Raw genomic sequence first — 144,179 nt, forward strand, 5'->3', positions numbered from 1 at the left:
AAGAAACAATTAGGAGCATTTTGGTTTGCCTATACTCTCAGGCAGTATTTTCCTATTTCTTATTTTTCTTGAGGAAGGGAATATCCAGGACACAGAAGCTGTATGGAATGGAGTAAATTTTAGAGGCAAATTTGAATGGAGAAGGGAAGTGTATTTACTTTCTGTGTAAAAGAAGACTGGCCTTGTGTAGAAGTTTCACTGTCTTTTGCTTTGGTCCAGGGAATCCCAGGAAAGTGTTTCCTGTGTTTCCAACAAGGGTTTTTTTGTTTCCTTAGTTGGTTTGTTTTTCTCTGGACATCTCACTTATAGTAACAACAGTTAGTGATAGGGGTAAATAATCTATTTTATTTTCTGCAGACTTCTACGCTATAGCACATGCATACAAGCCACATTTTCTTCCACTGTAGATTTAAGATGTGTATGTAGGTATGTGTAGGACACAAAATAAGAAGCATTATCAGGAAGCCAGATATTAAGACATACCTTGATGTTTTAAATCTGCAATGTTTTTATATTTGATGTATTTGCAAGCTGGAGGAGTATTTCAGTTTTCCGCATTAAAGCACTTTGGCTAATACAGATGTCTGAGGTAACTGAATATTTTCATACCTGCTATTGCCTTCTGCTGCTTTCAAGGCTCTTTTGTTCTATTAGGAATCATTGTCTTGGTGCATTTGATTTGTAACTTTGTGAATTCTGAAAGTTGTAAGATTTTATTAGAAAAATACATAAAATCAGATCTATAGCATTGCTTAGACATGATTAAAGTCTACCTTGCAGTCCTGTTGGCCTTAGTGACCATAGTGTGGATGGAAATCTTGACACATGGACATACTGGTGAACATTAAGACAAAAATTAGAACAGGAAAATATTTTTTTAAGAAATGTGCAAATCCTACTGTGAAAGTTACCTTGCAACCAGGACTTCAAAAAGCTTTTCAAATGGCTAGAGCTTCTGTTGTTGCATGTTGGCAATCTAAATGGGTAAAGACGTAAGTGTAGAAGTTGTGATCAGATCACTATTTTTGTATATCTTCACATATTTATTAGTCTTACTGTTTTCAAACTCAACTCAGGAAGAAGAAAAGAGATCCTTGTTCTACTTCAGAATACATGTTCTTATTGCATTACATTTCAAGTACAAAGCATGCAAGCACACCACCATGCCAAAAGGTATTTGTTATTTATGTCAGAAGCAAGAAAAAAAATAACCACTTTGATCAGTTTGCTGCCTTGAAATGCCCTCTAATTTAATCATCAGGAATGAGGAATGTTTGCATCAAGTAATGCTCCGTCACTTGTGCATTATAATAAAAAATGTAGGTACTGACTTTCAGCAGATTAGAGAGCATGTTATCATACAAATATTTGTATTCTTTTTAGTTAGGTCGTATTTGAGAAGTGTGTGTCTGTGTCTGAATGTTGAGATATCTTCATAATCTCTTCAATAAAGCTTTAAATTAGAACTGCTGGAATACAATCAATATTTTAATGAAGAGACTGGTTGTTTGGTAAGATTGGTGGGCCTAGCAAGAGAGTGTGGAGACTGTAATTGACAGTTGTCTCAAATCCATGCTACAGCAACTGTCAAGTCAATTAAAATATGTAGCAATATTTAACAAAATGGCACTTAGGCATCTTTTTCTCAGCTGCTCTCTCATAAATGGATGTGATCTCAGATATTTTAATGAATAAACTAATGCTTTAAATATATATACACATATATATATGCTTTTTAGGTTTAGTTTGCTTTGCTTTAAGCTGTTCTGTTTCTAACAAATACCCAATTATCTCAGCTCTTGATGGACATGGCTCAAAAGTGAATGGGACTTGTGGGTGCTGATGCTTATCCAGTGGCTTAATAACAGTCGGAACAGGAACACAATCACAGTATATTCACCCTTCATCCCCTTCCCTCTGTGTCGTATAGTGTGCTGTCTTTTCAAATTTGCTGAGAGTTATAGTGTTAAGATGGTAACAACGCATGTTGTGTTGACAAATCTGCTTAACCACTGAGGAACAGTAACAGTGCTTTTGCTTTCTGCAGCAGATTTACTGCTCTCCTCCCTCTCATCCTGGTAAATAATGTTTTGTATCATCTAAAAAGAGGCAGAATCGAATGTGTGTCTTAGCTAATTCATCTGAAAATGTACCACCATACCTGGTGGATCCTGATGTTTTGCTTTCTACTGAGATCAGACATATATTATATGTCTGAATGCACATTAAGAAGTATCAGACACCCCAGGCAGGGCTGATCTCATCTAAGCTTAGCCACGGAAAGTCATGCAATTGTCCAGGCGGTTCCAGGCTTCCTGCCTTAGGTGCGAGGATGCTCAGTTATCCCCAAATATAATCTTAAAACTGGAGGAATGACCTGCTCTGCTGAGTCTTCATGTATAACTTCCACCCACCCAAGGAAATGTGAGACATCCCACCATGCAAAGCAATTCCTCCGGTAGGTACTACACACCTGCCTTTGGGTAGCTTGTTCCCATGGGTGAGCTTTCTGAATACACATGGGACAATATTTAGGTGTAGTCTCATGTGCAATCACAAAAAACCCCCAGTTTTCTGATTTGTTTGTTTGTTTGTTTGTTTCCTTTTGTTTAAGGTTCAAAGATTGACTTCATTGGCTATGGGATAACGAGCATTGTGTTTGCTATACATGGATTAGGAGAACTTCCTAGTAATTCTCCTGATGACCTCTTGTGACAATCTCTGGTACTTTTACTGGTCCACCACACAAAATCTGTTGTATGAAGTCTTGCACTGATCATGTTATCCCGTTAGCCTGATGTAATTCACCTTGCAAGGGAGAAAAGATATCATCAAATAGACTAATGGAATTTATTTGCACTTGAATTACAATCTTTTTCTAAAAAAAATGTTGAACAAAAAAGTAATCAACAGTTGCCTTTTTGAAAGAAAGTAATGAATTTGGGACCTGTTAAAAAAAAAAAAAAAATGCTAAGAATGCTAAGTAAAAGAAAGCCATGTAAAGCCAAAATGAGACTCCAAAAATAGAGGGGAGAAAAAGAAAATACTTTTTGGCACAGAGGAGATCACACTTTTCATTTGGCACTATGCTTACTCTCTCTTTTATATAACACTATTCTAGGGGAGATAACTGAGGTACCTTTTTGGATACTAGACAGGACTGAGACTGTGATTGCTAAGGGAAGTGCATTTAATGCTATGTAGCAGTAAACCTACAGTGGAATTTTTATCCTGTTTAGATTTGCTCTGGCTTAATAAATAGAAAATAGTATTTGTTTCAAATGTATGTATGTTCATGTATACCTTACTTCCTCTCCTTAAGTCCATAATTCCTCTGCTTTAGACTGAGAAAGAATTAAATTGAGTAAATCTAAACTTTTCAAAAAGATTTTCTACTGCATGTCAAATCTTGTAACTTGCCCTACCTTTCCCATGTCCAGTACTTTCTACTGAAATTTTCCCTTTGTATAATCATTCATGGTAGAGACATTCGTGTATCATTTAAGAAGGGTCAGTCTCAAGAAAAGTGCATTGCGTTGGTATTGCAAGACAAGGATTTACAAAGAAAAAGCCTCCAAATTTACTATATACTCTCTAAAATACATATTTTTTGGTGTTTGCCACATGGAAACTCTTGTTCAACATAAACCATACATGAGTAGTACCTTTTTATAGATAAAAATCATGGCCTACCAGCTTCCATCAAATAACTTGGAAAAATGCAATCATAATTAACTTATGTACGTAGTCATTGTATCTATTTTATTGCCACTTTAAATAGAGATCTAATATAATCAAACGATGAGAGAAAATGTGGCTGCATTCAAATGGCCTGAATTCTAGCAGTGTTCCTGAACCTGATGTTTCCTAATTGTATCTTGATAGCTCTCATTTTATCTCAGCAGTTTATTTAGAGCTTCTGGATTGCTTTTTAGAGGCTCTCAGAAAGTCTTGACCTTTCTCTATTGACCAGATACGTGAATTTACTGCAGTATTTCCCAGGGTGAAAAAAACAGGAATGTTGCGTTCAGCTGTGTATATGTTTTTACAGGTTATCTTGCATATCACATCCTTTCAACTGATACTTATAAATGATGCAGATATGTCTGACTTAATTAAGAGAATTAACCATTCTAAGGGTGCTAAGATTACTTTATTCTGTGCCTACAGTTTAAAATTCATCGCTATTCAGACCTCTTCAGAGTGCTGTTTGCTACTCAGATATAACTTTCTCTTTCTAGCTATTGTTGGTCTGTAAAGCAGTTGTACCTTGCAATAGTTCTGCAAAGTGCATAGGATGAAGTGATTCTGTCAGGAGGTGTCTAAAGGAAAGTTACTGGTAGAAAACCTTTGTTTCAAGAGTAGGATCAGTGTAGCAGTCACTAAAGTCATGGTGGGCTACAGTTCCATACAGATGTTGTATATGTGTATGCCTAAATATAGTACTTCTAGAATTTTGTCCAGGCTTTGTCTAGAGAAAAGGAATGTTATTCAGAGTAAGACTAACCAGAATTTTGCATGTAGGCTTATGAAACTGTATTTAAAGAAGCAGTTGCTCTCTTCAGAGAAGCATGTTCACTGCAGCTGTATCCATACTTGAAGTGGTGACGGTGGGGATGGCTCAGCTCCATGACGACTGAGATCAGGTTGAGTTAGAATTTGGTAGGTTAGAGAAGCTGATGAAAAATGACATTGCAGCTGGATGGAAATGTCCTAGGCTCAGGGATCGGCAGGTAGTTTCGTTAGAGAATATCAAGAAGATGAAGAATGGAATTAGCAGTGTAACAGGATGTAAAGGTAATAGACATAACTAATTGCCAGTGTATTCGATCTTTCTGAGGACAGTTTATTTTCTGGTTACAATATTTTGTCTGATTTCTGTTTGATGTTATTTGCAATACAGTTTGTGTTTAAAATGATTTTGTCCAAACAAAAGTGCTACTGTGGAAGCAGGTAATTTTGACTAATTCCTGAGGGGCACAAGATTTCTGAAGAAGGCATTTCAGAATTATTCAGAGGTCTCAGATAAACTATATTGTAAGTATTATGGGAATCTATTTTTTTTTTTACCATGATTTAGAAAACTTCTAAACTGTTGGAGTTTTAGCCATTGGTTCCGTATGGCAAATTCTTATTTTTCACTTTATCTTTCTTACATGTTTGAGCTCAACAAGATGAATGGCATGAGAAAAGATGAATATTGAGGCATCAGCTCTCTTGATGCTGAGTATCCATTTCTAATTTAATTCATTGAGCCTTTTAAATTCATCAGTACCTTTTCTGCTAATGCACATACATCAGGAGAGCATCTGGTGTTTATGAACATCTTCATAATTTGGAGTTTTACCTTATGCTTATGTGCATTCTTTGTTTAGATGTTTCATTAAACCACAGTTAGTAAGTAAAATGCTTGTTTTGCTTGCTAGTGCTGTGTTTACCTGTGTATAGGAACGTGAACTATCTGGATTTAATCTGCATACAGGAAGCACGCTACCTATAGTAGCAGTGCTTACTTCTCTGCAATCTACTTAAATTTCCTGAATCCTTCACAAAGAAATGCAAGTGTATTCTGTATTTAAATATTTCATTTTAATAACTAGGGACAATATTAAATAATCAGATTGTATGTATTAATAGCTATGTAATATTACTTTTGTAAATTTTCACTTTTTTTTAAATGGAAATGTCAGATAAGAATAGTCTGATTTAAAACATCTCAAAGCATAAATACCTTTTTGTATCAAATGTAGTTGCTTGGTACAAAACATAAAACACTTTTCTTGTACTAGTCAAGGGAAAGAATATTGAGATTTTGAGCCACATTCATAACAAATCCTATCTGCCACTTTTCATGTTTAAAGTCCTTGAAACAGGCCTGAATATTCCTTGAAGTGTGATAACATTCTGGGTAAGCAAACCTTGTGATTATGATCTACAATACTTTCATCCACAAATCAGAATGCGCATTACAAAAAGCAATCAGTAATACTTCATGCGGATATGGCTTTTTTAATAAAACTTTAGTTAATCATATGAAAGAAAATAGTAATGAATAGGGGGTGATATGGTTTACAGAGAGGACAAGGTATTCTCCTTGAAGTTTTTTAAACCTGCTGGTTGCTTGAAAACCACTGATTTTTTGGGAGTTACTTGAATTATCCGAAATGCTTCAGCTAGTAAAACTGTCCACTAAAACTCTTTTTTTTTTTTTTTCCTTCAAAATTCTCACCTGCAAATATATTTTAATCTTTACAAATGTATTAACCCCCCAGGGAAGTGGTGGAGTCACCATCCCTGAAGGTGTTTAAAAAGCATTTAGACGAGGTTCTTAGGGACATGGTTTAGTGCTAGAGTTAGGTTCTGGTTGGACTCGATGATCCTGAGGGTCTCTTCCAACTGAAATGATTCTACGATTCTATGAAAAATGCAGGATAGTTTTAACTACCCAGCTTGACATACTGGTTATTATTCCTAACACAGTTTGTATATAAAGTGTTTTGTCAAAACAGGAGATATTCGTGTGGACGGGAGTCAGGGGTGCAAAATTATTGAAGAAAGCATTTTAGAATTATTTAGAATAAATAAATATAACTATATAACTATAGTTATATAAACTATATAACTTTCTGTCAAAAGGATGGAGGCCTTGTGCTCAAGAGGGAGTACCTTCTTGGGAAGAGACAAGTGGTAGAATTAATTTCCCCATAAAATAGGAATGGTTTCCTATTCAGTTCAATTGTATGCATTGAAATAAAGGCTGGGAAAATAAAAAGAAAATAAACAATACCCTGTTAAAACCCTTCTGTAAAAGCATCTTTTCCAACTAGCAGGCTTTCTTATGAATGTAAAAGTTAACAAAAAACAAACCACAAAAAAAACACAACAACAAACAAACACACACAAACCAAACCAAAACCACCAAAGAAACAAGACCAAACAAACAAATCCACAAATAATAACAAAAAAAAACCAATAGGCCTTGAGAATGAATACTTTAAAAGAAATGAAGAAATGACACCCCTCTTTTTCCTGTGGACATCTCTTCTATAGAATATTTCCATCAGTAACACAGAATCATTCTGTGAATATTATGTTTTCACACTTGTGAACCTCATAACCATCCAATGAGTGGTACGAGTATATTTGAGCGACAAAAAAAAAGAAAAAGAAACAGAATGAAAAATAGTGAACCCACCATCAAGTAGATGGAAGTAGATCCAAGTCTTCTCCTGTTACTGGGGCTGATGAGGCATGAATAAGAAAGAAGCCATCATGAGATACATTGTGAGATCTCATGCTTAGTTTTCAGGGCTGACAGATGAAAAAATCCTTAACAGATATACTGAATTCTTAACATGCTGACTAGATTACTAGTCACCCTTCACTCTCAAATCATGATGAAAGTTTAATCTAGGTTTTGTATTATTTTATCAAGTATTTTTCCAGTTTAATTTCACCCCAAAAAAATCCTCAAAATTTTGACCAAACTGTGTAAGAATAAAACAAATAAAAATTCCATAGAAGTGGCAAAGAACATTTTTTAAATTATGCTTCTATGAGTAGGAAAAATCAACAGTGAGAGAGGTGATGAAAGAAAAAAGGGGAAAACAAAATAAAATCAAATAGCAAACAACAATATTACTGAAAGTTACAAATTTCAGAAGCACCTACTTTTTACTAGGCAACATAATTCTAATTTCAAAGCCCTTAAGGAGCATAAACCACATGGATTTTCAATATCACTTAGGGCTCAGTTACACAAAGAAGTTGCTTCAGGGCCATATGTTACCAAGCCTCAGCTGCTATGCAGTAATTGTCTTCACTTTGCAATAATTGTGATTTAGTCTATAGCAAATGCATGATGTTCTGAGACAATTTGGCCCAGAGTTAAAACGCCAAAGGGACTTCACACACAGTGCAGGTGACAATTGCCAGTGTCAGTGGTGTCCAGTAACTTCTCTGCATGTCTTGTTTGTCTATACTAAGTGTATTTCTAAAGAATACCAGGTACCAGATAGAACTTTTTAAACCCAGACTCATAAATACTCTTCATAGTATCAATACATAAATAATTGCTTTTTGAAAGAGGGATTTAAAATCAGATTTCTTTATTGTCCTGTGAAATAGTGTCCATAGTTGAATCCACCCCTCGATTGCGAGCCCATTTATATGTTGCATCTCTACCTTGATGCCCTGAAGCATCATGGGCCCACCGAGCTAGGAAAAGTTCACCTTTATGTTGCCAGTCCAAGTCCACCTCAGCTACTTTAATCTTAGCAGCTTGATCCGCTTGTTGGTTGTTTAGATGTTCCTCGGTGGCTCGACTTTTAGGCACATGTCGCGGTTGAGACAGACAAGCGACATGGACCAAATTCTTTCAAGATGAAAGTAATAGATGCCATTTATTGCTACAAGTGCATTTTTATACAATTCTGCCAGTTCATGTGTCTTTTCACTATTGGTTACAAGTTACAGCACTAACATCTCATTGGTTGAACTTGCTATCATCCATGTTATTCTTCTATCCCCTTCTCTCTCATGGGTATATCTCTCCTCTCTCCGGATACTCCTTTACTCCCATCCTCCTCAAGGGTAAATCTTAATATCTCAAGGCTGATCTCTACTCTCATATTTTCTGTCAAGGATTCCACAGACCCGCTGCAATTTCCCACAATTCCCCCTTTTTTTATTTTTGCTAATAATGCTGCCCTCATTGACCGCTGCAGGGCCCTTTGCAGCAGAGAAATCATGCATGGCAACATTAGTAACACAAACACAACAATCATCAAAATGATCAGTCCTGTTTTCACTACTGATAACAACCATCCTAAAAACTCTCAACCACTAAGCAATTTATTTAACAAATCCCATCAAAATCTTCATACCCATGTCCTTGAGCTAATAACAAAAAACTATCGTGGCCCTACTCTGCTATGTGGCGTGTCTTACAGAATCTACATCTAACAAAAGTCCACTTAAAGCCTTTTAAGTTCTGTTAGTTTGCTTAACTAGCCAGCATCCTAATTTTCTAAAATATTTAAAGCTTTTAGCTGTGCCAACACCAGATACAAGAGATCCTAAAACCCTTAGCCTTGATCCCCAAAAATCTACATTATCATCACATTTTGACTCATATACACGCAAAAGCTGTTTTTCTCATCTTGCTCTTCTGTGATCTATTATCATAGATACATTGGGCGTTAAGAGAGTTAATAGTCCCAAAATACACAGTCCTCCAACAGCATTAGAAGGAATTCCTGGTCAGGCTCTATCTCCACAGATCAAGAATACACCACACAGGAGGTTTTGGGGTCGCTGTTCCCACATTATCAATGACAACCCTTGGATTCTTCTGTGAGGCATTACACCATCGAGTTTCATTTCTATAGTCACCAATGGTAGCATTAACATTTTGCAGTCTTATGCATTCATGCTTTAGCATATTGTCCTGGCACTTTTCACAAACCAGCTGGATACAAGCGTCCATGGGCACAGATCCCAGCAATTCCAGTTCCTGTGGTTCAATGTCTATTTCCGGGAAACAGTTAATCCAAAGTGTCATGTTAGTATTATTACAGTTTGTTGCAATGCCTCTGCATCGACCATTATTTGAAACAATTGTGTGATGCTGCTGTAGTCATCAAGGAGGATGCCAACCAAGCATGTGTGGAATGGGTTTTCTGGAGATGCCATAGCTAGGCATATGGAGTCCTGGTCAGTCATGTTGGCTAAAGTACTCCACATGTTAGTCTTTGTCTGTGCGGGCATCCAAAACACAGCAGCTGCAGCAATCATTGTCAGGAAGATAGCACAGGTTTCACGTTTCGCGCCAGCAACCATTGCGGCCCTTGATCTGTAAAGACACAAGCAGAACCTCTCCCCCAGGTTATCAATTGATGTGGCCTTTTCCACTGACTAGTGATTTGACCATAACTAATGTAGGTTCTTTCTGATTTAGCATGATTTTGGGTCATACTTGCAAAGTATTTAATCACATACAATGCTTTTGACAATTGGTTTTGTGATGTTTTCCCTACTTCTCCCCCCTTTTTGTTTTAAAAAAGAACAAAACCAAAACAAAAAAACACAGTTCAGAAGCAGATACGTGCGTTGGACCTTGACTACGTACTCAGAATCACAAATCAAATTTAGAGGTTCCTCCTTAAAAAGCTCTAAGTAATTTAAAGCTGTGCCAAGTTCTGCTAATTGGGTTGAAAAAAAAAATTTTTCAGAATGATGCCAATTGTTATCTTCACACTAAACCACTACAGCTTTATGAGACTTCCCAAAACCATTGACAAAAACTTTGCAAGTATGTAGGATCAGACCAAATACAAGTATGGCCTATGACCTGATGTTAAAGATTTGCAGGTTCTGCAGTAATTTACATTTTACATTTATGCATGCCAAAAGCTGTGATGTTAAGAAAACCAGCTAGTGCAATTTATAGAGACATAGATTACAAATAAAAAAAAATCAAAATTAAATTTCACAAATGGTACATATATGACAAAAGGATCATGGCCTATTGAAACTTAAATTAATTCCCTGCATTTTCTTGAGTAAAGTAATAATTAGTATATAACAATCAGTATATCAGTTTGCTAGCAATCTCATCATACTGTCCCACAATAGCCACAGGTTTTTTCTATGTTGTAGCCATAAATAGACAAATCTGCAAGTCCAATCGAACGCAGTCAGCCTGTAACGTTGTCATAAATTTATTCCTTAAAGTTTCCAACTCCATTTTGGCTGTCATATTTATTGGATATTGTTTTCCCTTACCAGATCGAAGTCCTGTTTCAGATCAATCAGTGTAGTATTTGCTTTATCAAAACATTGGCTGTTAATACTAGTGGAAATACAGCATTTGATATTTCCTTGGAGATTTCTCACTTGCAGCAAGCAGATCTGCAGCATCCCAGCAGGTTCTTGTAGGCCATGCAACTAAACAGAAGTCTCAGAAAACGTTATTTGAGCTTACAATTTACTTAACAAATCTTAACCTAAGAGAGGTATAGGAGTTTCTAACAACTATAAGAATTCATGTATTTAAACTTTGTTCCAAATTTGGCATTCCATTGGTCTCAAAAAACGGCCTTTCTTTTGTTCTCTCTCATGACCTCAAAAACTAGCATGGTGAATTTACTAAGAAGTCACTTACAACTAATTACCACAGAATAAGTCTATTAAAAAATTTTTGGTTTAATTTTCCAGTTTCATTAGAACTATGGATCCACTGGTGATGTCTTTAAATTTCACCCTCAGACTCCTTCATGCAGTATCACAGCTCTCTAGCAGTAACATTGCTTGGGGGAGGGTTGCAGGGGGGAATAAAACTTCCCTCTCACCCCCATCCGAGATGGCAAGACGTACAGCCCAATATGAAAACACATCAGGTTGAACTCCACATCAAACCAATCTGGCTCCACTCCACACTCAAACCAGTACCAGTCTGACCCAGAGAAGCACTGAACACTGTGACCCCCCAAAGCTGACCAGTGTGAAAAGACTGGCTTCAGCAAGGAGGTAAAATTATGAGCTCTTTTCCCAAATGTGCCAAAACCTAGGAAACAAGACAGAAGCAAAAATAAACAACACCAACAACCCCTGATTCAAAGCCGAAAAACAACACAGTGCCACAACAAAAATGGGTGACAATACTTCAGGAAAAAAAAGGACAGAGCAGGGGGAGTAAAGCCCCCCTTTCTCCGCTTAGCAGCGGGAAAACAGGTTTCTCCATTTTTTTTCGTTCTCTTCTTCCTGCAGTTCAGATATAGTCAAGGTCATGCAGCTGGTATACTGGTACAAAGTGGGAGGCTGGGAGGCTCTGGTAAACTCCTCAGTTACAATGAGCTGCACATAGGCCTGGAATAGTTTGCTGTTTTGTTTTCCCATTTCATTCCAACCATAATACACTTTATATGCAATTTCAAGTAGCTCAGCAATAGTTACATTCCTTAGCTCCATTTACCTGTTACAATTTAGAGATGTCAAAAAACAGTATAAACCAGTATAATAAACATAAATCCATTATTCTATTTTCCTAAATCTAAATCAGTTAATATTCTAGCAACTTTTAAATACAACCTCTTCCAAATTCACAGCTATCATAGCATTTTAACAATTTAAATGCTTTTCTAACAATATAAGCAATTACTCTAATGTGTAAGGATGCATCCTAAGGGGGAGCAAGGTGGAATTTTTGCAGTGGAACCGGTTCCCATTTTGTAATTATCTCCCCAAACAAGATTCTTTTGGTACCAAATATGAATATGCAAACTAAAATACTGAGCTCAGATATGAAAACCATATACCCAGTTCAAATATGCAGATGGATCACAGTTACACCAATTTAAGACAATATCTCAATTTTTGCATTGCACCTTTGGGCCGCTCACTGCTCAGTCAGGTGGAGGTACCTCTGGGTCTCCCTGACAAAAAAGGTCAGTTGCGCGCTGAAACCCATCCGCACCCGCCGACCCAGACTGAGCAAGGCCTTCTTTTGTTTTGTTTTGTTTTGTTATTGTTTAGTGTCTCATCTGGTGCGCTACAGCTGTTATTCCAAAACCAGGATTCTTTACATGATGTGCATACGGAAAAACCAAATCCAGCACACCGAGATGAGACACAGCCTGTTAGAGTTGCGCAAGTCTGAATGCTGGAATAAAGCTAGCATGCTAGAGAAAAAAAAAATAACAGCTACTACACACAAAATTTACCATCACATTCACGTAGTAAAGAACTAAATTACTCATGATCTTCTGTATTATCACAGAACGCACATTTTGAGTCAAGGAATTCTCATGATTTAACAGACTGTGAACTTATCGTACCATATAACAAAGACCTACCAAAATGACAACATGCGTAAACCAATACCCACAAAGAAAACAGGTTAATGAGGAAAGCATCTTGCAGACTTTAGCAAGTTTACTGTGACCTGTGTGTTATCAGTTAACTCTCTCTCAGCTTGTTGACGTTCAAATCCTTCCAGCTGTAAAACTGTCTGTAATGATCTAATGATCTCTTGGAGAGATTTATTTTGTCCTGCTCTTCTCACCTTAAAACCAACATTAATTGTAACAAAATTCTATTCTCCAGACACTTTTACCAATCATTTAACGTAAACAGCAGCGAACACTGATTTCAATATTTAACAAGATATTCCTTCCTTATAATTCTGAGTGTTTTCCTAAGTTTTAAAACACCTCCCAATACTGATTTTTAGGAACACAACTGAAAACAATTATTCCTGACCCCATCTTGCAAGTAAAAACCTTGAGAAGGGGGAGGGAGGGAGGGGTGCTGCTTGCAGCATGACTGGAAAAAATAGGGAGAGAGTTTTACGGCGCACTTAAAACAACTAGTAAAACAATTAACTCACATTCCTAACAAGCTGCTTGATTTTTCAGAGAGGCAATACACAGAAATGCATAATATGTACTGTAAAACTCACAGATAGTAAACATGAGCATTCTCTACTGCTAATTTCAACACCAATGCTTCCTTAGCTTGTAAGTTTTCAACCTGCTTATTGATAGCCTCTTGAAGATGGTCAATAAATTGCATGTAATTCTCACTGGGACCCCGATTAACAGTTGCAAATGATTTGGCCGCACTGCTGGTCCCAGGCACCCCCATCACAGCTTGATATGTGAGGTCTGTTGACTGCTTCAGGATTTCAGAAAGTTATCGTGCCTGTATAGTGTCTCTTCCAGAAACGCACAGGGTCCCGTGGTTTAACTGTAATCGAAACTGGGGGTAAATCCCAGCTTTTTGGTAAGTTCGGTTTACGCTCTGAAACTCTACCCTCACCCTCAGGAATTCAGTGTGGGAGGGAGGCGGGGGCAGGTTGGAGGGCCCCAAATCTGTAGGAATTACGTTATTTGGCTCGGTCTGGCTCACCATGGGGGGGGTCCTCCCCACTTAAATCTCCAGGCAAGGGGGGATAGGAAAAAAAAAATGTCCATTTTTTTTTTTTTTTTTTTTTTTCTCGTGACTGATAGCAGCGGGGCAGAGGGTTGAACTGTGATCAATGGCAGTGATGCAGACGGCAGAACCGCGGTTGCTGATGATAGAGGAGAGGTTTGAGCCATAATTGATGACAGCGGAGCGGTCGGCCGAACGCACCACTCCGACTGGTGCTCCGACTGGTTCTCTGAGGGCCCCTCCCAAGACCATAACGCTGTTTTTTCATGTGAGTCTTTCATAACTTTTAACCGATCTCGGGGCCACACATATGTATACAACTCTTTCATAGTTTTTTTCTGATCTCGGGGCCACATATACGTGCGCTCCTCCTTTATTCCTTTTAACTTTCCAAGAAAGTACCGCGGATCCTTGTCCGTGTCAGATAATATGGATTTGGGCGGTTTTGATGAATCTTTAGTAACAGGGGGGGTCGGGGTAGTACTTAATCTTGCTTTTTCCTCCGAATCTGGCCCAGAAGAGCCAAGAAGACCATCCCCCTCAGCCGCCTCTGCCTGTTGCTGTTCTAACTCTTTCAGAGTATCTAATAATAAGCACCACGTCGTTAACAGTTCAGTTGCTTCCTTGGACCCTTGGGTAGCACTATCAAACAATTTATCTCCCAAGTCCATCCATTGTGACACACTAAATGCTGTCACAGGATTAACCTCTAAACCTTGTGCTTTGCCCCATCGTAACATTTTTCTTAAAGTCAGTTCCAGAAGGCTAACACCCTGCTTCTTCAGAAGCAGCTTCCATGTAGATAATATAGTACCCTCTTCTTTAGATAAGTTTCCCCCTATGTTCCCGGTAGCTCACCTCCTCCTTCGCGAGGTGTCTTTTCAATCGATCCGGATCTTCGGCAGCTCTCCAGGGCTGTTCTTATCAGCTGTACCGGGCTCCGTCTCCACAGCTCTTCGGCTGTTCACAGCTTTTCGCTGTCACCTTGTTAGGCGAGATCCTCTTCAGGTAGGATCACGTCGGGGTCACCACATGTCGCGGTTGAGACGGACAAGCGACATGGACCAAATTCTTTCAAGATGAAAGTAATAGATGCCATTTATTGCTACAAGTGCATTTTTATACAATTCTGCCAGTTCATGTGTCTTTTCACTATTGGTTACAAGTTACAGCACTAACATCTCATTGGTTGAACTTGCTATCATCCATGTTATTCTTCTATCCCCTTCTCTCTCATGGGTATATCTCTCCTCTCTCCGGATACTCCTTTACTCCCATCCTCCTCAAGGGTAAATCTTAATATCTCAAGGCTGATCTCTACTCTCATATTTTCTGTCAAGGATTCCACAGACCCGCTGCAGTTTCCCACAGGCACACGAGCGTCTACATGACGAACTTTCACAGGCAGGCTCTCTAGCCGAGCAGTGTGGCAGCCCAAATAGGTTTACCTCTGCGCTGCCAGTTGCTTTTCTTCCATTGCTGTAGCCACCCCCACAAGGCATTTGCTACCCTCCATGAGTCAGTATAAAGTATTGGCCACTTTTCTCGTTCAGCAATGTCCAAAGCCAGCTGGATGGCTTTCACTTCTGCAAATTGACTAGACTCACCCTGTCCTCCAGTGGCCTCTGCAACTTGTCGTGTGGGACTCCATACAGCAGCTTTCCACCTTCGATGTTTTCCTACAAGACGACAGGATCCGTCTGTGAACAGTGCATACTGCTTATCGATCTCTGAAAGCGTATTATATGGTGGTGCTTCTTCAGCATGTTTTACTTCCTCCTCATCTGGAGACATCCCAAAGTCTTTGCTTTCTGGCCAGTCTGTAATCACTTCTAAGATCCCTGGGCGATTGGGACTTCCAATTCGAGCTCGTTGCGTGATCAGTGCAATCCATTTACTGCATGTAACTTCGGTTGCATGATGTGGAGAGGGAACCGTCCCTTGGAACATCCAGCTCAGCACCGGCAGTCGAGGAGGAGCCAGAAGGAGCTGTGCTTCAGTCCCGATCACTTCTGAAGCAGCTCGAACTCCTTCATATGCTGCTAGTATCAAAAATAGTATTATAGACAATAGGGCCAAAGCACATGGTATTGAGTGGGTATATCATATTCCATATCATGCACCAGCCTCTGGGAAAATTGAAAGGTACAGTGGTTTTCTAAAAACTACACTAAAGGCACTTGGTGGTGGAACCTTTAAAAACTGAGATTCACATTTAGCAAAAGCCACTTGGTTGGTCAATACTAGGGGATCAACCAATCGAGCTGGGCCTGGCCAATCAGAAATTCTGTGGAAGGAGATAAAGTCCCTGTAGTACACATGACAAAAATGTTAGGAAAGGCAGTCTGGGTTACTCTTGCCTCAGGCAAAGGCAAGCCCATTCACTGTTGTGACAAAATGAACTTAATGAACTTCTTAAAGGATGGTCCACTAATTAATTACTCCTGTATATATATGTACATATGTATATATATTTATAGTAGTAGTGATTAATTAGATTGTGTTGATAGATTGTATTGATAAGGTTTAAGTATTCAGTGAATGGCATATTATAGGGGGTGGAATGTCCTGGTTTTGTTAAAGACAAGTTTCTCTTTTAGTGATTTTGCCTGTCAGCTAAAGCCTTCATATTACCTGCATTTTCCTGGAGAACCAGACACATGTTTTGGTAAACCTAGCAATGGAATGCAAACTTATTGATAAGCATGGATGCATATCTTGCAAGAGGGGCAACGAGAAACCGGTGACCAAGTAACTGACCAACTGTGTATAACATTCCATTCATGTGAATACTTCATATAAAAGTGGGAGATCACGAAGATCTCGTCCCTTTTCCCTTTCCCTTTTTCCCTTCTGCTTATGGCCGACATTAGGAGAGGACCTTGCTAGTCGTCCCTGCGAACTGAGGCCTAGTGACAGACTGAATCCAGCTCCAGTTGGCTGCAGAGTCTAACCCAGGACTTTGGTTCCCAGCTCTGCAGTTGCTGAGACTTTCATGATTGGTTTTGTAATTTTTGTCCTTAGTGGGAAGGAGGGAGAGGGAGGGGCAAAAGGGGGAAGTGGGGGGAGCGGGGGGGTGGTGTTTATTGTCACCCCGCAATCTAAACCCTCGACATTTATTTATTGCGAAATTTCATCAATGTTTCATTTTAACTCAAATATTTTACTCAGTATGTGGGAAAAGGAAAAAAATACTTATGTGAGAATATAAATACTGTGCAAACAATGTTATATTTGTATTTAATGTGGAAGATACATTTTAATGCAATGCAACATAGGTTGTTTAAAGCCATATTATTAAGGACAGTCTTGGTGTAAGCACTGAAGGACAAATCTACAAACTTTAAAACTTCCCAAAAAGTTATTGAATTTAGATGTCCCATTGTATAAGCTGGAGAAAGAAACAAAAAAACTTAGACTGCCTCAGAGGGGAAAAAAGTTAAGTACATTATAAATTACCAAAAAGAAGAGGCTTTTTTTCCATACGACTTTTATCAGCTTTTTAGGGTGAGCCATCAATATTCAGGTTCTATAATGATTTATTTAAAGATTAATGCTACAATGGATATGTTTGACTGTGGAAAATAATGTTAATACTGAAATTAGAAGGTCAAGAATCATCAAAACCATTGGGGAAACCAGTAGCATTGAAATAGGTTGTCCTGTTCCAATATAGGAAATTTGTATGTATCTTTTATCATGTGATTTTACAAGGTTAATCTTTTCAATATGTAATAGCTATCTGTGGCAGAATGCAACCCCCTCCCTCTCCCCCTCTCTGCCCCCACTCTCCCCCTCCCTCCTTCAGTATGGAGGAGTGGGCACATCTCCCTCTCTCCCGGCTACTTGAGGCTAACAGCTTCTTTTGTCTGGCCCCAGAGCACCCTGACCAGGGTCATTAGCAACGGTAGGGAGTGCCGAAGCCGCTGGGCGCCCACGCCCAGGGCAGGGGATGTTTTTGGGAGGCTTCGGGGGCACCCACAGCCAGTGTGGGGGGTGCAGAGAAACTAAAACAATGCCTACAGTCAGGTCTGATCAGATAACAAAAACGGGATTCTCGTTGAAACTCCGCCCATTGTCGTGGAGTTTCTTGGAGCACGAGCTTAGCCACTGCCGCCAGGAGCCACGGCCCCCCCCAGCTCCCCGGGATGGAGACTCCGCTTGCCTCGCCGCCACGGCTGTGAGTAAAACTTCTCACAGAATTGCGAGTATATTTATACTTTCCGTGCACATATGCACGTATAACTTTCCGTGCTCCATATGAGCGCGTATAAAATTTACCCTCGCAGAATCCCGGGTGTATTTTCCTTCCGTGCACATATGCACGTGTAACTTTCCGTGCACATTTGCACGCATACTTTAAATTATTTCCTCACATAATCGCGAGTGTATTTTCCTCCCGTGCTTCCACCTAAGCACATGTAATATTCCGTGCACATTTGCACGTGTAAGTAAATTAACCTTCGCAGGATTGCGAGTGTATTATAAATTTACCCTCGCGGAATCGCGAGTGTACACTTTCCGTACTCACTACGAGTACGCGTATCTCTTTAAAAATAATCCCGCACCGGGTTTGGGCAAGTGTGTTCTTCTCCGGGACTCAGGGCCGGCTCCGGCATTGTTTTGGGTGAAGCCACGTACATGCACACTGTGGACCGCCTGCTGTCTTGGTTGCTGCCCCTAAATAATTTTCCTCAACTGATATCCGAACCTTTATTTAAGTCACTTTTGAATTGCTAAAACCCTGTTTCTCACCGGTTTAACCTCGGGGTGCATTCCGTGACACTATCTCACATAAGAAATGTTTTTTATTTTATTTTCTGCATTCTAAGCATGACTTTTTTGCATCTTCCAGTTTCCGTGTTCTCTCTGATTTAATGTCTGAGAAATCACATCAGTGAACACAATGGTAAGAGTTGTTGTGTAATATTCTTTCTAATCCTCATTCTGATCCTTGAATAATGGTAAAATGTATTCCAGAAAGGCAAGCAATCAGGGTAAAAAGCCTTAAAGCATCCATCTTCATGCATAAGAAAGTCTTTGGGAATGGGGTTTGCACGTTGTTAACTTGCCAGTATCAGTCAGGGAAGCAATACAAGAGCTTGGGCTTCAGTTTAGACATTATTGCTCAGGTGAGTTTGATATGTGGGATTTTGTGTGGGCTAGGTTTTGAATGTCTCCCCAGCTGCAGCAAAAGAGTTCAGTCAGAATTGAAACTCATCTTCACACAAGTCAGAAAAACAATTTTTAGATCATCTGTTTCTCACATTTAGTTACATAAGGAGTTAGAAAGTCGAAGCGTGTCTTTAAATCCTTATTTAAAATGAAATGGGAACTGCCCTTGCACTGCCCCACCTTGTCAGTTTGAGTACTTGGGAGCTGCAAGTACTGAGTGTAATTGGTGTTGCCAGTGCTGCTCTACTTGCTTGTGTCCTCTTGAGCACCGTTTGGTGTGACACAGGATGTAGGCGGAGGTCCTGTTCTAGGTCAAAATTGGATCCAGCCCACTTTTTACATGTTTCTGGGCACAATGAAACCTTAATTTTGTTTTGGTTCCCATTGCACTTCTGCAGGAATATTATTATATCAGCCCTTCAGTAGTCGCTTTAGTCTGTTAATGTGCCAGTATGCTTCTAATTAACAATGATGTGTTTGACTTCATGATTTCACATTGAATTGCAGAACTGCAATTAGAAAGCAGGAGAAAAATCAAATAACCATAATCCCAAAGCAATTGCTTTTTATGCTCCAGGAAAAAGTAAACAAAGTCTTGGTTCACCTGTAAAGCAATTATTGGCTAGAACTGTGTCTGTGACTGTATTTGTAAAGTCTTGGGTGCTCCCTAGTATTGGATTCTGGCCCAAGTGTTGCTGTGGTGCTGCATATGTGACAGACTGGATAGCTCATTTCCTCTTCTCTTACTACTAAGGTGGGAAATACTGATCTCTTTTGTAGATCACATTGATAGGTGTTGTCAAAAAGTTTTTATTAGGATTAGTAACAATAACGTTCGCAACCTATTTACTTACAACGAATGTCTTACAATCATCCGCTTACAGCATAGCAGGTAAGCTATGAAAAAAATGTAGATGAGCAGTTACAAAATTGTGACAGGATGAGGCAATGGCTACAAATTGAAACAGAGGATGTTCCATCTGAACATCAGGAAACACTTTTTGACTGTGAGGGTGAGTTTTAGACACACACGCTGTCCAATGGGGTTTGAGATACAAACGCTATGGAATGGGGTTTGTGACACACACATTGCCCAATGGATTTGTGAAACACACGCTGTCCAATGGGGTTTGTGACACACACACGTTGTCCAATGGGGTTTATGACACAAACACTGTCCAAAGGCGTTTGAGACAAACACTCTGTCCAATGGCGTTTGTGCCACTCACATGCGTTCCAATGGGGTTTCTTGCACACACAACATCCAATGGAGTTTTAGACATAAACGCTGTCCAATGGGGTTTGTGAAACACACGCTGTCCAATGAGGTTTTAGACACACACGCTGTTTAATGCGTTTTGTGACACACACACTGTCCAATGGGGTTTGTGACACACACACGCTGTTCAATGGGGTTTGAGAAAAACACGCCCTACAATGGGGTTTGTGATACACACACACTGTCCACTGGGGTTTGCGACACACAAACTGTCCAATGGGATTTGTGACACACACACTGTCCAATGGGATTTGTGACACACACGCTGTCCAATGGAGTTTGTGACACACACGCTGTCCAATGGGGCTTGTGACACACACGCTGTCCAATGGGTTTTGTGAAAAACACGCCCTCCAATGGGGTTTGTGATACACACACAGTGTCCAATGGGTTTTGTAAAACACACTCTGTCCATTGGGATTTGAGACACACACTCTGTCCAATGGAATTTGTGACACACACACTTTCCAATGGAATTTGTGACACACACACAGTCCAATGAGGTTTGTGACACACAAGCTGTTCAATGGGGTTTGAGACACACACCCTGTCTATGGGCTTTGAGACAAACACGCTGTCCACTGGTGTTTGAGACACAAACACTGTCCAATGGGGTTTGTGAAACACACACTTTCCAATGGGGTTTTAGACACACACGCTGTCCAATGGGGTTTTAGACACACACGCTGTCCAATGGGATTTGAGACACACACACTGTCCGATGGGGTTTGTGACACATTCCCTGTCCAATGGGGATTCAGACACACACGCTGTCCAGTGGGGTTCGTGACACACATTCCTTGTCCAATGGGGTTTGTGACACAGACACTGCCCAATGGAGTTTTAGACACACACGCTGTCCAATGGGGTTTGAGATACAAACGCTATGCAATGGGGTTTGTGACACACACACGCTGTCCAATGGGGTTTGTAACACAAACACTGTCCAAAGGCGTTTGAGACACACGTGCTGTCCAATCGCGTTTCTGCCACACACACGCGTTCCAATGGGTTTTCTGACACAGACACTGTCCAATGGAGTTTTAGACACACACGCTGTCTAATGCGTTTTGTGAAATACACACTCTGTCCAATGGTGTTTGCGACACACACACTGTCCATGGGGTCTGAGACACACACGCTGTCCACTGGAGTTTTAGACACACACACTGTACAATGGGGTTTGTGACATACATGCTGTCCAATAGAGTTTGTGGCACACACGCTGTCCAGTGGGGTTTGTGACACACATGCTTTTCAATAGGATTTGTAACACACACGCTGTCCAATGGCGTTAGTGATACACACTCTGTCCAATGGAATTTGTGACACACACACTTTCCAATGGGGTTTCAGACACAAACGGTATCCAATGGGGTTTGTGAAACACACACTGCCCAAAGGGGCTTATGAAACACACGCTGTCCAATGGGGTTTGGAACACACACATGGTCCAAAGGAGTTTTAGACACAGACGTTGTCCAATGGGCTTTTACATTCAACGCTATCCAATGGGGTTTGACATTCATACGCTATCCAATGGGGTTTGTGCATACACACACTGTCCATGGGGTTTTTGAAACACACACTGTCCAATGGGATTTGTGAAACAAAAGCTGTCCAATGGGGTTTGTGACACACACTCTGTTCAATGGAATTTGTGATACACACACTTTCCAATGGGGTTTGTGAAACACACACTGTCCAATGAGGTTTGTGACACACACGCTGTCCAATGGGGTTTGAGACACACACACTGTCCAATGGGGATTGTGAAACACACACTGTCCGATGGGGTTTGTGAAACACATAATTTTTAATGGGATTTTAGACACACACGCCGTCCAATGGGGTTTGAGACACTCACACTGTCCAATGGGGTTTGTGACACACACACTGACCAATGGGATTTGAGACACACACGCTGTCCTATGGGGTTTCAGACACACTCACATTGTCCAATGGGATTTTAGACACACACGCTGTCCAATGGGTTTTGTGGCACACACATGCTGTCCAATGGCGTTTGTGCCACAGACATGCGTTCCAATGGGGTTTCTGACACACACACTGTCCAATGGAGTTTTAGAAACACACGCTGTCCAATGCAGTTTGTGAAACACACGCTGTCCATTGGGGTTTTAGACACAAACGCCGTTTAATGGGTTTTGTGACACACACGCTGTCCAATGGTGTTTGAGACACACACACTGTCCAATGGGGTTTTACATTCAACACTATACAATGAGGTTTGACAATCACACGCTATCCCATGGGGTTTCTGACACACACACGCTGTCCAACGGGGTTTTTGAAACAGACACTTTCCAATCGGATTTGTGAAACACACGCTATCCAATGGAGTTTGTGAGAAACACACTGTCCAATGGGGTTTGTGACACACACTCAGTCCAATGGAATTTGTGACACACACACTTTCCAATGGGATTTGAGACACACACGGTATCCAATGGGATTTGTGAAGCACACACTGTCCAATGAGGTTTGTGACACACACTGTGTTTAATGGGGTTTGAGACACACACACTGTCCATGGACTTTGAAACACACACGCTGTCCACTGGGGTTTAAGACACACAAACTATCCAATGTGGTTTTGACACACATGCTGTCCAATAGAGTTGTGACACACACGTTGTCCAATGGGGTTTGTGAAACACACGCTGTCCATTGGGGTTTTAGACATACACGTTGTTTAATGGGTTATGATACACACACGCTGTCCAATGGGGTTTGTGACACACACACGCAGTCCAGTGGTGTTTGAGACACACACACTGTCCAATGAGATTTGTGACGCACACTCTGTCCAATAAAGTTTATGACACACACGCTATCGAATGGGGTTTGTGAAACAAACACTGTCCAATGAGGTTTGTGACACAGATGCCCTCCAATGGGGTTTTAGACACACACACTGTCCAGAGAGGTTTGTGACAGACACTGTCCAATGTTTTTTGTGACACACACACTATCCAATTGGTTTTGTGACAGACACAGTGTCCAGTGGGGTTTGTAACACACACATGCTGTCGAATGGGTTTTGTGACACACACGCTATCCAATTGGGTTTTTAACACAGATGCTGTCCATGGGGTTTGTGAAACACACGCTGTCCAAAGAGTTGCGTGAAACACAAGCCATCCAATGGGGTTTGAAATACATGTGCTATCCAATGGGGTTTGTCACACACACACTGTCCAAAGAGTTTCCTGAAACACAAGCCGTTCAATGGGGTTTGAGATACACACGCTATGCAATGGGGTTTGTCACACACACACTGTCCAATGGGGTTTGTGAAACACACACTGTCCGATGGGGTTTGTGAAACACACATTTTCCAGTGGGGTTTGAGACACACGCGCCGTCCAATGGGATTTGAGACACACGTACTGTCCGATGGGGTTTGTGACACACATACCTTGTCCAATGGGGTTTGTGAAACACACACTGCCCAATAGAGATTTGGACACACATGCTGTCCAATGGGGTTTGAGATGCAAATGCTATGCAATGACGTTTGTGACACACACATTATCCAATGGGTTTGTGACACACACGCTGTCCAATGGGGTTTTACATTCAACGCTATCCAATGGGGTTTGTGCACACACACGCTGTCCAATGGGGTTTTTGAAACACACACTGTCCAACGACTTTTGTGAAACACACGCTGTCTACTGGGGTTTGAGACACAAACTGTCCAAAGGGTTTTGTGACACACATGCTGTCCAATTGGGTTTTTGACACAGACACTGTCCATGGGTTTTGTGACACACACGCTGTCCAATGGGGTTTAAGACACACACACTGTCCAATGGAATTTGTGACACAGACACTTTCCAATGGGGTTTGTGATACACACGGTATCTAATGGGGTTTGTGAAACACACACTGTCCAATGAGGTTTGTGACACACACGCTGTTCAATGGGGTTTGTGATACACACTGTCCAATGGGGTTTGTGAAACACACACTGTCCAATGGGGTTTGTGACACACACACTGTCCAATGGGGTGTGAGACACTCATGCTGTCCCATTGACTTTGAGAAACACACACAGTCCAAAGGGGTTTGAGACATACACGCTGTCCAATGAGTTTTGTGAAACACACGCTGTCCAACGGGGTTTGTGAGAAACACACTGTCCAAAGGGTTTTGTGACACACATGCTGTACAATTGGGTTTTTGAGACAGACACTGTCCATGGGGTTTGTGACACACACGCTGTCCAATGGGGTTTGAGACACACACACTGTCAAATGGGTTTGTGACACACACACTTTCCAATCGGTTTTGTGACACACACGGTATCTAAAGGGGTTTTTAAAACACACACTGTCCAATGAGGTTTGTGACACACACGTTGTTCAATTGGGTTTGTGACAAACACTGTCCAATGGGGTTTGTGAAACCCAGACTGTCCAATGAGGTTTGTGACACACACGCTGTTCAATGGGATTATAGACACACACACTGTCTATGGGCTTTGAGACATACACTCTGTCCACTGGACTTGGAGACACACACACTGTCCAATGGGATTTGTGACACACATGCTGTCCAATAGAGTTTGTGACACACACGCTGTCCAATGGTGCTTGTGAGACACACACTGTTAAATGGGATTTGAGACACACACGGTATCCAATGGGGTTTGTGACACACACACTGTACAATGAGATTTGTGACACACTCACTATCGAATGAGGTTTGTGAAACAAACACTGTCCGATGGGGTTTGTGACATACACACTGTCCAACGGGTTTTGTGAAACACATGCTGTCTACAGGGGTTTGAGACACACATGTGCTCCAATGTGGTTTGTGACACACACACGCTGTTGAATGGGGTTTGTGATAAGCACACTGTCCAATGGCTTTTGTGAAACACACGCTGTCTACTGGGGTTTGAGACACAAACTGTCCAAAGGATTTTGTGACACACATGCTGTCCAATTGGGTTTTTGAGACAGACACTGTCCATGGGGTTTGTGACACACACGCTGTCCAATGGGGTTTGAGACACACACACTGTCAAATGGGTTTGTGACACACACACTTTCCAATCAGCTTTGAGACACACACGGTATCTAATGGGGTTTGTGAAACACACGCTATCCAATGGGGTTTGTGACACACACACTGTCCAATGGGGTGTGAGACACTCATGCTGTCCCATTGAGTTTGAGACACACACACAGTCCAAAGGGATTTGAGACACACACGCTGTCCAATGAGGTTTGTGAAACACACGCTGTCCAACGGGGTTTGTGAGAAACACACTGTCCAATGGGGTTTGTGACACACCCTCTGTCCAATTGAATTTGTGAAACACACACTTTCCAATGGGGTTTGAGGCACACATGGTATCCAATGGGGTTTGTGAAACCCAGACTGTCCAATGAGGTTTGTGACACACACGCTGTTCAATGGGATTATAGACACACACACTGTCTATGGGCTTTGAGACATACACTCTGTCCACTGGACTTGGAGACACACACACTGTCCAATGGGATTTGTGACACACATGCTGTCCAATAGAGTTTGTGACACACACGCTGTCCAATGGTGCTTGTGACACACACACTGTTAAATGGGATTTGTGACACACTCACTATCGAATGGGGTTTGTGGAACAAACACTGTCCGATGGGGTTTGTGACACACACACTGTCCAATGAGGTTATTGACACACACACTGTTCGGTGAGGTCTGAGACACACACACTGTCTATGGGCTTTGAGACACACACTGTCTACTGGGGTTTGAGACACACACACTGTCCAATGGGATTTGTGACACAGATGCTGTCCAATAGAGTTTGTGACACACACGTTGTCCAATGAGATCTGTGACACACACACTATCGAATGGGGTTTGTGAAAGAAACACTGTCCAAAGGGTTTTGTGACAAACACACGCTTTCCAATGGGGTTTGTGATACACACACTGTCCAACGGGTTTTGTGAAACACACGCTGTCCAATGGGGTTTGTGACACACACACTGTCCAATGGGGTGTGAGACACTCATGCTGTCCCATTTAGTTTGAGACACACACACAGTCCAAAGGGATTTGAGACACACACGCTGTTCAATGGGGTTTGTGAAACACACGCTGTCCAACGGGGTTTGTGAGAAACACACTGTCCAATGGGTTTTGTGACACACCCTCTGTCCAATTGAATTTGTGAAACACACACTTTCCAATGGGGTTTGAGGCGCACATGGTATCCAATGGGGTTTGTGAAACCCAGACTGTCCAATGAGGTTTGTGACACACACGCTGTTCAATGGAATTTTAGACACACACACTGTCTATGGGCTTTGAGACATACACTCTGTCCACTGGGCTTGGAGACACACACACTGTCCAATGGGATTTGTGACACACATGCTGTCCAATAGAGTTTGTGACACACACGCTGTCCAATGGTGCTTGTGACACACACACTGTTAAATGGGATTTGTGACACACTCACTATCGAATGGGGTTTGTGAAAAAAACACTGTCCGATGGGGTTTGTGACACACACACTGTCCAATGAGGTTATTGACACACACACTGTTCAGTGAGGTCTGAGACACACACACTGTCTATGGGCTTTGAGACACACGCTGTCTACTGGGGTTTGAGACACACACACTGTCCAATGGGATTTGTGACACAGATGCTGTCCAATAGAGTTTGTGACACACACGCTGCCAAAGAGATCTGTGACACACACACTATCGAATGGGATTTGTGAAAGAAACACTGTCCAATGGGGTTTGTGACACACACACGCTTTCCAATGGGGTTTGTGATACACACACTGTCCAATGGGTTTTGTGAAACACACGCTGTCTACTGTGGTTTGAGACACACACACTGTCCAAAGGGTTTTGTGACACACACACTATCAAATGGGGTTTGTGACACACACACTCTGTCCAATGAAATTTGTGACACACACACTTTCCAATTGGGTTTGAGACACACACGATATCTAATGGGGTTTGTGAAACACACACTGTCCAATGAGGTTTGTGACACACACGTTGTTCAATGGGGTTTGTGACACACACGCTATCCAATTGGGTTTCTGACACACACTGTCCAATGGGGTTTGTGAAACACACGCTGTCCGATGGGGTTTGTGAAACACAGACTTTCTAGTGGGGTTTGAGACACACGTGCCGTCCAATGGGATTTGAGACACACGTACTGTCCGATGGGGTTTGTGACACACATACCTTGTCCAATGGGGTTTGTGAAACACACACTGCCCAATGGAGATTTGGACACACATGCTGTCCAATGGGGTTTGAGATGCAAATGCTATGCAATGGCGTTTGTGACACACACATTATCCAATGGGTTTGTGACACACACGCTGTCCAATGGGGTTTTACATTCAACGCTATCCAATGGAGTTTGTGCACACACACGCTGTCCAATGGGGTTTTTGAAACACACACTGTCCAACGACGTTTTGAGAAACACTCTGTTCAATGTAATTTGTGACATAGACACTTTCCAAAGGGGTTTGTGATACACACACTGTCCAACAGGTTTTGTGAAACACACGCTGTCTACTGTGGTTTGAGACACACACACTGTCCAAAGGGTTTTGTGACACACACACTATCAAATGGGGTTTGTGACACACACACTGTCAAATGAGTTTGTGACACACACATTTTCCAATCGGCTTTGAGACACACACGGTATCTAATGGGGTTTGTGAAACACACACTGTCCAATGAGGTTTGTGACACACACGCTGTTCAATGGGATTTGTGACACACACGCTATCCAATTGGGTTTGTGACACACACTGTCCAATGGGGTTTGTGAAACACACGCTGTCCAATGGGGTTTGTGACACACACACTGTCCAATGGAGTGTGAGACACTCATGCTGTCCCATTGAGTTTGAGACACACACACAGTCCAAAGGGGTTTGAGACACACACGCTGTCCAATGAGGTTTGTGAAACACACGCTGTCCAACGGGGTTTGTGAGAAACACACTGTCCAATGGGGTTTGTGACACACCCTCTGTCCAATAGAATTTGTGAAACACACACTTTCCAATGGGGTTTGAGACACACATGGTATCCAATGGGGTTTGTGAAACACAGACTGTCCAATGAGGTTTGTGACACACACGCTGTTCAATGGGATTTTAGACACACACACTGTCTATGGGCTTTGAGACATACACTCTGTCCACTGGGCTTGGAGACACACACACTGTCCAATGGGATTTGTGACACACATGCTGTCCAATAGAGTTTGTGACACACACGCTGTCCAATGGACCTTGTGACACACACACTGTTAAATGGGATTTGAGACACACACGGTATCCAATGGGGTTTGTGACACACACACTGTACAATGAGATTTGTGACACACTCACTATCGAATGGGGTTTGTGAAACAAACACTGTCCAATGGGATTTGTGACACACACACTGTCCAATGGGGTTTGAGATACACACGGTATCCAATGGGGTTCATGATATACACTTTCCAATGGGGTTTGTGAAAAACTCATTGTCCAGAGGGCTTTGTGACACAAACCCTGTTGAATGGGGTTTGATAAACACACGCTATCCAATGGGGTTTGTGACGCACACACTGTCCAATCGGTTTTGTGAAAAACACGCTGTCCAATGGGGCTTGTGACACACACACTGTCCAATGGGGTTTCAGACACAGACGCTGCCCAATTGGGGTTTGTAACACACACAGTCCAACAGGGATTGTGACACACACGATACCCGATGGCGTTTGTGACTCAAACACTGTGCAATGAGGTTTGTGGCACACATGCTATCCAATGGTGTTTGTGACACACACACTGTCCAATCGGTTTTGTGAAAAACACGCTATCCAATGGGGTTTGTGACACATACACTGTCCAATCGGTTTTGTGAAAAACACACTGTCCAATGGGACTTGTGACACACTCCCTGTCCAATGGGGTTTCAGACACAGACGCTGCCCAATTGGAGTCTTTAACACACGCTGTCCTGATTGTGACACACACGGTACCCGATGAGGTTTGTGACTCAAACACTGTCCAATAGTGTTTGTGAAAAACACACTGTCCAGAGGGCTTTGTGACACACACGCTGTCCAATGGGATTTGTGACACACACACTGTCCAATGGAATTTGAGACACAGACGCTGTCCAGTGGGGTCTGTGACACAAACACACTGTCCAATGGGATTTTTTTAAAAACACAATGTTTGAAGCGATTTGTGAAACACATGCTGTCCAACGGGGATTGTGACACACACACTGTCCATTTGGGTTTGTGACACACACACTTTCCAGAGGGCTTTGTGACAGACACGCTCTTCAATGGGTTTTGTGACATACACACTGTGCAATGGGGTTTGAGATACACACCGTATCCAATGGGATTTATGATACACACACTGTCCAACAGGGTTTGTGAAACACACGCTGTCCAACGGGGTGAGAGACACACACGCTGTCCCACTGAGTTTCAGACATGCACACAGTCCAAAGGTGTTCGAGACACAGACGCTGGCCAATGGGGTTTGTGACACACACACGCTGGCCAATGGTGTTTGTGACACACACACTGTCCAGTGGGGTTTGTGACACACACACGCACCCCCTATCAGGCAACCCCAAATCCTGCACCTTAAAAGCCTGCACACCCAGACCCTGAACCTCTAAACCCTGCCCTCCCCCAAACTTGCAGCCTCAGATCCTTCCCCCAAAAACCTGCACCCAAAATCCCTCTCCCAATCATTGCAACCCCAAGCACTGTACCCCCAGGTTCTGAAACCCCAAACCTTGCACACCCAATTCTGCCTCCCCAAATCCTGCAACCCCAAACCCATTTTCCTTGAAATTCCCCAAAACCTCCACCCCTTAATTTTTCACGAACAGATCCTTCCCTGTACACCCTGCACCCCAAAATCCTGCATGCCCACGTACTGAACATGCGAAACCTGCATCCACAATCCTAAGTACTTCCCCAAAACGCTGCACGTCCTAAACGTGCAACCCCAAATGCTGCACCCCGAAATCCCGCCTCCTAAAACATTGCACCCCCAAACGCTGCCTTCTACAACTCTGCACTCTCAAATCATTAAGCCCATAACCCTGCACCCCTGAACTCTGCTCCCCCAAATCCCGCACTCCAAAACCTTGCACCACCAAATCCATCAATCCTGCTCCCCAAACCCTGCACACAAAATCCTGCCCCACAAACCCTTCACCCCAAAATCCTGCAACCCAAGATCCTGCTACCCTAAACACTGCACCCCAAAATCCTGCACCCCCAGATTCTCTCTCAATACCCCTGCATCTCAAAACTCTGCACCCCCAGGCCCTGAAAACCCCAAACCTACAACCCCAAATGCCTTAACCCCCAAACTCAGCAACCCCAAACCTTGTACCCCCAGATCCTTCCCCCAACACCCTGCACCCCCAAAACCTTACACCCCCAAACCCTGTACCCTCAAGTCCTGCACCCCAAGATACTGCTACCCAAAACCCTGCACACCAGGACCCTGGCCCCCAACCCTGCACACCCAAATCCTGTACTCCAAAACTTCCCCTGACCCTGCACACCAAGCTCCTGCACCCCAAGCCCTGCACCCTCAAATCTTGCACCCCCCCAAACAACCCAGCACCCCAAACCATTCTCCCCCAAATCCTGCCCCCCAAATCCTGCAATCCCAAGACCTGCATCCTAAACTCTGGCCCCCAAACCCTGCACCCTGAAATCATACAGCTTCAAACACTGAAATCCCAAATCCTATCCACTCCAAATCCTGCACCCTAAGATCCCACTACCCTACACCCTGCACCCTCAAATTCTGAACCCCAGGAACCTGCACCCCCAGATCCGGTACCCCCAAATCCAGCACCCCAAAACCCTACTCCCCAAATCTGCACCCCTAAATCCTGCACCACCTATTCCTCCACCCCCTTAACACTGCACCCTCAAAACCTGCACCCCTAATTCCTGCACCACCAAATCTTGCAAGCTCAAAACCTCCTCCCTGCAAAACCTGCACCCCAAACCCTGCACCCCCAAATCCTACCCCCAAAACCTTGCAATCCTTAATCCTGCCCCTTAGATCCTGCACTCCCAAAACCTGCTCCCTAAATCCTTCTCCTCTAACCCTGCACCCTCAAAACCTGAACCCCAGAACCCGGCACACTCTACACCTCCAGATGCTGAAGCCTTAAACCCTTCACCCCCAGATACTTCCCCCTAAAACCAATGCACCCCCAAACCCTGAACCCCCAGATCCTTCTGCTACATACCCTGCACCTCCAAATCCTGCACTCTCATATACCTGCACCTCAAATAATTCCCCCAAACCCTGCACCCCTCAAACCCTGCACCCCAAACCCCAGCAGCCCCAGATCCTGCTTACCCAAACCCTGCCCCCCGCAACCTGGCCCTACCAAACCCTTCACCCCAAACCCCTGAATCCCCAAACCTTGCACCCCAAATCCTGTACCCCGAAATCAAACACCCCAAAACACTGAAAATCCATATCCTAACCCCACCAAACCCTGCACTCTCAAAACATGCAGCCCCATAACCCTGTACCCAAAATGTACCTTTGTACCCTTCCCCACAAACCCTTCACCCCTAAACCCTCCACCCTAAATCCCTGCAGTCCCAAATCCCGCCTATCCTTGCCACCCCAACCCAGGACCCCAAACCCTGTTCCCTAAGATCCTGCTGTTCAAACCCTCCAACCCGAACTGCTGCATCCCCAAATCCTTCCCCCCAATATCCTACACCCCCAAATACTGCACCCAAAATACTGTTCCCCAAACTCTGCAGCCCCAAATCCCACCAAACTCTTCACCCCAAGTTGCTGCACCCCAAATTCCTGTTACCCTAAACCCAGAAATCCCAAATCCTGCAACCCAGATCCTACAGTCCCAAAGCCAGCACCCCAGAATCAAGTCAGATCCTCCTGCCAAAAAACCTGCAACCCAAAACCTACACCCCGAAATTCTGCACCCCTCAACCCTGTCCCCCAACCCCTGAACTCCCAAACTCTGCACCCCCAATTCCTGCACCCCCAGTTCCTGAACATACGAACCCTGGACCACCAAACCTCACCCTAAAGCCCTGTACCCCAAGATCCTGAATTCCAAACTCTGCACCCCTCCAGATCGGCGACGTGAGGGCAGCGGTGACACAGCCAGAGCGGCAGCATGCGCGTTCTACAAGTTCCGCTTAGACGTTTAAAGATGCCGCCTCGTGGTCAAAATATTAACTGCACCGGTCCGACTGCACGTTCTTTCAGGAACTGATTTTTACGGGACAAATAAACCGCCCGGCACGTTAAATGGGAAAGTTACCTGCACTCCACCTCAAATCGCCTCTCCATCGGAGAAGGGAGTATTGCGGCTGGGCATAAAAGGAACAGCAGCTCTAACCTCTGGATTCCTTCTGGCTCTGGGCATGAAGGAGATAACCACAGCGCCACGCAGAAAGGAAAGGAGATACTGACAAGACAGATGCCTGGGTCTTGCCTACAGCTTTTGTGTGGAGAGTTTTCGTTCCTGGATGTTACTTACTCATCTTTGGAAAGACAGGGCCAAGGCTATGTCCAGAACAGGAAACTCTATTCCAGTGAAGAGAAGCTGCTAAATTCATGTATACCGTGATTAAAGTACAAAGAACTTACCCATCATTAACCACTGACATGATAAATGATTTCTAACCACCCACAAAAGGAGGAGACAGTTTCCAAATTTTAGATCCTCTTGCATGACAAGCTGGAGACAGAAGATTAACTTGTCTAGAAGCAGGGTGCTTAGCTTATGTTTGACTAGAAATTAATGGTTGTATCGTAAGTAAGAAACTAATCAATTACTTATGTAAGTGTCTACTAGTTGTGCTTCTCAGAGGAGCGGCCAACGTGGAGAGGGCGAGCAGCGGACACATGAAAAAAGGCTCAGAAGCCCCGTCGAAACAGACTGCATGTCCTGTCAAAAGGCGCTAGATAGCAGCAAAGACCGTGAAATAACTAACTTCGGTCTAGCCCTAAGTTTATTCAATTCTTACTGTAAATGTGCTGTATGTTAAAAATTTCCCCAAATTAAAAAGAATAAGCAATAATTGTGTAAATGTAAACAAGGCAAGCGTCCAGTCTTTGGAGCAGTTATGGAAGATAATAGCCAGTGCTGTTAAATGAAAGAATTCCCGCTTAAGAGTATAGACTTTGCTGTTAAGTTCATACCTTTGTTTCACCAGGGTACCTCTTTGGATATCAGCAAAACACCCTCCACACCTGTAAGATGGGCAGAATTATCACAAAAGCAAGACTTTTAGTTCCTCACACATGGATATTTAATCCCTCTAGTACAGCCTTGTCACCTGCATTGCTCCCTCCCCTTTTCCTGCACTTCTCTTTCACTAAGTCCTGGAATCTCCCTACAGATGGGAAGAAGACACCAGCATTCAGGCACTCAGCTCCCTCCACCTGTAGGGTATTCAAAAGTGGGCCAGACAGTACCTACCAGAAATAAGAAACTCTTTTCCCTGGGCATTATATGTGGCCAAACAGAGATAGCCAGATACTTCTCCACCCTGAACCTTGTAAGGCATTGACAATGATTCTCTCCCCCCATCCTTATGTAGTCATTACCATTTAAAGAACGAATAGTGTGGGGGACTGCTAACAGAATGATATGTGAATTCTGACAGCAATTGACCAGTTTTGGGTCAATCTGCTGTTTTCACCTTAGACATCTGGAAGCCTGAGCGATGAGTTGTTTAACATATATCTCGACATTGTAAGAGGGTGTCCGTTAGATGAACTTTGCTCACTGTAGTCATAAAAAACACACCCACACTACTGAAGATGCCAACCAAGTATGAGACCCCTCCTCAGTGAACATGCATAGTATTAAAATTATTGTGTAACCAATAAGCAAATGTGTGACTGATTGGCTCTTTAGCACTGCCCCGAAGGTGTCAACGTAGTCATACGTTTTGGTATACAATGACTGGCATGCTGCCTGTCTAGCAGCTAAACTTGAGCTACTCTGAAATGAAGAATATCTCATCTCTGTTTCTACGACTGGTTTGCTGCACACTGGGAACAGACTGCCACTCCAGAAACAACATCTCCACTACCTGTTTCCCAGAGAAATGAATGTATGCTTTGAACCTGTTGCAAAACACTTCCTGCAGCAGGTCTGTGAGAGAAAATGAAGTAGCTGGGAAACCGTGTTTGGAGATGAGGGGGAAAAAAATTATGTACACACTCAAAAACTCGTGCATGGATGTCTATGTAGTCACATCATTGCACATGCACACCGTTGGTTACACATCATGGCGCAGACTCCTGTACATACTATACTTATTCCCATATAGTTATATGTGGCTGTAGTCAGGAATATGCATTCTCCAAAAACCTACAACACCCAAGAAAGTCTGTGTCTCCTTTTTATTAGTAGGTGGAGACATTGCTGCAATTTTGTTGATCACATCCATTGGGATCTGACGACGGCCATCTTGCCATTTTATTCCTAAAAACTGGATCTCTCATGCAGGTCCCTTGACCTTGCTTCGTTTTATGGCAAAACCAGCATCCAAAAGAATCTGAATTATTCTCTCACCTTTCTGAAAGACTTCTTTCGCTGTGTCGCCCCATATGATGATGTCATCATTATATTGCAAGTGTTCTGGAGATTTACCTTGCTCCAGCGTGGCCTGGATCAGTCCATGGCAGATGGTAGGACTGTGTTTCCACCCCTGGGGCAAGAGATTCCACGTGTACTGGATGCCTCTCCAGGTGAAAGCAAACTGCAGCCTGCACTCTGCTGCTACAGGAATAGAGAAAAATGCATTAGCAATGTCAAATGTAGCATACCACTTAGCTGCCTTTGGCTCCAGTTCAAATTGCAGTTCTAGCATGTCAGGCACAGCAGCCCTCAGTGGTGGCGTAACTTCATTCAGGCCACGATAGTCTTCAGTTAGTCTCCACTCATCACTAGGCTTACACACTGGCCAGATTGGGCTGTTAAAAGGTGAGCGAGTCTTACTGATCACACCCTGGCTTTCCAATTGACGGATCAAATTCTGGATAGGAATCAAGGAGTCTCGATTGGTGCGATATTGTCAGCGATGCACCGTCGTGGTAGCACTTGGCACCTGCTGATCGTCAACCATCAGCAGTCCTACAAAAGAAGCTTCATCTGAAAGGCCAGGCAAATCAGATAGCTGTTCAGTTTTTTCAGTGTCCACAGCTGCTATACCAAATGCCCACCTATACCCTTTTGGGTCCTTAAAATACTCTCTCCTGAGGTAGTCTATGCGAAGGATGCACAGAGCGTCTGGACCAGTCACAATGGGATGCTTTTGCCAGTTTTTTTCCAGTTAGGCTCATTTCAGCCTCTACAACAGTCAGTTCCTGGGATCCCCCAGTCACTCCAACAATATTGATGGATTGCGTTCCTTTATAATTAGAAGGAATTATGGTGCACTGAGCACCAGTGTCCACTAAAGCTTTGTACTCCTGGGGGTGTGTTGTACCAGGCCATCGTATTTGTACAGTCCAATAAAGTCTGTTATCCCTTTCCTCCACCTGGTTGGAGGCAGGGCACCTCTAGTTTCTGTTTTGCACAGTCTCTGGGTGTGAATTAGAGGTTCCTTCAAGAGCATCAGAATCTTTTCTGCTCCTTCTGTAAACTGGAGCAGCCACCTTCCTAGGAGTTTTTCCTTTTATCTCCCGTACTCGTTCCTGAAGTTCTGAGGTAGGTCTTCCATGCCACTTATTCATTTTTTCTCCCTGCTCATGTAGGAAGAACCACAGTGAACCTCTTTTTGTGGGCTGCCTCTGTCCTCTCTCTCGGGATTGGAAACACCTTCTCCTAATAGCTGAAACATAGGTTTGTACACGTCGTGAATGAATGGTACGTGTCTTCTCTGAGTTCTTTGCTTGCTCTCAGGCAACATGCTTTCATGCAGAGGATCATCCGAGAACAGGCACATATCTGCAGGTTGATGTAGAATATTTCCAAAGGGGTCATTTAGCCAAAGAAGAGCAGAGCCTGATATCAGGCAAAAATCAGCTCTGAAAGAACTTGGGCCGCTTCCTGCCAGCAGGAAAAGCTTCCATGCTCTGCACTTCTTCTTCCTCTTTATGTGTGCTTCAGGCCACACTCTGTTCGTTTTCCTTTCCCTTACAATTGCCTAGAACGCGCCACTGCTCCCCTCCCTTCCAGGCCCTCTCATCAGCACTTCTGGGATATGCCCGGAGGGAGCGCTGCATGCACACAACACGTCTTGGACCCCACACACAGCGTCCTCATATTTCTCCCATCGGAGAGAATACCGCACCAGCGTAGAACAGTTCCAGTGCTCACGCGTGTGACCAGCACAGCTCCAGTGCGGAAAGGATCAGCGTGCTTTGAATGTCTTGTCCGTGCATTCTCTTCTGGCAGTAAGGATGGCTAGGAAAGACAGCCATAGCAGGGGCTCTTAGCCTGCTTTATTTCCTGCACGTCTTGATCTGAGGATAGCAGTTGGTATGGACAGGGATTGGTTTCTTCTCTGTGTGTGCATACGTGCCCAGGCAGGTCTGTGTGACCAACGGATTTTGTGGCTTTACGTGTAGGAAGTAGTATGTGTATCACGCTGTGTGATCACAACTCTGCATGTGTGTTGAAGAACTGTGTGCAGCTTGATTTGTGATTGCTAGTATGGAATGAGTGCGGATGAAACTTTAGGGTTAGACCGAAGTTATTGATATTAAAGTCTTTGCTGCCATCTAGCGTCTCTACACAGTAATGCAGCCCATTTCTGTGGGGCTTCTGAGGGTTTATTCAGTTGTCCACACATCGATTTCTCCACGTGGCAGCTGTCCTCGGAAGCGCAACCAGTACACACTTAAGTAATTGATTAGATTCTTACTTACAATGCACCTAGTAATTTCTAGTCCAGCATAAGCTAAGCACCCTGCTTCTATACCTCTTCATCTTCTGTCTCCAGCTTGTCACGCAGGAGGATCTGAAATTTGAAAAACTATCTCTTCGTTTTGCAGGTGGTTAGAAAGCATTTATCACGGCATTGGTTACTGACAGGCAAGTTCTTTGTACCATAATCACAGTCTACATTATGTTAGCAGCTTCTCTTCATATCGCTTTCGTGTCCACATGCAAGCAGAGGAATAGTCAACTACTGTACAGAAACTCTTGCTCAAACGTTCACAGTTGTACATATGATGCAGCTCTTGTATAAATAATAGTCCAGAAAAACCCATGTGCATGTACAACCCCACGGAGGCTCTCACAAGAGAGCTCTCTCTTACAAACACAGGACCACGTCCAAAATTTTGCATCACTACCATCGTGTAGAATCGTCCAACCGCGTGTATGTGTGTGCAGACTGACAAATTTCTATGCAGAGATCTGATACATGAATGGCTACACGTGCAGCCAAATCACATAGGCTCTGCTGCTCTGTCACTAAATGACTCCTTTGAAAACGTTTCTCTGGTAGATCTACCGCTCAGCTTTTTTCTCGTGTGACTGTGAAGTCAGTGCAGGGAAACCGTCTCTATCAAACACACTTCAATCCTGCCTTGGTTTTGCTTTGTGGCCTCTACCCAGATGATTTCCCTTTTCTCTGTTCACTTGAGACGTCATGATTGTTCTGTTAGACACTGGCACAACCAACACACACAGTGTCAACAGACACACTCCGTTGAGCTCAACACCAGCGCAGATGCACATAGGTGACGAAAGGATCACACACTCTTGTTGAGATAAAGACAGGAACCCATACACATGTTGAGAGACAGATAGATTCAGCAGTCTCTTTTGCATACAGCCCTTCAGGGTGACTGTCTCCACACTACACCGGGTCATGTCTGCAGGTATCCTAGACGTTGAGTCATGACAACACACCAAACTCTGCCAAAATACCAAGCAGTTACAGGAAAGACGCTTGCTCTCACACAAGCACACAAGTGTTTGCCCTCATCTCTATGTCAGGGACAAGCTTGTGAAGAGATGCTCTGCTGTTCTTTCTCATTATGACACTGTTGAGGGTTAAGATTGCAGGGTGACAATAAAACCCTGGCAGATGAATTGTTAAACTCCTCTCCCCCCCCCCACTTCCCCCTTTTGCCCCTCCCTCTCCCCCCTTCCACTAAGGACAGGCGATCGGGAGGGAAAGAAAAACAGAGAGAAGAGAGTTGGAAAAAATTAAAGATTACAAAAGAATCTGAATTATTCTCTCACCTTTCTCAAAGACTTCTTTCGCTGTGTTGCCCCATACGATGATGTCATCAATATACTGCAAGTGTTCTGGAGCTTTACCTTGCTCCAGCGTGGTCTAGTCAGTCCATGGCAGATGGTAGGACTGTGTTTCCACCCCTGGGGCAAGAGATTCCACGTGTACTGGATGTCCCTCCAGGTGAAAGCAAACTGTGGCCTGCACTCTGCTGCTACAGGAATAGAGAAAAATGCATTAGCAATGTCAGTTGTAGCATACCACTTAGCTGCCTTTGGCTCCAGTTCAAATTGCAGTTCTAGCATGTTAGGCACAGCAGCACTCAGTGGTGGTGTAACTTCATTCAGGCCACGATAGTCCGCAGTTAGTCTCCACTCGTCACTAGACTTACGCACTGGCCAGATTGGGCTGTTGAAAGGTGAGCGAGTCTTACTGATCACACCCTGGCTTTCCAATTGACGGATCAACTTCTGGATAGGAATCAAAGAGTCTCGATTGGTGCGATATTGCCGGCGATGCACCGTCGTGGTAGCACTTGGCACCTGCTGATCGTCAACCATCAGCAGTCCTACAACAGAAGGATCATCTGAAAGACCAGACAAATCAGACAGCTGTTCAATTTTCTCAGTGTCCACAGCTGCTATACCAAATGCCCATCTATACCCCTTTGGGTCCTTAAAATACCCTCTCTTGAGGTAGTCTATGCCAAGGATGCACAGAGCGTCTGGACCAGTCACAATGGGATGCTTTTGCCAGTTTTTTCCAGTTAGGCTCATTTCAGCCTCTACAACAGTCAGTTCCTGGGATCCCCCAGTCACTCCAACAATATTGATGGATTGCGTTCCTTTATAATTAGAAGGAATTATCGTGCACTGAGCACCAGTGTCCACTAAAGCTTTGTACTCCTGGGGGTGTGTTGTACCAGGCCCTCGTATTTGTACAGTCCAATAAAGTCTGTTATCCCTTTCCTCCACCTGGTTGGAGGCAGGGCACCTCTAGTTTCTGTTTTGCACAGTCTCTGGGTGTGAATTAGAGGTTCCTTCAAGAGCATCAGAATCTCTTCTGCTCCTTTTGTAAACTGGAGCAGCCACCTTCCTAGGAGTTTTTCCTTTTATCTCCCGTACTCGTTCTTGAAGTTCTGAGGTAGGTCTTCCATGCCACTTATTCATGTTTTCTCCCTGCTCATGTACGAAGAACCACAGTGAAACTCTTTTTGTGGGCTGCCTTTGTCCTCTCTCTCGAGATTGGAAATGCCTTTTCCTAACAGCTGAAACATAGGTTTGTGCAGGTCGTGAATGGTATGTGTCTTCTCTGAGATCTTTGACTTCTTGCAATAGCTTTTCAAACCGGTCATCAGATTTTTCGCACAGTTTCTCCACAGCAGAGACACAAGCCTGTAGAGAACCAGCAAGACTGTCCTCAAAGTCATGGAGCTCCTCAATCACTTCAGTAATATTTTGTACACCTCTAGATGACCAGATCATTCCTGCCAATGACTTAGCATATGCAGGTGATGCACTTTGTACAAATCTGTGCCACAGAGGTCATGAACAATTGATTCTATCTGGGTCTGTTCCCTCTTGGCTGTTTGGTCCAAAATAGATGATCTCTCGCACAGCTAATTCTCTCAGGAACTGAATACCTTTCTCCGTAGTATTCCATTTCCCTAACTTGGATATACAATCTTCCTTGTAGGGAAATCTTACTTTCACAGCTGCCAGGAGTCGGGTCCAGAGAGTAGTGGCATTAGACTCTCTTGAAATTGCCATATCAATGGTGCCAGCTGCCTGGCTTCACCACCTTCCAATTCAATTGTTTCGGCCCCATTGTCCCAGCATCGGAGTAACCAGGTTAAAATATTCTCGCCTTCACGACGACTAAAGTCTTTTCGCAGATCTCTCAGCTCACTTGGAGAAAAGGACCGAGTGGTGGTCACTTCATCTCCTCCCTGTCTTGATGGTGCCCCTTGGGTTGATGTTGGCCCTGTGCCATCACCTGCTGCATGGGTAGTCTTTCTAGTGACTTTCTTACAACCAGCTACTGATGCTGATATGGGTTTACCATCATTTGATTCATTTCCAGAGTCTGAATGACTGTCACAGTGATCGCTATGGTTACAGCAGCAACAGTGCCCAGTGTGTGAAGAAGGAGGGGCTGCCTTTAAGGCTGCAGAAGTAATGTTATCACCAGCGACCTTGGCAGAGGAACTCTGCGGAAGAGCTGTAGCTTCAGCCTGCGAAGCCGCCGTTGGAGGGGCAGTGGCTGCTTTCGCTGTTTTGCTCTTTCTCGATTGGCTCGGAGTGCTTTTTGCTAAAGCTTCCGAAAACACATCACGAATCTCAGGACTAAAAAGAGACGCAAAGCTCCTGTTAAACGCCATTTCTCTTAACAGAAGCACAAACTGACACACATTCAGCAAACCAGATAACACCATCACAGTTCTATCAAAACTCCAAGGATATTCAAATCTCTCTAAAATATTTGCGAACTGTCCTAGCAAAAAAACGAAAGTATTGTTAGTCAGCCTTTCTAAAGATTCGCTTGACCAATTAGCAAACACAGAGCCCTACTGCTCTTTAATCTCTCCTGGAGGCTTTTCAAGGTAAAGCAGAAGTGAGTAGAAATTCATTAGCGGCTGCAGTATAATGAAATAAACCAGTGACAAACCACACAGTATCATCATGACGATTGTCCAGCTCCTTGTTGTTCTATAATGAATACTTCGATTTAAAAAGAAGGCCCAACACAGATATGGAATCAGTGAGCACAATGTAGAAAATAACTGATACAACTTATGCCATAACATCTTTAAATCAGTGTAATTCACTTTGCCTTAATACAACCAAATAATATCCAAAGCAAACAGATGCGCTAGTATCACAACTCTATGAGTTGGCACCGTGCCAAGAAAATTGAAAGGTACGTCAGAGCAGTAGAAAAGCCAAAAATCTCCAAATTTACTCCTTTCTCTTGCCCCACGTTGGGCGTCAATTATCTGTCGAGGGTTAAGATTGCGGGGTGACAATAAAACCCTGGCAGATGTATTGTTAACCCCCTCTTCCCCCCCACTTCCCCCTTTTGCCCCTCCCTCTCCCCCCTTCCACTAAGGACAGGCGATCGGGAGGGAAAGAAGAACAGAGAGAAGAGAGTTGGAAAAAATTTTAGATGTTTTACTAATGCTACTAATAAGAATAGAGAAAATAATACAAAATATACAAAACCAATCTTGAAAGTCTCAGTAACTGCAGAGCTGTCACCCAAAGTCCTGGATTAGACTCCGCAGCCAACCAGAGCTGGATTCAGTCTGTCACTAGGCCTCAGTTCGCAGGGACGACTAGCAAGGTCCTCTCCTAATGTCTGCCATAAGAACAAGAGAGCGAGATCCTCCTAATCTCCCATTTTATATGAAGTATTCACGTGAATGGAATGTTATACACACTTGGTCAGTTTCTTTGTCACTTGTTTCTCGTTGCCCCTCTCGCGAGATGTCCATCCATGCTTATTAATAAGTTTGCATTCCATTGCTAGGTTTTACCAAAACATGTGTCTGGTTCTCCAGAAAATGCAGTTAATATGAAGGCTTTAGCGGACAGGCAAAATTCACTGAAAGAGAAACTTGTTTTTAAAAAAACCAGGACAGTGTGTCACAATTCCCATTGGACAGCATGTGTGTGTGACAAACGCAATTGGACAGCCTGTGTGTCTCAAAGCCCTTTGGACGGTCTGTGTGTCACAAACCCCATTGGACAGCATGTGTGTATCAAACCCCATTGGACAGTGTTTGTGTCACAAACCCTAATGGAGAGTGTGTGTGTCACAAACCCCATTTGACAGCGTGTGTATGTCACAAACACCATTGGAGGGCGTCTGTGTCACAAAGCCCTCTAGACAGTGTGTGTGTCACAAAACCTATTGGGTAGCGTGTGTGTGTCTCAAACCCCACTAGAAAGTGTGGGTATCACAAACGCCATTGGACAGCGTGTTTGTCTCAAACCCTATTGAACAGCGTGTTTGTCACAAAACCCATTAAATAGCGCGTTTCACAAAGCCCTCTGGACAGTGTGTGTGTCACAAACCCCATTGGACAGTGTGTGTGTCACAAACCCTATTGGAAAGCGTGTGTCTCAAAAACTCTATTGGACAGCGTGTGTGTCACAAACCCCATTGCACAGCGTGCGTGTCCCAAACCCCATTGGACAGTGTGTGTGTCACAAACCCCATTGGACAGTGTGTGTGCCACAAACCCTCCTGGACATTGTGTGTGTCACAAACGCCATTGGACGTTGTGTGTGTCTCAAACCCCATTGGACTGTGTGTGTTTCACAAACCCCATTGGACAGCGTGTGTGTCTCAAACCCCATTGGACAGCATGTGTGTCACAAAGCCCTCTAGACATTGTGTGTGTCACAAAACTCATAGGATACTGTGAGTTTCTCAAACTCCATTAGACAGTGTGTGTCTCACAAACCCCACTGAACAGCATGTGTGACACAAACCCCTTTGGACAGAGTGTGTGTCACAAACCCTATTGGACAGCGTGTGTTTCAAAAACCCTATTAGACATCGTGTGTGTCACAAATAACATTGGACAGTGAGTGTCACAAAATTCTCTGGACAGTTTCTATGTCTCAAACCCCATTGGACTGTTTGTGTGTCACAAACCCCATTGGATAACGTGTTTGTCTACAAACCCCATTGGACAGCGTGTGTGTTTCACAAAGCCCTCTGGACAGTGTGTGTTCCACAAACCCCATCAGACAGCGTATGTGTGTCTACAAACCCCATTGGACAGTGTGTGTGTCACAAAGCCCTCTGGACAGTGTGTGTTTCACAAACCTCGTTGGATAGAGTTTGTGTCTAAAACCCCATTGGACAGCGTGTGTGTCACAAACCCCACTGGACAGCATGTTTGTGTCACAAATCCCATTGGACAGTGTGTGTGTCACGAACCCTATTGGACAGTGTGTGTATCACAAACCCTATTGGACAGCGTGTGCGTCACAAACCCCATTGGAGAGTGTAGTGTGTCACAGACCCCATTGGACAGTGTGTGCGTCACAAACCCCATTGGACAGCGTGTGTGTCAAAAACACCATTGGACAGCGTGTATGTCACAAACAACATTGGACAGTGTGTGTGTCTCTAACCATGTTGGAGTGTTTGTGTTTCACAAAGCCCATTGGACAGCATGTGTGTGTCACATAAACCATTTGCCAGAGTGTGTGTCACAAAGCCCTCTTGACATTGTGTGTGTCACAAAACCCATTGGGCAGCGTCTGTGTCTCAAAACCCGTTGGCCAGTGTGTGTATCAAAAACCCCATAGGACAGCGTGTGTTTCAAAAACCCCATTGGAAAGTGCGTGTGTCACAAACCCCATTGGATAGCGTGTGTGTCTACAAACCCCATTGGACAGCGTGTGTGTGTCACAAACGCCATTGGACAGTGTGTGAGTGTCACAACCACCATTTGCCAGAGTGTGTTTCACAAAGCCCTCTACACAGTGTGTGTGTCACAAAACCCATTGAGCAGCGTCCGTGTCTCAAACCCCATTGGCCAGTGTGTGTGTCACAAATTTCATTGGACAACGAGTGTGCCACAAACCCTATTGGACAGTGTGTGTTTCACAAATTCCATTGGACAACGAGTGTGCCACAAACCCTATTGGACAGCGTGTGTGTCTCAAATCCCATTAGACAGAGTTTGTGTCAGAAACCCCACTGGAGAGTGTGTCGCAAACACCACTTGACAGTGTGTGTGTGTCACAAAACCCATTGCACAGCGTGTGTGTCACAAAGCCCTCTAAACAGTGTGTGTTTCAGAAGTCCCATTGGACATTGTGTGTGTCTAAAACCCCATTGGACAGCGTGTGTGTCACAAACCCCATTGGAAAGTGTCTGTGTGTCACAAACCCCATTGGACAGCGTGTGTGTGTCACAAACCCCATTGGACAGCGTGTGTGTCTCAAAGCCGTTGGACGGTGCGTGTGTCAAAAACACCATTGGTCAGCGTGGGTGTCATAAGTTCTGTTGGACAGCGTGTGTCTCACAAACTCCATTGGACAGCGTGTGTGTGTCTCAAACCCCATTAGACAGCGTGTGTGTGTCACAAACGCCATTGAACAACGTGTGTTTCTTAAATTCCATTGGACAACGTGTGTGTCAAAAACCCACGTGGACATCGTGTGTGTCACAAACCCCTTTGGACAGTGTGTGTGTCACAAACCCCATTGAACAGAGTGTGTGTCACAAACCCTATTGGACACAGTGTGTGTTAAAAAACCCTATTGGACAGCGTGTGTGTCACAAACAACATTGGATAGTGTGTGTCACAAAACTCTCTGGACAGTGACTGTGTCTTAAACCCCGTTGGATTGTGTGTGTTTCACAAACCCCATTGGACAGTGTGTGTGTGAACACAAACACCATTTGCCAGAGTGTGTGTCACAAAGCCCTCTAGACAGTGTGTGTGTCACAAAACCCATTGGACAGCGTCTGTGTCTCAAAAACCCCATTAGACAGTGTGCGTGTCACGAACCCCATTGGATAGCGTGTTTGTCTACAAACCCCATTGCACAGCGGGTGTGTTTCACAAAGCCCTCTGGACAGTGTTTGTTCCACAAACCCCACCAGATAGCGTGTGTGTGTCTCAAACAACATGGGAGGACGTGTGTGTCACAAACCCCATTGGACAGTTTGTTTTTCACAAATCCCATTGGATAGCGAGTGTGTCACATACCCCATTGGACAGTTTGTTTTTCACAAATCCCATTGGATAGCGAGTGTGTCACAAACCTCATTGGACAGTGTGTGTGTCACAAAGTCCCTTGGATACCGTGTGTGTCTCAAACCCCATGGGACAGCGTGTGTATCACAAACCCCATTGAATAGCGTGTGTGTCACAAACTCTATGGGACAGCGTGTGTCTCACAAACCCCATTGGAGAGTGTGTGTGTCTCAAACCCTATTGGACAGCGGGTGTGTCTCAAACCCCATTGGACAATGTGTGTGTCACAGACCCCATTGGACAGCGTGTGTTTGTCACAAAGCCCTCTGGACAGTGTGTGTGTCACACACCCCATTGGACATTGTGTGTGTCTCAAACCCCATTGGACTGTGTGTGTTTCACAAACCCCATTGGACACCGTGTGTGTCACAAATTCCATTGGACAGAGTGTGTGTCAGAAAACCCATTGGACACCATGTGTGTCACAAACCCTATTGGAAAGCGTGGGTGTTCAAACCCCATTGGAAAGCGTGTGTATCACAAACCCCATTTGGCAGCGTGTGTATCACAAACCCCGTTTGACAGCGTGTGTGTCACAAACTCTATTGAACAGTTTGTGTGTCACAAACTCCACTGGACCGTGGGCGTGTCGCAAATCCCATTGGAGAGCGTGTGTGTGTCTCAGACCCCTTTGGACAGTTTGTTTATCATAAACCCTATTGGTTATCGTTTGTGTCACAAAAGTCATTAAACATCATGTCTGTCACAAAGCCCTCTGGACAGTGATGTGTGTCACAAGCCCCATTGGACAGTGTGTGTGTCACAAACCCCCTGGGCATTGTGTATATCTAAAACCCTATAGGACTGTGTGTGTTTCACAAACCCCATTGGACAGAGTGTGTGTAACAAATTCCTTTACAGAGTGTGTGTCACAAACCCCATTGGACAGTGTGTGTGTCACAAACCCTATTGGACAGTGTGTGTGTCACAAGCCCCATTGGACAGCATGTGTGTGTCACAAACCCCATTGGACAGTGTGTGTTTCACAAACCCCATTACACAGCGTGTGTGTGTTACAAACTCCATGGGAGGGCGTGTGTGTCACAAACCCCATTGGACGGTTTGTTTTTCACAAACCCCATTGGATAGCGAGTGTGTCACAAACCTCATTGGACAGTGTGTGTGTCACAAACTCCTTTGGATACCGTGTGTGTCTCAAACCCCATTAGAAAGCGTGTGTGTGTCACAAACCCCATTTGTCAGCGTGTGTGTCACAAACTCTATTGAACAATGTGTGTGTCACAAACTCCACTGGACACTGTGTGTGTCGCAATCCCCACTGGACAGTGTGTGTGTGTCACAAACCCCATTGGACAGTGTGTGTGTCACAAAACCCTTTGGAAAGCGAGTGTGTATCAAAGCCCTGTGGACAGTGTGTATGTCAGAAGCCCCATTGGACAGTGTGTGTGTCACAAACCCTATTGGACATTGTGTGTGTCTCTAGGCCCATTGGACTGTGTGTGTTTCACAAACCCCATTGGACAGCGTGTGTGTGTCACAAACTCCATGGGAGGGTGTGTGTGTCACAAATTCCATTGGACAGAGTGTGTGTCAGAAAACCCATTGGACACCGTGTGTGTCACAAACCCTATTGGAAAGCGTGGATGTTCAAACCCCATTGGAAAAGTTGTGTGTCACAAACCCTATAAGACAGTGTGTGTGTCAGAAACTCTATTGGACAGTGTGTGTGTGTCACAACCCCCAATAAACAGTGTGTGTTTCAACAAACCCCATTAGACAACGTCTGTGTGTCACAAACTCCATGGCAGGGCGTGTGTGTCACAAACCCCATTGGACAGTTTGTTTTTCACAAACCTCCTTGGATAGCGATTGTGTTACAAACTCCATTTGACAGCCTGTGTGTCACAAACTCTATTGGACAGCGTGTGTGTCACAAACCCCATTGGACGTTGTGGGTTTCTCTAGGCCCATTGGACTGTGTGTGTTTCACAAACCCCATTGGACAGAGTGTGTGTATCACAACCTCCATTTGACAGTCTGTGTGTCACAAACTCTATTGGACAGCGTGTGTGTCACAAACTCTATCGGAGAGCGTGTGTGTCTCAAACCCCATTGGACAGTGTGTGTGTCACAAACCCCATTGGACAGTGTGTGTGTCAGAAACCCTATTGGACAGCATGTGTCTCACAAACTCTATTGGACAGCGTGTGTGTCTCAAACCCCATTGGACAGCGTGTGTGTCACAAACCCCATTGGACAGTGTGTGTGTGTCACAAACCCCTTTGGACAGCGTGTGTGTGTCACAAACGCCTTTGGACAGCATGTGTGTCTCAAACCCCATTGTACAGTGTGTGTGTCACAAACCCCATTGGATAGCGTGTGTGTCTCAAACCCCATTGGACAGCCTGTGTGTCACAAAGCCCTCTTGACTGTGTGTTTGTCACAAACTCCATAGTATACCGTGAGTTTCTCAAACTCTATTGGACAACGTGTGTTTCACAAACGCCATTGGACAGTGTGTGTGTCTCAAACCTCAGTGGACTGCATGTGTGTCTCAAACTCCATGGACAGTGTGTGTCTCACAAACATTATTGCACAGCGTGTGTGTGTCACAAACCCCAATGGGCCAGCGTGTGTGTCTCAAACCCAGTTGGACAGTGTGTGTATCTCAAACCCCATTAAACAGTGTATGTGTCACAAAAGCCATTAAACAGCGTGTTTTTCACAAACCCCATTGTACCGCGTGTGTGTCTAAAACGCCATTGGACAGCGTGTGTGTCTCAAACCCCTTTGGACAGTTTGTTTATCATAAACCCCCTTGGATACCGTGTGTATCTCAAACCCCATTGGACAGCGTGTGTGTCACAAAACCCATCAAACATCATGTCTGTCACAAAGCCCTCTGGACAGTGTGTGTGTCACAAACCCCATTGGACAGTATGTGTGTCACAAAACCCTTTGGGCAGCGTGTGTTTCACAAAGCCCTTTCGACATTGTGTGTTTCAAAAACCCTTTGGGCAGCGTGTGTGTGTCTCAAACCCTATTGGACAGCGTGTGTGTCTCAAACCCAATCAAAACCTCATCAAAAATTTTAAAATCCTGTTGAAATTTTTCAAATTCCCGTCAAAATTTTTACAATTTCACGTCAAAATTTCTAAAATTCCAGTTGTTATTCTTAAAATTAATGTTGAAGTTTTTCGAATTCCTGTAAAATTTTTGAAATGCTGTTTGAACTTTTAAAAGTCTCACTTAAATTTTTCAATTCCCATAAAAAATGTCGAAATTCCCAGTGAAATTTTAAAATCATCATCAAAAACTTTAAAATCCTGTTGAAATTTTTCAAATTCCCGTCAAAATTTTTAGAATTTCACGTCAAAATTTCTAATATTCCAGTTGAAATACTTAAAATTAATGTTCAAATTTTTAAAGTTTCCGTCAGATTTTTTAAAATCCTTGTCTCAATTCTTCAAATTCCTGTCAAAATTTTTACAATTTCACGTCAAATTTTGTAAAATTCCAGTGGAAATTTGTAAAATTCATGTTGACATTTTTAAAATTCCCTTCAAAATTTTTCGATTCCCATCCAAATTGTTCAAATTCCCATTTAAATTTTTCAAATTCCTGTCAAAATTTTTCAAAACCTCTTGAAACTTTTAAAATTCTCACTGAAGTTTTAAATTCCCTTCAAAAATGTTCAAATTCCCTTTGAAATTTTAAAATCCTCATCAAAAAGTTTAAAATCCTGTTGAAATTTTTCAGATTCCTATTGAAATGTTTCAAACTCCTGTCAAAATTTTTACAAATTCATGTCAAAATTTCTAAAATTCCAGGTGAGATTTTTAAAATTAATGTTTAAATTTTTTAAATTCCTGTCAAAATTTTTGAAATCCTTCCTAAAATTTTAAAATTCTCAATCAAATGTTTCAATTCCCTTCAAAAATGTTCAAATTCCTATTGAAATTATTCAAATTCCTGTCAAAACTTCTAAAATTCCATTTGAGATTCTTAAAATAAATGTTGAAAATTTTCGAATTCCTGCCAAAATTTTTCAACTCCTGCTGAAACTTTAAAAATTCTCACTAAAATTTCACAATTTCCATCAAAATTTTCAAATTCCCATTGAAATTTTAAAATCCTCATCAAAAATTTTAAAATCCTGTTGAAATTTTTCAAATGCCTGTTGATATGTTTCAAACTCCTGTCAAAATTTTTACAAATTCATGTCAAAATTTCTAAAATTCCAGTTGAGTTTCTTAAAATTAATGTTGAAATTTTTGAAATTCCTGTAAAAATTTTTGAAATCCTGATGAAACTTTTAAAATTCTCACTCATATTTTCCAAATCCCCGTCAAAATTTTTACAATTTCACGTCAAAATTTCTAAAATTCCAGTTGAAATTCTTAAAATTAATCTTCAAATTTTTAAAGTTCCCATCAAAATTTTTAAAATCCCCATTGAAGTTTTGTCAGTTCCTGTTGGAATTTTTAAAATTCCCATTCAAATTTTACAATTCCTGTCAAAATTGTTCAAATCCCCTTTGAAATGTTTCAAAATCCGGTCAAAATTTTTACAATTTCATGCCAAAATTTCTAAAATTCCAGTTGAAATTCTTAAAATTCATGTTGAAATTTTTAATGATCTCTTCAAAATTTTTTAATTCCCATCAACATTGTTCAAATTCCCATTGATATTTTTCAAATTCCTGACAAATTTTCTAAAATTCCAGTTGAGATTCTAAAAATTAACGTTGAAATTTTTTGAATTCCTGTAAAAATTTTTCAAGGTTTGTTGTGTGGAGGGGTCTTAATAGATAAAGATCTGTTGCTGAATTAGTCAGGCTCAAAGGAACTCTAGGCCCCTTCAGGAAGCTGAGTGCAGTCTGCTGTGAGAAAGAGGGGCATTCCTCAATCACCGGGGTCCTGGCGTGACGTGAATCATCGGACGTATCATGAGCAAGACTCCAGAGCACGGACAGCCCACGATACTCATTTACCGAATCCATGCTTGGAGCGTGGACGCGTGATTGGAATATAGTTACGTATATAAGGAGACTTGTTTCTGTAATAAATGGCTTAGCGTGATTCACATTGAATCGACTTGTTTTGCTGAGTCCTTATCTTGCTCTTACATATGGTGATCCCGACGCAATACTCTGAACGGCGTACCACGGAAGATGGGGAAAAGCCTAGAGCGGCCCAGTCGGAGGCGGATCAGCTGGACTGAAAACCGGGCGGAGGCGTACGGACGTTCCGCTTTTTGTTGAAGAAGTCACCGTAAATGGTGAGCGGCTGGGAGCGGGAGGAGGGAAGAGTGAAGTTTTGGGGCAAAATATATCTTTTGAGGAAGAAACCATAGTTAAACTCCTCCTGCCTATTTTCTCTATGAGAGGATTTAAATAAGAAGAAAGTAACCTATGTGGACTATTAATTCGGTATAGAATTAATGGCTACCCAGGAGAAAACGAGAAGGCTTTTAAACGTTAACTTTGGGACGATAAAGGGCAGAAATTATGGAATAGGGTCAGCAATGGAGATGATAAAGAAACTAAATCACTAGCAACTAATTACCACCTTAAAAGACTTTAAGGCTGAGAGGGCTACTATTGCCAGAAATTTTCCAGCGTTGCAGCCTGATAACAAACCTAACAATGACTGTGAAGTTTACCGGATCGTGTCTTTTGACCCCCTCCCGACTCCATCCCCTGTTGTGTCAGCGGCACTGGTGCAGCGGTCTGGGGCGGGGGGAGGAAAATTACCGAGTGGATGGCCTCCCATACCATCACATGACCCTAAAGAGACCAAGCAGTCCAAGGAACTGGAGTCAGATAATTTGTCAAAAGAACTGTTGGAAGCTGAGAATGCTAAAGTCATAAATCTGAAATCCTGAGACAGTCAACAGATCTTGCATATCAAACTATGAGAGAGGTGTGTGAAACCAACAAAGCAGGCAAATCATTTGCAACTATTAATCAGGGTCCCAATGAGAATTACATGCAATTTATTGACCATCTTCAAGACGCCATCAGTAAGCAGGCCGAAAACTTAGAAGCTAAGGAAGCACTAGTGTTGAGATTAGCAGTAGAGAATGCTAATGTTTGCTATCAACATGTTATTTGCGAGTTTTACAGTACACATTATGTGCTCCTGTGTATTGCCTCTCTGAAAATCAAGCAGCTTGTCAGGAATGTGAGTTAATTGTTTTACTAGTTGTTTTTAAGTGCGCTGTAAAACCTTCTCCCACTTTTCCCATTCTCGCTGCAAGCAGCCCTGTGCCTCCTTCCCCCTCCTTCCCCTCCCCCCCCCTCCCCCTTCTTCCCACCCCCCCCCCCGCCCTTCTCAAGGTTTTTACTTGCAAGATGGGGTCAGGAATAATTGTTTTCAGTTGTGTTCCTAAAAAATCAGTATTGGGAGGTGTTTTAAAACTTAGGAAAGCACTCGGAATTATAAGGAAGGAAGATCTTGTAAAATATTGTAATTAATGGTGGCTGCGGTATAACTTAAATGATTGGGAAAAGTGTCTGGAAAATAGAATCTTGTTGCAATTAATGTTGTTTTTGAGGCCAGAAGAGCAGGACAAAATAAATCCCTACAAGAGATCATTACATCATTTCAGACAGTTTTACAGGCGGGGTGCTTTGAACTTCAACAAGCTGAGAGAGAGTTAACTGATAACACACAGGTCACAGAAAACTTGTTAAAGTCTGCAAGATGCTTTCCTTATTAACCTGTTTTCTTTGTGGGTATCTGTTTAAGTATGTTGCAATTTTGGTAGGTCTGTGCTATATGGTACGATAAGTTTACAGTCTGTTAAATCATGAGAATCCGTTGACTCAAAATGTGCATTTTGTGATAATTCAGAAGATCATGAGTAATTTAGTTATTTGCTGTGTGAATGTAATAGTGGGATTTTGCGTGTAGTAGCTGTTGTTTTTCTCTCTAACATGCTAGCTTTATTCCAGCATTCAGACTTGTGCAACTCTGTGAGAGGCTGTCTCTCATGTCTGTGCACTAAATTTGGCTTTCTTGTATGCACACTATGTAAAGAATCCTGGTTTCGGACTAACAGATGTAGCGCACCAGATGAGACACAAAAAAAAAAAAGGCCTTGCCCAGTCCGTCTCTCTGCGGCGGGGGGGCGAGTACCGATCTGGGGGTCCAGCGCGCACTGACCTATTTTGTCAGGGAGACCCAGAGGTACCTCCACCTGACTGAGCAGTAAGCGACCCAAAGGTGCAATACAAAAAATTGAGATATTGTCTTAAATTAGAGTGACTGTGATCCATCTGCATATTTGAACTGGGTATTTGGTTTTCATATCTGAGCTCAGTATTTTAGTTTGCATATTCATATTTGGTACCAAAAGAATCTTGTTTGGGGAGATAATTACAAAATGGGAACCGGTTCCACTGCTAAAATTCCACCTTGCTCCCCCTTAGGATGCATCCTTACACATTAGAATGATTGCTTATATTGTTAGAAAAGCATTTAAATTGTTAAAATGCTATGATAGATGTGCATTTAGAAGAGGTTGTATCTAAAAGTTGCTAGAGTATTAACTGATTTAGATTTAGGAAAATAGAATAATGGATTTATGTTTATTATACTGGTTTATACTGTTTTTTGACATCTCTAAATTGTAAAAGGTAAATGGAGCTAAGGAATGTAACTATTGCTGAGCTACTTGAAATTGCATATAAAGTGTATTATGGCTGGAATGAAATGGGAAAACAAAAGACCAAAACATCCCAGGCCTGTGTGCAGCTCATTATAACTGAGATATGCCAGCTGCGTGACCTTGGTTATATCTGAACTGCAGTAAGAAGAGAAAAGAAAAACAAAAACCAAAAAAAAAAAAATGGAAAAACCTGGCTGCCTGCTTTTAAAGCAGTGAAAGGGGGAGTTCTCTCTTCCCCCCACTGCAGCGATGTAATACTGACTGGAGCAGTCCGAGGGTGAAGTTTAAAGGCATCCTTAGCAGACTCATAGTTCTAATGAAACTGGAAAATTAAACCAAAAATTTGTTGATAGACTTATTCTGTGGTAATTACTTGTCAGAGACTTCTTAGTAAATTCACCATGCTAGTTTTTGAGGTCATGGGAGAGAACGAAAGAACGAACATTTTTTGAGACCAATGGAATGCCAAATTTGGAACAAAGTTTTAATACATGAATTCTTATATTTGCCAGAAAGTCCTATACCTCTCTTAGGTTAGGATTTGTTAAGTAAATTGTAAGCTCAAATAACGTTATCTGAGAATTCTGTTTAGTTGCATGGCCTACAAGAAGCTGCTGGGATGCTGCAGATCTGCTTGTTGCAAGTGAGAAATCTCCAAGGAAATTCCAAATGCTGTATTTCCACTGGTATTAACAGCCAATGTTTTGATAAAGCAAACACTACACTGATAGATCTGAAACAGGATGTAGTCAAGGTCCAACGCACATATCTGGTTCTGAACTTTGTTTGTTTGTTTGTTTGTTTGTTTTTAAAAAAAGGGGGGAAGTAGGGTAAGTACCACAAAACCAATTATCAAAAGCATTGTATGTGATGAAATACTTTGCAAGTATGACCCAAAACCATGCTAAATCAGAAAGAACCTACATTAGTCATGGTCAAGTCACTAGTCAATTAAAAAGGCCACATCAATTGATAACCTGGGGGAAAGGTTATGTTTGTGTCATTACAGGCCGAGGACTGAAGTGGATTCAACAAAGATTCAACGGATGCAGATGGACAGGAGGGAGATAAGTTGTGAGGACTGTTTCAGATGTAAACCATGGATCCTAATTCAGTGTTACAGATCCTCGCAGACCTGGTTGTCTAGAAGCCTATTAGCAAGCAGGTGGTGTACCTTCTGTGGAGAATGGCAATTTGAACAATCAGCAGGAGATTCAAAAGGGTAATATTATGATTAGATAGTTAATGCATAGATAAGGTAATATTATGAGATATCCCTACCATAGTAATCTAAGTTCAGCAACTGATAAAGTTTTAGAAGGGATATTAAGGTTAAGCTATTGATCTTTTAAATAGATTGAGATAACTTAAGATATTAATTCAATTATTAGTATATACTGGTGGTATTAAGTATGTTACTCTATAAACTGCGCATTTATAGATCTTTTAGGAATTTAAGAGAATATATTGTATTAACTTGTCTGGTTATTTTGAATCTATTAAAATAGTGTGATAATAAGGTTATCATAGTAGAATTAAGGTTTTAAGAATAGGCAGGTATTAGTTTGATCTTATTAAGTAAGGTTTAACTGCATTATATGTAATTGTAATTATGTTGTTAATCACGTGTTCTATGTTGCAGTATATTTCAAAAATGATGCACCATGCGGTTTAAGGGACCTGACTAATTCAGGAAAAGAAAGGGAGAAGTGTGGAGGGGTCTTGATAGATAAAGATCTGTTGCTGAATTAGTCAGGCTCAAAGGAACTCAAGACCACTTCGAGAAGCTGAGTGCAGTCTGCTGTGGGAAAGAGGGGCGTTCCTCAATCATCGGGGTCCTGGCGTGACATGAATCATAGGACGTATCATCAGTGAGACTCCAGAGCACGGACAGCCCACGATACTCATTTAACGCATCCATGCTTGGAGCGTGGTTGCGTGATTAGAATATAGTTACGTATATAAGGAGACTTGTTTCTGTAATAAATGGCTTAGCGTGATTCACATTGAATCGACTTGTTTTGCTTATTCCTTATCTCGCTCTTACACTGTTGAAACTTTTAAAATTCTTACTCAAATTTTCCAAATCCCCCAAAATTTTTTACAATTTCACATCAAAATTTCTAAAATTCCAGTTGAAATTCTTGAAATTGATCTTCAAATTTCTAAAGTTCCCATCAAAATTTTTAAAATCCCCGTTGAAATTTTTTCAATTTTTGTTGAAATTTTTAAAATTCCCATTCAAATTTTTCAATTCCTGTCCAAACTGTTCAAATTCCTGTCAAAGTTTTTACAATTTCATGTCGAAATTTCTAAAATTCCAGTTGAGATTCTTAAAATTAATGTTGAAATTTTTAAAGTTTCTTTCCAAATTTTTAAAATCTCGGTCAAAATTCTTCAAAATCCTGTCAAAATTTTTACAATTTCACTTCAAAATTTCAAAAGTTCCAGTGGAAATTTGTAAAATTAATGATGAAATTTTTCAAATTCCCTTCAAAATTTTTCGATTCTTATTCAAATTGTTCGAATTCCCATTTAAATTTTTCAAATTCTTGTCAAAATTTTTCAAATCCTGTTGAAACTTTTAAAATTCTCACTAAAATTTTTCAATTCCCGTAAAAAATGTTCAAATTCCTATTGAAATTTTTCAAATTCCTGTCAAAATTTCTAAAATTCCAGTTGAGATTCTTAAAATTAATGTTGAAATTTTTCGAATTCCTGTAAATATTTTTCAAATGCTGTTGAAACTTTTAAAATTCTCACTCAAATTTTCCAAATCCCCGTCAAAATTTTTACAATTTCACGTCAAAATTTCTAAAATTCCAGTTGAAATTCTTGAAATGGATCTTCAAATTTTTAAAGTTCCCATCAAAATTTTTAAAATCCCTGTTGAAATTTTGTCAATTTTTGTTGAAATGTTTAAAATTCCCATTCAAATTTTTCTATTTCTGCCCAAATTTTTCAAATTTCCTTTGAAATGTTTCAAATTCCCGTCAAAGTTTTTACAACTTCATGTCAAAATTTCTGAAATTCCAGTTGAAATTCTTAAAATTAATGCTGAAATTTTTAAAGTTCCCATCAAAATTTTTAAAATCCCCGCCAAAATTCTTCAAAATACTGTCAAAATTTTTACAATTTCCGGTCAAAATTCAGAAAACCGAAGAGGGATTGACGTGTGCTCGACTGAGACGGATTCCCTGCGCTGACATTTCTCAGTTACACGAGAAGAAAGCAGAGCAGTAGATCGACCGGAGAAATGTTTCCAAAGACGGCATTTAGCGAATGAACAGCAGTGTGCACGGCTCTCAGGAGTGTGCCTGAAAAGCACCAAAACCAGCAGAGCCTGTGCTCAAAAGCTGGTGGCTATGTGACTGCATTGATGCACGTTCCCATGTCTGCGAGTGTATAGACGGCTGTTTCATGTTCACACAAAGGCACATGCTCGTGTTTTTCTTCTGTGCGTGCACACGCGATTCCATTGTCTCTTCGGAACAGACGTACCTCTCTGCATGCCAAACTACCTGGTAAACCGCCTCTGCCGATATTTTGGTAAACAATCGAGTGTGCGTATTCCGACAGCGGCATCTCCGCAGACGACTCCACAGACCCAGCTCTGAAAGCCCCGCACCTCAGGACTGAATGTATAAAGAAGCAATTTCACCGGTGTGTGCAATCACATATTCTGACGGACGTCTTTAATGCCACAGCAGCACGAACGTATTTGCGTTCAAGCATACAGAAGAAACAATGTGTGAACCGAGGATCTGTTGGTATTTTCTCTATCCGGCATGCTTCGTGGTAGCTGACTTGCCGATCGCATCTTAGCGGTTTCTATACGCGACTCGGTATAGGGAGAGAAAGAGATAACATCGGAAAACTTGCGTTTTCATCGCTGGAACCTAGTTGCTACGCCTTTTAAAATTCTCACTAAAAATTTTCAATTCCCGTCAAAAATTTTCAAATTCCCATTGAAATTTTTAAATTCTCATAAAAAATTTTTAAATCCATTTTAAAATCCTGTTGAAATTTTCAAATTCCTATTAAAAATTTTCTAATTCCCATCAAAATTTTTAGAATTTCAAATTCCCGTCAAAATTTCTAAAATTCGAGTTGAGAGTCTTAAAATTAATGTTGAAATTTTTCAAATTCCTATCAAAATTTTTGAAATCCTGGTGAAACTTTTAAAATTCTCACTCAAATTTTCCAAAGCCCCATCAAAATTTTTACAATTTCAAGTCAAAATTTCTAAAATTCCAGTTGAGAGTCTTAAAATTAGTGTTGACATTTTTAAAGATCTCTTCAAAATTATTAAAATCCCCGTTGAAATGTTGTTAATTCCTGTTGAAATGTTTAAAATTCCCATTCAAATTTTTCAATTCCTGTCCAAATTGTTCAAATTCCCTTTGAAATGGTTCAAATTCCCGTCAAAATTTTTACAATTTCACGTCAAAATTTCTAAAAGTTCAGTTGAAATTCTTAAAACTAATGTTTAAATTTTTCAAATTCCTGTCAAAATTTTTAAAATCCGTGTTGAAATTCCTCAAATCCCTGTTAATTTTTTACAACTTCACATCAATATTCCTAAAATTCGGTAAAGGGAGAGAAAGAGATAGCATCAGAAAACTTGAGTTTTCAGCGCTGGAACCTAGTTGCTACTCCTTCTGTTTGTCTCCGCGAGCACACGATTCCTCATGGAAAACCAAGCAGAAACCTTTGCACAAGCTCCCAGGTATGTGCACCCACCACCTCGTGCACGCACACGCAGCTAGAGAAAAGCACCTACACACAGATGCTTAAAGCAAACGCCTGGCCAGGGACATGCACACATCTGCAAACGCGCCCAATCCCATCTATTGAAAGAAAGACGTACATGAAACGTACTGACATGCTTGAGGATAAACTCGTCCATTGATGGTGGCGTCCTGCATCACGGATATGGGGCTGCACGAGAATATTCTTTTGGAGGGTGTAGAGCGAGATAAGGACTAAGCAAAACAAGTCGATTCAATGTGAATCACGCTAACCCATTTAGTACAGAAACAAGTCTCCTTATATACGTAACTATATTCTAATCTCGCGTCCACGCTCCAAGCATGGATGCGTTAAATGAGTATCGTGGGCTGTCCGTGCGCTGGAGTCCCACTGATGATACGTCCGATGATTCACGCCACGCCAGGACCCCGGTGATTGAGGAACGCCCCTCTTTCTCACAGCAGACTCTGTTCTCTAAGAGGCCTTGAGATACCTTTGAGCCTGACTAATTCAGCAACAGGTCTTAATCTATCAAAACCCATCCACACTTCCCCCTTTCTTTTCCTGAATTAGTCAGGCCCCTTAAACCGCATGGTGCATCGTTTTTGAAATATACTGCAACATAGAACACGTGATTAACAACATAATTACAATTACATATAATGCAGTTAAACCTTACTTAATAAGATCAAACAACTACCTGCCTATTCTTAAAACCTTAATTCTACTATGACAACCTTATTATCACACTATTTTAATAGATTCAAAATAACCAGACAAGTTAATACAATATATTCTCTTAAATTCCTAAAAGATGTATAACTGCGCAGTTTATAGGGTAACATACTTATTATCATCAGCATATACTAATAATTGAATTAATATCTTAAAAGTTATCTTAACCTATTTAAAAGATCAATAGCTTAACCTTAATATCCCTTCTAAAATTTTATCAGTTGCTGAACTTAGATTACTATGATAGAGATATCTCATAATTTTACCTTATCTATGCATTGACTATCTAATCATAATATCACCCTTTTGGATCTCCTGCTGATTGTTCAACTTGCCATTCTCCACAGAAGGTACACCACCTGCTTGCTAATAGGCTTCTAGACCACCAGGTCTGCGAGCATCTGTAACACTGAATTAGGATCCATGGTTTACATCTGAAACAGTCCTCACAACTTATCTCCCTCCTGTCCATCTGCATCCGTTGAATCTTTGTTGAATCCACTTCAGTCCTCGGCCTGTAATGACACAAACATAACCTTTTCCCCAGGTTATCAATTGATGTGGCCTTTTTAATTGACTAGTGACTTGACCATGACTAATGTAGGTTCTTTCTGATTTAGCATGGTTTTGGGTCATACTTGCAAAGTATTTCATCACATACAATGCTTTTGACAATTGGTTTTGTGGTGCTTCTCCTACTTCCCTCCCTCCTTTTACAAACAAACAAAAAAAACTTCAGAACCAGATAGGTGCGTTGGACCTTGACTACGTACTCAAAATCACAAATCAAATTTAGAGGTTCCTCCTTAAAAAGCTCTAAGTAATTTAAAGCCGTGCCAAGTTCTGCTAATTGAGTTGAACCTTCAATAATTTTTACAGAATGACGCCAATTGTTATCTCCCCACCAAACCACTACAGCTTTATGAGACTTCCCAGAACCATCAACAAAAACTTTGCAAGTATGTAGGATCAGACCAAATACAAGTATGGCCTATGACTTGATGTTAAAGACTTGCAGGTTCTGCAGCAATTTACATTTAGGTGTGTCAAAAGCTGTGCTGTTAAGAAAACCAGCTAGTGCAATTTATAAAGACATAGATTACAAATAAAAAAATCAAAATTAAATTTCACAAATGGTACATATATGACAAAAGGATCATGGCCTATTAAGACTTAAATTCATTCTCTGCATTTTCTTGATCAGAGTGACAATTGGTATATAACAGTCGGTATATCAGTTTGCTAGCAATCTCATCATACTGTCCCACAATAGCCACAGGTTGTTTCTATGTTGTAGCTATAGACAAATCTGCAAGTCCAATCGAATGCAGTCAGCCTGTAAGGTTGTCATAAAATCATTCCTCAAAGTTTCTAACTCCATTTTGGCTGTCATATTTATTGGATATTGTTTTCCCTTACCAGATCGAAGTCCTGTTTCAGATCTATCAGTGTAGTGTTTGCTTTATCGAAACATTGGCTGTTAATACTAGTAGAAATACAGCATTTGAAATTTCCTTGGAGATTTCTCACTTGCAACAAGCAGATCTGCAGCATCCCAGCAGCTTCTTGTAGGCCATGCAACTAAACAGAATTCTCAGAAAACGTTATTTGAGCTTACAATTTACTTAACAAATCCTAACCTAAGAGAGGTATAGGACTTTTTGGCAAATATAAGAATGCATGCATTTAAACTTTGTTCCAAATTTGGCATTCCATTGGTCTCAAAAAATGGCCTTTCTTTCGTTCTCTCCCATGACCTCAAAAACTAGCATGGTGAATTTACTAAGAAATCTCTTACAACTAATTACCACAGAATAAGTCTATCAACAAATTTTTTGGTTTAATTTTCCAGTTTCATTAGAACTATGGGTCTGCTAAGGATGCCTTTAAACTTCACCCTCGGACTGCTCCATTCAGTATTACAGCGCTGCAGTGGAGGGGAGAGAGAACCCCCCTTTCACTGCTTTAAAAGCAGGCAGCCAGGTTTTTCCAGGTGTTTTTTTGTTTTGTTTTGTTTTTTTTTTTGTTTCTTTCTCTTCTTACTGCAGTTCAGATATAACCAAGGTCACGCAGCTGGCTGGTACGAAGTGATATGAAGTGAGAGTCTCTGGAAAACTTCTCAGTTACAATGAGCTGTACACAGGCCTGAGATGTTTTGGTCTTTTGTTTTCCCATTTCATTCCAGCCATAATACACTTTATATGCAATTTCAAGTAGCTCAGAAATAGTTACATTCCTTAGCTCCATTTACCTTTTACAATTTAGAAATGTCAAAAAACAGTATAAACCAGTATAATAAACATAAATCCATTATTCTATTTTCCTAAATCTAAATCAGTTAATACTCTAGCAACTTTTAGATACAACCTCTTCTAAATGCACATCTATCATAGCATTTTAACAATTTAAATGCTTTTCTAACAATATAAGCAATCATTCTAATGTGTAAGGATGCATCCTAAGGGGGAGCAAGGTGGAATTTTAGCAGTGGAACCGGTTCCCATTTTGTAATTATCTCCCCAAACAAGATTCTTTTGGTACCAAATATGAATATGCAAACTAAAATACTGAGCTCAGATATGAAAACCATATACCAAGTTCAAATATGCAGATGGATCACAGTTACACCAATTTAAGACAATATCTCAATTTTTTCTATTGCACCTTTGGGCCGCCTACTGCTCAGCCAGGTGAAGGTACCTCTGGGTCTCCCTGACAAAAAAAGTCAGTTGCGCGCTGAAACCCATCCGCACCCGCCCAGCCAGACTGGGCAAGGCCTTTTTTTGTTTTGTTTTGTTTTGTTTTTGTTTTAATGTCTCGTCTGGTGTGCTACAGCTGTTATTCCAAAACCAGGATTCTTTACATGATGTGCATACAGAAAAAATAAATCCAGCACACCGAGAGGAGACACAGCCTGTCACAGAGTTGCGTAAGTCTGAATGCCGGAATAAAGCTAGCATGCTAGAGAAAAAAAAAATAACAACTACTACACGCAAAATTTACCATCACATTCACGCAGTAAAGAACTAAATTACTCATGATCTTCTGAATTGTCACAAAATGCACATTCTGAGTCAACGGATTCTCATGATTTAACAGACTGTGAACTTATCGTACCATATAGCACAGACCTACCAAAATTGCAACATACTTAAACAGATACCCACAAAGAAAACAGGTTAATAAGGAAAGCATCTTGCAGACTTTAACAAGTTTTCTGTGACCTGTGTGTTATCAGTTAACTCTCTCTCAGCTTGTTGAAGTTCAAAGCACCCCGCCTGTAAAACTGTCTGAAATGATTTAATGATCTCTTGTAGGGATTTATTTTGTCCTGCTCTTCTGGCCTCAAAAACAACATTAAGTGCAACAAGATTCTATTTTCTGGACACTTTTCCCAATCATTTAAGTTATACCGCAGCCACCATTAATTACAATATTTTACAAGATCTTCCTTCCTTATAATTCCGAGTGCTTTCCTAAGTTTTAAAACACCTCCCAATACTGATTTTTTAGGAACACAACTGAAAACAATTATTCCTGACCCCATCTTGCAAGTAAAAACCTTGAGAAGGGGGGGGAGGGAGGGGGAAGGAGGCACAGGGCTGCTTGCAGCGAGAATGGGACAAGTGGGAGAAGGTTTTACAGCACACTTAAAAACAACTAGTAAAACAATTAACTCACATTCCTGACAAGCTGCTTGATTTTCAGAGAGGCAATACACAGGAGCACATAATATGTACTGGAAAACTTGCAAATAACACATTGATAGCAAACATTAGCATTCTCTACTGCTAATCTCAAGAGTAGTGCTTCCTTAGCTTCTAAGTTTTCGGCCTGCTTACTGATGGCGTCTTGAAGATGGTCAATAAATTGCATGTAATTCTCATTGGGACCCTGATTAATAGTTGCAAATGATTTGGCACCTCTCTCATAGCTTGATATGCAAGATCTGTTGACTGCCTCAGGATTTCAGAAACTTATCGTGTCTGTAGTTGCGGTGTGTCAATTAGTGTCTCTTCCAGGAGTTGTGGGACACCTGCCCCCCCTCGACGAATCCCCATTGTTCTGTCCTAAATGATCTATAGCTGTTACATTTCACACAGTTCTTTTGACAAATTATCTGACTCCAGTTCCTTGGACTGCTTGGTCTCCTTAGGGTCGTATGATGATATGGGAGGCCATCCACTCGGTAATTTTCCTCCCCCCGCCCCAGACCGCTGCACCAGTGCCGCTGGCACAACAGGGGATGGAGTCGGGAGGGGGTCAAAAGACACGATCCGGGTAAACTTCACAGTCATTGTTAGGTTTGTTATCAGGCTGCAATGCTGGAAAAATTCTGGCAACGGTAGCCCACTCAGCCTTAAAGTCTTTTAAGGTGGAAATTTTAAGCTTCCATTTAGTCACTAGTGATTTAGTTTCTTTATCATCTCCATTGCTGACCTTATTCCATAATTTCTGCCCTTTATCATCCCAAAGTTAACGTTTAAAAGCCTTCTCGTTTTCTCCTGGGTAGCCATTAATTCTATACCGAATTAATAGTCCACATATGTTACTTTCTTCTTATTTAAGTCCTCTCATAGAGAGAATAGGCAGGAGAAGTTTAACTACGGCTTCTTCCTCAAAAGATATATTTTGCCCCAAAATTTCACTCTTCCCTCCTCCCGCTCCCAGCCGCTCACCCTTTACGGTGACTTCTTCAACAAAATGCGGAACGTCCGAACGCCTCCGCCCGGTTTTCAGTCCAGCTGATCCGCCTCCGGCTGGGCCGCTCTAGGCTTTTCCCCATCTTCCGTGGTACGCCGTTCAGAGTATCACGTCGGGGTCACCAGATGTAGAGCGAGATAAGGACTAAGCAAAACAAGTCAATTCAGTGTGAATCACGCTAAGCCATTTATTACAGAAACAAGTCTCCTTATATACGTAACTATATTCTAATCACGCGTCCACGCTCCAAGCATGGATTCGTTAAATGAGGATCGTGGGCTGTCGGTGCGCTGGAGTCTCACTGATGATACGTCCGATGATTCATGCCACGCCAGGACCCCGGTGATTGAGGAACGCCCCTCTTTCTCACAGCAGACTATGTTCTTGAAGTGGCCTTGAGATACCTTTGAGCCTGACTAATTCAACAACAGGCCTTAATCTATCAAAACCCATCCACAGGAGGGTACCTGCAGATGTGTCCCTGTTCTTGATCGATCGCGTGCATGAAAACGTTTCTGTCTACAAACGATTTTCTGTCCACATGCGTGTCCCTTGATGCCGGCTCCACTCATGCTTAAGCTGGTGTGAGTGCACAGCTGCCCTGTTTGTTGACAAGGTTCCACGCTTTGCACGGCGTAGCCCATCGCAGCTTAGCGGTTTCTATACGCGACTCGGTATAGGGAGAGAAAGAGATAGCATCTGTAAACTAGAATGGTGTGAGATCACAACCGTGCATGTATGTTCAGCTTTATTTGTGATTGCAAATATGGAATGAGCGTGTGTGAAACCTCTTTATACAAGTGTGCAGCAGGTGCACAAGTGTGAGTATCCCATTGGACGGCGTGTGTCTCACAATCACCACTGGACAGTGTGTGTGTGTCACAAATGCCACTAGACAGAGCGTGTGTCTCAAATCCCTTTGGACTGTGAGTGTGTCTAAAACGCAATGGGACAGCGTGTGTGTCTCAAACCCAATTGGACAGCGTGTGTGTCACAAACTCAATTAGACAATGTGTATGTCACAAATTCCATTGGACCGAGTGTGTGTCACAAAGCCCACTGGACAACGTGTGTTTCACAAACCCCATTGGACAGTGTGTGTGTCTCTCAAACCATATTAGACAGTGTGAGTGTTACAAACCCCATGGGACAGCGTGTGTGTCACAACCCCACTGGACAGCGTGTGTGTGTAAAACTCCATTGGACACTGTGTGTGTCACAAACACCACTGGAAAGTGTCTGTGCGTGACAAACGCCATTGGACAGCGTGTGCGTCTCAAACCCCATTGGACAGTGTGTGCATCACAAACCCCATTGGACAGCATGTGTGTCAAAAACCGCGTTGGACAGCGTATGTGTCACAAACTCTATTGGACAGTGTGTGTGTCTCAAAACCCATGGACAGTGTGTGTGTCAAAAATTCCATTGGACAGAGTGTGTGTCATAAAATCCATTGGACAGTGTGGGTGTAACAAACCCCATTAGACAGAGTGTGTGTTTCACAAACCCCGTTGGACAGCGTGTGTGTCTAAAACTCCATTGGAGAGTGTGTATGTTACAAAGCCCATTGGACAGCCTGTGTGTCACAAACCCCATTGGACAGCGTGTGTGTCTTAAACCCTACTGGACAGTGTATGTTTCACAAACCCCATTGGACAGCGTGTGTGTCACAAAACCCATTGGACAGTGCGTGTGTATCAGACCCTATTGGAGGGCGTGGGTGTCAAAAAACCCATGTGACAGCGTGTGTGCTCCAAACCCCTTTGGATCGTGTGTGTGTCTCAAACCCCATTGGACAAGGTGTGTGTCAGAAACCCAATTGGACAGCGTGTGTGTCTAAAACCCCATTGGACAGTGTGTTTGTCACAAACCCCATTGGAGAGCGTGTGTGTTTCACAAACCCCATTGGACAATGTGTGTGTCACAAACCCCATTGGATAGAATGTGTATCTCAAATCCCACTGGACAGCGTGTGTGTCTAAATTCCGTTGGACAGTGTGTATGTTACAAACCTCATTGGACAGTGTGTGTGTCACAAACCCCATTGGACAGCGTGTGTGTGTTACAAAACCTATTGGATAGCTTGTGTGTCTAAAACCCGATTGGACAGTGTGTCTGTCACAAATTCCTTTGGACAGATTGTGTGTCACAAAGCCCACTGGACAGCATGTGTTTCACAAACTCCATTGGACAGTGGGCTTGTGTCTCAAACCATATTAGGCAGTGTGTGTGTCACAAACACCACTGGAAAGCGTGTGTGTGTCACAAACCTCATTAGAAAGCGAGTGTGTATGAATACCCATTGGACAGGGTGTGTGTCACAAACCCCTTTGGACAGCCTGTGTGTCTCAAAGCCTATTGGACAGTTTGTGTGTCACAAACCCCATTGGATAGCATGTGTGTCTCAAACCCCATGGGACAGTGTGTGTGTCTTAAACCCCACTGGACAGTTTGTGTTTCACAAATCCCATTGGACAGTGTGTGTTTCACAAACCCCTTTGGACAGTTTGTGTGTCACAAACCCCATTAGATAGCGTGTGTTATCTCAAATCCCACTGGATAGCGTGTGTGTCACAAAACCCATTGGACAGCGTGTGTGTCTTAAATACCTTTGGGCAACGTGTGTGTCTAAAACCCCATTCTACAGTGTGTGTTTCACAAACCCCTTTGGACACTGTGTGTGTGTCTCAAACCCCATTGTACAGCGTTTGTGTCTCAACCATATGAGACAGTATGTGTGCCAAAAACCCCATTGGAGAGTGTATGTGTTTAAAAGCCCATTGGACGGTGTGTGTGTCACAAATCTCATTGGAAAGCGTGTGTGTGTCACAAACAACATTGGACAGTGTGTGTGTCACAAATCTCATTGGAAAGCGTGTGTGTGTCACAAACACCATTGGACAGTGTGTGTTCAACAAACCCCATTGGACAGCGTGTGTTTCACAAACCCCTTTGGACACTGTGTGTGTGTCTCAAACCCCATTGTACAGCGTTTGTGTCTCAACCATATGAGACAGTATGTGTGCCAAAAACCCCATTGGAGAGTGTATGTGTTTAAAAGCCCATTGGACGGTGTGTGTGTCACAAATCTCATTGGAAAGCGTGTGTGTGTCACAAACAACATTGGACAGTGTGTGTGTCACAAATCTCATTGGAAAGCGTGTGTGTGTCACAAACACCATTGGACAGTGTGTGTTCAACAAACCCCATTGGACAGCGTGTGTTTCACAAACCCCTTTGGACAGTGTGTATGTCACAAGCCCCATTGGACAGTGTGTGTGTCTCAAACCCCACTGGAGGACGTGTGTGTCTAAAACCCCATGTGACTGTGTGTGTTCAAAACCCCATTGGATAGGATGTGTGTCTCAAACGTGATTGGACAGTGTGTGTGCCTCAAATTCCATTTGACAGTGTGTGTCACAAACCCCACTGGACAGCGTGTGTGTCACAAAACCCATTGGGCAGCATGTGTGTCTCAAACACCATTAGACAGCATGTGTGTGTCACAAACTCAATTGTACAGCTTGTCTTTCACAAACCCCATTGGACAGAGTTTGTGTCTTACACTGTATTAGACAGCATGTGTGTCACAAAGCCCCCTGGTCAGTGTGTGTTTCACAAAAGCCATGGGACAGTGTGAGTGTGTCGCAAACCTCATTAGAGGGCATCTGTGTCACAGACCCCATTAGACAGTGTGTGTGTCACAAAGCCCTTTGGACAGTATGTGTGTCAAATACCCCATTGGACAGTGCGTGTCTCAAAAACCATAGTAGAGCGTGTGTTTCCAAAACCCCATTAGATAGTGTGTATTTCAAAAACCCCATTGGACAGCCTGTGTGTGTCACAAACCCCATGGGACAGAGTGCGTGTGTCACAAACACCATTGGATAGCGTGTGTGTGTCACAAACCCCATTGGACAGCGTGTGTGTGTCACAAAACCCATTGGACAGTGTGTGTGTAACAAACCCCATTGGATGGCGTGTGTGTGTCTCAAACCCCTTTCGACAGCGTGTGTGTTTAAATCCTTATTGGACAATGTGTGTCTCAAACCCCATTTGACAAGGTGTTTGTCACAAACCACATTGGACAGCATGTGTGTCTCAAACCCCATGGGACAGAGTGTGTGTCTTAGACCCCATAGGACAGTGTGTGTTTCAAAAACCCCATAGGACAGCCTCTGTGTCACAAACTCTATTGGACAGCGAGTGTTTCACAAACAACATTGGACAGTGTGTTTGTCACCAACCCCGCTGGATAGCGTGTCTGTCTCAAACTCCATTGGACAGGGTGTGTGTCACAAATCCCAGTGGACAGCGTGTGTGTTTCCCAAACCCCATTGGACAGCGTGTGTCTCTCAAATCCCTTTGGAGTGTGTGCGTGTCTCAAACTCAATGGGACAGCTTGTGTGTCCCAAACCCAATTGGACAGTGTGTGTGTCACAAACCTCGTTGGACCGCGTGCGTTTCACAAACCCCATTAGACAGTGTGTGTGTCATAAACCCCATTGGATACCATGTGTATCTCAAACCCCATTGGACAGCGTGTGTGTCACAAAACCCATTGGACAGTGCGTGTGTCTCACACCCCATTGGACAGAGTGTGTGTCACAAACCCCATTGGACAGTGGGTGTCTCAAATAACCCAATAGATAGCGTGTGTGCCTCAAACCCCATTGGATAGTGTCTGTGTGTCAAACTCCATTAGACAGCGTGTCTGTCTAAAACCCCATTGGAATGTCTGTGTGTCAGAAATCCCATTGGACAGTGTGTGTTTCACAAACCCCATTGGACAATGTGTGTGTCACAAAACTCACTGGATAGCGTGTGTATCTCAAACCCCACTGGACAGCGTGTGTGTCTAAAACTCCATTGGACAGTGTGTACAAACACATTCTTTCCAATGGGGTTTGTGACACACACACTGTGCAATGGATTTTTAGTCACACACGCTGTCCAATGGGGTTTGTGAAACACACGCCCTCCAATAGGGTTTGTGACACATACACTGTCCAATGGGTTTTTTGACACACACGCTGTCCACCAGGGTTTGAGACACACACGCTATCTGATGGAGTTTGAGACACACACGCTGTCTAATGGGGTTTGAGATACACGCATTGTCCAATGGGGTTTGTGAAACACACACTGTCCAAAGCGGTTTGAGACACACACACTGACCAATGGGACTTGTGACATACATGCCCTCTAACGAGGGTTGTGACAGAAACACTGTCTAATGGGGTTTGTAACACACACGCTTTCCAATGGGGTTTGACATTCACACACTATCCAGTGAGGTTTGTGACACACACACTGTCCAATGGCGTTTGTGAAACACACGCTCTCCTACGGTGTTTGTCACACACACCCTGTCCAATGGGGTTTGAGACACACGCTCGCAAATAGCGTATGTGACACACACATTCTCATTTGGGGTTTTGGGGAGGGGTTTTGATAGATAAAGATCTGTTGCTGAATTTGTCAGGCTCAAAGGAATCTCAAGGCCGCTTCGAGAAGCTGAGAACAGAATCTGCTGTGAGAAAGAGGGACGTTCCACAATCACCGGGGTCCTGACGTGGCGGGAATCATCGGACGTATCATCAGTAAGACTCCAGCGCCCGGACAGGCCACGATAATCATCTAGCGAATCCATGCTTGGAGTGTAGACGCGTGATTAGAATATAGTTACATATATAAGGAGACTTGTTTCTCTAGTAAGTGACTTTAGAGTGATTCACTTTGAATCGACTTGTTATGCAGAGTCCTAATTTCGTTCAAACAGGGTTTCTGACACAAACATTGCCAAATGGGGTTTGAGATGCACACAATATCCAATGGGGTTTGTGACACAGACATTGTCCAGTGGGGTTTGAGAAACACACGCTGTCCAATGGGGTTTGTGAGACACACACTGTCCAACGGGGTTTTAGAAACACGCACTGTCCAATGGGGTTTGTGGCACACACACTGTCCAAAGGGGTTTGAGACACACACACTGTCCAATGAGGTTTGTGACTCACAAGCCCTCTAACGGGGGTTGTGACAGAAACACTGTCCAATGGGGTTTGAGACACACACACTGTCCAATGGGGTTTGTGACTCACATGCCCTCTAATGGGGGTTGTGACAGAAACACTGTCTAATGGGGTTTGTAACACACGCTGTCTAATGGGGTTTGACATTCACACACAATATCCAATGAGGACTGTGACACACACACTGTCCAATGGGGTTTGAGAGACACACGCTGTCCAATGGGGTTTGTGACACACACATGCTGTCGAATGGGGTTTGTGACACGCACAGTGCCGAAAGGGGTTTGAGACAGACACACTGTCCAATGGGGTTTGTGACACACATGCTGTCCAATGGGGTTTGGAGACACATGCTGTCCAATGGGGTTTGTGACACACAAACACTGTCCAATGGGGTTTTTGAAACACACACTGTCCAATGGGGTTTGTGACAGACACACTGTCCAGAGGGGTTTGTGACACACACGCTGTTTAATTATTTTTGTGATACACACGCTGTCCAATGGGCTTTGAGATACACACGCTGTTCAATGGGGTTTGTGACACACACATTGTCCAAAGCGGTTTGTGACAAACACACTGTCCAATCGGGTTTGTGAGACATACAGACTCCAGTGGGGTTTGTGACACACACACTGTCTAATGGGGTTTTAGACACACACGCTGTCCAATGGGGTTTGACACACACACTGTCCAAAGGGGTTTGAGACACACACGATATCCAATGGCGTTTGTGACACACACACGCTTTCCAATGGGGTTTGTGTCACACACACTGTGCAATTCAGTTTTAATCACACACGCTGTCCAATGGAGTTTGAGAGACACACGCTGTCCAATGGGGTTTGTGACACACACACGTTGTCCAGTAGGGTTTTTGAAAAACACACTGTCCAATGGGTTTTGTGACACACACACTGTCTAGAGGAGTTTGTGACACACACGTTGTTTAAGGATTTTTGTGACACACACATTGTCCAATGGGATTTGAGATACACACGGTATCCAATGGGGTGTATGACACACACGGTCCAATGGGATTTGTGAAACACACGTTGTCCAACGGAGTTTGTGACACACACACTGTCATATTGGGTTTGAGACACACACGCTGTCCACTGGATCTTGAGACACACACTCTCTCCAAGGGAATTTATGACACACACACTGTCCAATGGGGTTTGAGACACACACGCTATCCAATGGGGTTTTTGACACACACACTGTCCAACTGGGCTTAAGATGCACACACTGTTCAACAGGGTTTGTGACACACACGCTGTCCAGGGGAGTTTGAGATACACACGCTATCTAATGGTGTTTGTGACACAAACACTGTCTAACGGGTTTTGTGACAGACACGCTGTCCAATGGGGTTTGTGAAACACACGCTGTCCAATGGCGTTTAAGACACACACACTGTCCAAAGGGGTTTGAGACACACTCGCTGTCCAATGTTGTTTGTGACACACACACTGTCTAATGGGGTTTGAGACACACTCGCTGTCCTATGGGGTTAGAGACACACGCTGTCCGAAAGGGTTTGTGACACAGACACGCTGTGCAATGGGGTTTGTGACACATACACTGTCCAATGGGATTTGTAACATACGCACTGTCCAATGGAGTTTTAGACACACACGCTGTCCAATGGGGTTTGTGAAACACACGCTATCCAATGGGGTTTGTGACACACACACTCTCCAATGGAGTTTTAGTCACACACGCTGTCCAGTGGGGTTTGTGACACACACATTGTCCAGTGGGTTTTGTGAAACACACACTGTTCAATTGGGTTTGTGACACACACACTGTCCAATGGGTTTTGTGACACACACACTGTCCAATGGGGCTTGAGACACACACGCTGTCCAATGCCATTTGTGACAGTCACACTGTCCAATGGGGTTTGTGAAAAACACGTTGATCAATAGGGTTGGTGACACAAATGCTGTCTAATAGGGTTTGTGAGACACACACTGTCCAATGGGGTTTGAGACGCACACGCTGTCCAATGGGGATTGTGACACACAGACTGTCTCATATGGTTGAGAAACAAATGCTGTACAATGGCGTTTGTGACACGCACATGCTGTCCAGTGGGGTTTGTGATACACACACATTCCTCACTGGTGTTCGTGAAACACAGAATGTCCATGGGGTTTGAGACACACACGCTGTCCAATGGGGTTTGAGACACACACGCTGTCCACTGGGTCTTGAGACACACACTCTCTCCAATGGAATTTGTGACACACACACTGTCCAATGGGGTTTGAGACACACACGCTATCCAATGGGGTTTTTGACACACACACTGTCCAACTGGGCTTAAGATGCACACGCTATTCAACAGGGTTTGTGACACACACGATGTCCAGGGGGGTTTGAGATACACACGCTATCTAATGGTGTTTGTGACACAAACACTGTCTAACGGGTTTTGTGACAGACACGCTGTCCAATGGGGTTTGTGAAACACACGCTGTCCAATGGCGTTTAAGACACACACACTGTCCAAAGGGGTTTGAGACACACTCGCTGTCCAATGTTGTTTGTGAAACACACACTGTCTAATGGGGTTTAAGACACACTCGCTGTCCTATGGGGTTAGAGACACACGCTGTCCGAAAGGGTTTGTGACACAGACACACTGTGCAATGGGGTTTGTGACACACACACTGTCCCATGGGGTTTGTAACATACGCACTGTCCAGTGGAGTTTTAGACACACACGCTGTCCAATGGGGTTTGTGACACACACAGTCTCCAATGGAGTTTTAGTCACACACGCTGTCCAGTGGAGTTTGTGACACACACATTGTCTAGTGGGTTTTGTGAAACACACACTGTTCAATTGGGTTTGTGACACACACACTGTCCAATAGGTTTTGTGACACACACACTGTCCAATGGGGCTTGAGACACACACGCTGTCCAATGCCATTTGTGACAGTCACACTGTCCAATGGGGTTTGTGAAAAACACGTTGATCAATGGGGTTGGTGACACAAATGCTGTCCAATAGGGTTTGTGACACACATACTGTCCAATGGGGTTTGAGATGCACACACTGTCCAATGGGGATTGTGACACACAGACTGTCCCATATGGTTGAGAAACAAATGCTGTACAATGGCGTTTGTGACACGCACATGCTGTCCAGTGGGGTTTGTGATATACACGCTTTCCAATGGGGTTTGCTACACACACACTCTGTCCAATGGTGTTTTTGACACACACACTGTCCATGGGTTTTGAGACACACACGCTTTCCAATGGGGTTTGTGACACACACACTGTCCAATGAGGTTTGAGAGACAAACGCTGCCCAATGGATTTTGTGAAACAAACACTGTCCAATGGCGTTTTAGACACAGAAGCTGTCCAATGGCGTTTGTGACACGCACACGCTGTCCAGTGGGGTTTGTGACACACAATCTTTCCAATGGGGTTTGCTACACACACACTGTACAATTGGGTTTTAGACACAGAAGCTGTCCAATGGCGTTTGTGTCACGCACGCGCTGTCCAGTAGGGTTTGTGACACACAAGCTGTCCAATTAGGTTTGCTACACACACACTCTGTCCAATGGTGTTTGTGACACACACACTGTCCATCGTTTTTGAGACACACACGGTTTCCAATGGAGTTTGTGACACACACACTCTCCAAAGGAGTTTTAGACACACATGCTGTCCAATGGGGTTTTAGACACACATGCTGTCCAATGGGGTTTGAGACACACACGCCCTCCAGTGGGGTTTGTGACACACACGCTGCCCCATGGATTTTGTGACCCAGACACAGTCCAATGGTGTTTAAGACACAGACGCTGTCCAATGGCTTTTGTGACACACACACGTCCTCCAGTGGAGTTTTTGACACACACATTGTCAAATGAGTTTTGTGACACACACACTGTCCAATGTCTTTCGTGATACACATGCTATCCAATGGGGTTTGACATTCAAATGCTATCCAAAGGGGTTTGTGACACACACACGCTATCCAATGGGGTTTGTGACACACACACTGACCAATAGGGTTTGTGACACACACGCTTTCTAATGGGGTTTGTGACACACACACTGTCCAATGGGTTTTATGACACACACGCTCTGCAATGGGGTTTATGACACACACGCTGTCCAATGGGGTTTTTGAAACACACACTGTCCAATGGGGTTTGTGAAACACACACTGCCCAATGGGGTTTGAGACACACACCCTGTCCAATGGGGTTTGAGATACACACGCTATCCAATGGGGTTTGTGAAAAACACGCTGACCAAGGGAGTTGGTGACACAAACGCTGTCCAATAGGGTTTGTGACACACACACTGTCCATGGTTTTTGAGACACACACGGTTTCCAATGGAGTTTGTGACACACACACTCTCCAAAGGAGTTTTAGACACTCATGCTGTCCAATGGGGTTTTAGACACACATACTGTCCAATGGGGTTTGAGACACACACGCCCTCCAGTGGGGTTTGTGACACACACGCTGTCCCATGGATTTTGTGACCCAGACACAGTCCAATGGCGTTTAAGACACAGAAGTTGTCCAATGGTTTTTGTGAGACACACGCGCTACAGTGGAGTTTGTGACACACACATTGTCCAATGAGTTTTGTGACACACACACTGTCCAATATCTTCTGTGATACACACACTATCCAATGGGGTTTGACATTCACACGCTATCCAAAGGAGTTTGTGACACACACACGCTATCCAATGGGGTTTGTGACACACATGCTGTCCAATGGGGTTTGCTACACACACGTGGTCCAATGAGTTTGACATTCACAAGCTATCCAATGGGGTTTGTGACACACACACTGTCTAATGGGTTTTGTGACACACACACTGTCCAATGGGGTTTAAGACACACACGTTGTCAAATGCCATTTGAGACACGCACGCTGCCCAATGGATTTTGTGACACACACACTGTCCAATGGCGTTTTAGACACAGAAGCTGTCCAGTGGCGTTTATGACACGCACACGCTGTCCAGTATGGTTTGTGACACATAAGCTGTCCAATGAGGTTTGCTACACACACACTCTGTCCAAGGGTGTTTGTGACACACACACTGTCCATGGTTTTTGAGACACACACGGCTTTCAATGGGGTTTGTGACATACACACACCCCAAAGGAGTTTTAGACACACATGCTGTCCAATGGGGTTTGAGACACACACACCCTCTAATGGGGTTTGTGACACACACGCTGTCCAATGGATTTTGTGACCCAGACACAGTCCAATGGCTTTTTAGACACAGAAGCTGTCCCATGGCTTTTGTGACACACACACGCCCTCCAATGGAGTTTGTGACACACACATTGTCCAATGAGTTTTGTGACACACACACTGTCCAATGGATTTTGTGACACACACGCTATCCAATGGGGTTTGACATTCACACGCTATCCAAACGGGTTTGTGACACACACACTGGCCAATGGGGTTTGTGAAACACACGCCGTCCAATGGGATTTGTGACACACACACTGGCCAATGGAGTTTGAGACACACACGCTTTCCCATGGGGTTTTATGACACACACACTGTCCAATGGGGTTTTCTACACACACACTCTGTCCAGTGGTGTTTGTGACACACACACTGTCCATGGGGTTTGGGACAAACACACAGTCCAATGGAGTTTTAGACACACATGCTGTCCAATGGGGTTTGAGACACACACGCTGCCCAATGGATTTTGTGACACACACACTGTACAATGGGGTTTGTGACACACACCCTGTCCAATAGGGTTTGAGACACACTCGCTGTCCAGTTGGGTTTGTGACACACGCACGCTGTTCAATGGGGTTTGTGAAGCACACACTGACCAATGGGGTTTTAGACTCACATGCTGTTTAATGGGGTTTGAGACACACACACTGCCCAATGGGTTTTGTGACACACACACTGTCCAATGGGATTTGAGACACACACAGTACCCAATGGGGTTTAAGACAGACACACTGTCCAATTGGGTTTGTGACACACACACACTGTCCAGAGGGCTTTGTGACACACACGCTGTCGAAGGGTTTTGTGAAATTCACGTTGTCCAATGGGGTTTCTGAAACACACACTGTCCAGTGGGGTTTAAGACATACACACTGTCCCATAGGGTTTGAGATACACACGCTGTCCAATGGGGTTTGAGACACAGTCGCTATCCAAAGGGGTTTGTGACACACAGATGCTGGCCAATGGCGTTTGTGACACACACCCTCTCCAATGCGGTATGAGATACACAGACTATCCAATGAGGTTTGTGACACACACATTGTCCATGGGGTTTGAGACACACACGCTTTCCCATGGGGTTTGTGACACACACACTGTCCAATGGGGTTTTCTACACACACACTCTGTCCAGTGGTGTTTGTGACACACACACTGTCCATGGGGTTTGAGACAATCACACAGTCCAATGGAGTTTTAGACACACATGCTGTCCAATGGACTTTGAGACACACACGGTATGCAAAGGGGTTTAAGACCCACACACTGTCCATGGCGTCTGAGAAAAACACGCTGTCCAAAGGGGTTTGCTACACACACACGCTGTCTAATGGTGTTTGTGACACACACACTATCCATGCGGTTTGATCCTCACACGCTGTCCAAAGGGGTACAAGACACACACGCTATCCAACGGCGTTTGTGACACACTCAAGCTTTCCAAAGCGGTTTTTGACACACACGCTGTCCAATGGGTGTTTTGAAACACACACGCTGTCCAATGGGGTTTGTTAAACACATGCTGTCCAATAGGATTTTAGACACACACGCTGCCCATTGGACTTTGTGAAACACACACACTGTCCAATGGGGTTTGTGACACACACACTGTCCAGTGGTTTTGAGACACAAAGGCTGTCCAAAGGGGTTTGAGGCACACACGCTATCCAATGGCGTTTGTGACACACAGCTTTCCAACGGGGTTTGTGACACACTCACTGTCCAATGGGGTTTCAGACACACATGCTGCCCAATGGGTTTTGTGACACACACACTGTCCAATGCGGTTTGTGACACACACGCTATCCAATGGAGTTTTGCATACACATGCTATCCAAAGGGGTTTGTGACACACACACTGTTTAAAGGGGTTTTAGAAACACAGGCTGTCCAATGGGGTTTGTGACACACACCCTGTCCAATGGGATATGAGATACACACGCTATCCAATGGGGTTTGTGACACACACATTGTCCATGTGGTCTGAGACACACACGCTTTCCAGTGAGGTTTGTGACACACACGGTATCCAATAAGTTTTGTGACATGCACACTGTCCAATGGGGTTTGAGACGCAAACGCTGTCTAATGGGGTTTGTGACACATACTCTGTCCAATGGAATTTGTGACACACACACTGTCCAATTGGGTTTGTGACACACAGACTGTACAGAGGGCTTCGTGACACACACGCTGTCCAATGACTTTTGTGATATACCTGCTGTCCAATAGGATTTGAGACACACATGCTGCCCAATGGGTTTTGTGATACAAACGCTGTCCAATGGGGTTTGTGACACACATGACCTCCAGTGAGGTTTGAGACACACACGCTATCCAATGGGTTTTGTGACACACACGCTGTCCCATGGGTTTTTGAATACACACGCTATCCAATGGGGTTTATGACACACACACTGTCCAGTTGGTTTGTCACACACACTGTCCAATGAGTTTTGTGATACACCTGCTGTCCAGTGGGGTTTGAGAAACACACGTTGTCCAATGGGTTTTTGAATACCCATGCTATCCAATGGGCTTTAAGTCACACACACTGTCCAATGGGGTTTATGACACACACACGCTGTCCAGTGGGGTTTTTGAAACACACACGCTGTCCAATGGGGTTTGTGAAACACACGCTGTTCACTGGGGTTTGTGACATGCACACTGTCCAATGGGGTTTGAGACGGACACGCTGTCCAATGGGGTTTGTGACACACACATTGTCCATGGGGTTTGAGATACACACACTCTCCAATGGGGTTTATGAAACACACGCTGACCAATGGGGTTGGTGACACACACACTGTCCAGTGGGGTTTAAGACATACACGCTGTCCCATGGGGTTTTCAGACACACACGCTATCCAATAGTGTTTGTGACACACACGCTATCCAATGGGGTTTGTGACACACGCACTGTCCAATGGGATTTGTGAAACTCAGGCTGTCCAATGGGGTTTGTGAAACACACACTATCCAGTGGAGTTTAAGACATACACGCTGTCCCATGGGTTTGTGAAACACACGCTGTCCCATGGGGTTTGTGAAACACACACTTTCCAATGGAGTTTTAGACACACACGCTGTCCAATGGAGTTTGTGAAACAGAGAAGCTGTCCAATGGGGTTTGTGACACACACACTGTCCAATGGGATTTGTGACCCACACACACTGTCCAATGGGGTTTGTGACACACACACTGTCCATGGGGTCTGAGACAAACACGCTGTCCAAAGGGGTTTGCTACACACACACGCTGCCCAATGGTGTTTGTGAAAGTCACTGTCCAATGGGGTTTGTGAAACACACACTTTCCCATGAGGTTTGAGACACACACGCTGTCCAATGGGGTTTTTGACACACATACTGTCCAATGGGATTTCAGACACACATGGTGCCCAATGGGTTTTGTGACACACAGGTTGTCCAATGGGATTTGAGACACAGACGTTATCCAATGGGTTTTGTGACACACAGGCTGTCCAATGGGGTTTGAGTCACACACGCAGTCCAATGGGGTTTGTGACACACACACGCTGTCCAATGGGGTTTTTGACATAAACTCTCTCCAATGGGGTTTTACACACAAACGCTGTCCAATGGAGTTTGTGAAACAGACACGCTATCCAATGGTGTTTGTGACACACACACTGTCCATGGGGTTTGAGACACACACACTGTCCAAAGGGGTTTGCTACACACATACGCTGTCCAGTGGTGTTTGTGACACACACAAGCTTTCCAATGGGGTTTGTGACACACACACTGTCCATGGGGTTTGAGACACACACGCTGTCCAATGGGGTTTGTGACACACACGCCCTCCAATGGGATTTGTGACACACACACGCTGTCCAATGGGGTTTGTGACACACACGCTGTCCAATGGCGTTTGTAACACACACAAGCTTTCCAATGGGGTTTGTGACACACACACTGTCCAATGGAGTTTTAGACACACACGCTGTCCAATGGGGTCTGTGACACACACGCTGTCCAATGGGGTTTATGACACACACACGCTGTCCAAGGGGTTTTTGAAACACACACAGTCTAATGGGGTTTGTGAAACACACGCTGTCCAACGGGGTTTCTGACACACACAGTGTGCAATGGGGTTTGAGACGCACACGCTGTCCAATGGGGTTTGTGACACACACTCTGTCCAATGAGGTTTGAGGCACACACGCTATCCAATGGGGTTTGTGACACACAGACTGTCTCATATGGTTGAGAAACAAACGCTGTCCAATGGGATTTTAGACAAACACATTCTCTCCAAAGGGTTTGTGAAACACAGGCTGTCCAGTGGGGTTTCTCTCACACACACTGTCCAATGGGGTTTGAGACACACATGCTGCCCAATGGTTTTTGTGACAAACAGGCTGTCCAATGGGGATTGTGAAACACACACTGTCCAATGGGGTTTGTGACTCACACGCCCTCCAATGGGTTTGAGACACACTCGCTGTCCAATGGTATTTTTGACACACACACTGTCCAATGGGGTTTGAGACGCACACACTTTGCAATGAAGTTTGTGTCACACGCCCTGTCCATTAGAGTTTGTGACACACACGCTGTCCAATGGTATTTGTTACACACAAACTGTCCAATGGTGTTTGTGACACACACGCTGTCCACTGGGTTTTGTGACACACACGCTGTCCATTAGGGTTTGTGACACACACACCCTCTAATGGGATTTGTGACACACACTATGTCTAGTGTAATTTGTCACAAACAAACTGTCCAATGGGGTTTGAGACACACACGCTATCCAATGGCGTTTGTGACACACACGCTGTCCAATGGGGTTTGAGATACATACGCTATCCAGTGGGTTTTGTGACTCACACACTGCCTAATATGGTTGAGACACACACGCTGTCCAATGGGGTTTCTGAAATACACACTGTCTAATATGGCTGACACACACACGCTATGCCATGGGGTTTGTGAAACACACACTGTCACTGCTTTTTTGTAGGCTCAGCCTGTCTTGTGTAATGTGACCTTTGTTCTCCTACATGTGTAACTTTACTGAAAGAAATGACAAATTTGAATGAGGGATGTTTATTTTTCACTGTATTCCTCACTCTGGTTCTCTTTTGGTTTTGTGACCGTTGAGGTCATGCTGGATATTAGAGATATATGTAAGCAGACTTCTGGGGCTGAGGAGAATCAGTTTGTCTTTATTAGATGGTCTTTGTTTCACAAGAGAAAGCTTGTGAGGGCATGAGTGCTGCTTTTAAGGTGGAGGAGAGCATAAGCTTTCATCACCTCCAATGCATCTGTGCCATAAGGGTGCAAAAATCCTTGTGTTCCAACTTTCTTTTATTGGCATACCATTTTTTTCTGGGCAGAAGTACTCAGATAACCTAATTAATTGCTAGTTTGCTTTCATGAACTGAAGGAAAGTAAACCATTAAGAAATTAAATGTAGGTGTGAGGTATTTAACTTATTAATTATTTTATTTATTTTAGTTTCAGTATTATAAATTCATTCAATCAACTGGAGATATGGACTAGATTTTTTTAAAAAAATTTTATTGTGTTGTTTTGTCTGTTTCACTTACATTATGTCAATGAAGTTTTAATGAAAAAAGTAACACTAATCTGGGTCAGAATGTTTGCTTTGAGTGTGTATTTTTTAACTTGGAATCTATGCCTAATACTTTTGATTCATGGCAGTGCAATACTGTGCCATGTAGTTTGAAATGGGTCAATAACATTCAGATCAGAGTTACAAAATCTTTTATATCATCTCCTTGCTGAAGTCCAAGGAGAATTGTCGTGATTATCTAGGTCTATTAACAAAAGAAAGCACTTAAAAGTAGGGTGAATTGTTTGTGTTTTATATGTGCAAATGTACTATAAGGATTGATTTTGACAGATTAGGGAAGATATTCACAGATGCAAGTATTTTTTGATATTTATTTTTCATTGGTTACTAACAGAGAAACAAATCTCTGTTGTAACAAAGAGAATTAATATTTGAAAGTGATTTAATTGTATTTGAAAAATGTTCTCAGGCTTGACTTTGAAGTATGACTAAGAAAGCTATAGTTTAATTGGTGGTTCATGTATTGCAAGCCAAACAATTAATTGAAGTAGTAGGCCATCCAAGAGAAATGATAAAGACAGATGTATAAGAAATATAGGGTCATTTAGGAATGTAGAAGGTATTAGTGGCAATGTAAAGAAGTAGTAATTAATACATTTAATCATAAAGCACATATCATGTGCTTTGTATGGCAGCAGTCTTGAGACAGTTCCAGTAAGATGACTTTCTGTAGTGCTGTAGGGCACTGGGTCCTGATTGTCATAGGACTGAGCAGAATTTGGATGAACTACTCAGTACTAGAGTTGTGTAGAGATCTTACTTCCATCTGAAATACTCATGTTAGTGGGATATTTTTGCATGTAATAATTTAAACTGTAAGTAGTGCTATTTCAGAGACAAGAAGGAAAATGTGAGATGGGCATTTAAGTAGGGGTTGTTCTACTGGAGAGAACTGATTTCTCATGAAAAACATAGGGTCTTTCACAGGCCTTATATAACTTAGCAAAACTGTGGTAAATGATTCTTTAGATTTTGTTCATGGCTTTACCACAAGCTGAAATAGCTTTTGAAAAAAAAGATCACCCACCAAATTGTCTGCTTTGTGTACAGGCAAGCATAGTTAGTTGAGGGGGGGGTTGTTTGTTTGGTTGGTTTTGGTTTTGTTTTTGTTTCTTTTATACTCTCCACTTCCACCTGCTGAAAATGTTTCAGTATCCAATCTAATCAGCTCTTTACTCCTTTTCAGACCAGCTGTAGGAAATCAAATGGAGATAATAGTATGAATCGAGTTCAGGAAGTTTCAAATCTGATCAAAATCACTGTTTGACTACATCTTACGTCAATGCCTGCAGTAGTAAGTTTCTAAAATACAGGAAATTGCGCTCTTGAAAATTAAGTGTTCAAGAGATGTATCTCAATTAAAAAAAATAATCTTTTTAAATGAGTGCTACGGTGCTGCTCTGCATCTGTGAGTATATTACAGCATTCTCTCCGTGCATGTTAAAGTGATACATAATTGTTGCCTAGTCAGTGAGGGAGCATGAGACTTAGTTACTATGTAGGAAAATATTGTATTTGATGCTTAATGTTGGATTTAATACTTTTCTTCTTGGTTGTGAAACTAATTAGCTTACTTTTAACTGAAACTTGAAATTCTCATGTAAATTTGGGACTCCATTATAACGAATTGTTGAGAAAGAAAATAAAGTTGAATACTGTGAGACTTGTGATAAGGTTTCAGTGCCTGTGACACTGTAAGCTAAATTTCTAGATAAGTATTTCTAGATAATGTTTACTATATTTCTAAATGTATAGTATATGGATTTCATAATTTAGATTATTAATTTATATGAAAAGGCTTTAAAAGCTTTTTGTATAAGTGGCATGAAAATAAATATTGATACCAAAGTCTGTTTCAAGATTTAGCTGAAACTGTTGTCGAAGCTGTTATTTAAATTTGTTGTATCATAGGACTAAAATGTGGATGAAAGATATTTAATCTCCTGTGTATTTATGTAGATTTCACTAAAGCACTAGTGTCATCAGGTGCTTTGCAGCATGCATGTCTAAAAGGAAATGCCAGATATGGACATACATTTACTTCTTGTAGAAGTAGCTTTCTTCGTTAGCCTAGAGAATTGATCCAGTTTTTTATATGAGACATCACCCAAGTGTTACATGTTGTCAAGATGGACTTTTGCTTCTATATTATTATAGAGTACTGCCTACCCAGTAATACCGGCTTTTGCCTTGGCTTTTCAGGAGAGAGCACTACATATAGAATATAAGGATATACACTAAAATTCAATGAAAAAGATGTCTGGACTTGTATTTTTGTGTGTTCTTAAAGCCTGTGAGTAAGTCTGGTGAAATGATGCAAGAGAGCTATGACAAGCTATGATCAATAATACTGTATCAACCAAATAGCTATGAAAGCTATTGCGATATTTAAGTGTTCAGTTGGCTAATCCAAAACCAAGGAGTGGGCTAGAATGACAGTCTTTGTAATGTGCTTAAGGTGATCGTTGTATTTCCTAATGATACCTTAGGCAGACAAGGGCAATCCCACCATGATGTTTTCCTGGCTCCGTTGCTTGTATGTCATGATATCATTATCATGACAGGAAGAAGCAGAAGGCTGCTATGCTCGCCTTGTGTTTACTGAAGATACCTCTGCTGTTCAGCTGTGCTGAAGCTGATTTTTAGGACTTAAGCTGCTCCTTTTATCTGTAGAAACATGGAATACTGTCTCATAGTGTGAGGGTACTTCTCTGAAATGCTTCCAGTATGTTTATAAATCAAGGAGACTTTGTGTTCAGAGTGGTGCATGGTAAGTCCAGTGTGTGATTTACAGGTAAATGGCTCAGATGCTGACCTAGTGAAATCATCGTGAATCTCTCTACACATTTCTGTAGGTTTTAACACAGTGAAAATATTATAGTGTGTTGCATCCCTAGTGCTGACAGCAACATTAGTAAGGGTCAGGGCTTGTGGATTTTTTAACCTTTGTAGTGTTCTGTCTTGTCCCAGGAACTTGTTAAAACATTGGAAATGTAATCATTAAGCAAAATTTCATTGCCTTGTAAATATGTATGTTGATGGTTTGTTTTAAAACGTTACAACATTCATAAAAATACTTGAAATGTATTTATTGGTTTGGAGAAGTGGATTTTCAAAGCTCCTGAAGTGGATATTAGTAAAATCCATTCAGGCACTGAAAAATCGTAAGGCAAGGTAGAAGACATGGCTTTGGAATTGACTGTAAAGTACACATAGTACAATGTAAGTATTGTCTCACAGTTCTTACGATCTGTTCTGTAAAGCATTCTGCAGGATGTTGACAGCTGATCTGTCATCCTGTCTATGTATCCTTCCTCAATTACCTCTCAGCACAGGATTTTTCCTTTAGCATATTTCCCAGTTCATTACCAATTTCAACTATCTCAAAAAAGGAATTTCCATAATTTTTCTCCAAATAAAATTTCTGATGGAGTATCACTGTAAGTTTTCTTGGTATTTCATCTAAATTTCCATTCTCTCCAATTCGTCTAATGTTGCAGAATTTTACGCTTCTAGTACTGTCTTAATTTTATAATCTTTCAGTCTCTTAGGTATGTTTGCATACATCTACAACTTCTTATATAGTCCTTTTCATAATGTGTTCAGTATTTATTGTTCTTACTTCATAAGTAGCACTTCCCACACTTAACAGTTGTGAAGATCTTGCTGCAGCTTTTATTTAGGTTCTATCCAGCTTGTATAATTTCCTTTAGTCACCATTATTCATTGCCCATTATTGCTTTCTCTGCACCCTTAAGATAAAGTAGTAACCTATAACTTCTAGCCTCTCTTTGTGCAAAATCCTTTTGGATCCCATTGTTTGAAGACAAGAAATGTTGTTTAACAGAGCACAGTGAAGAGAATTAAACCATTTTTTTAAATTAAAAATTTGTATCAATTAAACAAATGATTAAAACCAAAAAGCGGCTAAGTCCCTTTACGGAGAAGTTTAATCACCAGAGTAGTTTGCTACACGCTTGTAACTGTTTTGAAAATTCTTGCAGACATAGTTTTTAGACAAAAGTGTGCTTTATACTGTGCAGTTTTATTTAGTGTTACGTTCAGGTAAAATGAGGCAGACATTTGATGCTGCTGATGCAACTGAGGTACAAAGGTTGGTGTGCTAAAACTGCTGGGAACTGATTTAGTCCTTTCAAATAGTAAAGCAGAGAAGGCTCTTAGCTTCTTGGTCCCAGTACTTAGTTACACATGACTCATCTGTATGACTCATTTTCTTTACTTGTATGGCTTTCAATCACATATCTGGAACACATTACTTCTTAAATGAATAAATTATGAGCACATATTGTGCAATATGCTTTGTATTTTAATTAAAAATGATAAAGGACGTATCCGCATTCTGATCTGCTACATTAGATTGAAAATGAAGGGCTGTGTTAAGGTGTTCTGTGAGACAGAACTAAATGATACCATAGAAAATCCTGCATATATTATTTCAAATTTGATTTGTAGTGAGGAGGGGGTATTATTTTTAATTTCTGTGAGAGGAAGTAAAGAGATTTTGCGTGCCCTAAATCTTTCATCTGCATCCTCTTATCATCAGTGTTTGCATCCACGAGGAAGAGACTTCCCATCACCTGTTGATCAGAGTGAACTGCTTTTAAACAAATTATCCTAGCTGGATTCACAGAGATTTTAGCACTCAGTGTATTGAGGTAACACCAAGTTGTCATTGCTGGCCTAACCCACAGCCACAGAGGAGAGAACAAAGACATTGTTTTGATTTAGCTGTCTTTAAAATATCATCTTGAGGAACTACAGTGTGATTATCTGAAACATTGTAATACATAGTTATTAATGCCTGTTTAAAAATTAGGAAAACTTATATTTGAAAAACTTGCTAATTACTTTTTTTAATTTGAGAAAGTATCTAAAGAAATAGTTGCTTATCCATCTATCTTTTGTATTTTGCTTGAAATAATTTGTCGCTTAGTATACCATCTTCCTGTTCTAATTACCTTTGATAAAGGCTTGCTTGTTTATCCTAATCCAACGCACCATCTTAGGTGAAGAATAATAACAGGAACCAATTAACATGAAAGAAACAGATCTTTCTCTGTGTGTGTGTTTGCTTTGTGAAAATGTTTCTGATGACTCTAAGCAACCGAATGAAAGGAAGACAAATGCAAAGCTATTTTACAAAATGAGTGACCTGCTACAGTAAATAAAGAAATAAACAAACACACACCACTTATCAGAATGATCTCCTTGTTGTCAGAAGGTTTGCTCAGTGGTTAGGTGGTAGTGGCAGGCTAAGCCTTGTGTACAGTGTCCCATTTGCAATAACATGTCTGGTTGCTCTTGCAAGTAGTTTTTCCTGGAATGGATTCCATAGCACTTGTGCACATGCTACTGAAATTTGAAAGATGTTTTGGATAAATAATGAGTGAATAAAGACTTTAGATATGTCTATTTCTCATTGTAGTTCCTCTTAGAAAATACAGTACAACAGCAATCATCTTAACTCTCTCTAGAGCAGTGGGTCAGCTCTGTGTGCGGCTGGACAATCTACACCACCACCATCTCACATTTTTCTTTTGTTTAAAAGTAATGCTAATAGTCCACAAATATATTTCCAAATGAACTTGATTGTGCCAATACTTACTTCAGAATCAGGAAAAAAGGTTCTAGAAACTTACGTTAGTTTGCAGTCTTAAAAATAACGCTGTTGGATGAACATTTAAAGTTAGTAAACACTGAGTATTCCTCCATCAATTTAAAATGCTGAATTCCTGCAATCAGCCATTCAAAGAGTATATGGCCAAGATGGTGGCCACTTATTATGGTGTTTAGCTAATGGACTATAGCTTTTATGACTAATCATTAGTTTAAGGATTTAGCTACATGGAGAGCGAGTACAAAATCCTTCTTTAATCTTCTTTCTTTCACCATAATTGTGACCACTGTGGGATATTAAGATAACATACTGATTTTTATAATGGTTTTGTGAACGTCAGCTTTAGTAGTATGAGTTAGGCAAATCTACTTTCTAGTCTTCAGTATAGTAAATTAGATATTTACAACTGATTAAGAAAAAGCTGTTCACTGCATACTAACCTTTGTTAGTGGCTTGACTGTATGTATACTGTATATACCAAAGAAAAGGTTTCCTATTAAAAAAAATATTCTCATGCAATAGTTAGCACACTTCTTATGTCTCTATAAATGTAAAAATAGGCTTTGAGTTTTCATAATTTGTGGCTATTCTTCTATGGTGATTATTGTGTTTTCTGTAGTGTTTTTTTTACCAATTTAATATTTACATGTGGCCCTTTCGTCTGTTAAATGGCAGGACAAGTCAGGTAATAGTCTCAGTTATGACAAGTCTAAATTTTCTAGCATGGTGTGGCTATAATCTGGGTAACATTGTCTCTGATCCTGGAAAAGATTGGCTTTTTCCTAGTGTAAAGATTTTTTTTTTTAATCATACTGTTTTTGCCTGCTCTTTGCTACTATTTATGTAGTTTGGTTTCAGTCATTCAGATGCCTGGAGGCAGGAGTAAGTCTTATATATCTTATACAAATATAACCATGTTATCATTTGTTTTCTACAAGCTTGACAGTGTAATCATAACTTCTGTGACTGAAGCACAAAAAGATTTAAATTGTCTTATTTTTCAATTAGAAATCACAGAGTAAATAAATTTTGCAAAGGAGTTAATAATTTAAAATATAGGAAAAAAATGTCACTATTAATATGAACGTGAACAGCAAAAAGTATGCGTTTAATGAAATCATGAGCCACAAATTATTTGCTTCTTTTATTTAGTGCATTTCAGTCACTACAGAAGCTGTACGATGGTGACACCAGTAGCAACAGAAGTCTTAAACATTTAGGCATATATGTCTGAGAAACAAGCTGGTAAACATTGTATAGACTATTGTGGATTAAGAAAAGGAGGAACAAAAAGTGACCTGCACAAAAGCACAGTTCATCCTGCGGTAAACCATAGTGAAGCCTCATGGGCTCAGGTGTTGGTAATTTCTTCTGAAGGTCACTGTTGCATAGAACACACAAAATTCCTCTATTAGCATTGGAAGTACTTGTGGTAGTCATTCTAATTTAGTTGTCAAATACATTCCTGCTTCTTTTACTGTAATTTACTGTCACTTTGCTGTGTTTCATGAGAGTAAGGTCCTGAGAACCTGCGTTTGCAGTTGATTTTTTCTTCTTTGTAAGCACCAACTCTGTAATGAAGTATTTGATGAATTTAAGTTTATACAGCATTTGTTTAATAAACCTTGCACTGAATAGATTAACTCTCTCCTGAATAAGTGGAAACATTTGGATAACACAAAAGTGAGAAAACCAAACTTTGTATTTAAGTCGCTTAATTGATATGCAGATGCAGAGTAATACTTTAAATGCTTCGAAAGTCTACCCTGAGCTCATGAAGGCTTCTAGCATGCCTGGATGCCTTTGTTAATAGCCATGGCATGGAGAACAAAGAACAGTTCAATAATGCTGTTTTGGATAATGGTATAGTTCAGTCAAAAATGAGACTTTTCTATTGCATTGGCAGAGACTGCAACTCTTTTCACGCAGCAGTTCCCAGATATGTGATGTGCATGTTGTTACACTGTTGGACTGTAGCGGCAGTGCCTGGAAAGCAGTTGAAGAAAGATGGTTGAATGACCAGAAGTATGGCTGGGCTTTTATTGTATATATTACATGGTGTCAGCATGCAATATAAAGCTATTCTTAAAGTTCAAAAAAAAAAAAAAAAAAGTAATTGAAGTTCACCAGCCTAAAAGTGTTAAGCTTTCAAATAAATAGATCATTTACTATGCAAAAGTCAGATGGTCCACAGCTCCAGCGTGGCAAACTTTAGTACTGTGCAGGAGAATGGACTGCAATGATTTTATGCATTCACATTTGAAAAAAACAAGTGTGAGGAACAGGGAAAATTGTTGCCTTGTTCAAAGTCCTAGTATTGTAACAATCTCAAGGAATTTTTGAGCATAATACATTTGGTATTGAGAAAGAAATATCAAAGAAGTTAGATTGGTTTGTAACAGAGCTGAACATATTCACACTTTTTGTTGAGTATGTATTTTGCACATGGTATAATTTGGAATGGAATTATAGGGTGAAGTGCGAGTTGTGGAAAAAAGAATTATAATGATTTGAACATGCTGTAACTTTTTCTGAGGGTGGAAAGCAATAGAAGTATCAAACTGAACAACAAAACAGGGAATCTGTTACATAGAGAACTGTTAAAAGAAACCTTCAAGTTATACTCTTGTACACAAATGACAAAGTTGCAGAATGCATATTTGGCAGAAGAAAAAAAGGAATCTCAGGTAAATTGAGTAATTTGAAGTGTAAAATAGTTATATATAGTTTTCAGGCTATTAACAGTAAGAAATAGAATATGAGTACCTTAGAAAGAACATAAATATGACTAGAGGGGGTCTCTCTTTGTAAATGTTTCCAAGGGCAAGGATTGGTATGATTGAAAAAGCATTTCATGACAAAGAAAATGAAACGAACAGTGTTTAGGGTTACATATACATAGTTGTTGAAACTAGGTGCGTAAAATATAAGACCAAGCTTGACCTGTGAATATATATTTTGATCTTATGTATTGCAAACAGTTCTTTTAGACTACATTCAGGCACAGCATAGAATAGTTTGTGTTTGATTGAAGTGTATTTTTTGAGACAGATATCTAGTTTTCCTTTGAAGATATTGAGAGGCAGAAAATGAATGACTTTTCTTGGTAGTTTTTTCCTAATGATTAATTTGGATTTGTCTGGCCTCATCTTCCAACTACTGAGTTGTGTCAAGCTTTTTTGTGTAGAAACTCATATTTTCCCCTTTGGAAATGCTCGTATACTGCTTGTCAAGTCACCTCTTAAATTTTCTTTGATGAACCGAGCAGACTGACATCTCTGAACATTTTTACAAGCAACAGTGAAAAACACTTTTTTACCTCCCTCTGAATGGTTTAAAATTGTTCAATATAATGCCTGTCCTCCACATCACTTACCATGCTACCATTTTTGAGCTCATTATCCATAATTTTTCAGTTTCTCAGTGACTGATATGTTGCATAACTTAATCCCTAAATATAACTTCCAAGGAATCGTACTTATATTTATATTTAACTAATGACTTTTGAAAACTGCCTTGGACATTTATCTGCTAATCTGTTGTAAATTCAAATTAGTGTAGGCTCTGGCAATTTCTTGCAAAGGCATTTGTTCTTTTATATCATTATCTGGGGAATCTAAATATGTTATTTTATCAAAGAAAAACCTGCGTTTGTTTAGAATGGCCTATTCTGTTTAAAACACGTTAAATGTAGTTTAACACCTTTTTTTTTTTTTTTTTTTTCCTATGGTTGATGGTGCACCAGTTGCCCCATATTTTCCTTAAAGATGCTGCCTGCCATTTAAAACCATAATTTGAACACTCTATCTCTAGAATATCTCCATTATGTGAGAGTTATGCAAAGTTAGTGTCTCCAAATGGGGAAGCTCCTCAGGTGCCTCACTTATGAGTAAGGCTTGCTGGTCTAAAAGTTGTTCTTGATCCATAGTCATAGTATCTCTAATTCTCTTTTAAAAAAATAATAAATGAAAGCTATTTCATGACAGGAATTAATGATGTTTTGTTATTTGTCACCCGAGGCTTCCAGTGTACTCATCATTTGAAATCCTCAGTAGTGTTTTTTTCTTTTGCATTACAGGCTGGAAGTTAAAATATAGGTTATTTATTCTCCAGCTTTCTTCTGTGTTCTGTAACACAGTTCTAGTCTGTATTTTTCTGTTGTGTATGTTTTCAAGGTCTGTGATTCTTCATTATCCATGAATTAAAAAATTTTAAAAAAAGAAAAAAAAAAAAAAGAAAAAAGCAATTATATTTTAAATGTGAGTTTTCTATACCATGTTCATTCTAGACATACTTTAAACAGTATTTTAACATTTCAGTCTTTGTCATCCAAGAATTTCAAGTAATACTAGCTCTGTCCCATTTCTTTTCAGCGGTACATATTTATGATATTTTTTTAATTTGGGCCAGATTATAACCATAGCTATGACATTTACTTTTTCTTCCTGTCCTTTCTCCTTTTCAGCTGTTGTGAATTGTCTTATGGTGTTTTAACTTGCATTCAGTCTGGTAGAATAGATTTCTCTGTCTGTGGATGTTGATACAGCCCTTCCCCTGTAGATCACAGAATCAGCATCTGGAGCTTCACAACAAGGAAGGTGTCAGCATATATATATATATTTTTTTTTCATTCTTTATTCTAGTTGGAGTGCAAGAACTTTCAAAATTATTTCTTTTGTGCGCTCTGAAGAGTCACTGACTTACCAATTGTTGTATTTCCATATTATCTAATGTCACCTGCACGTTTTTGTCAGTATCCTAGATGTAGCAGAAAATGTCATGGTTACAATGAATCTTGGGTGCACATTTTGAGCTTTAAGAATAAAGCAACCACTATATTGATTCAGACTACAGACTCATCTCTTCTAATACTTTACCTCTTCAACTGTGTCCAATACACAAATACAGAAGGAGCAAACCAGAGCAGAATGATCCTTTCCTCACATGTCCAACCAGTGACATTAGCAATTTCCCGGGGAATTGCATTCTACATTGTGCTTTATAGCCACTACTGGATTTATCATGTCTTTGTTGTTCTGGTCAGTATCATATTCCTTGGCTGCACTTTTTAATCTTAACAGTTCACAGTTAAGATTATACGACTTCTTCAGATTGCTAAAAAAAAACAACAAACAAACAAGGTAGAGATATGCTTTCTACTCCTTGTTAGTATTTATTTTTTTATTTAATAGAGTTTAATAATGCTGTTAATAACAAACTCAACAAGTTGTATTTTGAATTAGCACATTTATTTATTTGTACTTGGTGGGGGTTTTTTTTGTTATGTTTTTTGTTTTGTTCTGTGTGTTTGGGTTTTATTTATTTATTTATTTTAAATTGTTTCAATGCAGTGGATGCGTAGAAGGAGGCTGTCGATTCCACTGAGACTTATGTAGCCTTTAGGATGCGTGAGATCTTAGAGATGCCAAGGGGAAATAGAACTTGTGTACCCACAAAAATAAATGCTTTTGTAATTATCTTTCTGACCTAGACAAGCAGAACAAATGTAGTGTACCCTTTCAGCGTCCTCACTTACTGTGTCTTACTGACCCTTTCAGTGTTGTATGGAAGAGTTACTGAGGAAGCAAAGAAAATAGGTGTTTAAGGAGGTAAGAGGGCAAATGGCTCTCACAGAGAAATCTCTTGTTGCAATTTTGGCCTCAAACCTCATCCTCTTTCATGCTCGGAATTGCAAGCAATAAAAAGAGGCAATAAAGGAGCTTACCCAAAGACATCTTCCAGCAGTTTGAGATTTTGACCAGTTGCTTCACAATGATGAGAACAGTCCTACTTAAGATTAACTGAAATTGCCCTCAACTCATCAAAGACATAATCAGAACAGCAGTTGTGATGGTAATAAATCTTCCCAGGCTGCACAACTAGTGTGAATGGTCCTTTGGGGCCATTAAACAGTCATGGGATGAGAAAAGTGGGCAGGAATTTGAAAGACAGTCAAAGCAGTTCTGTCGGTGCCTTTTGGTACAGCTGCTCTGGGTACTGGTGCTCCGTACAGCTGTACAAGCAGTTCACACCTGTCAGTAGTTGACTTTTGCTGGCTTGTCACTTGGAAGTTTTGCTGTTCTTTGCCTTCATGAACTGTCCTTAACTTCATTTTGAAAGGAGACTGTATTCCTTTGTCTGAAAGTAGACGGATGCTCATAAATTAGGGCTGTTGGTAGCACTCTGCTTATGGTTAGAGTCCTGGAAAAATTAATCAATAATGATTTCTTCAGCAATATTGCCTTACAAACTAATTCCAGTTACACTGTTAAACTTTACCCAAGATCAGGAATGTGTTGAAGCCTGGAAATGAAAAATTGGGTACTCAGAGCTACTTATACCAGCTTTCATTTCTCTTCTATAGCTCTTGGTAGCTACAGCACTAATTTCATCCCTTGCTTTCTCGGATTCCAATCCCAAACCCAGTGTTCATTGAGGTGGAGGAGTAAAAACTAAACTAAAAATAACTAAGGCACTTTCATCTCCTGATGTCAGCTGTCAGCTTTACTCTATGAACCTGACAGGATTTAGCAGTGGCTCAGGCTGTGCAAGCCCAGTCTTTCTAAACCTGAATGTTAACCTCTGTTCTAACTCTAGCCCTTATCTTTTAATACACACTTGGCATCTACTGCTAGCACCTAAATTGAAAATAAGATATTCAAATCACCTAGTGCTTAATAAATCAGTCTCTATAGCTCCTATTTTCCTTCTTTTTTAATCTTCAACTACAGCGACACCACCAGCTGAGAATCTGTTGTGTCCAAGCTCTGGTTGTTAAGTTAGCAGCATTGTTTTGTTTTATTTTGAAACCACAGTTAGTAATGTCTACTGCTAACACTGTGTGTTTGCTTCCCATTAATAGCATTAGGGAATTTCCCACTGGTTTAGTCTCTGTTTTTTCCTACATCCTCCAAACGGAACCTCTTTTGATAATGAATAGCCTTCCCAAGCTAAGGAGATACTTTGGTGGTTGCAGATTGCATTGAAAGGATGGCATTTTACTGGGTTCTGTCAGTTTATTATTCATGTGTGCTACTGTGCCATCTGTATGTTGAGCTGATTTTTCTTGCAGAATGTACGTTTTTGTAAGAATTTTGAGTGAATAGCCATTTACTGACTTGCAAACTGTTTACTGGCTGTTGCTCTAAGTGCAGGGTTTTTACAGGCACTCACAGATCAGCCACGTCCCACTATATCCACAGGTGCAAGTCCTGCCCTGGATGTACCAAACAGTCTTTTGGGTCTCTAACCTACTATGTTTGTGGCAAAAACAAAGCACTGCCTATGTGGACAATCATATCTTGATTACTTTGTTTTTCTCAAAGCTAGTTAGAATACTTGCTCAAATGATGAGCAAAGTACAACTCTTTTTATGTTCAAGTAAATGTCAGTATGCAGTGAAAAATAAGTCAAAATAAAGCATAAAAATATATTTCAGCTTTGTGGAGATGGATTTGAATGGGAAGATCTATAAGATCCAAAAGAACTCGGTATAACCAATATTATCCAATAACAAAATTACATCCTGAAGAATCCCGTGCTTTTAATTTGTTGTAAACAGACAATTCACAGAGGGAAAACCAAGTTAGAAAATGCCACTGTTGCTAGACTCTACACTTTTGGGAAAATAACCTAGATTTATACGTCTACTTTTAAGATGTATATAAATTGATTTTTATTAGTCATAAAACAGGATGCTTGTTTTCTCCGAGACCAAAATGTTATGTCAATCATTTTGTCTGCAAAACAGGTTAAGAAGATATCTGAAATGTTGCAAAAATGTTTTGAAAATGTCAATGCTAAGCTACAACGAAGAAATAGTAGTTTAGCAAAATGAAGTAGCATTACATTTTTTAATGAGCGCTGCACAGTGAAGAAATGTCAATTTAGCATAAGGAATTATCACTTCAACTTTGTAGACTTCAAAGGAATCAAAAATCCTACTTTTGTGAGAAAAACAAGCTTTTTTTTTTTTTCCCAAGGTTTTTTTCAGTTGTATTCTTAAAAAGGTATGAGAAAAAGTATTTGCAGAACTGATGGTATGCAAAATAATGCTAAAATAGTTATTTTCTTACTAGAAATATATTTAATTGGAAATATTAATGTTTTTTGGCAGAGATGTCTGTTTTAATTGAACAGGATCTCCTCTTCCTCTTAAAAGATATTGACAGAAAAAAGCAATGTTTGATTTCTGGTTGGAATTTGGGATTTTCTTTAATTTTGTGATTATCTATCACGTGCTTCATCTATTTCCTCCAGAATGTGAGTAGAGATGAAGAGAAAAAATAACATTCCTTGGAAATAATAAGTTGTTAGATTTTGGTTTTGTATTGCATGTAACGTGAATATGTTTAAAACAACAACTAATACTTCTGGAATACACTTTTAGAATATAGCTAGATCAGATTTAAAACATTTGCAAAACTGAGTCCAAAATATGCAAAGATAGATAACTCATTCTCGGATTTTACCTTCTGGAGGTTCATAAATTCTACTAACAAACACAAAACTGCATTGCAAAGGATTGGAGTTTTTAAATAATAAAAAACTATCAAGCAAAAAGAGAGCAGTTTGATAGCAAGACCACTTACTTCAATGCTCAAACAGAATTCAGGAAGCTGATTTTAGATATTTCTTTTTCTAAAAGTCTTGACTGGCTCTAACCTCTCTATATATCTGCATACATTAAAAAGAACACTTCAGATAAATATCCATCCTCATGAGGAATGTTGAACTTGAAAGCAATATTTCCTCATTATTTATTCTATTATAATCTAGTTTTGCTAACACCAAAACCATGAAGTATACCTTTTCAAAGCAGAAAAAAATCCACACAAACTTCTCGTGATGCAAAAGGAAGTATATGAAGAAGAGACAATTCATCCAGTAATAATGACCTAAAAAGGTATTGTAATTATATATGTGCAAGGTAGACAAAACAAACAAAAAAATACCTAACCATAAGTTAAAAATCAGCAGCCAGAACAGATGATAACCCTCACCAGTTTTTGATTATCCACATAGAGCTTCTGGTATCTCTTTAAACTTTCTTTTTAGAGGTTTAGACAAAATTTCTCTGCTGGCAGAAATCTCTCTCTTGCATGTGTTGAGTACAGTTCCTATACTTTTGCCTAATATGGAGAATATAAAGAAGGAGATTGCTTTCTCTTCCTACTTTTGAAGAAACTACGGCATGCCACCGTCTACCAGCAGATTGAGGCTGCAAGAATACATGTCTCCCAGATTATCAGAGCTGGGTAAACTCTTCATGCATGTAACTTTCACTAATGAAATATTTGCTAATATACAGCAGTAACCTGGGAATATATATTCAAGGTTATTTGCAAAATAAGTTAGTTTTTGACCTGAGTAAGAACATTGTTTTGATGTGAAATTGTAGTGCAGTAACTTGGCACAGCCTATATACTTGAAAATTAGATATGCTTATGATTATCAGAGTAAATTTGTTGGTGATTTTCCAGCTAGAGAGGAAACTTCATGGTACTGAACTGAGAATATAGTTAAGGATCTTACTCATTTTGTTCCTAGGGACTATGGCTTCCCTACTTTGAAGCCAAACATCATGGTATTCACAATTGTCATGGACAACCTAGTTTGCTCTTTTCTGCAGGTTTGATCAAAAAGGAAGCAATTATGCAAAATAAAACCATAACAAATACATCATTCTGTTCCTGGAAGTCTCTTGGTTTACTTGGAAAAACGGGTTATAGGGAAAAAGGGGTTACAGTGAGAAGCCTGACCCATCTGGAAGTAGAAGTGTGGCACGAATTGCTGGATAAATCTTCTTAAAAGGAAAGTAATTTTATGCCACTGAGGCTGGGGTACATCGACAGTGGGATATCAGCTATCTGTTCTCTGCACACTGAAAGTCACTGTTTTTCTTGCTGTTGAGGGAAAAGATCCCAAAAGATAGGAAGAAGAAGGAATATAAGAGACATAAGGGAGAAGAAAAGCACATCAGGTCCAGGTCTCAGAAAATCTGGTGTGCTATTTCAAATACACTTCTATATGGCAGTATTAATTCAGAAAGGCTGGCACTGACCATATCCTGATAAAATATGGAGATAAAAGCTGAAAACACATTTCATAGTTCAGTTTGGCTGTGTTATGTTAGGAGCCATGACATCAGAGTCAAGAAAGAACTGGGGGCTTAATGATACAGATCTGTATTTAGAAGTTAAAGCTCCTCCACTCACACCTGTACAGGTACTGTGTGAAGCCATGATGACAGGATAATTCAGGTGGGAAGGGACCCCAGGAGGTCTCTGCTTCAATCTGCTGCTGACAGCTGGATCAGCTCTTGTAGAGCGAGATAAGAACTAAGCAAAACAAGTCGATTCAATGTGAATCACGCTAAGCCATTTATTACAGAAACAAGTCTCCTTATATACGTAACTATATTCTAATCACGCGTCCACGCTCCAAGCATGGATTCGTTAAATGAGGATCGTGGGCTGTCCGTGTGCTGGAGTCTCACTGATGATACGTCCGATGATTCACGCCACGCCAGGACCCCGGTGATTGAGGAACGCCCCTCTTTCTCATAGCAGACTCTGTTCTTGAAGCGGCCTTGAAATACCTTTGAGCCTGACTAATTCAGCAACAGATCTTTATCTATCAAGACCCGTCCACAAGCTCTGAGGTCAGATTGGATTCGTCAGAGCTTTATCTGCTTGGTCTTGAAAAGTTCCCAGGACAGAGACTGCACAGCTACACTTTGTGACTGCCCTATATCTTACTGCAGAACAAAACTGGAAATTATATTTGTAGTGCCAGGTGTTTATCTGACATCAGCAGTCTGCATTGGAGAGGAAAGGAAACAGGTAAAGATTCTATATGGAAGTATTAAATACAGTGTTGCAAGTAGAAATTTGAACCCAAGAGATGTGTTTGAAATATCGTACACCTGCAGATTCTGAGCAACATGGAAGTGGTGAGAATGCCTGACCTTCCAAAGAGTTACCATGCACTATTTGCAAATCTCTTCATCTGGTTTAGTGCCAGAAGAGTGCCAAGAAAATAAAGGTGTATTCACCATCTATCATGCCCACAGGTTACTTTTTAATTTGATAACATTGACTCACAGCTCAGTCCAGTATATTAGTCATCGTGAAACTGAGGACCTAGGACATAACTAGTAAAATACAATATTAACTTCTATTCTTGTGATTTTGACTTGTGGAGTTTCAAGTTCTGAGGACACTATTTTCCCAATAAGGAAAACTTCAGATTGTGAGATGTTTAGTATTAGAAAATAGTAGCATTGTGACTGTATCTGAGTCAGTTATGGATATGCTCAATGCAGAGCAAGACAAAATATGCTGCTTGGCATAGAAATCTTCTTCTCGGAACCTGATTAGAATATTAACTGGGGGTATCTCCTGTTCTGTGGAGATGAGTCTCTTGGTAGAAGTTTGAGATGGCCAAGCACTGTGTTTTCAGAAATGAATGTGAATAGATGAATGCAGATAGTAACCTGCAGAGCTTTATGTAGAGACAGTCTTGCAGCAGTAAATACTGAGATTTCTCCGGTTTGGATTTCTGAATGGACACCTTCACGTCTGCATATACTCACACATATTTCTGTATTGCCAAAATGATCCAAAACTGAACCAGGAGACCTGAATATACCTAGAATGAAGAGTTAGAGCACCATAATTACACGCAGTGCATGTGCACATGTATACCTGTCTGTAGTTATACACAAAGAAACACACACATGGTTACAATTAAAAGACACAGCCTGCATTTTGAATTCTACTTTCCTGCTTCCTTCCTAGGATAGGACAGTCTAGGACAATTAGCTCTCAGTAGTCACGAGTATGTATGGATGAAAATGCTATTTAAATAAAAGAAGAGCTGATGCTTAAGGCAGTAGATTTTAACTAGCAGTCTCAAATTGCCACCTTTGCTAATAGATTTCGTATAACCTTGAGCAAACAGTACTTATCCCAGGTGAACAGTGCTTAACTTTTCATACAGTCCTCCTAGTGAAATTTAACTGGATAGCTTTCATGAGCAGTAGGAAGAGAATTGTCGGAGATGAAGTTAAACAATTGCTCACAGATTTAAAAATAAATAAATAAATCAAAAAGCGCTAATATTTGATAATTTTGTCTTTATGTTAAGTATCCGTGCCTTCCCATCTGCAAAGTGTGGAAAAAAGCACCTTTTTCTTTGTTTTGCATGATTAGACTCCATTCCTGCTACTAATATCTGCCAAATATATCCCCACACAATTTGAAGACCTGTTGAAGTCAAGAAGTACTGACAGGGTCAGGTGTTAATACGTGTGACCTTAGAAAATGTATTGGGGAGAGTGAGTACTTAATATGTATGTAAAAAACAGACACTACTCTATTGGAATTGCAACATCTCTATTCACAGTTTTAACCCAGGTAACACTTCAGCTCTCTCCTGTGCAATATAATGAAATTACAAAGCACAAGATTTGTTAAAGAAAAGTTGGAGCAAAATGCATCTAAGCTTGTCCTTGCAACTAGATTAAGTATTGTAATCCGTTGAAGGAATATTTTCATCCCCCAAAGAAAGAGGTGATTCACACGGGTCTGCAGTAGTCATGCTATGAACAAAATTGCCTGTTGAACGAAAAATAATGTGTATTTCACTATATGGTATCTGTTTTATGTTTTATAGGAGATCCCTTGGATGTTATCTTTGAAATTTTGCCCCAGAGTTAATATGAAAATCTGTTAAAATTTGCATCTCAATTGAAGCCTTCTAGGATATGTTAACACTTAAGAGGAGGAAAGAGCAGGTTCTTGCAAAAATGTTTTATTGTTCTTTTGATGAATGGAAATATATATTTTCTTGACATCCTAGAACTTTATCGGGGGGGGGGGGGGGAGGGGGGGGGCGGAAAAAAAAAAAAAAGAAGAAGAAAAAAGTTGTTTGGGAAAACTGTTTCTTAAAGGGACATGCAATGATTTTTTGGGTTCAGAGCAGTAGTCAATTTTCTTATTTCCCTGAGGAGGACGATTTGATGAAGTAGTTCTCAGAGGCAGTTGTAAACGTATTTTGTTTAAGACACTACTCATTCTTTCCAAGTTTCCCAAAGCATGCCTTTTTGACCTGTATACTTGTTCTTTCCTTCATTTGGATCTTGAAGAGATTTATAATGTACAGGGTACATTTCAGTGGCAGGAAAAGGTGTCAGCTTCCAGATGAAGAAACATAGTACTACTTCATCATATTAAGTTGGGTAAGCACCCAGCTCTTAGGGAGGTGTAGCTAGCACCATGCAATAGAAATGAGATGGTTGTGATCATGCTAAAGTGAAACTCCAGAAAATACACGTGGTGCATAAGAATTAATAGTTTCTGTGTAAATGTTTGATTCTTCTTGTTTCATAAGGAGAGAATAAAGGGAAAAAAACTATTTTTTCAGAGCTTTCTCAGCTCTGAGAATGAGCACTAGAAATAGAGGGTAGGAAAACAGAATGCTAATTAGTTATTGAAAGCAATTATTAGCTTAAGAAAAATCTAATTGTTAAAAACCCATCAAAAAAAAAGTGTTTACTATAATATAAATGGCGAGAATAAAGGTCAAGAATAGGATTCAAAGAATTCTCCATGGTAGAGTGGGTCGTCACTGAATTCATTGTTCTAGATTTGGCAAAAGTAACATTTACTTTTCTTGTACACAATATAAAAGTATCTAGTAAATTAAATACTCTAGTGTAACACTGAAAACCCTGATACTGTTGCAGCACTGGAAGACGCAAAAGGGAAATATATTATGAAAAAAAAGACTAGATGTTTGTTACAGAATAATAGATATGTGTTAATGAAGAGAAATTGTATAGTATAAGATTTTCAATTTGATAGTGTCCTTATAATATTTTTCACTACTTAGGAGAATGTGCTACAGGCTTAGAACAAGTAATTAGATTTTTTTAGATTTATTTCCAGTCCGATGTTTTCCCAGGGCTGTGCATTACTTTATAATGCATTGCTTTGCCCTATAACTCTTAACGTGGGTAGATGTAATTATTTTTGTCTGGTCTGGTGTTGGGGTACCAGCATTCTCTGTCTTGTGTCTTTTCTGTTACTATGTAATATAACATTACGTTATAGACTTTTGATCAAAGTGGCTTTTGGTAACTTGTGTCAGCCTTCATGCTGTGTGTTTCAACATCTTTGACTATGTAATTGCTTTCATTCCTGAGACTTTTTCTGCAAAATATTTGAATCCGTTATTTTACATACTATGACTATTGCTACATTGGTGATATTTGTAACACCTTCCATAAGCTGCATTAAAAAAATCTTAACGTGGACAAGAATAACAGAGGCAATGTGGACATTACCAGAGTTAGCAGCAACTATAAAACAGTGTCTGCTGCCTCGGAAATGGTATTTACCTGTCTAAAGTTCAGTCAAGGAGAGTCCCAAGGGGATCCCTATGTGAGAAGAAAAAGGAATTCAGTAAAAACATTTCATTGTGAAATAAATCAGCCTGTGAGAGTTTTTCAAACCTCGTACTCAGTTGATGCAATTATGGCCTTTAATGCTGTCTATAAAAAGGAATGAGTTTGAAGCTTCATTTGGCGTAAATAATTACAAGTTACTTTTATAGGCACTGCCCCTGCAAGCCCAAAGATAGGGTTAAGCAGTTTGTGAGCTACAAAGAGTGCTCTGGTAATCAGTTTATGTGTGGGGAAAAAAAAAATTAGTTATTATTAGCAATACAAATGCACATATGAAATGAACTTTATTTCACCATTTCTTAGGTTAAGGATATTTTTTCTTTTAAGTTCATTTCTAGGCAACTGGCTGTGTATGTTGAACTGTTTCTAATTTATCATCTTTTGAAGAACTACTTTTTTTAATCATTTGTTGACTTTTCAGCATATTCAGAGCCATTAAGTGCAATAAGAGGTCTTTTGTTCCTGCTTTCTTACTTCCCTAAAGAATAATATTACTACCACAAGGTTAATGCATCTAATGTATGTCGTTTCTAATGGTATACCTTGAAACTTCCAGTAGGCAAATTCTGACATTATTCAGTCAAACTGTACAATTCCTATCACATCAGTTTGATAGGAACTTCACCCCAGGTGACTATTAAAGGAAAGACTGAGTTCAGCATTAACACATTGACTTTCAAGGTGCTTAACTTTGCCTCCTGAATAAATTTCTGACTTACTGACCCATATCTACTATGGCAGATTTCTATATTCTTTGCTTGGAATATACTTCTTACTTCAGTAAGACTTTTAAAAAACCTTTGAGTTTTTTTATTCACCTGTATTCATTAAAGGCTTTAATGTCATCATATTTAGCATTTTTGTGGCTATGTCTTTGCCTTTGAATCTCCCAGAAAGCCAATATGAATCCATCAGAATCATATCATGTACTATTTTCCTTAATGTTTTTTTCCCTTTCCTATCACACAGGAACACGTCACTTTGATGTTATATGGCAGTCCTTTGGGGAATCCACATTCAAGCACTATTTCCTTACATTTATTCTTGTATTTCATCCACATTTCCCAAAATCCATTGTATATCTCCAAGAAACCACAGTAGACCTGTACTATTAGACATGCACGCAAGGCTTTAACTAGGCTTTCCTTCTTAGTAACAGAGAAAGAAATTGGTTTTATTGAGTTTAAAGAGAAAAGAAATCCTTGTGGTTTGCAAGCATTATATAAGATTAAATTTTTCTGTATTTCCAGAGGGCACATTAATTTCTTGTGCTGTGCTGTATGATGTGTAGCTTTGTGAAGCAGAGATAGAATTATTTAGAATCAGCCAGAAACTCACACATAGATGAGAAATGACACATTGAAACCTCATGATTCTTTTCAGAGAGAGCTGAAAGTTAGTTGCTTTCTTCAGCAGATTCTGGGTTTGCATATAATTTTCCTATATCTTTTATCTTTTTCAACTAAATAAAATTTTTAAAAACTCCATTACCAAAATACAGTATTGCTTTCTGCTGCTGTGCAGGTGACAAATTCCTCCTCGGCTATGCTTCACCAGAGGACAAAGCAATAGCATCATTCTGTTCTTAAAGAGATTTTTAAAAACGACATTAAGTTCAAATTTCTTGACATTTCTGTTAGAATACATAGTATTTTCTAGTTGAACATAAATAACCCAAGTACCATGAACTATAGATTTTACTTTACAAGCTACATGCAGAGAGTGTATTGTAGTTTGCATCTTGTGTCAAAAAGGGCCTGTTGATCTTTTAAAAATGATGGTCTTGGTTAGTTTAACACTTCATAGGATGAGTTGGATTCTCATAGACTATTAATATATCTTCTTGCTGACAAGTTCAACAAGAAGTACTGAAGTTAGGAGCGTTCACTAGCCTGGAAGTAACATGTTAAAGGTTATATCCATTATGGTACACTGTGTCAAAAGGCTGAAAGTTTTCAAATGGCAACTAACAGTGCATAAGAGTATGACAAAATTAATTAGGGCAAAGTATACTGGTTATGGCTCACTGCAAATGGCATTGCTGGATAAGTTTAAACAGTCATAGAGATAAAGGTGGTAAAACGCAATCTATCACATAACACTTTATTATTCCCCAATTACTGTTACTCATCCTTGATCTGGGCTGGAAGAGTGTCTATTCTGTAAATCTCCTTCTAGAAAGTTCATCTAATAAAAGAAGTTTGATAAAAATTAAAGCATTTTCTGAGACCTTTGAAAGATAACAAAGTGTTCTGAAGCCAGACCATGGAGAAAAGATCCAAACTTATATAATAAATATTATTTGACAAGAACAATCATTAGTAGAGTAGTATAGTGTTTAAATTTGACATAGAATTTTGGAAAACAATTTTTTTTTTTTTTTTTAACTAAAGGTGCATATGTGTGGAAAAAATAATTGAATTTCCATAGTTTGGAATAGGTGATAGTCTGATAGTATTTGAGTAGCATGTATTTTTGATTTACTGTATAGAAGGGTTTCAATTAAAAACTCAGCCTCTCACAGTAGCAGGTAGGATTTTCAGCTCTCTCTGAGGTTTCCTCAATGTAGAGCTCAGGTGTAGGGAAGCAAAGGTGTTTATAAACCAAACACATTGAAACTTGTAGTTCTCCCTTTATATCTTCCCTTCCCCATCAGAGGGTAGGCTGGCTTACCACTGTTCCAGTATAGTTCTGTTGCCAAGAGCCATCCATCCACAGGCTGGATCTTCAAGTGTCGTTGCCACAGGTGAGCACAGCCGGTGTCCCAAGGTGCTTTCTACAAACAAAGCAGCATTTAAATGTTCCTAAACAAAGTTCCTGCCTCTATTCAGATTGTTTTCTTCAAGCTTGGCTTTAGTGTTGGTAAACAGAGTGCTTTAAAAATGTGTGAGATTATTAACTGTTAGAGCGAGATAAGGACTAAGCAAAACAAGTCGATTCAACGTGAATCACGCTAAGCCATTTATTACAGAAACAAGCCTCCTTATATACGTAACTATATTCTAATCACGCGTCCACGCTCCAAGCATGGATTCGTTAAATGAGTATCGTGGGCTGTCCGTGCGCTGGAGTCCCACTGATGATACGTCCGATGATTCATGCCACGCCAGGACCCCGGTGATTGAGGAACGCCCCTCTTTCTCGCAGCAGACTCTGCCCTCAGCTTCTCGAAGCAGCCTTGAGGTTCCTTTGAGCCTGACTAATTCAGCAACAGATCTTTATCTATCAAAACCCCTCCACAATTAACTATGCAGGGATTTCTTCCCCTGTAATTTTGTGGTGACTTTAAGGCCAGCTAGTGTGAAACTGATGTTTTTAGTTTTATCAAGAAGAGTCAATCTGACTTTCATCTGAAATCTCAGCGTATATTTTCAGCACCAAAAATTATGGGAAGGTAAGCTGCAGTTACCAGTGCGAAACTCCTCCTAACTCTAGTGCAACAAAATCCAGGTTTGACAGCTTCTGCTGATAACATAGCATTTAGAATAGTGGTTTGAGTGTTTCAGTCTGATGAGGCTATTACGCACAAAAAATTATATCACATGAACAAGATGTTCTAGCAGAAGTTCTAAAACTTCACATTATATGTGCCTTTCTATTAATGAAATGAAAAATAAGCTAAGCATAATAACATTCTAAACATAATATGATTTAAAGAAAATGGAATGCATGAATAATGCACAGAATTCTGAAGCAGTCTAGTGTTAGTGTTGGAAAAAAGTTATTTATTGATACTTAGATTTTCAACAAATTCAACAAGAAACCATCAACAACAAATTATATTACAATAAGCATATTTATATATGACAACAATGTTTGAAAATGAAAATCAAAAAGATTGTAATAAGAAATTTTTTATTAACATACTGTTAATGTTTACAGCCGGTCTTATAAAGTTGTAATGAAAAAAATCACCTATTAATATTTAAAGTAGCCTTAAGTATGTATTTTTCCAAGCTCAAGCATTGCACAGATAATTCAAGCCTATTTTTTTATCTCATCTCTGTTACTTTGTTAATGTTTTACATTTATACCTGAATTTACTTTCAGAATTAGTCTGTATATGCACCTAATCAGTGATACTGCAGGAACAAGTTTTTCATTCTGCCACTTCGATTAGTCTAAATGAGATTAAGTGTATAAGTATTAGGACCCTAATTATTACTTTAATCCTCTCGTGTCCTTAATCAGGCAAAATATTCATTGTCTTCAATTTGAACGTGACCTTTAAGCGCTACTATAGTAAGGCAGCTACGTGAAAGAAAGGTTATAACTGGAGTGTTCCCAGAAGATAATTTCAAAAACCTGATCTATAATCCTTCTTTCTGCCATATCCGAAGGTTTTCAAAACATTTATTCTGTTTGTTTGCCTTTTTCTTTCTGCTGTATCACTAGACAATTTTAGTATGACAAATTACTGTGGCAAGTATTTGAGTTTTAGTCATAATTTCAGACAGCTGTCTCATTTTTATAAATTGTAATTTACATCATATTCTGATTAAAAATATTCAGTGTGTTGAAATTTACAAAAAGAAGTTACTCTATCCTGTTTGCTTAGAAACCAGGAATATGTTTTGTTTGCTCTCTTTCAGCCAGTTGGAGGAAAAAATAATAGCAGTTGTGTGTAGTTTATCTTCCTTAGGAATAGATTATTCTGAAGTGGGGGCTGAGTGGAATTTATCTCCAAAGGGATGTCACCTGTTTTCTATAGAGCTCTTAAAACACAAGGAAATGGAACTGTGTGTTGGCCTCTAAGTCTTTATGTTGATCCCAAAGCAGCATTAATAACATGCATGAAATACATTAAAGGTGGCAATCCAATCTGCTCTTGAAGTCCTCAGTAAACTTCTCCAGATAAATCTCTTCTATTCTTAGACAACTGAAATATGTTTCTAAAATTAGAAGTGGAAATCTTGTTCGTTTTTTTGTTGTTTTTTTTTTTCCCCGTTTATAATCTAACTGAAATCTTCTTAAGATCCTCAGTTCTTCAACCACTCACCATAGACACTGAAAGCATATTTTCCTTTCTTCTGTGGCCTTTTTATATTTTTGAGTATCATTATCTTCCCTATTGCAATTGCATCTTCCTGTGAATAACTCCAGCTTGTGCAATCTTATAAGAGAGACCTTGTAGATTTTCTAGACCTCTGGTGATTTCCAATGCTTTTCACGGATTCCGTCTATTTTGTTTGTATCAGTCTTGAAGTGCAATGCCTAAAATGGAATGCAGTATGGAGCTGAGAAAAGCAGAAGCAAATAATTTCATACAATCTGAAGACTTTATGCCTATACATTCAGAGAAATGTTTTTTGCGTTTTTCACTACAGCATGTCTCGCATGTAATCCATTATATCCCACAGGTAATTTCTCTTAGACTCTTGTTTTTTACCCTGTGTCTGTGCAGTTGTTTATTCTGACCCAAACAGTCTAATTCTTCCGGCCTACCTGCACTTCTCCATTAATCCTTGCATTTCGTTTGTCAGATAGTTTCTCTGATTTGGCATAATGCGGAAACACATTTTCTAAAAATATTTTAGAAAATTTCTGAGGATAAAGTAATGTAACAAGATTTCTGAAAGCTTAAGAAAATTCCAAGCATAACGTAGCATAGAAATAAATTTATCTGTGTGCAGAGATTTGTGCTAGGAGATTGGATGTTCCGCTCTATTCATGATGGGAGATCAACCTTCCTTGACCTGCTACTGCAGATACAGTACTGGAGTTGCGCAGATGGATTACTTTTGCTTAGCTGTATATGTCTGGAAAATCTACTTTATTCTGCTCTCTGTAAATACTTGTTTAGCACTTAGACTGTACTTCTGCCCTTCAAAAAGATGGGCACCTGGTGGGAGAACAGCTCAAAGCCATTGCAAAATCAATTTCAGTTGACTTATTTCTATGAGAATTTCACTGGAGGCGGGGAGGGGGGGTGGAAATCGGTGTATGTTAATAATCTCTAATTATCCTTCCTTATCATCATCAAAGACCCAAAAACTTCCTAACTATCCTTTCCTTGTCCTGTCCTCTGAAATAGTTTTTTATTTGTATTTGGTTAGAAGAAATAATTGGTTAGGAACTAGTTTTTTTGGGGTTTTTTTGTTTGGCTTTTGGTTTTGTTTGTTTGTTTGTTTTTTAATCTATATGGTTTATTTAGATTGTCAACAGTGGAAATAAAACAAATAGTTTTCTACAAAAATTTTTTGTTGTCTAATTTAAAGCCAATACAAGTTGACTGTCTTAAAATATCTGGAAATCTATGGAAACATCTTACAAGGATAAATTCTTAGATTTATTAATAAATGTGGGGGGACACAGGTAAAGAGAGACTTAGTAGACATTTATGCATATTTACAGAAGATGTTATTTTAAGAAGGTCTGATTGAGTTTTAAAATTTTATTTGGTTTAAGAATTTCTCATTTTATATTGCTTGGAAGTTAACATACAAACCCTGATATTTTCTAGTTCAAACTGTAAATATATATATATATATTTAGACAGTATACTAGGAAAAAAAACCCCTGCTATTAAGTTGTATTTGAATCACAAAACTTAAATCTGTATAATGAAAATTATTTTTAGCTGGATAGTTTTAACAATGTAGATTGTGGAGATGCACATATTATTTCCATTATACACTGTATATGGGGGGCAAAGGAGCAGTATAGAATATGTTTCTGTTTAAATATCAGTGTCTCATTTGTGAAGTTTGGCTTAAGCATAAAATCGGTAGCTTGCTAACTGAAAATAACTTCAGTAGACATGGCTTCTTTTTTCATAAGGAATTTATATCGATGAAAATATTTCTTTAACTTAAGATTTTAGCAAGATCATATATTTCCATACAACCACATAAACATGAAATTAAGTATATCTATAACGTAAAGATATCATCTGCATAAAGAAGAAAGCACTCACTTCCAATTTTAAAGCAGAGATAGCAGTAGCTCAGTGAAACAAGATTTAATTAATTAACACCAGCTAAGCAACGGCAAGCTAGAATGTTAATGTTTGCAAGATCCTTCACATCTTTACATCCCAGATCAAAAAGCATTCACAGCAGAATAATTGTGATGTGCTTGTCTCATTAAAATGCGATCCCTAACTAGCATTTGAAACTATGGTAGTTGTTTTTTTTTAATCTGATTTAGCAGCTGTTAAGAATTTTAGAACATTTACTGTCCCATTGGATCTTCCTGTTGGCGAGCCCTTGCGTGTTGTGTGGCTGCCCTGATGAGGATAGTTTTTAAATAAATAAATCCATCAATATAAAAAAAAGGTTTCTTCAAGGTTGCTAAATATGTTGCTGCTGACACAGAACCCTAAGGAATTTGCAATGGAATATTGAAACCAGGTGGCCTGTATGTCACTGTATTCAGCCAGAGTAGTAAAGAATAAAATTACTATTCATAATGCAAGCACTTTATCACTGTTCTTGCAAAAAAACTGCCATGAACTTTGAGACCTTGAAAACTAATACGCCAGAAACAATAGTGCAGACACGGGAAGTTAGAAAAGGTAATTATTGAGCTGTTGTTAAATAAAAGCCCTTTTGGGTCCCTGTATCTAGAAATATAAACAGAGAAGAGAGTTTGCTAGCTGGAAAGCTATCAGAAAAATGCATTTTAAGTCAAATCATTTTGAACAAGAGGGAATATAATTTGGGCTTTCACAGAATCTGTTGAGTTTTATAAACAGTATGAAGACTTTTGTTAAAATAAATAAAAATGCAGAGCTATTTTAGATAAACACTTCCCTTGTCCCAGGGGAAGTTTTGTATTCACTGAAACTGGGACTGGAGAGGAGAGAATTAGAGATGGTAGATGGGTAAGGAGAAGATGGGATCAACATCCAGCAGGACAGGTTTTTTTGGCTGGCAGTAATCTGATCAACACTCTTTGGTCCTAAGACTTATAAAAGCAAAGCTATACAACTAGAGGTATAAGAAACAATTAGGAGCATTTTGGTTTGCCTATACTCTCAGGCAGTATTTTCCTATTTCTTATTTTTCTTGAGGAAGGGAATATCCAGGACACAGAAGCTGTATGGAATGGAGTAAATTTTAGAGGCAAATTTGAATGGAGAAGGGAAGTGTATTTACTTTCTGTGTAAAAGAAGACTGGCTTTGTGTAGAAGTTTCACTGTCTTTTGCTTTGGTCCAGGGAATCCCAGGAAAGTGTTTCCTGTGTTTCCAACAAGGGTTTTTTTGTTTCCTTAGTTGGTTTGTTTTTCTCTGGACATCTCACTTATAGTAACAACAGTTAGTGATAGGGGTAAATAATCTATTTTATTTTCTGCAGACTTCTACGCTATAGCACATGCATACAAGCCACATTTTCTTCCACTGTAGATTTAAGATGTGTATGTAGGTATGTGTAGGACACAAAATAAGAAGCATTATCAGGAAGCCAGGTATTAAGACATACCTTGATGTTTTAAATCTGCAATGTTTTTATATTTGATGTATTTGCAAGCTGGAGGAGTATTTCAGTTTTCCGCATTAAAGCACTTTGACTAATACAGATGTCTGAGGTAACTGAATATTTTCATACCTGCTATTGCCTTCTGCTGCTTTCAAGGCTCTTTTGTTCTATTAGGAATCATTGTCTTGGTGCATTTGATTTGTAACTTTGTGAATTCTGAAAGTTGTAAGATTTTATTAGAAAAATACATAAAATCAGATCTATAGCATTGCTTAGACATGATTAAAGTCTACCTTGCAGTCCTGTTGGCCTTAGTGACCATAGTGTGGATGGAAATCTTGACACATGGACATACTGGTGAACATTAAGACAAAAATTAGAACAGGAAAATATTTTTTTAAGAAATGTGCAAATCCTACTGTGAAAGTTACCTTGCAACCAGGACTTCAAAAAGCTTTTCAAATGGCTAGAGCTTCTGTTGTTGCATGTTGGCAATCTAAATGGGTAAAGACGTAAGTGTAGAAGTTGTGATCAGATCACTATTTTTGTATATCTTCACATATTTATTAGTCTTACTGTTTTCAAACTCAACTCAGGAAGAAGAAAAGAGATCCTTGTTCTACTTCAGAATACATGTTCTTATTGCATTACATTTCAAGTACAAAGCATGCAAGCACACCACCATGCCAAAAGGTATTTGTTATTTATGTCAGAAGCAAGAAAAAAATAACCACTTTGATCAGTTTGCTGACAATTGACAGTTGTCTCAAATCCATGCTACAGCAACTGTCAAGTCAATTAAAATATGTAGCAATATTTAACAAAATGGCACTTAGGCATCTTTTTCTCAGCTGCTCTCTCATAAATGGATGTGATCTCAGATATTTTAATGAATAAACTAATGCTTTAAATATATATACACATATATATATGCTTTTTAGGTTTAGTTTGCTTTGCTTTAAGCTGTTCTGTTTCTAACAAATACCCAATTATCTCAGCTCTTGATGGACATGGCTCAAAAGTGAATGGGACTTGTGGGTGCTGATGCTTATCCAGTGGCTTAATAACAGTCGGAACAGGAACACAATCACAGTATATTCACCCTTCATCCCCTTCCCTCTGTGTCGTATAGTGTGCTGTCTTTTCAAATTTGCTGAGAGTTATAGTGTTAAGATGGTAACAACGCATGTTGTGTTGACAAATCTGCTTAACCACTGAAGAACAGTAGCAGTGCTTTTGCTTTCTGCAGCAGATTTACTGCTCTCCTCCCTCTCATCCTGGTAAATAATGTTTTGTATCATCTAAAAAGAGGCAGAATCGAATGTGTGTCTTAGCTAATTCATCTGAAAATGTACCACCATACCTGGTGGATCCTGATGTTTTGCTTTCTACTGAGATCAGACATATATTATATGTCTGAATGCACATTAAGAAGTATCAGACACCCCAGGCAGGGCTGATCTCATCTAAGCTTAGCCACGGAAAGTCATGCAATTGTCCAGGCGGTTCCAGGCTTCCTGCCTTAGGTGCGAGGATGCTCAGTTATCCCCAAATATAATCTTAAAACTGGAGGAATGACCTGCTCTGCTGAGTCTTCATGTATAACTTCCACCCACCCAAGGAAATGTGAGACATCCCACCATGCAAAGCAATTCCTCCGGTAGGTACTACACACCTGCCTTTGGGTAGCTTGTTCCCATGGGTGAGCTTTCTGAATACACATGGGACAATATTTAGGTGTAGTCTCATGTGCAATCACAAAAAACCCCCAGTTTTCTGATTTGTTTGTTTGTTTGTTTGTTTCCTTTTGTTTAAGGTTCAAAGATTGACTTCATTGGCTATGGGATAACGAGCATTGTGTTTGCTATACATGGATTAGGAGAACTTCCTAGTAATTCTCCTGATGACCTCTTGTGACAATCTCTGGTACTTTTACTGGTCCACCACACAAAATCTGTTGTATGAAGTCTTGCACTGATCATGTTATCCCGTTAGCCTGATGTAATTCACCTTGCAAGGGAGAAAAGATATCATCAAATAGACTGATGGAATTTATTTGCACTTGAATTACAATCTTTTTCTAAAAAAAATGTTGAACAAAAAAGTAATCAACAGTTGCCTTTTTGAAAGAAAGTAATGAATTTGGGACCTGTTAAAAAAAAAAAATGCTAAGAATGCTAAGTAAAAGAAAGCCATGTAAAGCCAAAATGAGACTCCAAAAATAGAGGGGAGAAAAAGAAAATACTTTTTGGCACAGAGGAGATCACACTTTTCATTTGGCACTATGCTTACTCTCTCTTTTATATAACACTATTCTAGGGGAGATAACTGAGGTACCTTTTTGGATACTAGACAGGACTGAGACTGTGATTGCTAAGGGAAGTGCATTTAATGCTATGTAGCAGTAAACCTACAGTGGAATTTTTATCCTGTTTAGATTTGCTCTGGCTTAATAAATAGAAAATAGTATTTGTTTCAAATGTATGTATGTTCATGTATACCTTACTTCCTCTCCTTAAGTCCATAATTCCTCTGCTTTAGACTGAGAAAGAATTAAATTGAGTAAATCTAAACTTTTCAAAAAGATTTTCTACTGCATGTCAAATCTTGTAACTTGCCCTACCTTTCCCATGTCCAGTACTTTCTACTGAAATTTTCCCTTTGTATAATCATTCATGGTAGAGACATTCGTGTATCATTTAAGAAGGGTCAGTCTCAAGAAAAGTGCATTGCGTTGGTATTGCAAGACAAGGATTTACAAAGAAAAAGCCTCCAAATTTACTATATACTCTCTAAAATACATATTTTTTGGTGTTTGCCACATGGAAACTCTTGTTCAACATAAAACATACATGAGTAGTACCTTTTTATAGATAAAAATCATGGCCTACCAGCTTCCATCAAATAACTTGGAAAAATGCAATCATAATTAACTTATGTACGTAGTCATTGTATCTATTTTATTGCCACTTTAAATAGAGATCTAATATAATCAAACGATGAGAGAAAATGTGGCTGCATTCAAATGGCCTGAATTCTAGCAGTGTTCCTGAACCTGATGTTTCCTAATTGTATCTTGATAGCTCTCATTTTATCTCAGCAGTTTATTTAGAGCTTCTGGATTGCTTTTTAGAGGCTCTCAGAAAGTCTTGACCTTTCTCTATTGACCAGATACGTGAATTTACTGCAGTATTTCCCAGGGTGAAAAAAACAGGAATGTTGCGTTCAGCTGTGTATATGTTTTTACAGGTTATCTTGCATATCACATCCTTTCAACTGATACTTATAAATGATGCAGATATGTCTGACTTAATTAAGAGAATTAACCATTCTAAGGGTGCTAAGATTACTTTATTCTGTGCCTACAGTTTAAAATTCATCGCTATTCAGACCTCTTCAGAGTGCTGTTTGCTACTCAGATATAACTTTCTCTTTCTAGCTATTGTTGGTCTGTAAAGCAGTTGTACCTTGCAATAGTTCTGCAAAGTGCATAGGATGAAGTGATTCTGTCAGGAGGTGTCTAAAGGAAAGTTACTGGTAGAAAACCTTTGTTTCAAGAGTAGGATCAGTGTAGCAGTCACTAAAGTCATGGTGGGCTACAGTTCCATACAGATGTTGTATATGTGTATGCCTAAATATAGTACTTCTAGAATTTTGTCCAGGCTTTGTCTAGAGAAAAGGAATGTTACTCAGAGTAAGACTAACCAGAATTTTGCATGTAGGCTTATGAAACTGTATTTAAAGAAGCAGTTGCTCTCTTCAGAGAAGCATGTTCACTGCAGCTGTATCCATACTTGAAGTGGTGACGGTGGGGATGGCTCAGCTCCATGACGACTGAGATCAGGTTGAGTTAGAATTTGGTAGGTTAGAGAAGCTGATGAAAAATGACATTGCAGCTGGATGGAAATGTCCTAGGCTCAGGGATCGGCAGGTAGTTTCGTTAGAGAATATCAAGAAGATGAAGAATGGAATTAGCAGTGTAACAGGATGTAAAGGTAATAGACATAACTAATTGCCAGTGTATTCGATCTTTCTGAGGACAGTTTATTTTCTGGTTACAATATTTTGTCTGATTTCTGTTTGATGTTATTTGCAATACAGTTTGTGTTTAAAATGATTTTGTCCAAACAAAAGTGCTACTGTGGAAGCAGGTAATTTTGACTAATTCCTGAGGGGCACAAGATTTCTGAAGAAGGCATTTCAGAATTATTCAGAGGTCTCAGATAAACTATATTGTAAGTATTATGAGAATCTATTTTTTTTTTTACCATGATTTAGAAAACTTCTAAACTGTTGGAGTTTTAGCCATTGGTTCCGTATGGCAAATTCTTATTTTTCACTTTATCTTTCTTACATGTTTGAGCTCAACAAGATGAATGGCATGAGAAAAGATGAATATTGAGGCATCAGCTCTCTTGATGCTGAGTATCCATTTCTAATTTAATTCATTGAGCCTTTTAAATTCATCAGTACCTTTTCTGCTAATGCACATACATCAGGAGAGCATCTGGTGTTTATGAACATCTTCATAATTTGGAGTTTTACCTTATGCTTATGTGCATTCTTTGTTTAGATGTTTCATTAAACCACAGTTAGTAAGTAAAATGCTTGTTTTGCTTGCTAGTGCTGTGTTTACCTGTGTATAGGAACGTGAACTATCTGGATTTAATCTGCATACAGGAAGCACGCTACCTATAGTAGCAGTGCTTACTTCTCTGCAATCTACTTAAATTTCCTGAATCCTTCACAAAGAAATGGAAGTGTATTCTGTATTTAAATATTTCATTTTAATAACTAGGGACAATATTAAATAATCAGATTGTATGTATTAATAGCTATGTAATATTACTTTTGTAAATTTTCACTTTTTTTTAAATGGAAATGTCAGATAAGAATAGTCTGATTTAAAACATCTCAAAGCATAAATACCTTTTTGTATCAAATGTAGTTGCTTGGTACAAAACATAAAACACTTTTCTTGTACTAGTCAAGGGAAAGAATATTGAGATTTTGAGCCACATTCATAACAAATCCTATCTGCCACTTTTCATGTTTAAAGTCCTTGAAACACGCCTGAATATTCCTTGAAGTGTGCTAACATTCTGGGTAAGCAAACCTTGTGATTATGATCTACAATACTTTCATCCACAAATCAGAATGCGCATTACAAAAAGCAATCAGTAATACTTCATGCGGATATGGCTTTTTTAATAAAACTTTAGTTAATCATATGAAAGAAAATAGTAATGAATAGGGGGTGATATGGTTTACAGAGAGGACAAGGTATTCTCCTTGAAGTTTTTTAAACCTGCTGGTTGCTTGAAAACCACTGATTTTTTGGGAGTTACTTGAATTATCCAAAATGCTTCTAGCTAGTAAAACTGTCCACTAAAACTCTTTTTTTTTTTTCCTTCAAAATTCTCACCTGCAAATATATTTTAATCTTTACAAATGTATTAACCCCCCAGGGAAGTGGTGGAGTCACCATCCCTGAAGGTGTTTAAAAAGCATTTAGACGAGGTTCTTAGGGACATGGTTTAGTGCTAGAGTTAGGTTCTGGTTGGACTCGATGATCCTGAGGGTCTCTTCCAACTGAAATGATTCTACGATTCTATGAAAAATGCAGGATAGTTTTAACTACCCAGCTTGACATACTGGCTATTATTCCTAACACAGTTTGTATATAAAGTGTTTTGTCAAAACAGGAGATATTCGTGTGGACGGGAGTCAGGGGTGCAAAATTATTGAAGAAAGCATTTTAGAATTATTTAGAATAAATAAATATAACTATATAACTATAGTTATATAAACTATATAACTTTCTGTCAAAAGGATGGAGGCCTTGTGCTCAAGAGGGAGTACCTTCTTGGGAAGAGACAAGTGGTAGAATTAATTTCCCCATAAAGTAGGAATGGTTTCCTATTCAGTTCAATTGTATGCATTGAAATAAAGGCTGGGAAAATAAAAAGAAAATAAACAATACCCTGTTAAAACCCTTCTGTAAAAGCATCTTTTCCAACTAGCAGGCTTTCTTATGAATGTAAAAGTTAACAAAAAACAAACCACAAAAAAACCACAACAACAAACAAACACACACACAAACCAAACCAAAACCACCAAAGACACAAGACCAAACAAACAAATCCACAAATAATAACAAAAAAAACAATAGGCCTTGAGAATGAATACTTTAAAAGAAATGAAGAAATGACACCCCTCTTTTTCCTGTGGACATCTCTTCTATAGAATATTTCCATCAGTAACACAGAATCATTCTGTGAATATTATGTTTTCACACTTGTGAACCTCATAACCATCCAATGAGTGGTACGAGTATATTTGAGCGACAAAAAAAAAGAAAAAGAAACAGAATGAAAAATAGTGAACCCACCATCAAGTAGATGGAAGTAGATCCAAGTCTTCTCCTGTTACTGGGGCTGATGAGGCATGAATAAGAAAGAAGCCATCATGAGATACATTGTGAGATCTCATGCTTAGTTTTCAGGGCTGACAGATGAAAAAATCCTTAACAGATATACTGAATTCTTAACATGCTGACTAGATTACTAGTCACCCTTCACTCTCAAATCATGATGAAAGTTTAATCTAGGTTTTGTATTATTTTATCAAGTATTTTTCCAGTTTAATTTCACCCCAAAAAAATCCTCAAAATTTTGACCAAACTGTGTAAGAATAAAACAAATAAAAATTCCATAGAAGTGGCAAAGAACATTTTTTAAATTATGCTTCTATGAGTAGGAAAAATCAACAGTGAGAGAGGTGATGAAAGAAAAAAGGGGAAAACAAAATAAAATCAAATAGCAAACAACAATATTACTGAAAGTTACAAATTTCAGAAGCACCTACTTTTTACTAGGCAACATAATTCTAATTTCAAAGCCCTTAAGGAGCATAAACCACATGGATTTTCAATATCACTTAGGGCTCAGTTACACAAAGAAGTTGCTTCAGGGCCATATGTTACCAAGCCTCAGCTGCTATGCAGTAATTGTCTTCACTTTGCAATAATTGTGATTTAGTCTATAGCAAATGCACGATGTTCTGAGACAATTTGGCCCACAGTTAAAACGCCAAAGGGACTTCACACACAGTGCAGGTGACAATTGCCAGAGTCAGTGGTGTCCAGTAACTTCTCTGCATGTCTTGTTTGTCTATACTAAGTGTATTTCTAAAGAATACCAGGTACCAGATAGAACTTTTTAAACCCAGACTCATAAATACTCTTCATAGTATCAATACATAAATAATTGCTTTTTGAAAGAGGGATTTAAAATCAGATTTCTTTATTGTCCTGTGAAATAGTGTCCATAGTTGAATCCACCCCTCGATCGCGAGCCCATTTATATGTTGCATCTCTACCTTGATGCCCTGAAGCATCATGGGCCCACCGAGCTAGGAAAAGTTCACCTTTATGTTGCCAGTCCAAGTCCACCTCAGCTACTTTAATCTTAGCAGCTTGATTCGCTTGTTGGTTGTTTAGATGTTCCTCGGTGGCTCGACTTTTAGGCACATGAGCATCTACATGACGAACTTTCACAGGCAGGCTCTCTAGCCGAGCAGCAATGTCTTGCCACAGTGTGGCAGCCCAAATAGGTTTACCTCTGCGCTGCCAGTTGCTTTTCCTCCATTGCTGTAGCCATCCCCACAAGGCATTTGCTACCCTCCATGAGTCAGTATAAAGTATTGGCCACTTCTCTCGTTCAGCAATGTCCAAAGCCAGCTGGATGGCTTTCACTTCCGCAAATTGACTAGACTCACCTTGTCCTTCAGTGGCTTCTGTAACTTGTCGTGTGGGACTCCACACAGCAGCTTTCCACCTTCGATGTTTTCCTACAAGACAACAGGATCCATCTGTGACCAGTGCATACTGCTTTTCAGTCTCTGAAAGAGTATTATACGGTGGTGCTTCTTCAGCACGTTTTACTTCCTCATCTGAAGACATCCCAAAGTCTTTACTTTCTGGCCAGTCTGTAATCACTTCTAAGATCCCTGGGCAATTGGGATTTCCAATTCGAGCTCGTTGCGTGATCAGTGCAATCCATTTACTCCACGTAACTTCGGTTGCATGATGTGGAGAGGGAACCGTCCCTTTGAACATCCAGCTCAGCACCGGCAGTCGAGGTGCCAGAAGGAGCTGTGCTTCAGTCTCGATCACTTCTGAAGAAGCTCGAACTCCTTCATATGCTGCTAGTATCAAAAATAGTATTATAGACAATAGGGCCAAAGAACATGGTATTGGGTGGGTATATCATATTCCATATCATGCACCAGCCTCTGGGAAAATTGAAAGGTACAGTGGTTTTCTAAAAACTACACTAAAGGCACTTGGTGGTGGAACCTTTAAAAACTGGGATTCACATTTAGCAAAAGCCACTTGGTTGGTCAATACTAGGGGATCAACCAATCGAGCCGGGCCTGGCCAATCAGAAATTCTTCGTACTGTGGAAGGAGATAAAGTCCCTGTAGTACACATGACAAAAATATTAGGAAAGGCAGTCTGGGTTACTCTTGCCTCAGGCAAAGGCGAGCGCATTCGTGGGATTGTTTTTGCCCAGGGACCTGGCAGCACCTGGTGGGTGATGCTTAAGGATGGAGAAGTTTGGTGTGTACCTCAAGGGGATTTGAGTTTAGGTGAAAATATGCAATACTGAACTGCAGGATGTGAATTGCCATACTAACAGTGTTTAATAAGTGTCTTTCAGATCAAGACAGCGATGATGAAACCAGAGCTAGCTTCTTCGAGTGGCGCCTGACAACTTCTTCGAAGTTCATGTCTTTCACCCACAAACAGTGGTCATGAGATGCACTTGTACCATTTTTCCTGCCCTGGGAGACTGTTGTGACAAAATGAACTTAATGAACTTCTTAAAGGATGGTCCACTGATTAATTACTCCTGCGTATATATGTACATATGTATATATATATATATAGTAGTAGTGATTAATTAGATTGTGTTGATAGATTGAATTGATAAAGTTTAAGTATTCAGTGAATGGCATATTATAAGGGGTGGAATGTCCTGTTTTTGTTAAAGACAAGTTTCTCTTTTAGTGATTTTGCCTGTCAGCTAAAGCCTTCATATTAGCTGCATTTTCCTGGAGAAGCAGACACATGTTTTGGTAAACCTAGCAATGGACTGCAAACTTATTGATAAGCATGGATGCATATCTTGCAAGAGGGGCAACGAGAAACCGGTGACCAAGTTACTGACCAACTGTGTATAACATTCCATTCACGTGAATACTTCATATAAAAGTGGGAGATCACAAGGATCTCGTCCCTTTTCCCTTTCCCTTTTTCCCTTCTGCTTATGGCCGACATTAGGAGAGGACCTTGCTAGTCGTCCCTGCGAACTGAGGCCTAGTGAGAGACTGAATCCAGCTCCAGTTGGCTGCAGAGTCTAACCCAGGACTTTGGTTGCCAGCTCTGCAGTTGCTGAGACTTTCATGATTGGTTTTGTAATTTTTGTATTATTTTCTCTATTCTTAATAGTAGCATTAGTAAAACATTGTTAATTTTTCCAACTCTCTTCTCTCTGTCCTTCTTTCCCTCCTGATCGCCTGTCCTTAGTGGAAGGGGGGAGAGGGAGGGGCAAAAAGGGGGAAGTGGGGGGGGGTTTATTGTCACCCCGCAAGCTAAACCCTCGACATTTACTTATTGCAAAATTTCATTAATGTTTCATTTTAACTCAAATATTTTACTCAGTATATGGGAAAAGGAAAAAATACTTATGTGAGAATACGAGTACTGTGCAAACAATGTTATATTTGTATTTAATGTGGAAGATACATTTTAATGCAATGCAACATAGGTTGTTTAAATCCATATTATTAAGGACAGTCTTGGTGTAAGCACTGAAGGACAAATCTACAAACTTTAAAACTTCCCAAAAAGTTATTGAATTTAGATGTCCCATTGTATAAGCTGGAGAAAGAAACAAAAAAACTTAGACTGCCTCAGAGGGGAAAAAAGTTAAGTACATTATAAATTACCAAAAAGAAGAGGCTTTTTTTCCATACGGCTTTTATCAGCTTTTTAGGGTGAGCCATCAATATTCAGGTTCTATAATGATTTATTTAAAGATTAATGCTACAATGGATATGTTTGACTGTGGAAAATAATGTTAATACTGAAATTAGAAGGTCAAGAATCATCAAAATCATTGGGGAAACCAGTAGCATTGAAATAGGTTGTCCTGTTCCAATATAGGAAATTTGTATGTATCTTTTATCATGTGATTTTACAAGGTTAATCTTTTCAATATATAATAGCTATCTGTGGCAGAATGCAACCCCCCCCCCTCTCCCCCTCTCTGCCCCCACTCTCCCCCTCCCTCCTTCAGTATGGAGGAGTGGGCACATCTCCCTCTCTCCCGGCTACTTGAGGCTAACAGCTTCTTTTGTCTGGCCCCAGAGCACCCTGACCAGGGTCATTAGCAACGGTAGGGAGTGCTGAAGCCGCTGGGCGTCCACGCCCAGGGCGGGGGATGTTTTTGGGAGGCTTCGGGGGCACCCACAGCCAGTGTGGGGGGTGCAGAGGAACTAAAACAATGCCTACAGTCAGGTCTGATCAGATAACAAAAACGGGATTCTCGTCGCAACTCCGCCCATTGTCGTGGAGTTTCTTGGAGCACGAGCTTAGCCACTGCCGCCAGGAGCCACGGCCCCCCCCAGCTCCCCGGGATGGAGACTCCGCTTGCCTCGCCGCCACGGCTGTGAGTAAAACTTCTCGCAGAATTGCGAGTATATTTATACTTTCCGTGCACATATGCACGTATAACTTTCCGTGCTCCATATGAGCGCGTATAAAATTTACCCTCGCAGAATCGCGGGTGTATTTTCCTTCCGTGCACATATGCACGTGTAACTTTCCGTGCACATTTGCACGCGTACTTTAAATTCTTTCCTCGCATAATCGCGAGTGTATTTTCCTCCCGTCCTTCCACGTAAGCACATGTAATATTCCGTGCACATTTGCACGTGTAAGTAAATTAACCCTCGCAGGATTGCGAGTGTATTATAAATTTACCCTCGCGGAATCGCGAGTGTACACTTTCCGTACTCACTACGAGTACGTGTATCTCTTTAAAAATAATCCCGCACCGGGTTTGGGAAAGTGTGTTCTCTGGGACTCAGGGCCGGCTCCGGCATTGTTTTGGGTGAAGCCACGTACATGCACACTGTGGACCGCCTGCTGTATTGGTTGCTGCCCCTAAATAATTTTCCTCAACTGATATCCGAACCTTTATTTAAGTCACTTTTGGAGTGCTAAAACCCTGTTTCTCACCGGTTTAAGCTCGGGGTGCATTCCGTGACACTATCTCACATAAGAAATGTTTTTTATTTTATTTTCTGCATTCTAAGCATGACTTTTTTGCATCTTCCAGTTTCCGTGTTCTCTCTGATTTAATGTCTGAGAAATCACATCAGTGAACACAATGATAAGAGTTGTTGTGTAATATTCTTTCTAATCCTCATTCTGATCCTTGAATAATGGTAAAATGTATTCCAGAAAGGCAAGCAATCAGGGTAAAAAGCCTTAAAGCATCCATCTTCATGCATAAGAAAGTCTTTGGGAATGGGGTTTGCAAGTTGTTAACTTGTCAGTATCAGTCAAGGAAGCGATACAAGAGCTTGGGCTTCAGTTTAGACATTATTGCTCAGGTGAGTTTGATATGTGGGATTTTGTGTGGGCTAGGTTTTGAATGTCTCCCCAGCTGCAGCAAAAGAGTTCAGTCAGAATTGAAACCCATCTTCACGCAAGTCAGAAAAACAATTTTTAGATCATCTGTTTCTCACATTTAGTTACTGTCACGGAATATTACCCCGAGGTTAATTTAAGGGACAACAGGGTCCAAAACAACTTTTATTAAACCGGTGAAAACAGAGTTTTAGCATTCCAAAAGTGACTTAAATAAAGGTTCGGATATCAGCTGAGGAAACTTATTTAGGGGCAGCAACCACTACAACAGGCGGTCCACAGAGTGCATGCACGTGGCTTCACTCAAAACAATGCCGGAGTCGCCCCTGAGTCCCGGAGAAGCACACACTTGCCCAAGCCCGTAGCAGGATTATTTTTAAAGAGATACGCGTACTCGTAGTGAGTACGGAAAGTGGGAAAGTGTACACTCGCGATTCCGCGAGGGTAAATTTGTAATACACTCGCCATCCTGTGAGAGTTAATTTACTTACACATGCAAGTGTGCACGGAATATTACACGTGCTTTCGTGGAAGCACGGGAGGAAAATACACTCACGGTTGTGCGAGGAAATAATTTAAAGTACATGTGCAAACGTGCACGGAAAGTATAAATATACTCGCAATCCTGCGAGAAGTTTACTCACAGCCGTGGCGGCGAGGCAAGCAGAGACTCCATCCAGGGAGCTGGGGGGGGCCGTGGCTCCTGGCGGCAGTGGCTAAGCTCGTGCTCCGAGAAACTCCACGGCAAAAGGGGGAAAGTTTCGACGAGAGTCCCGTTTATATGACCTTCACCTGACTGTAGTAATTCCTCCTGTTCCCAGAAGCCTCCCGAAAACATCCCCCACCCTGGGCGTGGGCGCCCAGCGGCTTTTGCACTCCCTACCGTCACTAACGACTCGGGTCAGGGTGCTCTGGGGCCAGACAAAGAAGCTGTTAGGTCCATGGAAGCCGGGAGAGAGGGGGATGTGCCCACTCCTCCATACTGAAGGAGGGAGGGGGAGAGTGGGGGCAGAGAGGGGGAGAGAAGCGGAGGGGGGGTTGCATTCTGCCACAGTTACATAAGGAGTTAGAAAGTCGAAGCGTGTCTTTAAATCCTTATTTAAAATGAAATGGGAACTGCCCTTGCACTGCCCCACCTTGTCAGTTTGAGTACTTGGGAGCTGCAAGTACTGAGTGTAATTGGTGTTGCCAGTGCTGCTCTACTTGCTTGTGTCCTCTTGAGCACCGTTTGGTGTGACACAGGATGTAGGCGGAGGTCCTGTTCTAGGTCAAAATTGGATCCAGCCCACTTTTTACATGTTTCTGGGCACAATGAAACCTTAATTTTGTTTTGGTTCCCATTGCACTTCTGCAGGAATATTATTATATCAGCCCATCAGGAGTCGCTTTAGTCTGTTAATGTGCCAGTATGCTTCTAATTAACAATGATGTGTTTGACTTCATGATTTCACATTGAATTGCAGAACTGCAATTAGAAAGCAGGAGAAAAATACAAAAAACCATAATCCCAAAGCAATTACTTTTTATGCTCCAGGAAAAAGTAAACAAAGTCTTGGGTCACCTGTAAAGCAATTTTTGGCTAGAACTGTGTCTGTGACTGTATTTGTAAAGTCTTGGGTGCTCCCTAGTATTGGATTCTGGCCCAAGTGTTGCTGTGGTGCTGCATATGTGACAGACTGGATAGCTCATTTCCTCTTCTCTTACTACTAAGGTGGGAAATACTGATCTCTTTTGTAGATCACCTTGATAGCTGTTGTCAAAAAGTTTTTATAAGGATTAGTAACAGTAACGTTTCCAACCTATTTACTTACAACGAATGTCTTACAATCATCCGCTTACAGCATAGCACGTAAGCTATGAAAAAATGTACATGAGCAACTACAAAATTGTGACAGGATGAGGCAATGGCTACAAATTGAAACAGAGGATGTTCCATCTGAACATCAGGAAACACTTTTTGACTGTGAGGGTGAGTTTTAGACACACACGCTGTCCAATGGGGTTTGAGATACAAACGCTATGGAATGGGGTTTGTGACACACACATTGCCCAATGGGTTTGTGAAACACATGCTGTCCTATGGGGTTTGTGACAACACACGCTGTCCAATGGGGTTTGTGAAACACACGCTGTCCAATGAGGTTTTAGACACACAGGCTGTTTAATGGGTTTTGTGACACACACGCTGTCCATGGGGTTTGAGACACACACGCTGTCCACTGGGGTTTGTGACACACACACTGTCCAACGGGGTTTGTGACACACACTCTGTCCAACGGGGTTTGTGATACACACGCTGTCCAACGGAGTTTGTGACAAACATACTGTCCAATGGGGTTTGTGACACACACACGCTGTCCAAGGGGTTTTTTTTAAACACACAGTATCCGAAGTGGTTTGTGAAACACACGCTGTCCAACGGGGTTTGTGGCATACTCACTGTCCAATGGGGTTTGTGACACACACACTGTCCAGAGGGCTTTGTGACAGACAAGCTGTTTAATGGGTTTTGAGACACACACGCTGTCCAATGGGGTTTGTGACACACACTCTGTCCAACGGAATTTGTGACACACACGCTGCCCAATGGGGTTTGACATTCACACGCTATCGAATGGGCTTTATGATACACACACTGTCCAACGGGGGTTGTGAAACACACGCTATCCAATGGGGTGAGAGGCACACACGCTGTCCCACTGAGTTTGAGACACACACACAGTCCAAAGGTGTTTGAGACACAGACGCTGGCCAATGGGATTTGTGACACACACACGCTGGTCAATGGTGTTTGTGACACACACACTGTACATGGACTTTGTGACACACACGCTTTCCAATAGGGTTTGTGACACACACAGCGTCCAATGGGGTTTGAGACACACACACTGTCCAATGGGGTTTGTGACACACACACGCACCCCCAAATCAGGCAACCCCAAATCCTGCACCTTAAAAGCCTGCACATCCAGACCCTGAACATGCAAACCCTGCCCTCCCCCAAACTTGCAGCCTCAGATCCTTCCCCCAAAAACCTGCACCCAAAATACCTCCCCCAATCCTTGCAACCCCAAACCCTGTACCCCCAGGTTCTGAAACCCCAAACCTTGCACGTCCAATTCTGCCTCCCCAAATCCTGTAACCCCAAACCCATTTTCCTTGAAATTCCCCAAAACCTCCACCCCTTAATCTTTCACCATCAGATTCTTCCCTGTACACCCTGCACCCCAAAATCCTGCATGCCCAGATACTGAACATGCAAAACCTGCATCCACAACCCTAAGTACTTCCCCAAAACGCTGCACGTCCTAAACGTGCAACCCCAAATGCTGCACTCCGAAATCCCGCCTTCTAAAACATTGCACCCCCAAACGCTGCCTTCTACAACTCTGCATCCTCAAATCATTAAGCCCATGACCCTGCACCCCTGAACTCTGCTCCCCCAAACCCCGCACTCCAAAACCCCCAGACCCTGAAAACCCCAAACCTATAACCCCAAATCCCTTAACCCCCAAACCCAGCAACCCCAAACCTTGTACCCCTAGATCCTTCCCCCAACACCCTGCACCCCTAAAACCTTTCACCCCCAAACCCTGCACCCTCAAGTCCTGCACCCCAAGATACTGCTACCTAAAACCCTGCACACCAGGACCCTGGCCCCCAACTCTGCACACCCAAATCCTGTACTCCAAAACTTCCCCTGACCCTGCAGCCAAGCTCCTGCACCCCAAGCCCTGCACCCTCAAATCTTGCACCCCCCCAAACAACCCAGCACCCCAAACCATTCTCCCCCAAATCCTGCCCCCTAAATCCTGCAATCCCAAGACCTGCATCCTAAACTCTGGCCCCCAAACCCTGCACCCTGAAATCATACAGCTTCAGACACTGAAAGACCAAATCCTAACCACTCCAAACCCTGCACCCTAAGATCCCACTACCCTACACCCTGCACCCTCAAATTCTAAACCCCAGGAACCTGCACCCCCAGACCCAGTACCCCCAATATCAGCAACTCAAAACCCTACCCCCCAACCCTGCACCCCCAAATCCTGCGCCACCTATTCCTCCAATCCCTTAACACTGCACCCTCAAAACCTGCACCCCTAATTCCTGCACCACCAAATCTTGCAAGCTCAAAATCTCCTCCCTGCAAAACCCGCACCCCAAACCCTGCACCCCCAAATCCTACCCCCAAAACCTTGCAGTCCTTAATCCTGCCCCTCAAATCCTGCACTCCCAAAACCTGCTCCCTAAATCCTTCTCCTCTAACTCTGCACCCTCAAAACCTGAACCCCAGAACACGGCACACTCTACACCTCTAGATGCTGAAGCCTTAAACCCTGCACCCCTAGATAACTTCCCCCTAAAACCAATGCACCCCCAAAGCCTGAAACCCCAGATCCTTCTGCTACATATCCTGCACCTCCAAATCCTGCACTCTCATATACCTGCACCTCAAATAATTCCCCCAAACCCTGCACCCCTCAAACCCTGCACCCCAAACCCCAGCAGCCCCAGATCCTGCTTACCCAAACCCTGCCCTCGGCAACCTGGCCCTACCAAACCCTTCACCCCAAACCCCTGAATCCCCAAACCCTGCACCTCAAATCCTGCACCCCGAAATCATACACCCCAAAACACTGAAAATCCAAATCCTAACCCCACCAAACCCTGCACTCTCAAAACCTGCAGCCCCATAACCCTCTACCCGAAATGTACCTTTGTACCCTTCCCCACAAACACTTCACCCCTAAACCCTCCACCCTAAATCCCTGCAGTCCCAAATCCCGCCTATCCTTGCCACCCCAACCCAGGACCCCAAACCCTGTTCCCTAAGATCCTGCTGTTCAAACCCTCCAACCCGAACTGCTGCATCCCCAAATCCTTCCCCCCAATATCCTGCAACCCCAAATACTGCACCCAAAATACTGTTCCCCAAACCCTGCAGCCCCAAATCCCACATCCCCAAATCCTTCCACCAAAAACTAATGCACCCCCAAACCCTGAAACCACAGATGCTGCTTGCCACATATCCTGCACCCCGAACACCGAACCCCAAAATCCTGCACTCTTATAACCCTGCACCTCAAATAATTCCCCCAAAAACTACGTCTCCAAATTCTGCCCCCCAAGCCTGCCCCTCCAAACCCTACACCCCCAAACCCTGCACTCCAAACCCCTGCACCCCAAGATCCTGCTACACTAAACCCTGCACCTCCAAATCGTGCCCCACAGTCCCTGTATTTCCAAACTCTGCACCCCGAAACCCTGCAGCTCGAAATCTGAACCACCAGATCCCGCACTCCAATATCCTGCAAACCTAAACCATGAAACCTTGAAGCATGCACTCCCAAATCCTGCCCCCAGATACTTTACCCTGCACCCCAAAGCCGTGAAGCTCGAAATCTAAACCACCAGATCCTGCACTCCAATATCCTGCAAACCTAAACCATGAACCCTTGAAGCATGCACTCCCAAATCCTGCCCCCAGATCCTTTACCCTGCACCCTGAACCCTAAATCCTGCCCTACCAAACTCTTCACCCCAAATTGCTGCACCCCAAATTCCTGTTACCCTAAACCCAGAAATCCCAAATCCTGCAGCCCAGATCCTACAGTCCCAAAGCCAGCACCCCAGAATCAAGTCAGATCCTCCTGCCAAAAACCCTGCAACCCAAACCCTACACCCCGAAATTCTGCACCCCTCAACCCTGTCCCCCAACCCCTGAACTCCCAAACTCTGCACCCCCAATTCCTGCACCCTCAGTTCCTGAACATACGAACCCTGGACCACCAAACCTCACCCTAAAGCCCTGTACCCCAAGATCCTGAATTCCAAACTCTGCACCCCTCCAGATCGGAGACGTGAGGGCAGCGGTGACACAGCCAGAGCGGCAGCATGCCCGTTCTACAAGTTCCGTTTAGACGTTTAAAGATGCCACCTCGTGGTCAAAATATTAACTGCACCAGTCCGACTGCACGTTCTTTCAGGAACTGATTTTTACGGGACAAATAAACCGCCCGGCACGTTAAATGGGAAAGTTACCTGCACTCCACCTCAAATCGCCTCTCCATCGGAGAAGGGAGTATTGCGGCTGGGCATAAAAGGAACAGCAGCTCTAACCTCTGGATTCCTTCTGGCTCTGGGCATGAAGGAGATAACCACAGCGCCACGCAGAAAGGAAAGGAGATAATGAGAAGACAGATGCCTGGGTCTTGCCTACAGCTTTTGTGTGGAGAGTTTTCGTTCCTGGATGTTACTTACTCATCTTTGGAAAGACAGGGCCAAGGCTATGTCCAGAACAGGAAACTCTATTCCAGTGAAGAGAAGCTGCTAAATTCATGTGTACCGGGATTAAAGTACAAAGAACTTACCCATCATTAACCACTGACATGATAAATGATTTCTAACCACCCACAAAAGGAGGAGACAGTTTCCAAATTTTAGATCCTCTTGCATGACAAGCTGGAGACAGAAGATTAACTTGTCTAGAAGCAGGGTGCTTAGCTTATGTTTGACTAGAAATTAATGGTTGTGTCGTAAGTAAGAAACGAATCAATTACTTATGTGTCTACTAGTTGTGCTTCTCAGAGGAGCGGCCAACGTGGAGAGGGCGAGCAGCGGACACATGAAAAAGGCTCAGAAGCCCCGTCGAAACAGACTGCATGTCCTGTCAAAAGGCGCTAGATAGCAGCAAAGACCGTGAAATAACTAACTTCGGTCTAGCCCTAAGTTTATTCTTACTGTAAATGTGCTATATGTTAAAAATTTCCCCAAATTAAAAAGAATAAGCAATAATTGTGTAAATGTAAACAAGGCAAGCGTCCAGTCTTTGGAGCTGTTATGGAAGATAATAGCCAGTGCTGTTAAATGAAAGAATTCCCGCTTAAGAGTATAGACTTTGCTGTTAAGTTCATACCTTTGTTTCACCAGGGTACCTCTTTGGATATCAGCAAAACACCCTCCACACCTGTAAGATGGGCAGAATTATCACAAAAGCAAGACTTTTAGTTCCTCACACATGGATATTTAATCCCTCTAGTACAGCCTTGCACCTGCATTGCTCCCTCCCCTTTACCTGCACTTCTCGTAGTGAAAGAGAATCCTGGAATCTCCCTACGGATGGGAAGAAGACACCAGCATTCAGGCACTCAGCTCCCTCCACCTGTAGAGTATTCAAAAGTGGGCCAGACAGTACCAGAAATAAGAAACTCTTTTCCCTGGCCATTATCTGTGGCCAGAGATAGCCAGATACTTCTCTGTGGATGGGTTTTGATAGATAAAGATCTGTTGCTGAATTAGTCAGGCTCAAAGGAACTCAAGGCCGCTTCGAGAACAGAGTCTGCTGTGAGAGAGAGGGGTGTTCCACAATCACCCGGGTCCTGACGTGGCATGAATCATCGGACGTATCATCAGTGAGACTCCAGAGCACGGACAGCCCACGATACTCATTTAACGAATCCATGCTTGGAGCGTGGACGCTTCATTAGAATATAGTTACGTATATAAGGAGACTTGTTTCTGTAATAAATGGCTTAGTGTGATTCACATTGAATTGACTTGTTTTGCTTAGTCCTTATCTCGCTCTACACTTCTCCACCCTGAACCTTGTAAGGCATTGACAATGATTCTCTCCCCCCATCCTTATGTAGTCATTACCATTTAAAGAACGAATAGTGTGGGGGACTGCTAACAGAATGATATGTGAATTCTGTCAGCAATTGACCAGTTTTGGGTCAATCTGCTGTTTTCACCTTAGACATCTGGAAGCCTGAGCGATGAGTTGTTTAACATATATCTCGACATTGTAAGAGGGTGTCCGTTAGATGAACTTTGCTCACTGTAGTCATAAAAAACACACCCACACTACTGAAGATGCCAACCAAGCATGAGACTCCTCCTCAGTGAACATGCATAGTATTAAAATTATTGTGTAACCAATAAGCAAATGTGTGACTGATTGGCTCTTTAGCACTGACCTGAGGGTGTCAACGTAGTGATACGTTTTGGTATACAATGACTGGCATGCTGCCTGTCTAGCAGCTAAACTTGTGCTACTCTGAAATGAAGAATATCTCATCTCTGTTTCTACGACTGGTTTGCTGCACACTGGGAACAGACTGCCACTCCAGAAGCAACATCTCCACTACCTGTTTCCCAGGGAAATGAATGTATGCTTTGAACCTGTTGCAAAACACTTCCTGCAGCAGGTCTGTGAGAGAAAATGAAGTAGCTGGGAAACTGTGTTTGGAGATGAGGGGGAAAAAAACCTATGTACACACTCAAAAACTCGTGCATGGATGTCTATGTAGTCACATCATTGCACATGCACACCGTTGGTTACACATCATGGCACAGACTCCTGTACATACTATACTTATTCCCATATAGTTATATGTGGCTGTAGTCAGGAATATGCATTCTCCAAAAACCTACAACACCCAAGAAAGTCTGTGTCTCCTTTTTATTAGTAGGTGGAGACATTGCTGCAATTTTGTTGATCACATCCATTGGCATCTGACGACAGCCATCTTGCCATTTTATTCCTAAAAACTGGATCTCTCGTACAGGTCCCTTGACCTTGCTTCGTTTTACGGCAAAATCAGCATCCAAAAGAATCTGAATTATTTTCTCACCTTTCTCAAAGACTTCTTTCGCTGTGTCGCCCCATACGATGATGTCATCAATATATTGCAAGTGTTCTGGAGATTTACCTTGCTCCAGAGTGGTCTGATCAGTCCATGGCAGATGGTAGGACTGTGTTTCCACCCCTGGGGCAAGCGATTCCACGTGTACTGGATGCCCCTCCAGGTGAAAGCAAACTGCGGCCCACACTCTGCTGCTACCAGAATAGAGAAAAATGCATTAGCAATGTCAATTGTAGCATACCACTTAGCTGCCTTTGGCTCCAGTTCAAATTGCAGTTCTAGCATGTCAGGCACAGCAGCACTCAGTGGTGGTGTAACTTCATTCAGGCCACAATAGTCTGCAGTTAGTCTCCACTCATCACTAGAATTACGCACTGGCCAGATTGGGCTGTTAAAAGGTGAGCGACTCTTACTGATCACACCCTGGCTTTCCAATTGACGGATCAACTTCTGGATAGGAATCAAAGAGTCTCGCTTGGTGCGATATTGCCAGCGATGCACTGTCGTGGTAGCACTTGGCACCTGCTGATCGTCAACCATCAGCAGTCCTACTAAAGAAGGTTCATCTGAAAGACCAGGCAAATCAGACAGCTGTTCAGTTTTCTCAGTGTCCACAGCTGCTATACCAAATGCCCACCTTTTGGGTCCTTAAAATACCCTCTCCTGAGGTAGTCTATGCCAAGGATGCACGGAGCATCTGGACCAGTCACAATGGGATGCTTTTGCCAGTTTTTTCCAGTTAGGCTCATTTCACCCTCTACAACAGTCAGTTCCTGGGATCCCCCAGTCACTCCAACAATATTGATGGATTGCGTTCCTTTATAATTACAAGGAATTATTATGCACTGAGCACCAGTGTCCACTAAAGCTTTGTACTCCTGGGGGTGTGTTGTACCAGGCCATCGTATTTGTACAGTCCAATAAACTCTGTTATCCCTTTCCTCCAACTGGTTGGAGGCAGGGCATCTCTAGATTCTGTTTTGCACAGTCTCTGGGTGTGAATTAGAGGTTCCTTCAAGAGCATCAGAATCTCTTCTGCTCCTTTTGCAAACTGGAGCAGTCACCTTCCTAGGAGTTTTTCCTTTTATCTCACGTACTCGTTCCTGAAGTTCTGAGGTAGGTCTTCCATGCCACTTATTCATTTTTTCTCCCTGCTCATGTAGGAAGAACCACAGTGAACCTCTTTTTGTGGGCTGCCTCTGTCCTCTCTGTCGGGATTGGAAACACCTTCTCCTAATAGCTGAAACATAGGTTTGTACAGGTCGTGAATGAATGGTACGTGTCTTCTCTGAATTCTTTGCTTGCTCTCAGGCAACATGCTTTCATGCACAGGATCATCCGAGAACAGGCACATATCTGCAGGTTGAGGTAGAATGTTTCCAAAGGGGTCATTTAGCCAAAGAAGAGCAGAGCCTGATATCAGGCAAAAATCAGGTCTGAAAGAACTTGGGCCGCTTCCTGCCAGCAGGAAAAGCCTCCATGCTCTGCACTTCTTCTTCTTCTTTATTTGTGCTTCAGACCACACTCTCTTCGTTTTCCTTTCCCTTACAATTGCCTAGAACGCGCCACTGCTCCCCTCCCTTCCAGGCCCTCTCATCAGCACTTCTGGGATATGCCCGGAGGGAGCGCTGCATGCACACAACACGTCTTGGACCCCACACACAGCGCCCTCATATTCTTCCCATCGGAGAGAATACCGCACCAGCGTAGAGCAGTTCCAGTGCTCACGCGTGTGACCAGCACAGCTCCAGTGCGGAAAGGATTAGCGTGCTTTGAATGTCTTGTCCGTGCATTCTCTTCTGGCAGTAAGGATGGCTAGGAAAGACAGCCATAGCAGGGGCTCTTAGCCTGCTTTATTTCCTGCACGTCTTGATCTGAGGATAGCAGTTGGTATGGACAGGGATTGGTTTCTTCTCTGTGTGTGCATACGTGCCCCAGGCAGGTCTGTGTGACCAACGGATTTTGTGGCTTTACGTGTAGGAAACAGTATGTGTATCACGCTGTGTGATCACAACTCTGCATGTGTGTTCAAGAACTGTGTGCAGCTTGATTTGTGATTGCTAGTATGGAATGAGTGCGGATGAAACTTTACGGTTAGACCGAAGTTATTGATATTAAAGTCTTTGCTGCCATCTAGCGTCTCTACACAGTAACGCAGCCCGTTTCTGCGGGGCTTCTGAGGGTTTATTCAGTTGTCCACACATCGATTTCTCCACGTGGCAGCTGTCCTCGGAAGCGCAACCAGTACACACTTAAGTAATTGATTAGATTCTTACTTACAATGCACCTAGTAATTTCTAGTCCAGCATAAACTAAGCACCCTGCCTTTATACCTCTTCATCTTCTGTCTCCAGCTTGTCACGCAGGAGGATCTGAAATTTGAAAACTATCCCTTCGTTTTGCAGGTGGTTAGAAAGCATTTATCACGGCATTGGTTACTGACAGGCAAGTCCTTTGTACCTTAATCACAGTCTACATTATGTTAGCAGCTTCTCTTCATATCGCTTTCGTGTCCACATGCAAGCAGAGGAATAGTCAGCTACTGTACAGAAACTCTTGCCCAAACCTTCACAGTTGTACACATGATGCAGCTCTTGTATAAATAATAGTCCAGAAAAACCCACGTGCATGTACAACCCCACGGAGGCTCTCACAAGAGAGCTCTCTCTTACAAACACAGGACCACGTCCAAAATTTTGCATCACTACCATCGTGTAGAATCGTCCAACCGCGTGTATGTGTGTGCAGACTGACAAATTTCTATGCAGAGATCTGATACATGAATGGCTACACGTGCAGCCAAATCACATAGGCTCTGCTGTTCTGTCACCAAATGAGTACTTTGAAAACTTTTCTCTGGTAGATCTACCACGCAGCTTTTTTCTCGTGTGACTGTGAAGTCAGTGCAGGGAAACCGTCTCTATCAAACACACTTCAATCCTGCCTTGGTTTTGCTTTGTGGCCTCTACCCAGATGATTTCCCTTTTCTCTGTTCACTTGAGACGTCATGATTGTTCTGTTAGACACTGACACAACCAACACACACAGTGTCAACAGACACACTCCGTTGAGCTCAACACCAGCGCAGATGCACATAGGTGACGAAAGGATCACACACTCTTGTTGAGAGAAAGACATGAACCCATACGCATGTTGAGAGACAGATAGATTCAGCAGTCTCTTTTGCATACAGCCCTTCAGGGTGACCGTCTCCACACTACACCGGGTCATGTCTGCAGGTATCCTAGACGTTGAGTCATGACAACACACCTAACTCTGCCAAAATACCAAGCAGTTACAGGAAAGACGCTTGCTCTCACACAAGCACACAAGTGTTTGCCCTCATCTCTATGTCAGGGACAAGCTTGTGAAGAGATGCTCTGCTGTTCTTTCTCGTTATGACACTGTTGAGGGTTAAGATTGCGGGGTGACAATAAAACCCTGGCAGATGTATTGTTAACCTCCTCTCCCTCCCACACTTCCCCGTTTTGCCCCTCCCTCTCCCCCCTTCCTCTAAGGTCAGGCGATCGGGAGGGAAAGAAGAACAGAGAGAAGAGAGTTGGAAAAAAATTAAAGATGTTTTACTAATGCTACTAATAAGAATAGAGAAAATAATACAAAATATACAAAACCAATCTTGAAAGTCTCAGCAACTGCAGAACCGGCACCCAAAGTCCTGGATTGGACTCTGCAGCCAACCGGAGCTGCCTTCAGTCTCTCACTAGGCCTCAGTTCGTAGGGACGACTAGCAAGGTCCTCTCCTAATGTCAGCCATAGGGAAAAGGGACGAGATCCTCGTGATCTCCCACTTTTATATGAAGTATTCACGTGAATGGAATGTTATACACACCTGGTCAGTTTCTTGGTCACTTGTTTCTCGTCGCCCCTCTCGTGAGATGTCCATCCACGCTTATAAATAAGTTTGCATTCCATTGCTAGGTTTACCAAAACATGTGTCTGGTTCTCCAGGAAATTGAAGTTAATATGAAGGCTTTAGCTGACAGGCAAAATTCACTGAAAGAGAAAGAGAAACTTGTCTTTAACAAAACCAGGACATTCCACCCCTTATAATATGCCATTCACTGAATACTTAAACCTTATCAATACAATCTATCAACATAATCTGATTAATCACTACTACTATATATATATACATATGTACATATATACGCAGGAGTAATTAATCTTAATCAGTGGACCATCCTTTGAAAAGTTCATTAAGTTCATTTTGTCACGACAGTCTCCCAGGGCAGGAAAAATGGTACAAGTGCATCTCATGACCACTGTTTGTGGGTTAAAAACATCAACTTCGAAGAAGTTGTCAGGCGCCACTCGAACAAGCTAGCTCTGGTTTCATCATCACTGTCTTGATCTGAAAGACACTTATTAAATACTGTTAGTATGGCAATTCACATCCTGCAGTTCAGTATTGAATATTTTCACCTAAACTCAAATCCCCTTGAGGTACACACCGAACTTCTCCATCCTTAAGCATCACCCACCAGGTGCTGCCAGGTCCCTGGGCAAAAACAATCCCACGAATGGGCTTGCCTTTGCCTGAGTCAGGAGTAACCCAGACTGCCTTTCCTAACATATTTTTCATGTGTACTACAGGAACTTTATCTCCTTCTACAGTCCGTAGAATTTCTGATAGGGCAGGCCCGGCTCAATTGGTTGATCCCCTAGTGTTGACCAACCAAGTGTCTTTTGCTAAATGTGAATCCCAGGTTTTAAAGGTTCCATTACCAAGTGCCTTTAGTGTAGTTTTTAGCAAACCATTGTACCTTTCAATTTTCCCAGAGGCTGGTGCATGATATGGAATATGATATACCCACTCAATACCATGTTCTTTGGCCCATTTGTCTATAATACTGTTTTTGAAATGAGTACCATTGTCTGATTCAATTCTTTCTGGCGTACCGTGTCGCCAAAGGACTTGCTTTTCAAGGCCCAAGATAGTATTTCGGGCTGTAGCATGAAGTACGGCATATGTTTCCAATCATCCAGTGGTTGCTTCCACCATTGTAAGTACATAACGCTTACCTTGACGTGTTTGTGGAAGTGTAATATAATCAATCTGCCAAGCTTCTCCATACTTATACTTCAACCATCGCCCCCCATACCATATAGGCTTTAACCGTTTCGCTTGTTTGATTTCGGCGCAAGTTTCACATTCATGAATAACCTGTGAAATAGTGTCCATAGTTAAATCCACCCCTCGATCGCGAGCCCATTTATATGTTGCATCTCTACCTTGATGCCCTGAAGCATCATGGGCCCACCGAGCTAGGAAAAGTTCACCTTTATGTTGCCAGTCCAAGTCCACCTCAGCTACTTTAATCTTAGCAGCTTGATCTGCTTGTTGGTTGTTTAGATGTTCCTCGGTGGCTCGACTTTTAGGCACATGAGCATCTACATGACGAACTTTCACAGGCAGGCTCTCTAGCCGAGCAGCAATGTCTTGCCACAGTGTGACAGCCCAAATGGGTTTACCTCTGCGCTGCCAGTTGCTTTTCTTCCATTGCTGTAGCCACCCCCACAAGGCATTTGCTACCATCCATGAGTCAGTATAGAGATAAAGTATTGACCACTTTTCTCGTTCAGCAATGTCCAAAGCCAGCTGGATGACTTTCACTTCTGCAAATTGACTCGATTCACCTTGTCCTTCAGTGGCTTTTATAACTTGTCGTGTGGGACTCCACACAGCAGCTTTCCACCTTTGATGTTTTCCTACAAGACGACAGGATCCATCTGTGAACAGTGCATACTGCTTATCAGTCTCTGAAAGAGTATTATACGGTGGTGCTTCTTCAGCACGTTTTACTTCCTCATCTGAAGACATCCCAAAGTCTTTGCTTTCTGGCCAGTCTGTAATCACCTCTAAGATCCCTGGGCGATTGGGACTTCCAATTCGAGCTCGTTGCGTGATCAGTGCAATCCATTTACTCCACGTAACTTCGGTTGCATGATGTGGAGAGGGAACCGTCCCTTTTAACATCCAGCTCAGCACCGGCAGTCGAGGTGCTCGGAGGAACTGTGCTTCAGTCCCGATCACTTCTGCAGCAGCTTGAGCTCCTTCATATGCTGCTAGTATCTCTTTTTCAGTTGGAGTATAGTTCGCGTCAGATCCTTTGTATCCTCGACTCCAAAAACCTAAGGGTCAGCCTTGGGTTTCTCCTGTTGCTTTCTGCCAGAGACTCCAGGTAAGTCCATTATCTCCGGCTGCAGTGTAGAGCACATTTTTAACATCTAGTCCAGTCCGAACTGGTCCAAGGGCCACCGCAAGAGTTATCTCATGCTAAATTTGTTCAAAGGCTTGTCGCTGTTCAGGGCCCCACTCAAATTGGTTGTTTTTACGAGTCACTCGATAGAGAGGGCTCACAATCTGGCTGTAGTCAGGAATATGCATTCTCCAAAAACCTACAACGCCCAAGAAGGTCTGTGTCTCCTTTTTATTACTAGGTGGAGACATTGCAGAAATTTTGTTGATCACATCCATTGGGATCTGACGACGGCCATCTTGCCATTTTATTCCTAAAAACTGGATCTCTCGTGCAGGTTCCTTGACCTTGCTTCGTTTTATGGCAAAACCAGCATCCAAAAGAATCTGAATTATTCTCTCACCTTTCTCAAAGACTTCTTTTGCTGTGTCGCCCCATACGATGATGTCATCAATATATTGCAAGTGTTCTGGAGATTTACCTTGCTCCAGCGTGGTCTGGCAGATGGTAGGACTGTGTTTCCACCCCTGGGGCAAGCGATTCCACGTGTACTGGATGCCCCTCCAGGTGAAAGAAAACTGCAGCCTGCACTCTGCTGCTACAGGAATAGAGAAAAATGCATTAGACACACACACTGTCCAATGGGGTTTGTGACACGACATGCTGTCCAATAGAGCTTGTGACACACACGATGTTCAATGGGGTTTGGGACACACATGCTTTTTAATATGGTTTGTGACAAACACGCTGTCCAATGAGGTTTGTGACACACACGGTATCCAATGGGGTTTGTGACACACACACTGTCCAGTGAGGTTTGTGCCATACACGTCCTCCAATGAGGTTTGTGGCATACACAATCTGTCCAATGGGGTTGGTGAAACACACACTGTCCAGAGGGCTTTGTGAAACACACACGCTGTCCAATGGGTTTTGAGACACACACGCTGTCCAATGGGATTTGTGATACACACGCTATCTAGTGGCGTTTGTGACACACATTCGCTGTCCAAAGGGGTTTGCGACACACACGCTGTCAAATGGGGTTGGTGACACACACGCTGTCCAATGGGGATTGTGACACACACGCTGTCCAAAGTGGTTTTCGACACACGCTCTGTCCAATGTAATTTGTGACACACAGACTGTCCAATGAGTTTTGTGACACACACGCTATCCAATGGGTTTTGTGACACACACATTGTCCAGTAGGGTTTCTGAAACACACACTGTCCAGAGGGCTTTGTGACACACATGATCTCCAATGGGGTGTGAGACACACAGGCTATCCAATGAGTTTTGTGACACAAACACAGTCAAATGGGTTTTATGATACAGACGCTGTATAATGGGGTTTGTGACACGCACACTGTCCAATGGCGTTTTGGAAACACACGCTGTCCAATGGGGTTTGAGACACACACAATGACCAGAGGGGTTTGAGACCCACACGCTGTCCAAAGGGGTTTGTGACACGCACACGGTCCAATGGGGTTTCTGACACACACGCTGTCCAATAGAGTTTGTGACACACAGGCTGTCCAGTGGAGTTTGTGACACACAGGCGCTGTCCATTGAGATTTGTGACACACACACTGTCCAATGGGGTTTGTGACACACACGCTTTCAATCGGGTTTGTGACACACATGCTGTCCAATGGTGTTTGTGAGACACACGGTATTTAATGGGTTTTGTGACACACACACTATCCAATGGGGTTTGTGACACACTCTCCAATGGGATTTGTGACACACACGCCCTCCAATGGGATTTGTGACACATACAATCTGTCCAATGTGGTCTGTGAAACAGACACTGTCCAGAGGGCTTTGTGAAACACACACGCTATCTAATGGGGTTTGAGACACACACGCTACTTAATGAGGTTTGCGACACACACACTGTCCAATGGGGTTTGTGACAGACACACTGTCCAATGGAATTTGTGAAACGCACGCTGTCCAATGGGTTTTGTGACACACACACTGTCTAATAGAGTTTGAAACACAGACGCTGCCCAATGGGTTTTTTGACACACACATTGTCCAGTGTTGTTTGTGACACACACAATGTCCAGGTGGGTTTATGACACACACACTGTCCAATGGGGTTCGTGACACACACAATGTCCAGGAGGGTTTGTGACACACACACTGTACAAACTGGTTTGTGACAACACGCTGTCCAACTGGGTTTTTGACTCATACGCTGTCCAATGGAGTTTAAGACACACACGCTGTCCAATGGCGTTTGTGACACACACACACTGTCCAATGGGGTTTGAGACATACATGCTGTCAAATGGGGTTTGTGACACACACACTGTCTAATAGGGTTTGAGACACAGACACTGCCCAATGGGTTTTGTGAAACACACACTGTCCAATGGGGTTCGTGATACACACAGTGTCCAGGGGGGGTTTTAACACACACACTGTACAAAGGGATTTGTGACACACACATTGTCCAGTGAGGTTTGTGCCACACACGCCCTCCAATGAGGTTTGTGACACACACAATCTGTCCAATGGGGTTGGTGAAACACACACTGTCCAGAGGGCTTTGTGAAACATACACACTGTCCAATGTTGTTTCAGACACACACACTGTCCAATGGGGTCTGTGACACACACGCTGTCCAATGGGTTTTGAGACACACACGCTGTTCAATGGGGTTTGTGACACACACGCTGTCTAGTGGCATTTGTGAACACACACTCGCTGTCCAATGGGCTTTGCGGCACACACGACCTCCAATGGGGTTTGTGACACACACTCTGTGCAGTGGAATTTGTGACATACACGCTGCCCAATGGGTTTTGTGAAACACACACGCTGGCCAGTGGTGTTTGAGACACACACACAGTTCAAAGGTGTTTGAGACACAGACGCTGGCCAATGGGGTTTGTGACACACACATGCTGGCCAATGGTGTCTGCGACACACACACTGTCCATGGAGTTTGTGACACACACGCTTTCCAATAGGGTTTGTGACACACACGGCGTACAATGGGGTTTGAGACATACACACTGTCCAATGGGATTTGTGACACACACACGCTGTCCAATGGGGTTTGTGAAACACACGCTGTCCAATGGGGTTTGTGACACACACTCTGTCCAATGGAATTTGTGACACACACGCTGTCCAATGGGGTTTGTGAAACACACGCCCTCCAATGAGGTTTATGACATACAGACTGTCCAAAGGGTTTTTTGACACACACGCTGTCCAATGAGGTTTGACATTCACACGCTATCCAATAGGGTTTGAGACACACACGCTGTCCAATGGGGTTTTTTTAAACACACAATGTCCAAAGAGGTTTGTGAAATACACGTTTTCCAACGGGGTTTGTGACGCACTCACTGTCCAATGGGGTTTATGATACACACACTGTCCAACATAGTTTGTGACACACACGCTGTCCAATGGGGTTTGTGACACACACGCTTTCCAATAGGGTTTGTGACACACACGCTGCCCAATGGGGTTTGTGAAACACACGCCCTCCAATGAGGTTTATGACACACACACTGTCCAAGGGGTTTTGTGACACACACTCTGTCCAATGGGGTTTGACATTCACACGCTATCCAATGGGGTTTGTAGACACACACAATGTCCAATGGGGTTTGAGACACACACGCTGTCAAATGGGATTTTTGGCACACACACGCTGTCCAATGGGTTTTTTTTAAACACACAATGTCCAAAGCGGTTTGTGACACACATGCTGTCCAACGGGGTTTGTGACACACACACTGTCCAATGAGGTGAGAGACACACACGCTGTCCCACTGAGTTTGCAACCCCAAACCCATTTTCCTTGAAATTCCCCAAAACCACCACCCCTTAATCTTTCACCATCAGATCCTTCCCTGTACACCCTGCACCCCAAAATCCTGCATGCCCAGATACTGAACATGCGAAACCTGCATCCACAACCCTAAGTACTTCCCCAAAACTTCCCCTGACCCTGCAGCCAAGCTCCTGCACCCCAAGCCCTGCACCCTCAAATCTTGCACCCCCCCAAACAACCCAGCACCCCAAACCATTCTCCCCCAAATCCTGCCCCTCAAATCCTACAATCCCAAGACCTGCATCCTAAACTCTGGCCCCCAAACCCTGCACCCTGAAATCATACAGCTTCAAACACTGAAAGCCCAAATCCTAACCACTCCAAACCCTGCACCCTAAGATCCCACTACCCTACACCCTGCACCCTCAAATTCTGAACCCCAGGAACCTGCACCCCCAGACCAGATACCACTAAATCCAGAACCCCAAAACCCTACTCCCCAACCCTGCACCCCCAAATCTTGCGCCACCTATTCCTCCACCCCCTTAACACTGCACCCTCAAAACCTGCACCCCTAATTCCTGCACCACCAAATCTTGCAAGCTCAAAACCTCCTCCCTGCAAAACCCGCACCCCAAACCCTGCACCCCCAAATCCTACCCCCAAAACCTTGCAGTCCTTAATCCTGCCCCTCAAATCCTGCACTCCCAAAACCTGCTCCCTAAATCCTTCTCCTCTAACCCTGCACCCTCAAAACCTGAACCCCAGAACACGGCACACTCTACACCTCTAGATGCTGAAGCCTTAAACCCTGCACCCCCAGAAAACTTCCTCTTAAAACCAATGCACCCCCAAATCCTGAACCCCCAGATCCTTCTGCTACATACCCTGCACCTCTAAATCCTGCACTCTCATATACCTGCACCTCAAATAATTCCCCCAAACCCTGCACCCCTCAAACCCTGCACCCCAAACCTCAGCAGCCCCAGATCCTGCTTACCCAAACCTTGCCCCCGGCAACCTTGCCCTACCAAACCCTTCACCCCAAACCCCTGAATCCCCAAACCCTGCACCTCAAATCCTGCACCCCGAAATCATACACCCCAAAACACTGAAAATCCAAATCCTAACCCCACCAAACCCTGCACTCTCAAAACCTGTAGCCCCATAACCCTGTACCCAAAATGTACCTTTGTACCCTTCCCCACAAACCCTTCACCCCTAAACCCTCCACCCTAAATCCCTGCAGTCCCAAATCCCGCCTATCCTTGTCACCCCAACCCAGGACCCCAAATCCTGTTCCCTAAGATCCTGCTGTTCAAATCCTCCAACCCGAACTGCTGCATCCCCAAATCCTTCACCCCAATATCCTGCACCCCCAAATACTGCACCCAAAATACTGTTCCCCAAACCCTGCAGCCCCAAATCCCACATCCCCAGATCCTTCCACCAAAAACTAATGCACCCCCAAACCCTGAAACCACAGATGCTGCTTGCCACATATCCTGCACCCCGAACATCGAACCCCAAAATCCTGCGCTCTTATAACCCTGCACCTCAAATAATTCCCCCAAACACTGCATGCCCAAATTCTGCCCCCCAAGCTTGCCCCTCCAAAACCTGCACCCCTAAACTCTGCACTCCAAACCCCTGCACCCCAAGATCCTGCTACACTAAACCCTGCACCCCCAAATCCTGCCCCACAATCCCAGTATTTCCAACCTCTGCACCCCAAAACCCTGCAGCTCGAAATCTGAACCACCAGATCCCGCACTCCAATATCCTGCAAACCTAAACCATGAACCCTTGAAGCATGCACTCCCAAATCCTGCCCCCAGATCCTTTACCCTGCACCCTGAACCCTAAATCCTGCCCTACCAAACTCTTCATCCCAAATTGCTGCACCCCAAATTGCTGCGTTTCACATATCCCATTGGACAGTGTGTCTGTCACAAACCCCATTGGATAGCATGTGTGTCTCAAACCCCATTAGATAGCGTGTGTGTTTCACAAAGCCCTCTGGACAGTGTGTGTTTCACCAACCTCATTGGACAGATTGTGTGTGTCACAAACCTCATTGGCGGGCATGTGTGGCACAAACCTCACTGGACAGCGTGTGTGTCACAAACCCCATTGGACAGTATGTGTGTCATAAACCCCCCTGGACATTATGTGTGTCACAAAAAACATTAGACAGTGTGTGTTTCACAAAACCCATTGGGCAGCGTCTGTGTCTCAAACCCTATTAGACAGTGTGTGTGTCACAAAACCCATTGGATAGCGTGCGTTTCACAAACCCCATTGGATAGCGCGTGTGTCTCAAACCCCATTGGACAGTGTGTGTGTGTCACAAATTCCATTGGACAGAGTATGTCTCAAAAACCTCATCGGACACCGTGTGTGTCACAAACCCTATTCGAAACCGTGTGTGTCACAAACCCCATTGGACAGCGTGTGCGTCTCAAGCCCCATGGGACAGGATGTGTGTCACAAATCTCATTGGACAGCATGTGTGTCTCAAGCCCCATTGGACAGTGTGTGCCTCACAAACCCCATTGGCCAGCGTGTGTATCAATACCCCATTGGACAATGTGTGTGTAACAAACCCCATGGGAGGGTTTGTTTGTGTGAAAAACCCCATTGGACATCATGTGTGACTAAATCTCCATTAGAGAGTGTGTGTGTCGCAATCCCCATTGGAAAGCGTGTGTGTGTCTCAAACCCCTTTGGACAGCGTGTGTGTCTGAAACCCCATTGGACAGCGTGTGTGTCTGAAACCCCATTGGACAGTGTGTGTGCCACAAACCCCATTGAATAGTGTGTGTGTCACAAACCTAATTGAAGAGTATGTGTGTCACAAACGCAACTGGATACCGTGTGTGTCTAAAACCCCATTGGACAGTGTGTGTGTCAAAAATTCCATTAAATAGAGTGTATGTCACAAACCCCACTGCACAGCGTGTGTGTCACAAACCCTATTGGAAAGCGTGTTTGTCACAAACCCCATTGGACAGCGTGTGTGTGTAACAAACCCCATTGGAGAGAGTGTGTGTTTCAGAAACCCCATTGGATAGCGTGTGTATTTCAAACCCCTTTGGACAACGTATGTGTCTAAAACTCCATTGGACAGTGTGTGTGTCACATACCCTATTAGAGAGTTAGTGTGTCTCAAACCCCACTGGACAAAGTGTGTCACAAACCGCATTGGACAGCGTGTGTGTCTCAAACTCCATGGGACAGCGTGTGTGTCTCAAACCCCATGGGACAGTGTGTGTGTCTTAAACCCCATTAGTCAGTGTGTGTTTCACAAACCCTATTGGACAGCTTGTGTTTCACAAACCCCATTGTACAGTGTGTGTGTCTCAAACCCCATTGGAGGGCGTGTGTGTCACAAAACCCATGTGACAGTGTGTGTGTTCCAAACCCCTTTGGATAGCGTGTGTGCCTCAAACCTATTGGACAGTGTGTGTGTCACAAATTCCATTGGACATAGTGTGTGTCATAAAGCCCACTGGACAGTGTGTGTTTCACAAACCCCATTGGATAGTGTGTGTGTGTCTCAAACCATATTAGACAGTGTGTGTGTTACAAACCCCATTGGTCAGCATCTGTGTAACAGCCCCACCGGAGAGCATGTGTGTCTAAAACTCCATTGGACATTGTGTGTGTCACAAACACCACTGGAAATCTTGTGTGTCACAAATGCCATTGGACAGCGTGTGTCTGAAACCTCAGTGGACAGCGTGTGTTTCTCAAACCCCATGGACAGTGTGTGTGTCACAAACACAAGTGGAAAGCGTGTGTGTGTCACAAACTCCATTGGGCAGTCTGTGTGTCACAAACCCCATTGGGCAACGTGTGAATCACAAACCTCATTGGACAGCATGTGTTTCTCAAACCCCATTGGACAATGTGTGTGTCACAAACCCCATTGGTCAGCGTGTGTTTCAAAGCCCCATTGGACAGTGTGTGTGTCACAATTTCCATTAGACAGCGTGTGGTGTCACAAACCGCAGTGGACAGTGTATGTTTCACAAATTCCATTGGACAGAGTGTGTGTCACAAACCCCATTGGACAGCGTGTGCGTCTCAAATTCCATTGGCTAGTGTGTGCGTCTCACACCCCATTCGACAGTGTGTGTGTGTCAAATCCCATTGGACAGCGTGTGTTTGTCGAAAACCCCGTTGGACAGTGTGTGTGTCAAAAACACCATTGGACAGCGTCAGTGTCACAAACTCTATTGTACGCCGTGTGTGTCACAAACCCCATTGGACAGTGTGTGTCTCAAACCCCACTGGACAGCATGTGTGTTTCAAACCCCATGGACAGTGTGTGTGTCACAAACACCAGTGGACACCATGTGTGTGTCACAAACCCTTTGGACAGCCTGCGTTTCACAAACCCCATTGGACAATGTCTGTGTCATAAACCCCATTGGATACCATGTGTATCTCAAACCTCATTGGACAGCGTGTGTGTCACAAAACCCATTAAACAGTGTGTGTGTCGCAAAGCCCTCTGGACTGCGTGTGTGTCTCAAACCCAATTGGACAGTGTGTGTGTCACACACCCTGTTGGACATCGTTCGTTTCACAAACCCCTTTGGACAGTGTGTGTGTCATAAACTCCATTGGATACCGTGTGTATCTCAAACCCCATGGACAGTGTGTGTGTCACAAACACCAGTGGACAGCATGTGTGTGTCACACACCCTGTTGGACAGTGTTCCTTTCACAAACCCCTTGGGACAGTGTGTGTGTCATAAACCCCATTGGATACCGTGTGTTTCTCAAACTCCATTGGATAGTGTGTGTGTCACAAACCCCTTTGGACAGTGTGTTAGTCACAAACATAGTAGGAGACCGTGTGTTTCTCAAACCCCATTGGACAGTGTGTGTGTCACAAACTCCTTTGGTGAGTGTGTGTGTCACAAACACCGTAGGAGACCGTGTGTTTCACAAACCCCATTGGACAGTGTGTGTGTCACGAACTCCATTGGATAGCGTGTGAATGTAAAACCCCATTGGACAGCA

The sequence above is a fragment of the Nesoenas mayeri genome (assembly GCF_963082525.1).
Source record: "Nesoenas mayeri genome assembly, chromosome: W".
Lineage (NCBI taxonomy): Eukaryota > Metazoa > Chordata > Aves > Columbiformes > Columbidae > Nesoenas > Nesoenas mayeri.